This window comes from Enoplosus armatus, chromosome 6, assembly GCF_043641665.1.
Source record: "Enoplosus armatus isolate fEnoArm2 chromosome 6, fEnoArm2.hap1, whole genome shotgun sequence".
NCBI lineage: Eukaryota > Metazoa > Chordata > Actinopteri > Centrarchiformes > Enoplosidae > Enoplosus > Enoplosus armatus.
The window spans coordinates 11,953,921-12,082,214 of record NC_092185.1 but is presented as its reverse complement, the minus strand read 5'-3'; the positions used below and the strand labels follow the sequence as shown (position 1 = coordinate 12,082,214).

General features: G+C 40.8%; 15 protein-coding genes and 1 non-coding gene across 18 annotated transcripts; 10 read left to right on the top strand and 6 right to left on the bottom strand.

Moving 5' to 3' along the window:
* The first annotated feature begins 10,110 nt into the window (after positions 1–10,110).
* Positions 10,111–29,960, top strand: myrf (myelin regulatory factor). Its single transcript, XM_070907567.1, has 27 exons — positions 10,111–10,156; positions 19,116–19,206; positions 19,343–19,639; positions 20,168–20,229; positions 20,978–21,200; positions 21,338–21,438; positions 22,669–22,783; positions 23,623–23,818; positions 23,907–23,983; positions 24,390–24,500; positions 24,594–24,699; positions 25,745–25,945; positions 26,216–26,324; positions 26,527–26,636; positions 26,716–26,876; positions 26,966–27,038; positions 27,128–27,210; positions 27,335–27,403; positions 27,511–27,594; positions 27,801–27,868; positions 28,001–28,075; positions 28,153–28,386; positions 28,552–28,645; positions 28,774–28,836; positions 29,374–29,479; positions 29,663–29,737; positions 29,880–29,960. The coding sequence occupies exons 1-27, from the start codon at positions 10,111–10,113 to the stop codon at positions 29,958–29,960; spliced, it is 3,111 nt and encodes a 1,036-aa protein (XP_070763668.1).
* A 2,411-nt stretch (positions 29,961–32,371) lies between these two features.
* Positions 32,372–34,530, top strand: tmem258 (transmembrane protein 258). The gene is made up of 4 exons (XM_070907405.1): positions 32,372–32,472; positions 32,846–32,955; positions 34,151–34,279; positions 34,380–34,530. Exons 1-3 carry the CDS (start codon positions 32,470–32,472, stop codon positions 34,275–34,277), a joined length of 240 nt encoding a protein of 79 aa, XP_070763506.1. The 5' UTR covers positions 32,372–32,469; the 3' UTR covers positions 34,278–34,279; positions 34,380–34,530.
* A 329-nt stretch (positions 34,531–34,859) lies between these two features.
* Positions 34,860–36,874, bottom strand: tmem138 (transmembrane protein 138). Its single transcript, XM_070907404.1, has 4 exons — positions 36,746–36,874; positions 35,866–36,037; positions 35,639–35,714; positions 34,860–35,537 (listed from the first exon to the last, which is right to left on the bottom strand). The coding sequence occupies exons 1-4, from the start codon at positions 36,871–36,873 to the stop codon at positions 35,425–35,427; spliced, it is 489 nt and encodes a 162-aa protein (XP_070763505.1). The 5' UTR covers position 36,874; the 3' UTR covers positions 34,860–35,424.
* A 1,487-nt stretch (positions 36,875–38,361) lies between these two features.
* On the top strand, positions 38,362–44,735 carry LOC139286267 (EF-hand calcium-binding domain-containing protein 4A-like; the record flags this gene model as incomplete). Its single annotated transcript, XM_070907007.1, has 12 exons — positions 38,362–38,402; positions 40,482–40,738; positions 40,816–40,927; positions 41,054–41,201; positions 41,490–41,636; positions 41,764–41,854; positions 41,946–42,041; positions 42,132–42,319; positions 43,305–43,376; positions 43,558–43,612; positions 44,504–44,583; positions 44,690–44,735. Coding segments are annotated over exons 2-12 (1,290 nt in total), but the record flags the coding sequence as incomplete, so codon positions are not given.
* LOC139287010 (EF-hand calcium-binding domain-containing protein 4B-like) lies at positions 44,729–47,121 on the top strand. The gene is made up of 7 exons (XM_070907966.1): positions 44,729–44,810; positions 45,017–45,143; positions 45,243–45,324; positions 45,434–45,548; positions 45,837–45,947; positions 46,074–46,150; positions 46,844–47,121. Exons 1-7 carry the CDS (start codon positions 44,736–44,738, stop codon positions 46,926–46,928), a joined length of 672 nt encoding a protein of 223 aa, XP_070764067.1. The 5' UTR covers positions 44,729–44,735; the 3' UTR covers positions 46,929–47,121.
* A 255-nt stretch (positions 47,122–47,376) lies between these two features.
* On the top strand, positions 47,377–51,658 carry cd151 (CD151 molecule). Its single transcript, XM_070907574.1, has 8 exons — positions 47,377–47,477; positions 48,496–48,580; positions 49,128–49,319; positions 50,018–50,092; positions 50,856–50,960; positions 51,116–51,271; positions 51,357–51,443; positions 51,599–51,658. The coding sequence occupies exons 2-8, from the start codon at positions 48,497–48,499 to the stop codon at positions 51,656–51,658; spliced, it is 759 nt and encodes a 252-aa protein (XP_070763675.1). The 5' UTR covers positions 47,377–47,477; position 48,496.
* Positions 51,659–52,250: 592 nt separating this feature from the next.
* Positions 52,251–55,180, top strand: gatd1 (glutamine amidotransferase class 1 domain containing 1). Of its 2 annotated transcripts, XM_070907151.1 has the most exons (7): positions 52,251–52,378; positions 52,623–52,699; positions 53,303–53,408; positions 53,507–53,614; positions 53,698–53,789; positions 53,873–53,966; positions 54,070–55,180. In XM_070907151.1, the coding sequence occupies exons 1-7, from the start codon at positions 52,330–52,332 to the stop codon at positions 54,183–54,185; spliced, it is 642 nt and encodes a 213-aa protein (XP_070763252.1). In that variant the 5' UTR covers positions 52,251–52,329; the 3' UTR covers positions 54,186–55,180. The 2 variants fall into 2 exon arrangements, with proteins under 2 accessions (XP_070763252.1, XP_070763253.1); XM_070907152.1 differs by lacking the exon at positions 53,507–53,614.
* chid1 (chitinase domain containing 1) lies at positions 54,221–58,902 on the bottom strand. Its single transcript, XM_070907149.1, has 12 exons — positions 58,701–58,902; positions 58,350–58,493; positions 57,348–57,480; positions 57,192–57,236; positions 56,960–57,066; positions 56,810–56,871; positions 56,607–56,696; positions 56,408–56,509; positions 56,140–56,289; positions 55,318–55,398; positions 55,180–55,222; positions 54,221–55,043 (listed from the first exon to the last, which is right to left on the bottom strand). The coding sequence occupies exons 1-12, from the start codon at positions 58,803–58,805 to the stop codon at positions 54,945–54,947; spliced, it is 1,161 nt and encodes a 386-aa protein (XP_070763250.1). The 5' UTR covers positions 58,806–58,902; the 3' UTR covers positions 54,221–54,944.
* A 377-nt stretch (positions 58,903–59,279) lies between these two features.
* Positions 59,280–65,793, top strand: ighmbp2 (immunoglobulin mu DNA binding protein 2). The gene is made up of 16 exons (XM_070907040.1): positions 59,280–59,372; positions 60,241–60,323; positions 60,907–61,076; positions 61,159–61,354; positions 61,472–61,569; positions 61,776–61,939; positions 62,047–62,247; positions 62,330–62,474; positions 62,564–62,738; positions 63,206–63,388; positions 63,482–63,600; positions 63,680–63,774; positions 63,992–64,115; positions 64,226–65,065; positions 65,149–65,348; positions 65,541–65,793. Exons 2-16 carry the CDS (start codon positions 60,247–60,249, stop codon positions 65,736–65,738), a joined length of 2,985 nt encoding a protein of 994 aa, XP_070763141.1. The 5' UTR covers positions 59,280–59,372; positions 60,241–60,246; the 3' UTR covers positions 65,739–65,793.
* LOC139286299 (zinc-binding protein A33-like) lies at positions 65,409–68,151 on the bottom strand. Its single transcript, XM_070907041.1, has 6 exons — positions 67,757–68,151; positions 67,511–67,606; positions 67,105–67,335; positions 66,823–66,845; positions 66,623–66,741; positions 65,409–66,543 (listed from the first exon to the last, which is right to left on the bottom strand). The coding sequence occupies exons 1-6, from the start codon at positions 68,144–68,146 to the stop codon at positions 65,993–65,995; spliced, it is 1,410 nt and encodes a 469-aa protein (XP_070763142.1). The 5' UTR covers positions 68,147–68,151; the 3' UTR covers positions 65,409–65,992.
* A 2,388-nt stretch (positions 68,152–70,539) lies between these two features.
* Positions 70,540–74,969, bottom strand: rapsn (receptor-associated protein of the synapse, 43kD). 2 transcript variants are annotated; one of them, XM_070908076.1, is made up of 8 exons: positions 74,745–74,969; positions 73,691–74,029; positions 72,813–72,971; positions 71,880–71,978; positions 71,580–71,702; positions 71,439–71,492; positions 70,793–70,992; positions 70,540–70,612 (listed from the first exon to the last, which is right to left on the bottom strand). In XM_070908076.1, exons 1-8 carry the CDS (start codon positions 74,967–74,969, stop codon positions 70,540–70,542), a joined length of 1,272 nt encoding a protein of 423 aa, XP_070764177.1. The 2 variants fall into 2 exon arrangements, with proteins under 2 accessions (XP_070764177.1, XP_070764178.1); XM_070908077.1 differs by lacking the exons at positions 71,439–71,492; positions 71,580–71,702 and having other exon boundaries at positions 74,745–74,936.
* Positions 74,970–76,312: 1,343 nt separating this feature from the next.
* kbtbd4 (kelch repeat and BTB (POZ) domain containing 4) lies at positions 76,313–79,295 on the bottom strand. The gene is made up of 4 exons (XM_070907863.1): positions 78,834–79,295; positions 78,604–78,745; positions 77,770–77,876; positions 76,313–77,668 (listed from the first exon to the last, which is right to left on the bottom strand). The coding sequence occupies exons 1-4, from the start codon at positions 79,293–79,295 to the stop codon at positions 76,808–76,810; spliced, it is 1,572 nt and encodes a 523-aa protein (XP_070763964.1). The 3' UTR covers positions 76,313–76,807.
* A 1,679-nt stretch (positions 79,296–80,974) lies between these two features.
* On the top strand, positions 80,975–81,838 carry LOC139287117 (protein FAM180A). Its single transcript, XM_070908103.1, has 3 exons — positions 80,975–81,100; positions 81,277–81,332; positions 81,442–81,838. Exons 1-3 carry the CDS (start codon positions 81,028–81,030, stop codon positions 81,787–81,789), a joined length of 477 nt encoding a protein of 158 aa, XP_070764204.1. The 5' UTR covers positions 80,975–81,027; the 3' UTR covers positions 81,790–81,838.
* A 106-nt stretch (positions 81,839–81,944) lies between these two features.
* Positions 81,945–87,219, bottom strand: ddb2 (damage-specific DNA binding protein 2). Its single transcript, XM_070907623.1, has 11 exons — positions 87,149–87,219; positions 86,910–87,050; positions 86,705–86,817; positions 85,049–85,240; positions 84,383–84,549; positions 84,022–84,121; positions 83,724–83,901; positions 83,387–83,532; positions 82,590–82,745; positions 82,473–82,518; positions 81,945–82,357 (listed from the first exon to the last, which is right to left on the bottom strand). Exons 2-11 carry the CDS (start codon positions 87,040–87,042, stop codon positions 82,110–82,112), a joined length of 1,479 nt encoding a protein of 492 aa, XP_070763724.1. The 5' UTR covers positions 87,043–87,050; positions 87,149–87,219; the 3' UTR covers positions 81,945–82,109.
* Positions 87,220–88,151: 932 nt separating this feature from the next.
* Positions 88,152–99,979, top strand: kif23 (kinesin family member 23). Its single transcript, XM_070907342.1, has 24 exons — positions 88,152–88,188; positions 88,488–88,554; positions 88,746–88,874; positions 89,199–89,304; positions 89,544–89,680; positions 89,808–89,920; positions 90,596–90,766; positions 90,924–90,968; positions 91,871–91,983; positions 92,253–92,374; positions 92,493–92,595; positions 92,681–92,760; positions 92,839–92,958; positions 93,743–93,902; positions 94,060–94,221; positions 94,329–94,495; positions 94,588–94,761; positions 94,939–95,136; positions 96,131–96,451; positions 96,721–96,954; positions 98,398–98,486; positions 98,586–98,664; positions 99,300–99,370; positions 99,470–99,979. The coding sequence occupies exons 1-24, from the start codon at positions 88,175–88,177 to the stop codon at positions 99,483–99,485; spliced, it is 2,991 nt and encodes a 996-aa protein (XP_070763443.1). The 5' UTR covers positions 88,152–88,174; the 3' UTR covers positions 99,486–99,979.
* On the top strand, positions 92,050–92,145 carry LOC139287201 (Z30 small nucleolar RNA). The gene has a single exon (XR_011597406.1). It is a non-coding gene; the product is annotated as a Z30 small nucleolar RNA (small nucleolar RNA).
* Positions 99,980–128,294: the final 28,315 nt, after the last annotated feature.

The window sequence follows — 128,294 nt, the reverse complement described above, 5'->3', positions numbered from 1 at the left end:
TGTTTAGTTGTCCAAAGTCAATCTTGCAAATGACTGCATGTTTAGTTTAGAGTTTTTTCTTCCACTCTGACTTATGAATGTGTTTCGGCCATCAGCCACCTGAATAAACAGTATCCATCTTTTCAGAGTAAGGGATTGGATTATTGATCCTGGATCTATCTTGGGAGGACAAGTTGAGGATGTGACGACATTGTACAAGGTATACAGTATCACTTGAATGAATGCCACCCATATCAATAATTCAAACAAGTCCTAAAGGGAACCAAGGCTTATTTCATTCATGAACAAAAGCGTGAACAAAAGGAAAGCAAACAGAAGTATGAGATGCTAATTACGTCGACATATCTTGTCAATCAAAATAAATGGAGCCCAAAATGTAGGCCAGTCTCTTCGTGTGATAATGAAGTATGTTATCTATGTTTGATACCAGATATCGCAATTTACCGTCGTATCTATCATTAATGCTGACATATGACCATGTCAAAAAAAGCTTCCTAGCCCCCTAATGAGAATGTGACATGCAAATGTTTAACCCCCTGATAAATCACTCGCTTCTTTGGATAACAATTTATACATTAATATATGATATTTTATTTACAACAATACTTTTAATAGATGACTAGTAAGTAAGTTTTACACCACAAAATATTCAACCCCTTTCACTTTGGCAAACCTCAATCATTGTAGAGTCTACTGCAATGAATGTGGGCCAAACAGTAGCTGACTTGCAGGGGCATTTCTGGGAGTTGACAAGGTCTGGGGCTAAACCCAGACCTAACCACAGTACGTCTGCCACACCAGGAAGTAGACCGTCAGCAGGATGGTTGTCCCCGTCACAATGAGGTTAGCCAGAATATAGTAGAGTACAATTTTCAATTTTGATCTCTTGTGAGTCAGCTTATTTTTAGTCATTGTGATATTGCTGCATGGTGATGATTTTAAGAGAGTGGATTGTTTTGAAGTCTCTTCTCTCTCTATCTCCATGTGCCTTGGATTCATAAACTACGCTGTTAATAAAAGACAACCAATAATAAATCATTATGTTGTATTAAATTATTTGGATTTCATTAAAAGGTTGCGCTTCGATTAAGACTCAATCAGGACAAATTTGAAAGCTGCTGGGAAGTCTGAATTAAGCATGTCACTTAACTTAATAATTAAGTAAACTACAAAAACTACTAGAGTCCTTTAGCTACTATTAGCTACAGTTATCAACTCTTCTTATTGTATAAATTAGAGATAAGAAGAGGCATCAGATATATATTTATGAGTACATGTAAGCAACACCCTCTTTATTACTTTTTGTCTATCTGTGTTATTTCTTTTTTTTATTAGCATAAAAAAACTTAAATGGAAAGCTGGGAAATTAATATTTAAGTGCAAGTATTGACATACACTGTAAAAATGCCATCCATCAACCTAAGAAGCGATGATATGTTTTGGGAAATGGTTGGTAAGCAATAATGTATAATAATGCAATCAAGCATACACAAATTGTATGCTGAGACTCTCACCACAGAAGAAATTACGTTACATTTTTTTTTATTCTATTCAAATTTTTATTCCATCCATAATCAAGTCATTATCTACACCCGCTTATCTTTTGCAGGGTTGAAGGGGGATTGAGCCTATCTCAGGACACTGTACAGGTCGCCAGCCAATCACAAGGCTGACACAACCAGACAGTCATTCACACTCACATTCACACCTATGGGCAATTTGAAGTTGATAGGTAACCTAACCTTCATGTCTTTGGACTATGGGAGGAAACCGGAGCACCCGGAGTAAACCCACACACACACGGAGAGAACATATAAACTCTACACAAAAAAGCAGGTTTGCCCAAAACCTTCTTCCTGTGTGGTAACAGTGCTACACTGCACCACCGTGCTGCCTATGTTGAACATCTACTTTGCAGCAACTTAGAGACTTCATCCTGGAGAAGAATCGACCGATCCTCTTGAACCACTTCTTCCGGGTTTTGACTTCTACATAGCCCGTGGTTTGTCCATCGCTACTAGAGCTGACCCAATCTGACTTATTAACAGAGGCAAGGGAATCTGACTCATTTGTGCCAGGTGAATTCTTATCAGCGTCATCTAAGCCAGATCCATTAGTGTCAGCAGAAGTTTCTTCATCAGCTGAAAGTGAGTCATACGAGCTAGTTATGGATGATCCATCAAAACTAACCACTTCATCGGATGTTACATAGCGCTTGAAATGAACTGATGACTGCTCCAGCTGGCAGTTTTCAATGGTCAAATGGGCTGATTTCACATAATCGTTGTCGTTAGTGTCACTACCAAAGTGTTTCATTGTGATAAAACTGTGCCCCAAAGCTTCGCTAGGGGTGATTCTTTTATCAGGATTCATATGAAGCATGCATTTGAGGAGGCTTACAAAGGCCTGTGTGTCCTCATACTCAGTTGCATCCTTGACTTCTGGGTGGGTCTTCGCCAAGTCATTGAGACTGGTAAATATGCCACCTACTGGTCCTTCTTTCAGCCTCCATGGAGCACCAGGGGAGTCTTGGTCCTTTATGAAATAGCGCCTGGTATTAATCCCCGAATCCAAAATGTAATCATCAGGCTTACCCTGCATCTGCACAAGGACATTCATGGTCTCAGATTCACACTCTGATGGATAAAGTTGATGGCCCAGGTACAGGAAAGCCAACATGCAGCCAAGCGACCACATATCAATGGCCTCGCTCAATGGGAGGCCCAAAATGACCTCTGGGGCCCTGTAATCAAGACACTGACAGTTTAGGTAAAACGGCAATCTGGGAATAATATGGGCCAAACCGAAATCAATCAGTTTCAGCTTGAAAGGCTGCGACTGATGATTAACCAGCATTATATTGTCGAGCTTGATGTCTGTATGAATCAGACGTTTGCTCTTGAGGGCGTTCAGAGCCACCAGCATCTGTTGTGAGATTACTCTAATCTCAGACAAACACAGTGGTTTATAATGCCTCTTCCTCATGAGGTCATCAAGACTTATGTCCAGTTTTTCAAATACCAAACAAACATGTCCCTCATGCTTAAAATGGTCAATAAACCTGACCAAGTTATTCTTGTCTGTGTCAAGCTTGTTGACTTTTTTGAGCATTGCCACCTCCTTTTTACCAAACCAGGACATCTCTTTACGCACCATCTTCACAGCCACCTTCTCCTTAGTGCTCAATTTTATGCATTCAGCCACTCTTCCAAAAAATCCCTCCCCAAGGAATTTCTTTGTCTGGTATCTGTCTGATTGACTACACAGAATGTTCGTCTTATCATGTATTTGTCCCATTTCGAAAAGTATTTTTTTTCCAGTTATATTGAGTTCTGGTATTCACCTCTCCAACTCTCACTTGGTAGTGAGCAGTAGTAACTGATCTTATTAACAAGAAATTCGGGAATTGACGTCACTTAGAACGTAATTTAGAGCGTACAGCTTCACTGTTTGGCTTTGATCTTTAATAATCAAAACTAAAGAACAACTCATTTAAAAAATAACAATAAATTTAGAAAGCGGCACCACAAAACCTTAAAATCCTGGGGCCAGTTGCATAAAAATAGACCTAGTCTTTGATTTAAATATAACTAATCTGTTGCATAAAGCTTCCTTATGAGTGACTAACGTAAGACTGACTTGCGCAGTGAATTATGGGTGAAATAACACACCTCACAGAGGAGAAAAATGGCGGATGCAACAGCGACACTTAGCGGCAGAAGATAGACACATTTTACACCTGTTGAAACTACTGGAGGAGTGTGTTATTTGGCAGTTTTAATCAACTTAACGGAAATCTGAAGAGACACCAGGTATGGGAGAACATAAACATACAGATTGTTGCCATAGCACCAAAGCTCTCACCTCAGGCTTAGCCAGGGTGGCTCAAATGAAGTCAGTCTTAATATTTAATGCAACAGACAGGCTTCATTAGACTAGTCTAACCTGACAATTTAAGACCAGTGTAAGGCCCCTGAATGTTGCCTCACTGTTTTGATTTGATCCTAATAGACCAAAAGAAAAGGCCACAAAAAACAAAAATAAGTGTGAAACGCTGTGTATATATATATGTTAATATTTGGAGAAAATTGAATTTTCAAAACATAACCTGGAAATTCTAATTGAGGATTTAGGGTCATAAATCATGAAGGCGGAATAACGTGGAGTGGTTTGATAATCCGGTCGCCAAACACACCTGTCTTGCTCAGGTGCCACAGAGACCAGCGTTTCCCCATGACTCTTTTTCCAAAGCGTGTGTGTGAAGTGACATGATTGGGCGATCATGTAGAATAAAAGCTGAATAATAAAATCCAAATGAATCTTCATATTTTTTTCATCGCTCAACCGACATTCTCTTCTGCTGCTCAGATCTCACTTTCAGGTTGTATCCTCGGTTTTGAACATTGTTTACCTTAGCCTAGTCATTGTTGTTAAAAGTAACGTTTCTATGCATGACAGGTTGAAAAACAGGAAAACAGGGCGAAATGAGTAGGGGTGTATAGGCCTATATTTATTGCTGGCTTTAGAGTCCATGTATTATTTTGTTAAAAAAAAAAGAAAAAGAAAAAAAAGAATAACATCGTAACAATGAAAAACCTGTCCAAAGTCAGATCTGAAAATAGAACCGGCTTCCGACTTTAACGATAATTATGTAAGCAATGTCATTTTCTTTATTTTGGATCTTATCTGCAACTGTAACAGCATTTAAACTGTTTGTGTCACTAACACTGTATAATGTGGGTACAAATCATATACTTAAGTAGCCTAATGCCTAATGCCTAATGCATGACTCATGATGATTTCATGCACGGATTAGTGCTGGATGTATTTTGAATTCCTGTTGCTCACCATTAACGATGACTTTATGTGATTAGATCGTCAGTTAAGGAATTCATGATAGCTATCCTGCATTAGTCTAATTCATGCATTAGTTAAGCATTACTTAAGAGTTGGACTTGTACCCTTATTACTAAGTATTACTGCTTCAAGATACAGTAACAGACTGCATGATGGACACAATCAGGTCAGGTGAACAGATATCATCTTTACATAACTCCTCAAGAGGAAGTAAATGGTTCCAATAATGTGTGTTATACAGCTTAGTTTTTTATGCCCCAGATTTATGTCCTTATCTTTCTCTCTGCCAAAACTGATAATAAAACATCAAACCAATCAATAAGCTGCAACTGTATAATTACTATAACTTGCACTAAAATAAAACAATGTTATGCCAAACAGGCCATCACACCTTAGCAACCACTGTGTGCACCCCAGCAATCAGTTACTGAAGGAGTGTGAATCTGAACATTTCCCTTGACTTTAGGCAGTTCATTGACGTTTTTTGTATAATTTAAGATAGTTACTGCGGCTTCAACCAGTACTTCCACCACCACAGCTACACTCCTACATATACATATTATATAGCCTATAAAACACCTCTCACTACTTCCACTGCTATAAACCACAACTTTTACTACACTGCTACAGCCATTACTCACAGCACTAATAGTATCACAATGACTTGTATTGATTCTCTGATGCGATCTTTTCTGTTATGGGACGTTAGGAGCACTTGTCAAGGCCAGAGATGCTTCTACTGTGTTTTTTAGTTCTCTTTGTGCGTCCACATGGTGGCAGTACTGGATAGAGGGACGGATATTTACAGATATTTGCTATATAAGCATTTATTTAAACAGGACATCTCACTGAGATCAAGATTTATTTTGCTAGAGAGACCTGAGTAGGCAGGAGAAATACATATTATTTCATACATACACTTCAGCAGCATCGTGAAAGAAGATTGAACATAATCAGTCTATCTATGAAGTTGTCTGAGTCTTAGATTAAATACACCGTCCAGTTAACTAGGCACAATACAAACTGCTTCATGTTCTTACCACATGACACCAACAGTATACAATAAGCATCTGTACCACTGTCTGGTACACAATTCTTTTTTCCTAGGATGGTGAAGTCGACAAACATCCAATATAACAAATCTTCTTAACATCAAACCCTTTAACGACCACACAAGGTTAGGGTAAGAGTTACGATTGGATGAACTACATTTTACGCTCAGTAACTATTCATGACTTGACTTTGCCTTTCTAGGAAAAATATATAGCTTCCAGGAAGTTCTTGGTGGGCAATTTGTATGCGTATATACCATAGACTGTATATATTAAGGCATTAGGCAGATTAACCATAAAAGGGATGAAATGGAGCAATGACACAATTAAGAAGGCGTTAAAATATTTCTTTGCCACCAGTTCAACAGCTTACAAGACTGTCCCCTGACAGGAATAAGAACCCTGCAAAGAAGGATGCAATTAAATTTAAGTTAAATATGAGCCTGGTGTGTTGACAGAGGTCTTTCACCTAGATGCCACAAAAAACCCGACACACTGGTCCTTTAAAGGTACTATGTGGAGTTTTTTTTTTTTGTATTTTCTGTATTTACATGCATTAATCACATTTTATTGCCCATGTGTGAACGGATTGCAGTGTAACTTAAAAATGAGACCTTCCTCGACTTCCTTGGTTGCCTATAACAGCCTGTGGGCTGATTACTAAGTCACCAGCTATACTGATATGAGCTAACAGCGCAGCTGAGAGACAGTTGCATCAACAGAAGTTCAAAATGCTTGATCGTCACATGATTCACGTAGACCTCAGATAGGTAGGTTTTGAGTTATGATTGGGTGAACAACATTTTGCGCTCATTAACTATTTATGACTTGCGTATAAGGTCCCAGTAATCTGTCAACAGCATACCACATTACTTTTAGTGCATTGGGCGTTAGCTTTGTCTTTTTTCTGATTGGCTGGCAGGTGTCCATTTGAATCCGGTGTATTGTCGGTTGTCAGTTATTGTAACTATAATCACTGCGGAGGGTATTTAAAACTGCAGGTAACTATAATTTACATAACCTTAGTTAAATGTCACTGTTAAAACATGGGTTAAACTGACTACAAACAACATGTAAAGCTTAACTAATCAATGTATTTTTTATATTAACAATGGATCAAATGAGTAATTAATTAGTAATAACTTGTAGTGATGAACCCACAGAGGATTAACACCAGACTCAGCAGCCCGCCTCAGCTCTTCAAAGCCTTTGGCTCGTTGGTTTTCTGGCATTCAAAAACCGCTAATCAACCTCCAGCAGCTGGTTGCCAAAATGTTTTCTCAAGAGTTGGTTGAGACCAGAGAAAAAAGGAGAGTAAATATTTATTTCAACAGGTGAATATAAATGAATGCTAGTGTTGCTCCATGTCTGCTGGAAATAGGCTAAGACGTGTTTGTTATAACAACTTTATACAGCTTGTTCAGCTGCCCCCAAGTGGCCAAAAAATCAATCAATGCATCTTTAAATAATGGTTGACGATTGGAACACATAATACAGGTGTGATTTCTGTAACATTTTTTAACCCCTTTGACTTCTAAATAATTTGTTTTAGTGAAGAAAAAAGCAATGTTTTTAAGTGTCAGCTCTTGTCAGTTCTGGTTTTACCCAATGAATTGCTTGTAGGCCTATAAAAAGGCTTTAAACTATTAGGATGCACCACACATGGCAGCTATTATTATCACAATAATAATAGCTATACTATTTGCGAGTGATCTAATAGGACTTGTGGCTTTTAAATGAAGCTTTCCCAAACATAATGTACACTTCACTCTGTTTTCCCATTAAAGTTTCCTTTTGGCTGTTCATCTTAAAAACTAAAAATGCAAAAGGGCAGGAGGGTCAGTAATACAGTACGCTGTACGCTGTACACGCAAGTAATGAGGTGGAGGCTAATAACCCCCTCCACAAAGTCCAACAGTTTTGATATATCAGGACACAATTTGTCATGTCGCTTAAAATACATATTTGTCAGCATTACACACACAAACGTATTTTTGATGCTAAGGAGGACATTGCTTGACTTATACATTTATTCCCGGAGACTCACTCTATCATACACCTTAACCGACACCTAACCATATACTAAAATGTAAAATTAAATCTTGTGGGGAACTTCTTTTTGTCCCCATAATGTGGCTTTGTTAACACAACATGCAAGATTCAGTACAAGTGGGCTACACGCTCACACTCTCACACACACACATCCATGCCCGTGCAGTTACAGAGCTATATGAGATAAGAAATATAGAATACCAAAATGAACTGCTTTAGCATAGCCAGCTGTTTCATTGTCCCCTGCAGCCTCTATCTGTTTCTCTTTCTTGCTTGTCCTCTGAAACAATCTGCATAGTGTGGCTGAAAGAACGGAGGCGTTGTTTGGGTTGAATGGAGGAAAAGCAGAGGGGTGGAGGGGTGGAGAGGGAGATGCTCCAGCTGTAGGGGAACAAGACAACACAACAGCATCTCACATGTGGGTGGGGGGTGGGGGGGGTGGGTGTCAAGGCTGCGGGGGCTGCACACAGTGGCATTGTTATAAGGGGGGGTGGGATGCAGCTGATAAGGTTCAGAGAAATGGATCATTCCCTCAAATCCTCCCCTTGGGAAGCCTTGACAAAAAACACTCCTGTTATTGTATGGCTGTTTGAGCTGAAGGAATTCAAAAAGGCCCCACAGAAGTCTTTTAAATCACTAAAACACACTGTAGATCAAAGTTTCACAAATGTTTTTATGCTGCTAGATGAGGGAGAGAGAAAATATTCATTTTTAGGGCCGTGAATCAGGTTAAAACTGAACTTGACAGCACAAAGTGACATTAGATCAAGTGTGTTGGAATGCTTTTTTCTAACTGCATGCTGTTTTTTATTAAGTTAAAGTGTTTTCATAAAGTTAAAGTAAAGTCAAATTACCTCCAAATCACTCTCTACCCTTAGAGCCTCTTTTGGGATATAAGAAAATACTCAATATACAAAAACCTCAGAGAAAAAAAAGAGAGAAACAGGAGGAGCAACAAAGGATGGATCCCTCTTACAGGTCTGAAAAACCTGCAGTAGGTTCAAAAAAACAGCTTGTCTTAGAGTATAATATATTTGTCCTGTTAAAATGTTCAGGAAAAATATGTTTAGGCCTATTTCAATGTACAATCTGCAGTAGGAGTAGGGCTCCAACTAATAACCTTAATTATGGATTAGGCCTATATTATGGATTGCTGTTCTGGATTTTTTCGATTAATTGTTTTATGAAATGTCAAAAAGTGGTAAAAAAACAAAAAAACAAAAACGAAAAATACTTGCCAGAGCCCAAAGTGATGTTTTCAGATTGCTTGATTTGTCAGTCCGATAGTCAAAAAACACAAAGATATTTCATTTACTAACATATATAACAAAGAATAGATACATGAGAAGCTGGAACCAGCAAAGTCCTGACATTTTCCCTTGAAAAACGGCTGAATGATAAATCGATTCTTAAAATAGTTGCCGATTCATTTTCTTTTGATGACCAAATCAATGGACTAATCGTTATTCGGGCTATTGTTAAAAAAATGAAATGTAACATAAAGGTAACTGTAAACCAACTGTTGAGTTCTACAGACACATCGACTTTTTTTGTGTGTGCAGCAGCCCGGCGCACATCCCTCACCTGCCTCAGCTCCTCTCCTCCGACTCTGCTGCACACATCCTGTCTGAGAGGGAGAGGCAAAGGAGGAAGAGAAGCAACAGAACGGACTTGGGAGTCAAGTTTAGGCACCTTTTGCGCGCAGTGTTTTGAAGAACTTATATTTTCCTGTCGATTTTTTCAATTTTTCCACAAGCTGATGGTCTTTTTTGCCAATGTAAACCAAAGCTTATTATGAAGCTTCTTGGAGCTGAAGTGAAGGTGCGCCTGAAGGGACATTTTCTTAACGTTGGATTTTTGTTGGCACCTTAATTAAAAAAAGAAAAAGACTATAGTTATAAGTTATAGCCTGCACCATAGCGTCACTGGAGGCGTTTGGCCAAGGGACGTCAATCCAGTGCCAAGTTGCTGAACAGGAGAGAGAAGTTGTCCGCATGAAGCGTTGGACTTATGTGAACTAAAACAAGAAGAAGTCACTAAGAACACCATCTGGACTCCGTGATGTACATGTGAAAGTTTCCCCGATCCGAATTGATTTTGTTCGGACAAGGGGAGACTTTCATGGATTTTTTATGTGGGACCCGCTAGGATGGACGTGGTAGATGAAACAGAAGCGTTACAGAGATTTTTTGAAGGTAAGTAATCCTGATTATTATTCATAGGCTACATATATGTGTTAATACAGTTCAGTATTAAAATTCCTTGTACAGAAAACTGATAGCAGAACGGAAAAAGTGTGTTTTTTTGTTGACTTCTAATTGTTTGTTTTAGTGAAGAAGAAACAAATAAATGCGTCAAAGCGTCAGCTCTCATCACTTCTAGTTTTATCTGGTGTATTGCATGTCGGCCTAAAAAAAGCCTACTAGGTTTAAACTATTATGATGCACCACACATGGCAGGTGGTTAACATCACAAAAATAATAGCAAGAATATTGTGATCTAATAGAACTTGTGGCTTTTTTAGGTGAAGGTTTCCCAAACATAATGTACACTCCACTCTGTTTTCCACTTAAAGTTTCCTCTTGGCTGTTCATCTTAAAAACCCAAAAATGCAAAAAGACAGGAGGGTTAACGGTGCGGGGAGCAAAAGTGCTGGTGATGGGTAACAGATCAGGTTAAACGGGGAATCCTAAGAAAAAAACGAGGTGGAGGAGGGTGGGGTTGAGGGTTGGAAGGGTGTAGGAATTCAAGTGAAGATAAATGGTGTGTTTTGCAAAGGGTAATGTGGCACAATGTGTGTGTTAGAGACAGACATGAGCAATATGATTTCAACCAGTGATGTAGTTTTGGTCATCATAAGACAAACAGCCACACAGTTCAGATAAGAAGTACTTTATGTTTAGTCACATAATATCAGCCTGATAAAGATGCAATATTGTATACTATTACTACTTGCAGACTGGAGTGCGATTGAATCAATCACAATTTGAAAATATTCATGACTTTTTCAATTTTATTCCATAATATTCCTGCTGTAAATTTCATATATCACAAGCCAGACAATCACATTTTGTCACATTTGTTTGCGGCGTTTTTTTTCACTGTGCTCTGCCACAGAGCTCACGTCTTACTAATAGTTTTTTTTTTTTTCAACAGAAATTTGAATGTCAAATGTTCCAGGAGAAGTCAAGTGCACATAAAAACACATAGTGTGGTTTATGTATAATAAGTTATCTGTCGAGAGACTTAACACTTGATTATAGTATACACAGAGTGTTGACTTAAATATACACAGCCATCCATGACTGTCAGAGGTTCGTTGCCATTCTGACAGGAATTTAGTGTGTTTACATTCTTCTTCTTGGGAGTAAGAGAGATGTTCTTACTTTGGCTTTATTTCAGCCACTTTTGCTTGGACTAAAATGTCAACTTGTCCATGAGAAGCATAGGTGCCGCCTTAGATGCTTATTTTCCTATTTAACTTGTTCTTTCTCTAACTAACACTAACTCCTTACTCTCTCTCAGATCTTGGATTCTTGAATTTAGGAAATCAATCTTCAATTTAAATTGGGGACAACAAGTACTATCAATAAGCCTTTGATTTTATATATTGTATAATTAGTCGATTAGTCCATGTTCATCTTGCTGTTTACTTGAAATAGAGACACACACTCACACAGAAGCCCACGCACACAGCACTATAATGGATTTCGGCACTGATAAACTGTGTTTTAATCGGATTAGTGAAATATGTATACATTCACACTAATGCACAGTGTACATTCTTGGCATAGCCCTGGTGGCTGTTAAAACACAATGAGGTGAGACTGGTGTTTCTCCTCGAGTATTTGGCCTTCCCCAGGCTCTCACTCTCTCTGACTCCATTAGAGTGACAGTGAGCAGACAGGGTGAGGAGGTGAGATAGTGCAGACTCAGGGTGGAGAGGTACTGGCCTGTTGAGAGAAAACCCAGCTAAACCACCAATCCCCCCCAAAAAACTTGACCTTCTCCACTCTGACTCACTTAGACAACAAACAGTCACTCACAGACTCACAGAACCATGTTTGAACATACAAAGGATCATGACATTTATTGCTGTTGTGTTGTGTTACTCCAAGTAATGCCCCATCCTAAGTCAACCAAACTCGAGATTAAACGGTAACCTACACTGCCTGTGTTACATTTTCAGCATGCCGTCAAGACAAAGGCTTGCTGGAATTGAAACATTCGTGTACAATGTTTTGGATATTACATATGAGAAATGTTCATGCAGACAAATAGTTTTTGCCACTACAGTAAATGTGGATCCAGCCAGACATCAGGCTGCATACATGTAAACCACATAATACAAAGAAAACCAGCACATTCTCATTATTGAGAAGCTAGAACTGATGTATTTTTGACAGTTTTGCTCCAAAAAATTACTAACTCATAATAAAATAGATTAATTTCCTATCGATCAACCAATTGATTCATCGATTCATTGTTTCAGCCATTGTCAGAATGCTAATATGCTCGCAATGACGATGCTAAAATTCTGATGCTTAGCAGGTATAATGTTTGCCATGTTCACCATCTTAGTTTAGCATGTTAGCATGCTAAAATGTGCAAATTTAGCGCAAAAGAAAGTAAAGCTGAGGCTGAGGGAATGTCATGAATGTCATTGACGGCATTAGTTTTGTGGGTATTTGGTCGTAAGGATCGCCAAAGCTGTTACAGTTCATCCTGAGGGGGGCATGAACGTCTGTCCCAGATTTCATGACATTTACGTCACGATAGCATTAGATGGAAATGTCAGGTAATCACAAATGTAAGTCAGTAGGATTCATCATCTGGGGACCATGAATGTCTGTTTCGTGTCAATCCAGGACAGGATAGGATAGGTCAGGATAAAAAAAGGGGAGGTTGGAGAACACAGATTGATTTGTAATCTTTAATTGTGGAAACAGAAACATTATGACACTACTGTGTCTTCCTCTGAATCAAAATTGACAAAGACATGAGGCAAACACATAGTCAATCTGGAACAGATATACAATTGTGATTGGATAATTGGTTGAAGAGGATTTCAAATCTATTGGATATTGGATCTAAGGCTAGTTGTCAAGATATCTTCGTCTGGACCGACGATGTTGACATTGGATGGACGTTGCCATCCACAGAGCTTTGCTGCTAATGTGGCTAAAAACCCTTCAACTTGAAATGAACTTGTTCAGGTGGAAGATATTGTCATCAAACTGTATCTTCGAGCGTATTCACCTCCTAACCTTCTGAGTCTGAAGGTGAATTAATCACGTTCTTACTCATATTGCCTTTAAAAGATAAACAACTCATCACCAGTGTTACTATATCAAAATTCCTATTAAGCCCTGCTGCACTCCCCCAGTAGTTGTGAATCATGGATGCGAAGGTCGTCGTCCATCTTGGAAAACCTGCGTGAAACAAGTTTGGATGGTTCCTCTGATTTATAGGTTTAGCAGTGAATTGCAGTGAGAGGAATGTATTGTTTTTGAGCAGCAGGGCTTACAGTGCTCACAAGTAGGTTTTAGTTTTCATTGTTGTGCCTCACTCCCATCAGTGCTGACTGCCAACTGCGTAATCCTCCACCAGTGAATGTTGTTTGTGGTTGAACCGGACTTCATGAGATTAATTCACTTTTCTATTCTGTTCGTGTGTGTGTAATGAGTGTTATGGGATGTTTGTCATCCTATATTATATTAGTCATTGCCAAAGGTATATATAACCCACTTCTGACGAGTATGATCAGTCTAAAAAGCAGATTATTCCTCTTCTTCATTTTGCTCCATATGTTCTTATTTTTATTCTCTTCTATACCTTCCTCTTTTTTTTCCTCCTCTTCATCTTCTTTCATTGTCTCTCTCTCTCGCCATGCTTTGTAATTCTGTCTAGCCCTCAAACTCAACCTCACATTCGCAGTGTTTCTGGGTTTTTTTTTTTACAACCTCGCTCCATGTCCCGGTCCCAGCCCTGTCACTCCTGTAATCTCCTGAGCCAGGTCCGCCGGTGCGACCAGTGCTTGTGTGCGACAAGGGCTGTGTGTGGTAGCCTGGTACAGCCCTTTCTCATGACTGGGGAATAATCCTCATTATAACACTCTCCGAGCCTTTCTCACACACACACACACACTCACACAATGTGCATTTTTCACATAAGCATGCACGCGTGCACACACACACGCACACACACATTCACGCATTTGTTACCCTGATCTGCGTCTCTCAGGTCTGCAGAAGAAAGTCTTTCAGTCCGCGCAGGGAAACATGTGAAAAATAGAGAGGAATTGTTCTTCTCATCTTCTGTTTCAGGTGCTTTCATCTCAAGGACATCAACATGCTTTGGCTACGCGCAGGTACTCTGCCGCTCTGTCCGCTCTACTTCTCTGTAGCTGTGATTTATTAGTCCCTACCTGATGAGGGGCTCTCTGTTCGTGTTCACCTCTTAATTAATATCTGTGTCATAGTGATGCTCTTCACTCTTTTACCAATAACCCTGTCCTTTAAACAAATGGAGAAGGTTCATAACTCTCGGGCTATATGTCAGAGCTGTCTAACACTTTTATAGTGTAGATTTGACACGTTTCCTTTCATTTACTATTTCTGTCTGTATGTGTATGTGTGTTAAATTGTACACTGTTGGCACGTTCCCTGTATTCCTAGACTGTGCAGCATCTGGTACAGAACAGCTGAGGGATTGTTTGCGTCTGTGCAGTAATTATATTGACATTTCTAAGATCCATCAGGTTGTTTTTAGTTGATTTTTGTGTCAGGGTCTAGACCAAAGTCCTACTGGTCCTACTGGGAAGTCCTACTGGGAAAAACATAGGAATGGAAGAATGTTCTTCAGATCAGACTTATTTGAAAATGATCTCCAAACATGCATCAAGATATAGGACATAGACAAATGGTATGTGTTAATTTACTGTAGACAATCTGTTATATAATACCTTGAATGATTCTACATCAGTTTTAATGTTTGTTGCAAAGCTTTTTTTTTTAGACCATTTCAGTATGTTTTTGATGTTAAATCTCTTAGAAAGTGTATTCTCCGTCTGGACAATATGTGTATATATGTGGGTGTGCAGCCAAGTTCATTCTGGCCTAACTGTTTGATAATCAGATGGACTTTGTTCCTCCTCTGAAAGTGTTTAATTATTAACACAAACATGTTAGTGCATACAAATCTCATTTGGAGGCAAAAATCTGTGTGAAATTTAGCTTAAGAAGTTTGTTCAGTATTTATGTTCCTTTAAAGTTGTTTTCCAGCCTGTTGTTGGCCTTGATAAATGTTTATAGTCTAAAAGAAGCTAATTACATAATTATCATGTTAAAAAAAGAAAAGAAAAGGAAAAGCTGTGATTGACTGATAGAAGTCAAACCATGTTTAATGGGCACTCACACACTCTGTCCTCTGTTTGTGTTCATTTTAGATTATTACTCTGCTGACAACCCAGGCATTGAAATGGTGGCATAAGTCACACACACAAACAAACAAACACGCGCACACACATGCACGCGTATGCTTGCACACATACACACACTCCCCTCTCAGCCCCTAATCTCTCAAAAGGCCAGTCTGTATCGAAGTTGGACTGACAATCATTTCACTGTTCCTTGTTGAACACAGCTGGACAGAGAAAAAAAAATAGATGGCAGAGAAATGTACACATCCAGTTCACATCAATTTACACTTAACTGATTTAGTGTTTGGAGCTTTCACTTACTTAATTTATCTTTCTGTTATTCTTTACACGCACAAAAATAGCATTTAATGACAGCGATGCCTTCAACTTTACTTTGATCGCTGCAAATGTGACATTGGCACACGTAAAGATGATGATTGTTAAAAATATCTTCAAGTTCCAGAAAAGAGGCAACAAACATAATGTATCTGCTCTCTGCGAACATGTTCATCAGCTGCAAAGTTATGAGAGAACAAATGTAACACAAGCAGCGTGGCTGGACCGTGCTCTTGTTTTATCAGAGTTGTAGTACGTAGGTTGGAGTCTCTGGTCTGGCCTTGCAACAACTTTTACAACTACTACTTTTGGATTTAAATTTTAACCAGGTCAAATTCAATTTGTATATACTGTATGTAATTTACTCTATGTACCTTCTCTAGGTAACTTCCTGTTACCTCCTTTCAATGTTAACTTCCCTCCACACAGTGATCAACTTACCTTACTCTGCTTTTTTTTTTTTATTAGTTCAGTAGTTTTCAGTAATATAACTTAAAATAAATATTAGCAAGAGCAGACCTAAACATTGGGGTATATGCAGGTGGATAGATGTGCAGATCAAATGAGATTGCCATTCATTTTTGTGCTTCAATTAGAATATATTATTTTCTGTTTGCAGAAAGTGTTGGGTATATAATATTACTGTTTATGATATTACTGCAAATTCATTTTTCATAAATATATAAAAGTGTGACACGGGCAACTGAAACATTTGTTCCTCATGTCCCAATCTTTTAAAGGTGAAGTGCAATTAATCAAAGCGGCTATAATCAGTATTTTTATTTTATATAACAATGCATCAAAAGACAATGTGAAAACAATGTGAAAGGGGTCCCTCACAGTGATGAACCTACAGAATATCATCACCCAAAGCTGCAGCTCCCCTTGGCTTACTGAGCTTTATAATGAATTTCAGCTCATTGTTTAGCTGTTTGGCTGCAATTTCTCTCACTGCTGGTTCACTAGTGTTGTAAACTCATTGTACACTACCTTGCCAGCAGACAAACACAGGAGCATTTAGCAGCTGAAGAGCGAGATACTTCCCTCAGGAGTTACATTGGCCAGGTTGACAGAAACACGAATCCAAATGAGCGACAATGTTGCTCCATATCTCCTGGATGTGAAAATAAGTAACTGTTTGCTAACAAGTTTGTCATATCAAAACAAAGTTGTCATATGTCAATGTGTGTGTTCACAACTTGTTTCTGCTTCCCCCCAAGTGGCCAAAAAATCAGTTATTGCAGGTTTAAGTCATTTAAATTGTTTTAAATGTCTGTTTCCAGCAGTATACTCAAATCAAGTCAAGTCAATGTATTTTTATTGCCCATTTACCTTAAAGGGCTCAGCCTGATAGCGGGCACACCTCTGTTTGCAGCTGTTTAACAGAATGTGTTTTCAACTATAGCTATGTCTTACTTTACCAAATGTTGCATTTATGCCTACACCAACATCACATTTTTATCCCATGGATAGTGCTGAGTGAAAGGGTATGTAACAGCTGAAGCTAAACAAATAAAAGTACAAAAATATTGAATAGACACAACAGGGGTTTGGGAGAGGACTTGATTTTGGATCTAGGTCTTGAACCTCTGCCACTTGACTTGAACTCAGCTGTGCTCAGTCTTGGACTAAGATGTCTTCCTTACAGCCCTGTTTTATATTCTATCCTCAGTTTTCCTTGTAGGTTTTTCCATTTCCATTTCCATCCTTGGACATCAAACTTGTATTCTGTCTTTCTTGCCCCCACTCTCCTCACCCTCCATTTATCTACCCTCCCCTCTCCCTCCATCTCTCTATTTTTCGTTATCAGGCCTGCCAGCTTAAATTTACTGCCTCTTTGGGTGGGGTGCACATCTGGATCTTATTTAAGGGGAACCATCCTGCTTTTCTCGCACTGCACTGGCATGTATTAAGAGACATCAACCATCTGTTTCTATCCAGCCAAGAAAGATAGTCAGTGTAAACATGCTAGTTTTCTCAAACAATATGGTAACATGAGGATTTATCATGTTAAACAATAGAATTTGGGGGGTTCTTGATTCGATTGGTTGGAGTAGTTTGTTTTGTGGGTTTAATGATTTAAGATTGTAAGATGTTGGTGTTTATAATGCTGTATACCGTCAGCACTGCGGTATTCATGAGATAATATGGTCTCATTAAATCATTAGTGCTGAACGGTAGCAATGTGTGTAGAGGGTTAGGAGAGGAACCGTGACAATAATACTAATAAGTGACGTTTCTGTTGGGTTTCTGATGAAGAATGACGCGTTGGTGGAAGACAAGAAAAGAGGGAAAAGGAGATTTTTTCCAATGCTAACACAAAAATTCCTTGCATTCCCAACTGAGTAGCTGCTTAATCTATCAGAGAAAGAGAGTGTGTGTGTGTGTGTGTGTGTGTGTGTGTGTGAGAGAGAGAGAGAGAGAGAGAGAGAGAGAGAGAGAAGAAAAGGTGAAAGACTGGGGTTGCCTGCCCACCCACTGTATACCAGGTCTTTACCCTCTGCTTCACCCCCTCCCTCCTGCTCCCACCACCCTCTCCTCTCACTCACTCTGTTTGGGACAACTAGTGACAGCTTTAAAGAAAAGTCATCACTTTCTCTCATGTAACATTTGAGTTGGTTGCTCTGTGTGCTAAGAGGAAAGGTCGGTTTATATAAAGTGATTTCTAAATATATGCATAGGCAAGAGCATGTTGGTGTTTTAAAGATTAAGAGGGGTCATGTGTTTGGGATTTGTGAGGCTTTGGTTATCAAAGGGTGAAAATGACCCTGGGGTGAAGTAAAAGGACCATTAGAGAATTCTAAAATTACTATATATGTTCAAAATCATGCCACAGGTTTAGTTCATCTCTATGATAGACACAATGTAGTTTAGTGACTTGTAATTGTGATATTATTTTACACTAACTGTGATTCTTGTTTTAATGGGGAAAAGGCAACTGAGGTACAAAATAGTATCCGTCAACTGGTGTGATTCCAGTGTATATGTGTAACCAGTTAGAGGCTCTGAATCATCAGTATGTGATCTGTAATGTTGACTACTAACGCATATTTAGACTGTTAGTTGCTCCTGTAACCTTAATCTTTAAATTCTCAGAAAGCAAATCAGAGCTCTTCTTTTTACACGATCTTGATTATGTGTTCAACAAAAGATTGTGACATTTGCTGATATAAAAGCATTGATACAATGCAATCAGGTTCTTTGGAGTGTGCGGGAAAAGCTATGAATAACAAACAAACTGAGTTCATAATTAGATAAGTCTTAGAGGGAATTGTTACAACATAAGCTTGTGTTGAAACTAGAGCTGCTGTGTGTGGACTTGCTGAAAGATTCCCAGTTGCTAATTCCCAGATGCTCTCCATCTCCTCTCTGTGTTCCCGACCCTCCCTTCACCACAGGTCATGATATTACCACTTCTCTGGAGCCAGTCAACATCGACACCAGTATCCTGGAAGAGTACATCAGCAAGGAGGACGATAGCACTGACATGTCAGTAGGGACTCCAAGCCAACCCAGCAACGTCAAAACAACATGCGCCAACCAAATCAGATCATGTCGTTACAAAGGAATTTGTTTTTTCTGATAAGGCTAATCCCTTTTTTTCTCCTCTTCTTCTTTCTCCCAGCTGTTTCTCAGAGGTCCACAGCGGTCCAGGACCAAATTACTCATCTCCCCAGGCAGGAGCGTCCTCCGCTGGGGGGTTGGTGTGTGGTGTGAGCCCCCCTATTCCACTGCGCCAAGGAGCTCCTCTACCTGGGCCCCCTAACTGTCAGAACGCCTACCCCCCAGGTCCATCCCTGGGCCTCCGACACAACTACCCTTGCTTGGGACAGCAGCAGCAGCAGCAGCAGCAACACCAACACCAGCAGCAGCAACAGCAGGCTCACGTCAAGCCTGAGCACAGGGGCCACTACGCTCCAGGGTGAGCAAGATACCACAGAGGTAGACGGATAGAGGTACAAGACGGAGGAAATATAGCATGAGTTGATACTTAGGAATGTCCAAGAAATGTTTAAGACGCTCCCGCTACTCACATCTTAAACCTGAAATAAGGCAGAAGTTGCAGCAGATGATGCAGTATTTCTTTTTTTCAAAGCATGCAACGAAACCAGACACACACCCTACTACAGGTCCATTATGCAATCAACACTTGATTAAGCTTCATTTGTACAAATAAAGCACTAGCTGGTCGAGAGGGGGAGGGAGACTGATAACAGACAGAGAGAGAGTCAAATTACATCCTTCAAAAAAATCCTGACGCACACAATCTTGTGTAAAGAACGTCTACACTCTGATCCCTTAAACATAATGGCAGTTTAGAAAATAAGAATATACGAGGAAGGGCTTGCCAACTTCAACGATGGTATTTCTTTAAGGATTTGTATAATTTGAAAATCAAATATTAAATTTTTTGTGAATATAACATCTACAGCCTTCTGTTTTTTTCTAGGACACTACCTGAGTCCCCCCCAGACTCCAGCTCAGAGCCGTACTCTCCTCAGCAGGTGAATGGTAAGTAACACATCTTTTTCCTTTTCCCTGCAAAAAAATGTGTAAGAAAGAACATGAGAGAGAGAGAGAGCACACACACAAACGAGACCATATGACAAACAGAAATGGTGCTTTAATCTGTAGACTGCACTCAGACACTGAGTCAGAGGAAGCCACTGAAGTATTCAAGGTGTATGTGGGTCACAGCCACCCCTCTGCTTCAGTCAATATCTGTTACTCATCACTATTTTATTTGAACAGAGCGTAAAGACAATCTACTCCATGTGCAAACCAATCAATATATTGGATGCAGTGTGCATCTGTCATTTATTAATCCACAGTTTACACAATTTGTCTGGAAAATTAACCTAAATTAAATTATCTGAACTCAGCTTTATAAGCTTTCATTTCAAGTTTTTTCCACAAAGACTGAACCAGAGTATGTTTGGCTTATTTCAACATGCAAGTTGAACAACAGTACTCAAAGTCATTATGTACCGCTCACACACCTGTGTTGGTCTTGCACATTAGTAAAAAGGTGTGGAATAGTGTTATCTGATGGGCATCTCTCCAGGTCTCTAGTTTGAAACAATGGAAAGTACCTTTAGCCAAGGTTGGAGGGAAGCAGAATAAACTGCAGGCTGAAATGTGGACAGATCAATTTTGAGGAGAAAAGGCTGCATTCTGTGTGAGATCAAATGTATTTGCAAGGAAGAAGTGTTTGTATAATCATGTAAACATTATGCTCCATCCTCACTGTGTCTTTTAGATCCTCACATGATTAGGACCATGACACCAGAGAACATGTGTCACATGACTCCAACGCCACCCCTCCCGCCACACGGGCACTATCCCAGCATGCATCGGGACATGTACCTGAAGCCTGAGCCCATGATATCACAGTATCCTATTGGTCCAGCCACAAGCGGGAGTGGAGACATGCAGCAGACACAGATGCTCCATCAGCTACTGCAGCATCCCCAGGGGCAGGAGTGAGTCAGGAAGATATACAGGGGGGAGGGGGGGGGGGGGGGGGGTTGTGCTTCACAGCTTGTATGGAACAGAAGGGATGATGGGAATGAAAAGTAATGTGTTCAACTTTTGACTTTGTTTCCATTTCCTCACACAGCAGCATCCCTGTTCACCAGGCTAAGAAGAGGAAGCACTCTGACTCTCCCAACAGCACCCTCAATACCCAAATCCTCACAGGTATCATCAAACAAGAACCAGGTAGGCAGGCATCTTTCTTCTCTTTCTCGCCTCCTCTACCTCACGCTCACCTGGGCCCCGTTCTTTGTACATGGATAACAGAGTTATCCAGATTACAATGTTGACGATTTGAGATGAATCTGGATTTTTTGGTTCTTCGAAGCCGGTTTAAAATGTTTAAAAGTTTAAAAGTCCTTGAGTCCAAACCTGCAAAAGTGCAGGCTTATTGACAGTCAGCTGGATCATGACCAAGACCTTTCAGGCTGAATACGAAATGGCTCGCTTTCTTAGATTTACAATGAAAGATTGTTGGTATAATTATGATTTTAGAAGAGGACATGCAGGTTATTGTAAACTCAATATGATCTGTTGGTGTAATTATCACAATTTAATTTTCATAACGAAGAGTTACCTAGAAATATACAACAAAACAAAAGTTTGTATGTTAAAAAACTGTGAACTAAAATAAATAAACCCAACTAAAACTTCTGAGACTGTTAAAAGACCAATGGAGCCAGATATGGCCTTTAATTTGACATCAAAATAGGAATTTGTCATTTGAACAATAAAACTTCATTAATGGCTGAACTCACTTTGCTGAAAATTGTTCATGCAATTAAAGCTGCCTTCTAAGATTTTAGAAAGGTTTTGTTTTCATAACAGGCGTACGATTTTCACATAAAAGTCCCCACCAATCACTCGTAGTCTAACCACATTCACTGGTAACATCTAATGTTTAATGGTGATGAAAGTGTGAAAACAGTGGCTGAATGTTGCAGAGCACAATGTAGAATAAATTATACCGGTAACAATGCAGGAACGCAGAAAATGAGACATAAGTCCATGAAACTATTGCCCTGGTGCATGTTGGGATGGTTCCCAACACACCTACATCATGTAACTGCAATCACATGATGAGCACTCAGCCAATCATGTTACCTCTCCACTCATTTTGCCTTTATTCCAAAATAAGAGTGCATTGTTATTCAAGATAACTTCATCCAGGTTCAACAAATCAATCCTCAAACTGTTTTCAAAGAACCAAATTAGCTGGATGAGAATAAACAGGATTATTTTAGCCTGATAACAGCATGTTAGCCTGAATTAACTAAGCCACATTTGAAGAACAGGGCCCTGCTCTTACCTACCCTTTAACTCTCACACAGATAAAAGACTTTTACAGAACAGTTACGGACATTCTTAATGTTCTCCTGTCTTGCTTTAATTGCTATTTCTATCTGTTTGTCACAGGTTTAATGCAGGATGCAGACAACTCCTACCTGGACCCAAACTATCAGTGCATTAAATGGCAACCTCACCAGCAGAACAAGTGGACACCACTATATGACGCAAACTGCAAAGAGCTGTGGGTGGAATTTATTTTGGCTCATCTGAACATCTTGAGGTTTTTATTTTGAGGGGGTGGGGAGAGCTGAAAGCACTCAGCAGAGAGTCAAAAATGAAAGAAGTTATAATTGGTTAAATAAATAATTCAAGTATACAGCAGGAGTGGCAAAGGAATAGCAGGGTTGCAGAGGTCTACGAATTCCTCAGAGGTGAGCTGTGCGGGGGAGTGAACGAGTGCAGGGTTTCGGTTTAGAAAGACAACGTGAGGAGGGGTAAAGGGAAAAATTAGTGTACACCTACTTGCGCTTTTGCAATGCCAAAATAGAAAGAAGTATAGATAGGGAGGAAGGTTAAAATGAACTCACAAGACCTTTCAGATATGTTATCAAAACCACCTGGTTGCCCATCACAACTTTCAACACACTACACCTACGTTAAAGGAGAGAGGGTTTTCATTTGTTTTAAATTAGATTTATTAAGTCTTTCAGAAGATCTCAGTCCTCAGTGTCGTAAAAAAATGGCACCAAAACTGAAGCACAGGGGCCTCCAGGGGCCGATGCAGGGGTCTCTACCAATGAGGAGACGTTTATTTGTTTAAAAATGTCTCTGATTTTATGTTAGCATCTCAAGAGAATAATAGAGATGTCAGGTTTACCCTTGCCAAATTACATACATTACATATGCTCCATCAACATGTGTATCCCTCTGAGCCCCCTGTAACAGAGTCAAGAGTCTCCCCCTGGTGATACAAATGGCGAAACTCTTTTCCACTTTTCAGTTTTTTCCACTTTTGTCACAACCAACGTGAGCTTCCTATTCACATTATTCATGTGTCACAATCTCTTTCCCTATCTTTAGTCCGATGCCGACCTACCGTGTTGATGCTGACAAGGGCTTCAACTTCTCCTTGGCTGATGACGCTTTTGTTTGCCAGAAGAAGAACCATTTCCAGGTCACAGTATACGTAGGCATGCTGGGAGACCCCAAGTACATCAAGACAAGTGAAGGCCTGCAGCCCATCGACTGCTTCTATCTCAAACTCAACGGAGTAAAGGTAAGTGAGGGTGAAAGAGTGAACATGACATCAACTTCACAGATAATCGTGTATTTACTGTATATTTTACTTCTCTCCTCGTTGCTAGGTGGAGGCCATAAATCAGTCAATCAGTGTGGAGCAGTCACAGTCGGACCGCAGCAAGAGACCCTTTAAGCCAGTGCTGTGAGTCTGAACACTTCAAAGGATATATTCACAATTTTTCAAGTTTGTCTTAAATCGATAGTCAGGCACTCATATGTACATTAAAGCAGGTTTTGCTTGCTGTAATGATTCCTCCTGTTTATATTGGCCGTGTAAAGATGTATTCCTAATGCACTTCCTAGACAAATAAAGTGAGTATCTTCTAAAGTTACAGTCCCTGTGGTATAAAATTCCCCCGGTTCATGTTTCCCTGGACGTTGCTTCCATGTTGTGTACTATGGATTTGGTCCTGCATCACTAAAAATTGGTTAAATGTTCATATGGGCAACTGACTAGAAAAAGACTAGAAATCCTTATCCTTTCATTGAATCCAAAACAGTACACAGCTTTTTTTTACGTAATGTATTTGTGATTTTTTTTCTCTCAGTGTCACACTGCCCTCAGAGCAGGTCACGAAGGTCACAGTGGGGCGGCTCCACTTCAGCGAGACCACTGCAAATAACATGAGGAAGAAGGGCAAACCAAACCCTGACCAGAGGTGAAAGACATGGCATTCACTTTCATATGATTCACTATGATCCAATCAAAGCTCCAGTAGTCACATCTGCTCTTGGTGTTTTTGTCCTCACAGGTATTTCATGCTGGTGGTGGCACTGCATGCTCAGTCCCACAGTCAGACCTACACTGTGGCTGCTCAAGCGTCTGAGAGGATCATCGTCAGGGTAACGTCTGGCCATGTCTGTCTGCCTCCTACAACAATCATATCCCTTGTGAATGTCACACCTTTCTCTTGGTCTTCTGTACATACCTGAATCAAAGTCACTGTGTAGATCTCAACATCTTCTCCACTGCCTGTCTTTCCATTCCCTTTATCTGCGTGGCTGTGATTCCCAGCACGCTTTGTCCACTCCAAAACAGTTTTCAAATTATGAAAGCAAGCATATTGTCGCTGTCCTGTGGAAACCTTTTGTGAGCGAAGAAAAACAACCTTGTTTTCAGCTTTGCTGCAGTGCATTTTTTCAGATAATTCAAGGGGTTTTAAATTATTTATTCAACCTAAGAATTACGAGAATTTTCTTAACCCATAAAGGAATTTACTTACAGTTAATCTAAAACATTAGAAATCCCCCAGTTTGGATATTGATGGTTTTCACTGGACAGCAATGGTATTGTACTTACTCCAGATGTGTAAAGTATGTAATTACAATGTATAGTTAACTGCAGGAGCTATTTGAAAGCTACACAATCATTTACTTTTTTTTAGCCAGTGTGCTTACAGGAGACCACAGTTTATCAAATAATTTTGTTTATTCAGTGAATTTAAACAATGGCTACTCTATAAGGTCAAATGTGAAGTCAATCCTTTACATCTTAGGCTTGTGTGAAAGGAATAGTTGCACATTTTGGGAAATATACCCATTTGCTTTCTTACCTCATATCTGTACGGTAAATGTGTGGCTGGAACCAGCAGCTGGTTAGCTTAGCTTAGCATGAAGACTGGAAGCAGCCAGCCTGTCTCACTACAACAAAACAAAATCAGCTAACTCTACTTACCAGCTCGGCTAAAGCACAAATTGTGGTTGTTTCACGTGCCAGACCTTTTCTTAACTGGGAGCAGTCGAGTCTAATTCTCGGCAAGAACGTAATTAAGCATATTTTTTCCATGATGTAGAACTATTCCTTTAAAAAATATAACAGGTATTTTGAGCTTTCTTAGCAAATCTTTTAGAAATATCTGAACAACTGTTTGTCTGTGCACTGTCTCCCGTCTCTCTGTTACAGGCATCCAACCCAGGCCAGTTTGAAAGTGACAACGAGGTGCTGTGGCAGCGTGGCCAACTGTCAGACTCAGTCTACCACCACGGGAGAGTCGGCATCAACACAGACCGGCCAGACGAGGCCCTTGTTGTCCACGGCAACCTGAAGGTCATGGGCTCCCTGGTACACCCGTCAGACATCAGGGCCAAAGAAAATGTCCAGGAGGTCAGGATGACACTCAGTGTGTATCTATATGGATGTGTGTTTGTGCATGTGTGTGTGTTTCCAAAGTGTCAGTGTGTGTCATCGTGTGCCTCGTGCTTGTCATCATGAATCATGTTGTCCAAATACCCACACTCAGGACAGTTGACTCTGCAGTTTAACTCTGACTTCTGTCTTTTCATTATACTTGATCCAAGCATTTTCATCTGCGACATGAACATCGTGTTTTCATACCATCTGCATGGACATCATTGTCATTCTGTCTGTGTGTAGGTCGACACCACAGACAATTTGAAACGGATTTCTCAGATGAGGCTGGTCCATTATCAATACAAGCCTGAGTTTGCTGCCACTGTGGGCATAGAGAACACTGCAGAGACTGGTAACGACTTCATACATAACAAATTCAAATGTTTGCCTCCATCATCCCATTTCTTTGTACACTGTATATCATGTTGTCATCTTAATGTTGTAATATGTGATCTGTCTTTTGCTGTGTGTGCATTGTTGTGGAAGTGTGGCTTGTATCTTTGCACGCCGTCATGCTTTTGCTGCTCTATTTCACTTGTTGTATCCTCCTGCAGGAGTGATCGCTCAAGAGGTTCAGCAGATCTTGCCTGAAGCAGTGAAGGAGGGGGGCGATGTGGTGTGCGCCAATGGAGAAACAATTCCCAACCTGTTAGTCGTCAACAAGGTAATGAACACACATAAACATACAGTGCATGCAGACATTACTTCAATGCACACTGACTGCTCCCCTTCTAATGATAAAGGACCGCATCTTCATGGAGAACGTGGGAGCGGTGAAGGAGCTGTGTAAGCTGACGGACAACCTGGAGACTCGTATAGACGAACTGGAGCGCTGGAGCCGAAAACTGGCCAAGCTGCGTCGTCTTGACAGTATGAAGAGCACCGTGAGTGGAGGCACTGTCAGGTGAGAGCAATGAGGAGAAATCATCAGGGGAGAGAATCATGTATGAGTAGAAAATAATGAATAAATTACTTTTCTTTGTGTCCATGTAGCCAATCAGGGAGTTATTTTAGCAGAACAGGAAGCGGCCCACTCAAGAAGAAGCCAGTCAAACCCGGGAGCAAGGTCTGTGGTATCAATATTTAAAATTGTTTTAAAATACATCAAGTGAACAGCAGGACTTACAACTTTAATGCAATCTGTGTTTATTGCAGAATTCACTCCCAGATCAAGGCTGCATCAGCCAGAGGTTCATGCAGGGGACCATCCTGGCACTTGTCATTGTCATGGCCTTCAGGTTAGACTGAGCAAAATGTGTTTGGGGAGGGAGTAGTGGGGACAAAACAAAAAAAACAGCTTCATCTGTGTACAGTAGTGACCTGTTAATGATCTATTGGATCTTTTTGTTTTTTCCCCGACAGTGTCATTTCCATGTCCGTCCTTTATGTGCTGACTCTTCACCATAGAGGAGGCGTCACAGAGAAAGATGGGTATGTGCCTTTGAGGGAGACAGACACTTAAGTTTTATAAAGAAATAAATCAATTTTCCACTTCTCCATTAATGTCTTTCTATACAATCTGTTCCTGCTTTGTGTAGCTATGTTCCTTCCTGTGCTCTCTACGTCTCTTGGATGCCCATCTTCACTGCCACTGTAACTTTCTGTCCACCTGTCTGCCCATGGTACGCTTTCAACACCTGCCTTTCTTGCTGCTTCATTTTCTGATCTACTTTTTCAGTCTTATCTTTGATTGCTTAGTTGGGTGTTTCTTTTGTCCTGTCTGAAAGGAGATCATGAGTCACGTATCTAAGCACTCTCAAATGTATTGGGTTTTAAATGAATATAATAAACTAGCTTGGCCTCCTGTGCTGCCATCTGATTGGTGCAGGTCCAGAGCTGCACTGGGATCCTCACGCAAGGGTCCATTTACTCCACCATCCACCACCCCTGCACCAGGTGAGATCCTAACTAAGTGACTTACCACCTAACTAAGTTTGTTGGTTTTGAAAAGCTCACTCAGGACATAATGAATATAAGTATATTTTACTGATCTGATCCTTGTCTCTCATTCTCTCATAAATCTTACAGCTTGCTGTTCAACTACAGCCATAAATAACCAATCAGCTACAGTTTTGACATTGAGTAACAACCAATCCACACCAGGTGAGTGAGCAAATATGAGATGTTTTCCTGTAATATACATTTGTATTCGATGGAGGTTAATTATCTTCCTTCTCTAGATTTAGGCAGCCTGGTTCCAACAATAAGCACTATTAATAAGAAGGCCAAGTCCAGAGCAATGGACAAGGAGGGCCGCACCAGAAACCGTCTGAGTCACACCTCAGCACCTTTGTACTTTGCCAAGTCCAAACGGCCAGCTCCGAGCACAGACCTGGATGGAGCAGGAACTACCAACCGTCTGCCCGGGGGTCAGCAGCCAGTGTCACGCAGACAACGCAGCCTACACACAAAGGGTAAATCCACAAACACTGCCCAGACACAGCACTTTCTTTGCACACATAGTATGCAGTATGCAAACACAGTTAAGCCATGTGTTTGGCAACAGCAAACAAAGCTTATCTACTGTACAACGGAATGCGTATATAGAGCTAATGGTGCAGCTTTTCGTACTTTTGCAGGAGGAAGGTCAGCTCCCTCTCTGACTAGTCTACACATTGTGGAGACAAACCAGGAGATCACAGCACAAAGTTGCGCAACACCTGAGAGCTGCAGGTATATACTTAAAAGATGCACTAGTCTTTAGGCGACATTGTACTGTATATTTGCCTCTTAGGCAATTACAGTTTGAATTCAGGTCTTGATGCTTGTGCTGATGCTGTTTCTCTCCATGTCAACTCTAGCTACACAGTATCACTCCATGGAAAGAGAAATTCCTCCATCTCACAAATCACTTTGCACATGACGTGAGTATAGAAACATCGCAAATGGTGGCGCGTTATTGATAGAATAATTCCTTGGAGGTTTCCTGTTGAACCATGTAATTTGACACTAATTATATGTAAAATAGAGACAGGTTTGAATTGGTACACTTCCAATTCCAAGTGTTGTAGTCAGCAGGTCAGCTGAAGAATGTTGTTTTTTCACAGACAAGCATACAATTCAGCAGTTATTGGTAAAGAAAAAAGTTGTCATTAATAAATTATTGATGAATCAATTTTAACTTGGGTTTAAATGGAGCAGTTGCTTCAAGGGAATTCTACTTGAAATCAACAACTGCTTTTAAATGCTGCTATTATTAACAACTCTATCTCTGTTTCCCAATAAGTTCCAAGCGACATAGTTATTTCCAGTTAACTTTCAAGAAATTATTAGGAAATTCAACAGATCCATAAAACAAAGCGTTACCCAATAACCTAAAAACAGGGGGTTAAATTTCAACTGTATCTACACATGAGACTTAATAGGCCACAGAGACATAAAGAATATTTAATTAATTGCAGGTCCACGAACAGCGTGTGGGTACGACAGTGTGGAGCCACCAAGGGACGTTTATGCCCCAACCACACAGAGACCGAGCTCTATGGTGGACCGAGCACATCAACAAAGGTACATACTGATATACTTCATCATGATACATCATATAATCAAAACACATTTCCTTCTTTTGTCATTTTGTACCACTGCAAGTATCTGAAACATCATTATTTATCAAAACTTATTTCCACAAGGGTGATTTACTACAAATTCCTTGTTCACCGACTCAATATATTCTTTATATTTTTCTCTAAGGGGACTCATCACCTATGGTCAGTGCCCGTGCTGTCTTTCCAGGACATCACCTATCACTTCCGGGTCTCCCTGTCTGTGAGTAAAGTTGGCCTCCAAAATATGAGAGGATGCTGCGTGATTCCTGTGTGTTGTTTTATCCATTTATTGTGTACTTAGTTTGAGTAAAGTCAATGACTGATTAAATTGATATTTATCTCCCCATGCTTTTCATTGACAGAGTGAAGTGAGTTGTGCCACTGAAGGCGAAACCTCGTCACACTCTGACTACCATTTTCTCATTCAAAGCAGCTGTGTGTGAGGAGGAAGACGATGTGTCCCAGTGCCTTCACAATAAACCACATTTTTCCTTTGTGGTTCCATTTGTACGCTGTTGTGATGGGATAGGGGTTTCATCTCATTATTGTACATTATTTTTAAAGATATTCATACAGAACAAACTACATGCCACTGTCCCCACTGTAATCCCCTCCATATGCATTAAGACATCTCTTTTTGCTGCGATCACTGGAGTTTGAAACACTGTTTTTTTTTTGTCTGTCACTGAAAATGTTTTAGATCACTGTAATTGAAAACTGTGTTGCATTACTGTTAACTGCTATTGTGTAAGTAACGTCCAAGAGTTTATAGCTCACTTAATTACTGATCACTATGTCTTCCATACTTAATATAAGCCATAATTACATTAGTCTCTTAATCCAGTCCAGGCTAAGATACTGTAGATGACACTACGCACATTTTTGTTCTTTTTTTTAATACGATGAATCTGTATGTACACTGAAACCAGTGTCAGCTGAAAACAAAAACACTTTTCAGTAGTTTTATACACTGGAGAGAAGATCATTGGCTTCTGCTGAAGGCCTCAGTGAATGGTTGCAACTCGCACTGAAAATATACCTCAGTAGTGCACACTGGCAAATCCTGGGTCTCTACAGTGGAGCATTGTGTTTGAGGCTGCTGCAGTCGACTAGACTGTCTGCTGTCTCCACAAGCAGTATCTGACTAAACACTGTACAGAGCAGGAAATACTGCGCATCTCAATTGTGGCATTGAATGAAACATAAAATTGTTACATTAAATGCTTATGCATATTCCTTATTATCATTCATTAAATGAAGACATACATTTGAAGACCACTGAGAGATACTCACTTCAGCAGATTCACTGGGTGACATGCGATAAGACTGGATAAGTAAGCACATCACTGGAAATGAACATGTAGAAACACTGACAGCTCTTAGCATCTGATAGTGGAAAGTCCAGCACTGACAATATTTCAACACTGGAATAGCTCACACTGTATTTTGCAAACTGGACAGAATGCTGGTAAGGCAGTGGATGGCATATATCATGTCAGGTGCATGCCCAATCATTTCTCTAAAATGATACATCTCAGCTCAGAGGCAACTCAAATGCTGCGTCAGCATTAGAAACTCCCTTTTAAAGTCTCGATCATGAAGCTGAGAAGGAGTTGCATTTATTTACGCACACTCTATAGATAGAAATGGATATCATACACTGGACTCTTTCATGTATTTCTCTGGATGTTTGAAATATTTTTCCTGTGCCTATACAATTAAAAATATGCAGTGATAACACTTTTAATACAACTGAATTGTATAATGTTTTCTTTTCTATTAGCCTTTCTTGTTTTAAAGGCATTCTCCACTTACTCTCACCACCATGCTTTTCTTGCTTGTGTCAAAATTTGTTTTTAAATTCATATTCCATATGTGTCTGTGTTCAGAGAGAAAAAAACACAACAGTGTATCTCAAATGTAAAATCAATATAAAATAGGAAAAACAGCCATCAGACAAAAGTGTGTGGAATTTATCATAATATGAAGACACTGTACAATGCTTTCAGTATAATTATTATGACTTCAGTGGGTATAGTGTACTATTTTAGCTTATTTATAATGCACCAGCTAGCATAATGAAACCACTGTAGCACTTTTTGCACTGTATATATGAACTGCTTATGCCCTATCCAGTGCACCAAACTGTTTTCATATTCTCTGGTAGAACTGCATTACATGTAACTGTATAGCTTCCTTTTGTTACTACAGATGCTCCTTTTTATCTGTTAAAAGTGTTTTTATCATATTGTTTTTATAGGTTTTGTTTTGGGTTGTTGTATTATCAATAATATATTAACGTTTAGCTAACGGAGCCCAGAAATTATTGATAAGCATGTAAACACATTTCTAATGTTAGCACTATTTGATAAGACAAAATGCCATTAAACTCGTTGAGTACTTTAATAGGCCTATCACAACTATCTTTTTAGCCCATTTTATCATTACATTTTCAAAGCGTTTTGTCAAAAATATGCTGTAATACTATGAATGCATGTAGTAAATAAATTTGTGATTGAATTTTCTGTTGTTTGATTGTCCAAGTGCTTTATGAGCTGAAAACAATTTCTGTCCATTAGATGGCAGCAGAACATTTATTAACAGCCTCAAATAACCCTTAAAAGAACGCCCTGAATTCGGTGTCTCAGGTAGCGGATTGCTCACCACCGCGAAACGACAAGCTTTACTAGACACATGACTATGACAAGACAATGGGAGAGGTGAGAATATTAATATAGTTACAGTCTATGGGTAAAAAAATAGCCAGTCCAAGAGGAAGAGACGAGGCCTGTACGAGCCAGAGAGGAAGTGAAGCCTGAGAGGCTAAACTGAGGGAACAAAGTGACTAGCTTAAAACGTCAACTGTACGTCACGAAAAAACCAGGAAGAGATACTCAGTACGTGGCCTTTTCATCTTGGACCGTGGAAACAGGAGCCCCGCTTCATTACAAAATGGTATCATTACGCTTTATTTTGTTTATATATGTTCAGATCTTATACACGATGTTAAGCGGTTTATCTGTACACGTTGCACAATTTCACCAGAAAAATAATGCGCTTTCTGTGTGAAATAAAGCTTTGTGTAGGTACAGATATGCAGACTAGCACAGGAACGCTAGCTTCTCATGTCAAATTCACTGACCATTAGCCGCTTTATTAAAACTAAATCAGACAATGGTTCTTGCTGTTTTGCTAAACTAATCAGATGCGATACGTTAGACTTGGTACGTTATGGTAGGACGTTAAACAAGAGGTTTTCGGTCGTGGAGGTGATGTAAAGCCTGTCTAACCTGCTCGTATCTACGCTCTCTCTTGGCTGTGGCTGCAGGAACTCGAGGCAATGACCAGATACACCAGCCCGGTGAACCCGGCTGTGTTCCCCCACCTCACTGTCGTCCTGCTGGCCATCGGCATGTTCTTCACTGCCTGGTTCTTCGTGTATCCTTTCACTGCTACATACACAACACCGTGTATGTGATTAACATGAAAGAACTGGTCATACTAGAGACCATTAGGAAGAATAGCAACCTGCAGCAAGACCGTACAAGATCAAGTTAAGAATCATATCAGTGCCTTTACATGTTTATAGTCCACCTGCTTCAAGTAAAGTTAGCTTAGCATTACTGCTGGCAGAAGTTTGGCCATGGCATAGGTTTGCCACTTCTGCCAATGGCACAAGTTCTGTTTGAGCTCATTAAGCAATGTTTAGGTATTTGTTCCATAAAACCTTCCAGGCATCCACTGGTTTCCACTCTGTGAGTAACATGTGAAATCTAAGTGATAAATTCAGTTTATTACAACTTGGGACTTACTTTTGTAGTTCAGGCCATGATTTCAATTGATAACAATAAAACCACTCACTGAGTTAATTTCAGAACATGGCGACAAGAAACACAAGCAGTCAGATGCTCACACAGAATTGAATCAAACTCCCAAGTCCCAAAAAATTAAGGCGAATGATACAGTTGGTACCCAAACTGTCAGAGAGATGGGTGTCTACAGTTTTTCTGTGCAATAAGAGATTATTGTAGATATTTCAGGTTTGTTCACTCTTGGTTGTATCTCCAAATAAAGTGGTCGCTAATTTTGGCTAAACTGTTGCACAATAACCACATTCAGTTCATGCAGAAATTGTCTTAATTAACAATAAACAGCATTTACAAAGGTCAGTTTCTCAGAGAATGATTTCTATACATGAGATTGAGACTTTTACATCATAGTGAAGTACATGGATGCTGATCGACATAAATTAAACAATTTAAAGGCACAATTATTGATGAGAATGTAAACCAAAGAACATTTTAAATTCATGATTGGAACTAAGACAAAGATGAAATGTATGTCTGTAATATTTTCAGATGCTGTAAAAGGCTTGTTAACATTGGTTATGTCAGTAAAACTATTGTAAAGCAGGCCCATTTCTTAATTATACTTAGTTAATGAACACACAAAAATTATTCATCTAACTCAATTTTCAATGTCATTAAAGAATTCAGGATGATGGTACACAGGGTAATATGATACACTAAAAAATTGGACAATTGCATAATAAGCTGCCCAGCAGAAAACATCAGACACAGAACTTGGCTGTTGGTTGTACTTTTTCATGAGCTAGCCCTTAACTTTTCATCAGCTATGAGGTGACGTCAACAAAATACACCAGGGATGTCTACAAAGAGCTGCTGATCTCCCTCGTGGCTTCACTTTTCATGGGCTTCGGTGTGCTGTTCTTACTACTCTGGGTCGGCATCTATGTATGAAGGTACGTTTAAAATCTTATTTAACTATGATAGTTATAATATTTTTAATCACTGAAACAGTTTTGTAGTAATTAAATTTGTTCCCTCCTTCCTTTCTTGCAGTTTGGGTGGCTGATTTAAAAGAATATGACATTCCAGTGGAACCAAGGACATCACACACAACAAAACCTGGATTTAATTGGACTGCACTGAAAATATGTTGGGATCATATGGACTCTGGTTTTCTTCTCAGAAGTAAAGGGGATTTGTACAACTTTTAGTGTCTTTCTTTGTTGTGGCTGATATCTGCAAAGACTGCAATAATCCATTGATCTCATAGATTTTATATAGCTATATACAATATTATTGAGATGAGACCAGACATTGACTGCAATTTATCCTGTTGAGATTAGGTTATTTTGACACACCGAAGACTATTTATGGTGCGTTTCACTAGTGGCACCTAAAACCTCAATCCCTGATTAATCTTTGTGTTAAAAATAGAACAGTCTGTTTCACCTTGTCTCCAGGATAATACTGACTACTCTAGTGATGAAGGATTACACCGGGATTAGAGAAGGATTATTTAATAAAAACTGCGGGAACACGATTCAAAGATCCCCACCCAAAGACAGCTGGGTTCACGTGAGAATTGGCTTATTAAAATTACATTAACCATATAAACAGCACATACTAACCTTACATAAGGCAAAATAAACCAACAGGTTTCCTCCTTTGAGGGGGGATAACACCTTTCCAACAAAACTATCACTACATATTGTTCTACATGATACAGTAGCACAGATCAAAACATACCTGTATCTGCAACTGTTCCTCCCTAAACCTTTAACATTCTTTCATTCGGCCTGCAACTCAAATTGATTTACAAAGGCCACATAGATTAACAGACCCAATCCTGATTAATACAATACTGCACATGCCATGGTTGGCTTACATGCCGCTGTAAACCATTTGACTGGCTGCCTGCTTGGCTACGAAGAGCCAGTAAACACAAACTGTGGCTGAGACTTCGCTTCATCCTCTTTACCTGTTAGTGAGTTCCATCAGTGTTCAACATAAGCCAATTGCTTTGTTCTATAATATGTTTAATAGTGTAATGCTTTCCAAGTGTCATTTTAAAGCTGATGATAATGCTGCTGTCCCTTCTTCACTGACGAGCTCTGGCGAAGGCATCACGCAGCCACAGAGAGTCCTCATACAGCCTTGGGTCTCCCATATACTCTGCTGTGCGTTTGTATAAGTAGTAATACAACACTGCCGCTGTAAACAGGAAGAAGTACAGTTACTCAATGACCACAGACACCACAGAAAATAGATCAGTTGTGATGGAAAATGTACTTCTGAATTAATCCACCAATTACCTGTTCTCTGGAAAACAAAAAGAGCTTGAAGACCGTCTGTCCAGACAAAACGGTTTGACTCGAGCCATCTAAGGTTCTAGGAAAAAGGAAATACTTATCAAGTATAGTTTGTTCAGATCAACATTGTTTTTTTTATACATGGATGACATTGATTTCACTAAGATACACGTTAAAATCTGACAGTTTTTATTTAGTGTTGGTGTCTGTGATGGTGTGACGAAGCATACCAACACCCAGCAGTGGAAGCAGATGCTGAGGGTCAGGTACAGAGCAGAGAATATCAGCAGAGCCCTGAATCTCTCCAGCAGCAGTGACACCAGGCCAACCTGGAACACGTAGGTGTTGAACATCATCAGCAGAATGATGATCACGTTGAACAAGATAGCGATGTCCTGGATGCTGAAGACACAGATTTGACTGCTTTATTTGTAATATTGGTTTCTGACAGAGTGAACAATGTGTGCCTTAAATGACTTATCCATGCAGCAGTTAAGTGTAAACAAAGGATACTGAGCAAAACAGGTACTTATCAGTTCTTTCAACAAAGGTGATAGAGTAAAAAATTAATATAGAGCCTGTGAAGGTTCTAATGACTCACAAAAAACAATTTGCCTTGGATATGACAAGGCTTCATTCACTTCATGTCATTCACTGACCAGGAGGCGTTGCCTCAGTTTTTTTAATAGAAATGGTTGGTTAATAGTTAAAATATTTCTGATTAGAGCAGACATTAGAGCAGCCGAAGCACTGCAAACCCTTAAGGATGAAAAACTGCAAAAATAGACATGGTTGTTGTAGCAACCTCTAAAAAGTGTAGTTTCTTTAAGTTAAGTTAAATTGTTAGCTCTAAATGCCTAGTTGGCTGTTATTTTATTCAATAAACACATTTAGTTTTAGTTGGTTAATCTTGGATTTTTAAACAATCAGTTGGTCATTTCATTTATAGAATATTAATAATATTAAGAAAAAGATTCCAAGTCTGCACATGTTTGAAGATGCAACCAGACAGTGCTTGGCAATTTTACTGGACTTAAACAAATTAATGAATCTAGTGACTTACTGATAAATCAACAAATCTGCATTTCAGCATGCAGTTCAGTGACTTACATGAAAAGCACTAGTTGGATGACAGGCGCTCCTCTCAGGAGTTCACTGAAGGAGTTGACGAAGAGGTCATAGGCCAACAGTGTCAGCTGGATCAGCAGCACCAGTGAGTAGTTACCAGTCTGGAGCATCTTCGGGGGCTGATGCTGCAAACCACCAAGCTTCACAGTCTATTCACCTCTTTGCTTCTAGCCGTTTTTCTTTACTCTTGCAAAACGTGGGTACTTGATGGTGACACCAGTCTATTTGGTCTAGATTCACCTCACCCCCGACATACTTCAGTACAAAACACTGCAAAGGTCACACAACTTGTCTATTCACATAGTCAGAAACTGTTGGCTTCCCCCCTAAAATGTTCTACTGCTTTAGGTTTTTTTCACTCCAGTTTGTCCCCCTGTCCAGAAACATGCTGTTTGTTGTCCTCAGGGGAAAAGTATTTTGGTGATGACTGAAGGCAGATATCAGATTAGATGTTCGGAATCTTTTCATATCCTGCATGTTGACATCTTTGTTGTGGGAAGCCTCCTCGTCTGCTGCATTTCCTGCGAGGACGAAAAGAAAAGCTGTGAAACAAGAGAGACGTTGCTGTTTGGTTTGAAAGAAAAAGCATTTAGATTTTTTTCACATCTGAAGCGTATTCATGGCCGTAACTCATGTCTTTGCCCTGTAGCCATGTCCAGTTCAGATGAGGGTGGATGTAACTTGTCGTCTGAGGCAGACAACTAAATTAGCAGTAAACCTAAACATGTAAGGTCAACATGCTCAGGCTGTTACACAGGCGAGCATGGAAAGGTCAAGTCTGGGATTACAGATTAATTTCACTTACGCGGACACCACCACCTCTTGTTTTGTTGTTCTGGTGACACACTCCCTTTCTTTCTTTTTATCTAATCCACCTATGACGGTAGCCTAACGTTATGTAGTGATGGCTGAAGATAATCTGGGAGACGGATAATAGAGTTACTACAGACTGTTTCACAATCTTATTTCCACAACAAATCACTCGGTTGGCACTAGCACAACTCAGATTTTAACTTCGAGGAACTCCCTCTAGACACGTTTGCTACGCTAACGTTAACCATAACAACATTGTTTGGCTCTGTTGTATGAGTAGGCTCCACACATATATTTTAACCAACACCTACTTACCACGGAAAAACATGTGAAGAATGAAAAGAACTCAACTGGAGCCTAAAAGAACCGCTAAATTTCTCATATTCCTATTTTTATCGCCAAACAACGCTACGAGCTCGTAGCGTCCACTGCTACTTTTCAGCGGTAACGTATGTATTTCCTTAAATTCCATGGTAACGCTGCCTCTTACCGTAATAACGGGCTTATAGGTTCTCGGGATATTTCTGAAAAATAATGATGGTCAACGTATAGAGAATACGGTGTATTATGTTGCTGTATTGGTTTCAGTAACTGTTATTTCCCAAATGTTACTGAAAATAGCTGCTGTGTGGAGATGAAATAAGTATCAAAGTTTTTGGGGGGTAAGTGCGTGCGTTCAATTTGCGGGCTACATTAAACATTACGGTAAACCGTAAAGACAGCACGCGGACCTTACCGCCACCTACCGACTAAAGTCAGTATCTGACTGAAGTACTGTGAGGTGATCACAAGTAGTTAGTGGACACCTGCGTTCAGTACGCCGTGGGTGAGTAGTCATAGTTGAATTGATATAAAATACAGTACTATAAGTCGTTTAAACATTTTAAGACAGCGTTCATGTTCATCTTCTCGCCGCTACGGTAACGTAAAATTATCAACCGACTAACGCTAACTGTTGTGTGGGGTTCTTTTCTTCTTTAATAATAAATGTACATTACTTCATTCTCTTGGTTTTGGTTACCTCAGCTAGCTACATTGCTCCAAAAATTGGTCGCATGTAAGCCACATCATTATTTACAGGTTGTCGAGCTCGGTTTCAGTCCAAACTGTTTTTTGGTACAGTCGCAAATGCTAATCTGTATTTCACAACCATACTGTCTGTTTAACTTGCTGTTTTATCATCAGGGCTGTCTCAGTGTTTTCAAGCAACATATGTTCTAAATTAACCCACATACGTAGACTGAGTATCGTCTGTTATGTTGGCATTTATCACAGAAAGCGTAGGACCGTTTTTAAGTTTGACTGACACTTTGTAGCCCTCAGCATGTTGTAAACTCTGTAATTACGTGAAGTTACTTTCCCTGAATTTGAGAGCAACTCCACCTTGCACCGCGCACCGACCTTGCTAAACAGTGTGATAGGTGTGTAAGTTTATTTGACCTTTGGTGTGGCTGTTGGCTTATTGGGAGTCTGGTTTGACATACAAAATCCTTAACATATAATGTGTACATAAGTCTCTTATCTGGGATCCCAGCATATCTCTTATTGTTGTGTTATAAGGAACTTTTGAAGGCTTCATAGATCATCAGCAAGATGAGTTACTAGCCATTATCAGTACATGCTTTTTAGGTATTGGTTTTATGCCCTCTGAGACAGTATGCCTGGAGAGATAGGAAGGAGAGGCAATACTTCATTTCAGTGTGCACTTTTGCCTGTTGGCCCCCAGAAATATATTTATTCTGTATTTTGAAACATTTATAAATCAATTTATATGCCACCATTTATGATTTATGATGATATGATCTTTCTGTGTTATCGAAATGCCATCTAACCTGAAGATTGATTATGTGTGATGCTTGTTGCATAAATTACTGTTAAATGAATGTTTGTGGAGATACTTAGCCATATTTTTCCTGTAGTTCTTAAGAGTCAAATTTGTGTGCAATTGTGGTATTTCTGACAATGCAAACAACTGCAAATGTTGTATTTGCATCTCCTGTCCCCTGATGATCCACCCTCCCCTTTGAGTACACAGTAACTCTTCTCACATGACACAATCCTTTTTACCCTCCGCACATCCTGGTGCACAATCACGGACATTATTAGTTGTGGCAGCATTGCATTTATTTAAGTTTTCCTCTTATGAATAAACAGCAAGAGCAGCTGGCGTTTTAACATTTTGGATAGAAAGATAGATAAGAATAACATGCCATCATATTGGATACAGTTATACATTCTAATTGAGTATAGACATGTCTGACAGCTGATTACAGCAGCTGTAGATAATGTGTGCAGTCACAGCTTAGTTTGTTCTTCCCCTTGTGTTTGACAAGGGAGGACCTGCAGAGCCAACTTCTCACAATATATTGCAGCACTAAGAGAGAACATCCAAAGTGTCTTTTAATTCATTCTGGTTCATCAAGAAAGTAAAAGTGAATGTCTCAGATTATGCCTCAAACTGGTAGTATCCACTAATATATAACTTAGACGCTCTTGAAATACTGAGAGAATTCTCTCTTAGGGCTGTAACAAATTATTTTTTATCAATCAATCTGAATATTATTTTTTCAATTAGTTTAAAAAAAAAAAAAGAAAATTACACCCTCCTAGAGTCCACGGTGACGTCTTTAAATATCTTGTTTTGTTGACCAAAAGTCCAAAATGCAAAGATGTTCGGTTTAAAAGGATATCTGACAAAAAAAAGCAGGAAATCCTCTCATTGGAGAAGCTGGAACCATTTTTGCACAATTTCTGTTTGAAAAATGACTGAAACGATTAATTGATTATCAAAATAGTTGCAGATTGTTTTGCTGTTGATCGACTAATCAATTAATCACTTCGGTTCTGCGTCTCATGACTCCACACAAAACACATAAAAACTCCCTACCCGTCTGCCTCTGTGCAGTAATGTCTAAGTGGCTGAATGATGGCGAAGTGCTGGTGGGTCAAGGCAATGGTGAGGCAGTACCAGTGAGCCCCAGACCACGGGGCCTACCAGCTGGTAGCCCCATGCCGGGCCGGGGACGTAGTCCACTGGTTTCACCCAGTGCCAGAGAGGCGGTGCCGGGAAGCCCGCAGGCAGAGACCATGGGCAAGGCCAAGGAGCTGTTTGTGCTGTGTGACAAAGAGGGGAAAGGGTTCATCACAAAGCGGGATATGCAGGTTAGCAGCTGATGTGGTAGAATAACAAAATTCAGCCTGATTGTAGAGTCTTGAACTTTCCATCTTCTCATGATCAGAGGCTACAAGGGGAGTTGCCGCTGTCCCCCGAACAGCTGGAGACGGTGTTTGAGAGTCTGGACCGACGGAGCAATGGATTCCTCACTCCTGTTGAGTTCAACACTGGACTTGGTGAGTGTAGTGATTTGAGTCCACTATTCACAATGACGTCTATTGGGAACACTACTGCTACATTCACAAACGTCTGTCATCCACTTTAAACCAAACCCTCTGTGCTGCTGTCTGCCTGTGTCGCAGGTGAGTTGGTGGGGCTGGAGGACACGACGGAGCTGAGTCTAGACGAAGCAGAAGACGATACAGACCTGGTGGACTCACCCCAAGACCCCGCTGCAGTTAGCTTTGTAAACATACTGATGGAGCTGGGCGCTGACAAACTCTTCAATGAGTAAGACCACTGTCACAAATGCATTTCCATTGAGTTCCATCAAGACTGTACACTGAGATTCCCCCTTGACTTTTTCAGTAGCATATATAGTATCTACACTCAGTATATCTATATTCTCCTCTCTTAAACAAAAGAGCTCAAGTTTAAATGAAATTTGAGCAAACAATGCAAATCTTTGAGCTGGATAACTGTTAAAGGAATCTTACTTAGTGTAGGTATATCTTTTGTAATGTCGATGTCCTCAGTCACTTTAACAATTGCTGTGTTGTGCTGTGTGTTGTGTGTCAGTCAGCAGGAGTTCTGCTCTTTGTGGTGTGAACTCCAGAGAGACAGACCTGAGCTGCTGAGTGTCCTTGAAGGCATCCTGATCCACGCAGTGTCCCATTTACAGGACTCCATCAGAGAGAGAGATAGTCTGGAACAAGCTCTACGCAGGTCTTCACACTGTCCTCTGCATACAATATACATACAACATACACAGTTATGCCCTATTCAACTGTCAGTATTCAGATTGTGCTGTGATTTTCCTAAAATCATTCAACTCAGATTGTTTCTGTTTTAGACGGGAGAGCGAACACGACCAGGTCGTTCGGTCCATATATGAAGAAATGGAAAACCAAATCCGAGAGGAGAGAGAGAAACGCCTGGCTCAGGTACAGACGTGTGCTATTTAGTCCAGCCTTTGTGCCATTTAACAAAATTGACCATCATAACAGCATTTAATGAATTTATTGTGAAATGAAGGACAGTATTAGACAGAAGCAGAGAGGGCAACAACTTGAGGAGGAGCTGAAGATGCGGGAGCAAGAGTTGGAGAATACACTGACCAAACAGAAAGAGGTAGGCGTCCAAACAGAACTAATGTTTTCTGAAGAGTGTGAAGAGTCTTAGTTTAATGAGAGAATCAACAGGACCTGTCTTTGTCCTAAGCTGGAGACCAGAATCCGGCAGCTGAGCTGTGAACAGGTAAACTTTAAGGAGCAGAACCAGCAGCTGCGGAGCCTCAACGTCCAGCTACAGGAGCAGGTGGAGAGCAGCAGAGAGCAGCTGCAAGACGCTCTGGATCAGCTCAGCCTGCTGCAGGTCAACGCTGCCCAGGAACAAGTGGCCAGACAGACGTGAGTGGCTCCCAGCACAGATGGTACATACTGTAAATGTCCCAACAGGAATTGGAACTTGAAAACACTGTCTCTCCTTGAAGTATGACTGAAACATTTTTTTCTAGTAATGGTAAGAGTCAATCTGATTGCAAAGTGTTTTGAGAGCTTTGGTATAGAAACAGAATAATAGACACATGGGAGTCATATGATTTCAGTTCCAGTCAAACTAGCTGCAGGCTGGAAAGAGTGTTCGTGATCAAGACCAGAAAAACCCGATGTAAAAACATGCGTAACTCTTCCATGTCAAACAAGTTTGAAAACAAGAAACGAGAAAATAAGATTTCCATAAACAATCATTTGGACTTGTTTTCTCAGTTGAGAGTAAAAATGACTCCTATGTCTCTGACAGCTTATCTGATAATATTTCCAAGAATACCAGGAGTTTATGAAAGGATAAGGCTGGCTTGATTCTGTATTTTTAAACAAAACCCATGAAAAGACCAAACCAACAATGTATTTGTCTCTCAATGCTTTCTGACTTCCCTACCCTGTCTGTAGCACTCAGACCGAAGCACATTTGGCCCTACTGAAGACATAAATCAAAAAAACTCACAAATATAAAGTTATTAAGTTGTTAAGTAATAACCTAAAACAGCTGGGCATATTTTTTAGCAAACGTCACTCAGACAGAAGTAAATAGCGCTTTTGTTGGGGACTTTTTTCTGTTGTGGATTTATGACAGCAAGACGTTGTTTGTGGGATTGACTTAAAATGAATTACAGTGCACATGTTCATCGTAATGAAGGAACATGTCACCTAGAGCAACAGTGTGGCTCATTGATGTGTTTTAATAGTCTATTGCATGAACAAACAAGTTATATCAGGCTTTAGCTATATAAGCAACACTTAGAAGGATCATTTAGTTGTTGGTTTTGGTATTTTCTTTTGGATTTGTTGACAGTAAAATAATGATATAGAATATCTTTTGTTTGCTGCACAATAGAAACGTGATGAAGGTGTCAAGGAACATGCAGAAAGAGAAGGATAGTCTCTTGAGACAACTGGAGCTATTGAGGTATGTCTAAACAGCTGTTTCAATCAAAGGTTCCTTTGTTGTGAAATTTCCCTCCAAAATTTGTATGTGAAAACTGTACCTGTACAGAAATGAATGTAATTCCAGTGTGTGATTCAAGCACTCTAACCAGGCATCAGCCGATGTGATGTTGGTTCTAAGTTATTTTCTCTCCTTGCGTCAGGGACATGAACAAAAGGCTGCGAGACGAGAAAGATGCCCAGCAGTCTCAGAAGAGGGTTAGTCACAGACGCAATGTCCTTCCACCTCTGCCATTAACTTATTACCTCAGTGAAGACCTTTGTACCCCGTGGACACAGCAGATTTATCCGACCTAAGCTAAGTCTTGGAATGGCGTCATGCTTTATTCCATCCTCTGGACAATGATTATTTATATGGGCAGCTGTTTGTTATTGTTTGGTTATTGATTGAACTTAATGTCACTGACACGGTTTGGGATTTCTGCGATGTCAGCGTTGCCTTTTTTCTCTTGAAGATGTGGTCAGTGAAGTGAATAGATATGTATTCTGTCTTGTGTGTTTTATATGTTTATTAATGATACTGTACATAGCACTATTTATGCACAAAAGTGGGTCAGTATTTACTAAACTAATAAAGCCCTTTACCGTTCTAAAAGGAGTGCTTATCTCGTAACAGGTTCCCCTTTATCCCATCAACTCTCTAAGAAAATCAATATATGGCATTTTTACCCAAGCTGCTAACTGTAGCTATTTCTTTTTTATTTGAACTTCTAAGAATCACTCTTGATCAAGGTTTCTGAACACAAAATTGACAAAAAATACAAAATATTAATTTAAGAAACCATATTGACCATAAGACAACGAGCACCTGTTGGTTATTTCTTGTATTTTGGGGAATTTATAATCAAATATGTGTATTGCTGATAAATGATTATGATGTTAAACTTCTTTGCAGCAGAATAAATGTCACTATTGGACTGAATTCTTGCTTTTTAAACGATCATACCAAATAATCTGCCTGTGTGAAGCATTTAGTGTTCCTACAGAGAAGACAGCGTACAGCACACACATATTTATATACTATAAAAACGTATACAAATCTTAATGCTACTCATTTCTTCTGCCTCACTTTCCACAAACACCTTTTAGACTCCACATGTCACAAAGACTTTGCAGAAGAAAGGGTCAGTCATAGGTAACTACTTACTGCAGGACAAGCCGTTGAAAAGGTTTGTATGACTAACTGCACCTGATATCACATTTATCACCTTTGCAGTAATGCGAGGCAGTTTGCCAGAGGAAGCAACTAATTTTGTGTATTCATTGATCCTGAAGACAGCTGTGCTCATCCGATGAGTTGGAGCAGGACAAAGACAAAGAGATGACTAATTCATCCAAGAGACACCAACCTTCATGTAGAGTCAGGTGTGAAAATGTTGAACAGATGCAAACTCAGGTAGGGAACATATTAAATCTACAAATACATGAATCCTAAATCCATCATTTCTATAAAACAGTTGCTAGAGACCTATGATGATGAAGATGATACTCTTATCAGGCTTTTGATGATGGAGCACAGACTTGTCTTTGGCAAAAATGAGCACTGAAGACATGACACTGATATCAAAATGTTAAGTTGTGGTGCCTTTACCTGAATTTTAGAGCAAAATTGTCAGTCCTCAGCGAGTGTTCAAGGTGGTATTCCTGGGTAACTCAGGGGTGGGTAAGACCTCCTTTATCCAGCGCTACTGCACAGGACACTTCTACAGTAAAATGAGCGCTACTGTCGGTAAGCTTTTCTTTTATTGTCACTCTTTCACTACGATTAACGCGCTCCTCAGTAGATATATAAGTAAAATATGACACCATGGGTCTTTGTTGCTTCTAGGTATAGATTTCCAGATGAAGACTTTAACTCTGGGCTCCACCACCATCATCCTGCAGCTCTGGGACACTGCAGGACAGGAGAGGTCAAATATAACAGCTTATTCCCATGTTTATCAGCCATGTGCTTATTTCTTACCACCTGCTTTTTGTGGGTGTTATTTGTTTCTCACTCCTTCACCAACGTCTGTTCAGGTTCCGCAGCATCACTGAGCAGTACTACCGTAAAGCTGACGGTATCCTCGCCATGTACGACGTAACTTGCTCCCCCTCCTTCACCGCCGTGAGAGGATGGATGGACTCTGTGAAGGTGAGCAGGTGGAGACGTCATGGATGGTTTCATGAAAAAACATGCAAAACAGTTTGTCCTAATTTGAATCCACATGCAGGCAATTGACAAAACAGTGCAATAGGAATCTCTTGACTCGATGCCATGTGAGAGATAAATCTCAGCTTTGGTTCTTTTTCTTTCTCTGATTATTTTTGTCTGATGTTTATGTAGATAATATAATACCTTTCCTCACCATTGATGTATTTTTGCCTCTGTTTTCAACACTAATAAGAGTGTATATTCAAACCTTTTGTATGTCTGTCTCAGGAGAAGATGTGTGATGGTGCCGTACTGATGCTGCTGGCCAACAAGCTGGACCTGGCAGCAGAAAGTCACAGCAGGAAAGTGACAACAGTGGAGGGGCAGAGACTAGCAGAGGTGAGGCACATTTGATTATTCAAACGGCTTTCTGCAGTGATTTACTCACAATGCCACTGCTGAGGAAGGAACATTAACTTTGAAATAAATTAAATATTAGTTTTTTTGACTTCCTGGTTTATACAGCGGCACCAAGCTTTGTTTTACGAGTGCAGCGCCAAAACTGGATATAACATGGAGGAGCTGATGACTGATCTGGCTGGGTACGGCGTCTTATTTCTTTGCTGTATGTTATTCAAATCATCTGGATCCTGCAAAATATTTGTATCTGCTGTTGGTACACTTAATTAGTCATTGTGTTTTTCACTGTAGCCAAAATACACTCTGTTACCAGTTTTTTAGGTGTGCAGTCTAATACAGCAGCCATGTAAAAAATCCTACCTTCATTAACATTATAGTGATTGAAGAGGTGTTGATTCATTGAATTGTACATTGAGAGGTGTTTGTAACACAGGCTGCAACTAACAATTGTTTTCATTATTGAGTAATCTGCCCATTTTTTGATCAATCGATCGTTTAGTCTATAAAATGCCAGAACATCTGCAAAATTCCCATCACAATTTCCCAGAGCCTAAGGTGATGTCTTCAGATAGCTTGTTTTGACAAGCAGTCCAAAGATATTCAGTTCATAGTGGTATGAAACAGAGAAAAGTAGCAAAACATCCCATTTGAGAAGCTGGAATTGTTCAACATTTTCAAAATTGATTCTTTTGTATCAGTTACTAATCAATTTATCAATTAATTGTTTTAGCACTAGTCTGCTGTCATTGATATAACAGGGATGTACCTGGCAACTGAATGTTGTTCATCTCACAGATTTCTTGTCATAAACTCATTTTTATTCTCAAATGTTGTGGTTTCTGCTGCACAATGATTAATAATTTTCTTCATCTTAGGATGTTAGTTTCCCAGCACGATCGGCAATGTGAGGACGCACTTTTACTGACCGCGGACACTGCGAAAAGAGGCTGCTGTACATAATAGGAGGAGGAAAGGAAACTCCCAGGTGGTTGATTGGAGCTACATTTGTCTCTGTTGGGACAGTAGGATGGAGTTACAGGGAATGTTGACAGAAGAGTGTTAGTCCTGAGATCACTTATATAATTTCAAACACTGTGAACAAGTTTACTGAACAGTATCTGTAATGTTATCTATGTTTTTATGTATCTTTATAGTCCACCCAATAAAATATATTTTTGATGACTCCTTTGTTCTCATAGTCTTTTTTTTAATTCTTTGAACAAAATCTTACAAGCTACAATTGTTTTAGTGCCAGTAGAGTTCACATGCGTGAGAAACCAGCTGGGGGCAGCCGTGTACTCTGTACAGCTGAGGAGGGGCGAGCTGCCTGTAGTGCCAAAAGAGGACAGACGCTCAGACGCTCTGGTGGGAGGCTCGGGTCTGAGTGTCAACTGAGAACAACACTGCAGTTAACCTTCAAAGACAGCAGCATTGACACTGGGGTTGGTGGGATCTGGGAAGACGTTACCCCGATAATCTACATCCTTCAGGGCCACTGTCTAAAATCAGGTAGGAGTATTTCAGTCTCAGCAGAGAGGGAGAGCAGTTTTTCCATGACACAATGAGTTAAAAATAACTCTGATTCTGACCATCGGGATATTTTGTTTTGCTGGACAGTCACATTTACAGACAGAGTATGTTGTCTTAAGGCTGGAAAACAGCATTACATTTTTCATTTGTTAAATATTTTAGTATTTTTTATATTCTATATTTATTGTCCCTTACTCTTTCTTATAAAGACAGATGTTCGCTGATACCTAAAATTTAAGTCACATTTGAGTCACAACCTTTCTTAAAATGGAAGCAGAGGAAAGTTGAGTTCAGGTTAGGATAAAAACAGACTTTAACTCATTCATGAAGTGTTAAAAGTCAAGAGTATATCACTGCAGTGTGAGAAGATCAGGTTAAGTTACTGGGATGGGGGACATATATATCTGTCTGCTGGATGACATGTGACACAAGTTGTTGAGTATGTTTTCCCCACAACATATTTGATTTCATCCTTGAGCTCTTCCCATTGCTCTGTTATACCAACTTTTTGCAAGTTGGAAATGCATCACATTTTATTTTTAGTCTACTGTCTAATGTTGCTCAAAGATAAAAACTTTATCACTAAAAGATAACATGTTGCCAGAAAAGCATAATGTATACTGTAGTTGTGTTCGAGCTCCTCCCAGTAAATCACTTATTTTTTCACACCAAACGTGGAACTAAAGTCGACTGACAGAGGAAACTTTACCACATGTATACCGCAACTGACTAGTCTCAATCAGATATAGCACTAATAGGCTTTAGCTCGCCATCATGTGAGTACAAAGATAATAAACTGTGTGATAATAATCTTCACTATAGTATGAAAACAGTGTTGGAGGAGGGTATGACCTGCGCTCTGAGCATCTTGTGTTCATTCTCTAGGGGAAGATTCAGCTGTGCTATCTCATCTTTTCAGTGTTTTATTTGGTAATGCTCTCCCTGTGTGTGCATCCCACAACTTACAGTGTACTAACATGTACATTTTTCATTTCAGAATGGAAGCTCAAGGTGAAAAAACACACACCTGTGGGACAATTTGTCTGAAGTATCTACTTTTTCTCTTTAACATACTTTTTTGGGTGAGTTAACAGGGAAGTGTTAAGATTTTCTCTGTATTTAAGATTTCTGTTTCTGTTTCTCACAGCTGAAAAAAACAACTTATTCTTTACCTATATTCTATAAAAACATGTAATATCATTCTACAAATCGTTTCTACAAACTACATGTATGGTATCATTTAGTGTCTGCAATGTACCAATAGTTATGCAAGAGCAAAAAAGGAGAAAAAACAAGACAATCCCACAAAATATCTACATAATAACTTTTAATTTCTTTCAGTTTTTACTTTCTTAACTTTAGGTTTTAAGGGTAGGTTGAATCAGGTCTAACCAGGTATAACCAACTTTGTGCATTTCAAGTATGCACCGTGATTTATATGCATCAGATAATAAAAACAAATTTGTCTGAATGTCTCTTGAGGCTGACAGTGAGAGAATAAGGCGTTGTCTTGTTTGCATCACTGACACATTTTAGCAGCTGTGTTATAACTGCTAGAAAAATGATGTGGTGCATTGTTGATGTGAGCATCTGGTTTGAGTTGAGCTGGTAATGGTACGTTTCTTTCAGCTGGCAGGAGGGGCTGTACTGGCAGTGGGAGTGTGGACTCTGGTGGAAAAAAGTGACTACATCAGTTTACTGAACTCCAGCTTCTACTCAGCCTCAGCTTATATCCTGATAGCTGCTGGGGTCATTGTGATAGTGACCGGGATAATTGGATGCTGTGCCACTCTGAAGGAGATGAAGAGTCTTTTGATTGTGGTAAAATGGCTCACTCACACACAAGGTTGTTTCGTTTCACTCAACTAAAGTAGTCATTTAATTATGTGGAATTGGAAATCAAGGAAAGACACTTTTAAGTTCCTGTTTATACACACACGCACACACACACACACACACACACACACAACCTGGTCTGAGTCTGCGTGTACTGAAAGTTAATCCTTGGTGACCTTCTGTCTTGTCTGCCTGCATTCAGAGCAGCTCATTATGTCAGACAGGCATGACTGTCAGATATAACAGACAAAGTCATGCAGAGTGTGTCTTTAAGAGTTTACATTTAGAGTGCAGCTCATGCCAGAGGAATGAAGGGCATCACAAGCAGTGAAGAGTGTGTGAGAGGGACAGAATACAGACAGATGCAGTGAGAGGATGTCATACAGAAGCGAAACTGCACAAGCTCTGTGACGTTATGTCTATTTCCATATTCGCCACAGCCTTTGTAAAGAATAACTTCCTGTACTACCTTTAATCAGTCTGGAGTATAACTTTTATTTTGGTTTTTTAGTCATGCACAGATACTTTCAATACTAATGTCATATTTACAAATCACATGTAATGTCATATTTTAGCGCAGAAATGTAGTAAAATACAGTCTTAAAAATGCTGGAATTTATGTTTTTTTATTTTCAGTTCATGCACAGCTGTGTTCTTGTTTATTTCATGTCTCTCCTCCACAGTATTTGAGCTTGTTGCTCTGTATTTTCCTGCTGGAAATCATTGCTGGTCTGCTGGCCTACATTACCTACCAAGAGGTGAATTGCTTTACCTTCTGTTTATGTTTGTATACATTGGACCAAACCTAGTGATAGATATTAGCCAAATATAATGTCATTTTCGATATATATATTTTCCTGTTATAAAGTTGCATGGTGTGACCAGCTGATTGTACTTGGATACCATGTAGTTTAATTACAGATCTGACTTTTTCTTTCTACTTGTATGTTATGTGTATTTTCGTCACTCCACTATCCCTTGACTCCATTCCTTGTCCTCCATCATTTCTATTTAAATTTAAAAACCACTCATGAAATTCCTCAGTTGCTGCACTCTGTTGTGAAATCCTCTCTGCGTGTCTCTCTGTGCATGTTCTTCTTTTGTGCTGTTTTTCCATCCTTCTCACACCTCTCTTTCTCCCCCCCTTTTTCTTGCTCCAGTGTTTCCCTTTCTGCTATCAGGTAATCTGCTGCCACCTGTTTCCATTTTATATCAACCTGTTTATCTGACAGGTTGATATAAGATGGTTTGTTTCACTTTTTGCAATTTGTCAGTCAAGCAACAAAACTATTTTTATTTTCAAATTTATTTGAGGAATGCTCATGTGGAACAGGGAGTGGGGTCAGAGAAGCTATGCTCATATGTTTTGAGTTATGTGTCAGCATTGCACAGGTACAGAGGAATGTTACAGGGGAGTTAAGAAACTTAACCAGGGGGCTATTTTTATTGATGGGAGGAGATTTGCAGGTGACACATTTCTTTTTCCTGAGCAATCGCTGAAGCGCTTCTCCTGTCTCACAGCTGGATGAGGGGCTCAGACAGAACCTGAAGGTAACCATGCAGCAGAAATACCAGCAGCCGGGGGAGGAGAGCATCACACAGGCTGTCGACAAACTTCAGCAGGAGGTGTGGAAGTGATACTCAATAGTGTTTAAATCACAGATGAAACTGGCAGACTGACAAAAAGTAATTCCACTTCAATTACTGAGAAAAACTCAATGTCAAGTGTCAGTTTGATCAGATAGATGTTTTTTGTTCCTCCCTCACTCGCTCCCTCTCAGTTTAAGTGTTGTGGCAGTCACAACTCCTCAGACTGGAGAGACTGTGTGTGGATCCAGGCAGCAGAGAATGAGCGTCTCGTTCCTGATAGCTGCTGTAAAACTCCCAGTGACCTCTGCGGCCGCAGGGACCATCCCTCCAACATCTACAAGGTGGAGGTAGGTAGAGCTTTCCATTTGGCTGTGGATAAATGATATAGATTATAGTAACATTATAATTTCCCCCCCTATCTCCTGCTCTCAGGGAGGCTGCATTATGAAATTAGAGGACTTCATCCTGAGTCAGTTGTATATCCTCGGTGCAGTGGGCATTGGAATTGCATTTCTACAGGTAAAGCACTAACCACTGAACAAAATGCAGGTTACTATGAACATCTTGTTTAATGTAGTTCAAAATGCCAGCAGCTGAAATGTGAATAATTTGTAATTAGTTGTTTCTGTGTGCAACATGGAACTAACAAGTTCCTTGTGTCTTTTTTCTTTCAGCTTGTGGGGATGATGTTTACTTGCTGCCTTTATCGAAATTTGAAAGAAGATCCGTACTGATTTTTGACTTTCTTTAATATCACAAAATATGTCACATCATGAATTGTAAAATGTTGGTTAGACATTTTAATGCCCCAATTATTTACACAGTTCTGGATGCTGTGAAGATGCCAACATGACATGATTATTTTCAAAGTACAGACACTACAGATACTGCAATGCTGCTGAGCAGCACTGTTTTTTCCGCAAAATGCCATTGCATTCTTTAAGTACTTCCCATTTATGTTAAGATGATGATGTGTGGATGGGTTGTAACCAAAAAACACATTTTAAAGAGCATTAGTCATAAGAATGAGGAGCATGCTGTGGCTGCATTTGTAATCAGTGTTGGTCTAGTTGTTTATCTATTTTTTAATGTATCACACAGTGTTTACCAAAGTTATAATTTAAAAATGAATATTAAAAGAAATTTGTTTGTAAAATGCCAATAAAAAATGCTTGTGATTTATTATTCCCAGTGAATTTCATATTATATCACGTTGTATTTTCCACTGCCTTTGACACTGAACTCTTATTCTGAAATCTCACAGCGGATGTTGTTGTCAGCTGACGGTAACTGTTACTTCCTCCTCGCATATTTCTCTTGTATGATTTCAGCCACAGTTGTATTCTTATTCATTTCAAAACACGCTGAAATATTTTAATGTGGAGGGAACACAGAGGTAAATGAAATGTCTGCGAAACCGACTTGTTTGATAGTGGCGAGTGCTTCTCCTCAAGGTGGGTCCATTAGCTTGTACCAGTTGATCCTCATCGTTTAATGAGGGGGCGAAATACACCGGTGGCAAAGTATAGTATTGACTATACTCTTACAGTGGAGCTTAACGCTAGTTCGTAATATAATTAACCTTTTAGCTGTGGTCAAACATCTCTTGCTAGCTAGCTATCTTAACAATCAAGCTAGGTTGTCTGTCGCAGACATACACTCCGTGATGCGTCTGAACTGATGTGTTTTGTTTTTCAGGGGTGTCAGCAAAGTCTTTCCATCAGTCCTTCAGCCTTTGTGCCTCAGCGTTTAATCTCCAGACAGCCACACCGGGGGTGAGACTATTTCTAACTGAAAGACGCGGGACAAAGTAATAGCTAAATATTAACAAAGCTACTTTAGTGTTTCAACCGTTAACTCCCATCTGTGACCTCAGCACGTACAACGGCAAACGTTACAATAAATTATCAAAATGTTACTTTATTGAGCTTCAAAGTTCATTCTTGACCTTGGAAACTGCATTTGTTAAAAACTCTCATCATGTCCATTAGTTAGTAGCAGTGGTGTAATGTAAATAAGTACAAGAACATTTTATACTACTTTCTACTCCACTACAATTCAGTGGGAAATGTACTTTTTTATACTACATTTACTTGATAGCTTCAACAAGCCTCACCTGAACATATGAAGTGCTTAGAAAATATGATTCTTATGGATGAAACTACCAAACACTAAAAACAAGAACAAAGCCATGTTTGTAGTGATATTATTAGAAGTAATATTGGACATAATGGTGATACCTGAGAGATCATGGAATCACCTTTAAAGATGCAAACCACTGCTGGAATATAAATAAAACTAACATTTAGATCTTTCTTTAACCTAAGGTTGGCATAGGCAACAGTGAGATGGGCCTAAGTGTTTTTTCTTTATTGCAGGGGAAGCCAATAGACTTTGTTGGAGTTGATGAAAGCACTGCTAGATGGGTGCAGGACTTCAATGTGAAACCCTACGCAACACCTGCCAAACTTGAATCTATAGATGGTGAAAATATTAATTTCATGACCATTTGGCTGTTTTTTGTGTGTTGTTGTTGCTGTTGTTTGGACTCTGCTCAATCATGTCATGATGACCCTTTCCAGGTGCCCGATACCAGGCGTTGCTCATCCCGGACTGCCATGGAGCGCTGAATGACCTGGCACACAGCGGCTCTTTGCACCGCATTCTCACACACTTCATCTCCCACCAAAGTGAGTGTGCAAATTTTTACAAGCAGTGAGTGTGTAATCTATATGTCTGGTGTAGAGACCTGTTCGTTTCTCTGTATGTGCAGAGCCTGTTTGTGCAGTGGGACAAGGAGTGTCGGCGCTCTGTTGTGCCACTGAGGGACAGAGCTGGATCTTCAGTGGCTATAGCTTAACAGGGGTTAGTCTTCCTCAAGTAAACATGAAGGCAATATACCTAAATATCTTCGTGTGTTTAATAACATTTACTGTTTTTGCTGAAAGCCGTCAGTGTTTGAACTGGTGCGGAGGCCTGACTTTGCCAACCTGCCCTTGGTTGTGGAAGACTTTGTGAAAGACAGCGGTGGATCATACACAGGTGAGTTGACCTGCAGCGCACAGATACTCATGTGGTAAATGCTTAATCAGCATTTCCAAAAACCAAACTAAAACCCTCTCATGTTTATCTCTTTGTTTTCCAGCAAGTCAAGAAGATGCTGTGCACGTAGTCATAGACAGACACCTAATAACTGGTCAGAATATGCAGTCGACCTCACTTGCTGTAAATAATCTAATCCTGCTCTGTAGTGCCAAGTAAAAATAGAAAATGTTAACATCAGGAGATAAGTTGTTCCACGTTTATATTCATGTAATTAAAGCAACATTCATCTCAGACAAATATTGGAAGATGCTAGGTCAGAACAGATGTTTGGCACCACTGTAAATACAACTTCATTACTTGTCAATGCTTGTCATTGTAAACCTAATGAACGAGAAGACTTGTCATGAGCAGATGCAGATTAGAGGATGTTCAAAGCCAGAAAAGGATGCATCTTCACAGCAAGCAAAGCTGCATCCAAGAGCAGAAATGTTTGTTTGGAGAGCAAAACAGAAGATTTCTGGATTTGGACTGAAGAGAGGCTGCAGATGTTTGTGGCACGTGAACTCTGGAGGCCTCAGAAGGAGAATACAAGCCGTCATTTAAAATTTATACATATTGATGATCATGCACCCTCTGTTGTTGAATGGAGATGTGTTACTGCACTCTGTCTGGACTGTACAAGTTGAATTGAATCAATTAACAGGAATACAACACAGATTTGAATCAACAGATTGCAGACCTGTTCGTGTAGACAAGATTTCTCAACACTTTCATGACCCTCAAACCCTCAAGTTGAGTATTAACTAAATCAATGGTTCGTTTCAGAGTTCATGTCGCTCACTCAGAAACAAAAAACAGAAATAACACCAGCATACAGCTCTTGAATTTCTGGTGCACCATGTTCAGGGAAAAAGGGGAAAAAAATCCATGTGCTGATGATCCAAAGTCCACAGTCTTCACTATCAAGTCCAAATCTCATAGGAGATCGTAGAAATAGTCCAGTCCCTGTCCCAATTCCCATAAGGAGATTCCTGTTCCCAGTTCAGTAGCTAAAGAGATCCTCAGGTAGATTGACTGTAAAATAATTTAGATAATGTTTATCTTCCCATGTAGCAGTAAGCCCAATGAAAACATCACTTCAGTTAATACAGTGAAAGGCAATTGTTCTTAAAAATCATCTATGTAGCTCTAAGATTTGAAAAAGACTCACCTTCAATGATGGATAGTACACCACATGCTTTACAGCATTGTTCCTGAAATGAATTTAACAGATGTTGAAAGATGCTGTTGGAAGTTTAAGATTTCAGTCAGATCAGTCATAATTTGTTAAGTGTTATTAAATGAGTACCTCTTGTAACTGAAATAATGCTCTCCAGAATATTCATCCCAGAGATGTTTTGGCCTGTGTTCTCGCAAAATCTCGATGTACCTGCAGGAAATCAGAGACAAGTTTAAGATGGTGTTTAAGGCCTTTCTCAGTCAGCCTTTTACTAGAACGTCTCTTAGCTTCTTGCTGTTGTATAATACAAAACGTGCAATTTTTGCCCCCCAAACTTAAACTTTTATTGTTGCTTCTTTGGTCATGAATATTTTATGTCAGAGAGAAATAGTTTCAGGCGCTTCAAAGCAGAACTCCACCAATTTTAAACATCAAAGTCTAGTTTACAGATCATGTGTTTTACTGCATATGTGAAAAAAGTTGCATGAAGCCCTTTGCAAAATCTGATTAATTTCCTCAAGGAATGTAGCTCAAATTATGTCACTTGAGGCAGCGTCGGTTTGGACTAAAGACTACAAGTTTGAAAATGAAAAGAATCTGGGGTAAGCCAGATGTGAGCTTACCAGCCCTCTGTGGCCCACGTCTCATCTGTTTGAGGCTAGCGGCTCAAGGCTACATAAGCAGCCACTAGCATAACACAACTGAATCTGACCAAGCTGTCGGCGGTCGACTTGCATTGTGGGTAATGTATGCACTGAGTTTTTACGAAAGAAGAGAGACTAGATCTCTGGTTCTACAGCATAGATTTTGATAATTTTTTGAAAACGTCCATCGTGAGTCCGACAATGTTTAGCGCAATGCTAAATCGGTGAAGAACAATTTTAAAGTTTGAAACTTAAAATGCCAACACATAAATAAAGTATTCCAGCAGTAGTCACAGTGTTATCTTACCTTCCTCCCAGGAGGGGCTCTGTTCCCTGGCTTGCAAAATCAAGGCCGTACAAATTGAGTCCAAGCAGGATCTTTTGCCTCCACTGAGTGTTGGGTGCCAGCTGGAGAACACAGTCTCTCACCCAGGGCAGGGGAGAGCTGGGGCCTGGCCTATTTAAAGAAAAAAAAAAAAAAAAAAAACATAACTTAAAACATTATCATCCCTACTGAAAACATTTCCATTTCTACCACAGTGGATGTCAGGACATCATTTGTCTGCGACACTCACCTGGCACCGCTGGAGTAGTCGTATGTCATGAGGCTGAATCCATCGACTACAGGGGCCAACTGCTCAAACTCCTCCCTGCCAAACATACCCGGCTGCCCCGCGCTGATAATGATGGAGAAGAAAAAAAAGGAAAGGAAAGTCAGCACAGATTTCAGTGGGTTTTTTTTCATTTATATTAGCTAAAAGTAACTTAATTCACCTTGTCACGGCAGGTGGAATGACAAGAATGCAGTCTAATCTTTTAGCCTTCAAAGTCTCACATATGTGTTTCACCAAATGGACCAGCTCCCTGTACAGAGGAGATTCCACATGTTTGATTATTTGTATTGCTCTCTTGAATCATCTCAGGCAAAGAAATGATGGTCAGAGTCATAATACAGACGTGTCAACAGAATAACTCACTTTCTTTTGTTACCTCCCAGCTGGCTCCACAGCTCCAAGGTGAAACCATCGAAACCTTCAGTCTGCGAGGCCACAGCTTCATTAGACAGACACAGGACAAACACAACGCTGTTGCAAGGGATTCAAAGCTGAACACAACAACTCACTTACCTTTGCAACGTCCACCAGCTCACTTCCCAGCTCTTCAATTTCATCTTCACTCCCCAGCACGCTCATGTAGTCCTGGTAAGACCAGCCATCGAATAACAGCCGAGGCACTGAGGGAAAAGAAAATGAAGCAACTCAAATAAATGACCGAACAATAAAGTCTTATCTGAAACCACTTGCACTGACCCACATCAACAGAGTTGACTTGAGGACAGTGGGGAAGACATCTACTCACCCATCCTGACTTTTTTATTAGACTTGCGTACAGCTTTGACCCAGCCTGTAAAGACAAAAAGACCACTTTATCTATACAGGTAATTTGTGGTGACACTTAACTGACAAAGACTAGGAAACCCCTTCCACTTGACTGTCAGCGGTGTGGGTCCTCTACCTGGGTCATGATCATGGAGTCCCGTGATGTCAAAGGTTTCAGGTCCCCGTCGGCGGAGCTGAAGCCACACTGGAGACACTGAAGTCAGTTTGGAGCCAAATATCTTGGCAATGTCATAGCCGTGGGAATTCCACTGGAGGATGGGAAAAATGAGACATGGAATTTAGAGATGCAACACATGGGACACTAAAGGATAGGTTCACATTAAAGGATAGGTTCATGTTTTTGTCTATCTTAATAGAAAAGTTGAAACAGCTGTAAAATGATATCCTACTCGCAGAACTCCAGTGTAAGAGACTCCGGGTAACTTCTAAAATTAACGGCCAGAAGTAGCAATTCTTTTCATTGTTATTGAATCTGCCGGTTATTTTCTTAATTAATCGAATAGCTCTTTGGTCTATTAAACCTCAGAAAATAGTCAAAAATGCCCACAATTTCCCAGAGCCAAAAGTGACGCATTCAGGTTGCTTGTTTTGTCCAACAACCAGTCCGTAACCCGCTGATCTTAAATTTACCAAGATGAAGAAAAGCATCAAACCTTTACTATAGAGAATCAACAAATGTTTGGCATTTCTGCTTGAAAAAGTAATTTAATGATTATCTGATTACCAAAACAGTTGCCGATTCATTTTCTGTCAATCCATTAATCAACTAATAGCTTCAGCTCTACCAAACTCATAGTCTTTTATGTATGAAATTATCTGTGTGTGCAAAGAAAAAGTCCAATGAAACACAAAACGAATTTTGCCATAAAAAGACTAACTTTGGAAGATACCCACTTTATTTGGCCTTTTTTGTTTTTACAAATATATTCCCTAATGTATCGCCACATCTCCCTCTCTCTCTGTCAATAATCGTCACACAAACGACAAACTCCTCCATGTGAGTCTTGCATGAAGACAGACTTGAACAAATCTGAACCCATCCTTTAATAGCTGTGGCAAAAGTGTTGTCAAATGTTGAACAGCAGCAAGAATATGTTGGTGACCTGATTTAACTTACAGGTGTGATATATCCAAGCACTTGTCCTTGAAATGTTCTCTTGATGTGGGCATAGTGTCTCTTTTCCTCCTTCACTATGTCTTTCCAGTGCGGGTCTGACACAACGAGGCCTCTCTCCAACACAGACAACTCAGCTGGAGATGTCTAAACAAGTGAGAGCAAAGAGTAAAGAGTCCATTTCAGAGACAGATAAAAATCATCATGGCTGGACACAGGACAGGTGAGGATGAGGGCCTCTCCCTGATTCTGCAAAATGTAGGTAAGTCCAGTGACATGCCAGGCAAACAGAGGAGGACCTGTACTACCTGACAGCTCACACCCATTTCAAGGTACCGACCTGAAGTTACTCACCTCAGCCTCAGCTTTATGCGACTTCCTTGCATCAGTTTTTGAAAGAGTGGCACCGACCAACCAGCAGCATGAGACGGCGTGCAGCAGGAATAATGTCGTTTTCATTTCCAAGAAAAACAAAACGCAGTGAAAAGGAGTCGGAGTCGTGAAGCAGTTGAATAAAAATGGGTTAGCTCAGGTCTGCAGGTTTGTGCAGTGCAAGTGCTTCCTTCCTGACTGAGATCTGGCGAGATTAAACAGTAGCATATCCTCCCGCGGTTTGAAATCACACAGAACAATGAGCCAAAACAGCCCCGTTCATACTGCTAAAACATACAGCCTGAATTTATGACATTAAGCCTCGATTTGACTGCCGAGCGGTTGGTGCCAGTTTGACTGACAACTTAGCTCAACGTGTTTCTGGAGCGTCAACCAACTTCCGCGTTGTGGGATTTTCAAAATAAAATAAAATGTGCACGTGAGAGATACGGGAAGTCATCTGAGCAGATAGGTGGCAGTGTAGCTAGTATGCTAACCAGCTAACATAATAAAAGAAGAGCCAAACAAACCTACTGGTGTATCTAATGCTACAGAATATATTACCAATAGACGTTCAAGTTGTCGCTCATGATTAACATTTCCTTGTCTGTCTTCTGCTCTTTCAGTGTCTTTTTATGAAGTTGACATTAACGGGTGAGTGTCGTTGTCGCTTGCTAGCTGTAGCTAAAGTAAATTGTCTTGAGTGCAGTGTGATTAGCAAGCTAACATGTCAGCATTTCTGGGATTGAGGACACTGTCTTCCTGAAGCTTTAACAGATATTTAAACTACTACGTTAAGCTGTCCCCTGCTCGTATTTCCTTTATTACTTTTAACGTTAATTACAACCAACTATATTATATCGATAATGCATGACAAGCAAACCCTGAGGCTGTGTACAACAATATGTACAATATTTGACTATTTATGGGCTGTGAGATTCAGTGGTGGAAGAAGTATTCAGGCTTTTTACTTGATTAAAAGTATCAATACCACAATGTAAACATACTCCACTACAATTAAAAGTCCTGCATTCAATATTTTACTTAAGTAGAAGTACAAAACTATATCAGCAAGATTTTATGAAAAGTAATAGAACTTATTATGCAGCAGAATGATCCCAGTGCCATTTTGTATTATTGGATTGTTATTTCTGTATATGCAGGATTTTATGTTGCTGCATGGTCGAAGAAAAGCAAATTTGTATAACTTGAAATAACTCCATTCATTAGAGCTACATATAAATAAGGTGGCATAAAAAGGGCAATATATGCTTCTGAAATGTTGTGGGTGTGAAAGTATGAAGTAACATAAAATGGAAATACAAAATTAAAGTACAAGTACCTCAGAACTGTACCATAAATTACAACACCAAGTTTTATCAGTCAAATGTGACCTGATGTGTGTAACATTAAAACTTTACAGTAGTTAGTAAGTAGGACGTCTTCTGGTGTAAGTTGAATAGTACTGACATGATGTTTGGGATCTGTGCTGTAATAAAGATTGTCTTTTGGGTCTTTTTAGTGAGCAATGGCGGTTGAACAGTTTGTGTCAAAGACACTTGAGCTTCTACAGGAGGAGAGGGAGGCTGAAATAGAGGAGACCAGGTATGTAAAATAACATCCAGACTGTGGTGCTATACTGTATAAAGGGATAATCCTGCAGTTTTGTTCTGCACTTGGAAGAGACAGATTAAAAAAGAGCTGTCAGAAATGTAGCAGCAGAGTTATTGTGAATTTTAGCCCCTGGTATGGGTCAAGCTCCAAAAACATGGGATCCACTCCCCCTAATGCCACTCAATAACGTGATAACTGTTTTTTTATTTTCTATTTCTTATTTTTATATTTTGTACATACTTTTAGTTCTATATTTTTGCTACTTTCTACTCTTGAATGGGAGCACCAGTACTGTAAAATTTCCCCCTGGGGATCAATAAAGTATTTCTGATTCTGATTCTGATTCTGTAACCTATCTGGGCAGGATATAGTCCAAAACAGAGTTTTTATGGGAGTCGTAGTCCTCAAGACAGGTAAATCAATAGAATCAAATGAATTTCCCCCTTTTTCTATAGAGAGATTATGGTATGGTTTACAAGTAAGACAAATCTTTGGCCGCACAAAATATAAAAAAAACAACTTATTATTGCTAACTCTCAGTATAAAATGACAGTGTCTTGTTTTGTGCCCTCAGGATATGGCAGGAGAACATCTCTCTCAAGGATCTTCAAAGTAAAGGAGTTTGCCTGCTGAAATTGCAGATAGGAAGTCAGTCCACAGGCCTGTATGGTCGCACAGTTGTTGTCCTCGAGCCAAGAAAGCATCTTGGTTTCTCGTCTCTACCAAGCAACAGCTTTGGACCTGGTGAGATGGAAGAATAAAACACCAGTGGGGTTTTTTGTGACTTTAGTTTCATATTTTGTTTTGTTTATGTCTTTTGTTTCAGGGGACATAGTTGGCTTGTATGACACTGGCGGATGCACCGCAGCCTCTCAGGTCGGCACAGGAATAGTGACGAGGGTCAGCCAAGCTTCTGTGAGTGTGACCTTTGACGATTCAAAGGATGGCCTCAGCTTTGATACAGATGCTCTTTACAACCTCTTAAAGTTGGCAAATGACGTCACCTATAAACGAATGAAAAAGTGAGTGACTTCTGTAATGCACTCGCGCTAATGTCCGTACAGAGCATGTAGGACAGATACAAGTCCGTTATAAACCCTTGAAACAACTTGTTTTCACTGTGTGTTTTGTGCTTACAGGGCCTTGAATGAATTAAATGGATACAGCAATGGACCAGCTGCCAATCTGATAAATGTTCTTTTTGGAGACACAAAACCTTCTTCTCAATCACAGCCAAGTAAGTCACGCTTTACAAATCAAATATTATCAAAAAATAATCTGTCTAATTGCTCTATGACATTTTGCTTTGTGGTCGCTTTTACACAAGTATGCAGCATGCCGTTTACACCGATTTCAAAACCTAAAACCTAACCCTAACCCTAACCCCAGCATGAATCATACAATACATACACTTATTCTGGATATTCTCTTACGTTTCATCAGATAAAGTTGAATTCTTTAACTCGAACCTGGACGATTCCCAGAGAGAAGCTGTGTCCTTTGCTCTGTCTCAGAGGGAATTGGCAGTGATTCATGGACCACCAGGCACTGGGAAAACCACCACAGTGGTGGAGATCATTCTGCAAGCATTAAAACAAGGCCAAAAGGTGCAGGAAGTTGATTTTTTATTTGTGTATATGTGAATATTTTCTCCTACTGATTAATTACGGTCTAGTCAGGATCATTTTCATATTTGGATTCTGTGACTGTGCAGGTCTTGTGCTGTGCCTCCTCTAACGTGGCTGTGGATAATTTGGTGGAGAGGTTAGCCAGGTGCAAGGCAAAGGTCCTGAGGCTGGGTCACCCTGCCAGACTGCTGGAGTCCATACAGAAACATTCACTAGATGCCATCCTCGCTCAGAGTGACAATGCAAACATCATCGCTGACATCCGCAAAGACATCGATAAAGCTTTTGTGAGTGTTTTAGTGTGTGTGCTCCTACTAGCATTTGTGCTGTCTTGAATGATTTGTAATATTTGATATATTTCTTTTCAAGATGGGAATGAAGAAGCATGAAAAAGGAGAGCGGGTGAACTTCAAAAGGGAAATAGGCGAGCTAAGAAAAGAGCTGAAAACCAGAGAAGCAACAGCCATCTCCCAGATCCTAAAAAGTGCTGATGTTGTGTTATCAACCAACACAGGTCAGTAATGGCCTCGAGAGAAGAAAACGTAGTTCAGTCGATGCAGTGATGATAAAAGGCAATCAGAAAGCACTTGTCTGCATCTGCAGGTGCTTGTGACGGCGGCCCTCTGAAGTTCCTGCCAGCAGAGCATTTTGATTGGGTGGTGATAGACGAGTGCGCTCAGGCCCTGGAGAGCAGCTGCTGGATCGCCCTCCTCAGAGCGCGCAAGTGCATTCTGGCTGGAGACTACAAGCAGCTGCCACCTACTATCAAATCACAAACGTAAAAAACAGGTTTTCCTGCTTTTTAGCATTAATCTATGAATAACATTCAAGATGCAATATTTTTTCGATGAAACATCTCTGAAAACATGTTTTCAAATCTGAAGTATTTCTCTGAAACATTAAATATTTATGACTAAATAAGAAACGATCACAGTTTTAATTTGGAGAAGAAGATCTTAAGTTGTTATTTAAGAGGTTAACACTAACCTGCTTCATCAGGACTGTTTGGGTGTGACTGTGTGATCAAATTTTATTGGCACTGCTGACAACATGTGACAACAAAATGTGTCAAAGCTGTCATCACATTTTGATTCAAATGAAATATGTGACCTTTTCCCATTGAGCCTTACCCACGTCAAACCAGTGAGAAGGACAAAAACACAAATACGGAAATCATTCATGAAGTTGATGTTTTCAGGGCCTTTTATAGGATCTCATTACCAATAATCTTTTTGTGCTCCTCAGGGCTGCATCAAAAGGCTTGTCTCTCAGTCTCATGGAGAGACTTATCCAGATGTATGGGGACTCAGTTGTCCGTATGCTAACAGTTCAGTACCGCATGAACAGCGCCATCATGGAGTGGGCCTCCAAAGAGATGTACCAGGGAAGACTGACAGCTCACAGCTCTGTAGAGAGACATGTGTTAAAGTGAGTGTGAGCTTGCTGATGGAAAGTATCTCACTCACTGTTTTGGTGAATGATAACTCATTAAAGTTAAACTGTTTGTCTTTAATGCAAAAGAGACCTACCAGGAGTCACCTGTGTTGAAGAGACCAGCACGCCGCTTCTTCTCATCGACACTGCAGGCTGTGGTCTGAGTGAGATGGAGGTCACAGATGAGCAGTCCAAAGGCAATCAAGGTCAGTCACTTTTATTGTAAAATATCTTATTACAGTTAGTGTGTTGTGGGATCTAACGGTATGTTTATTTTATCCTCAGGTGAGGTAGACATTGTTGAACTGCACATAAAGGCCTTGACTGAAGCTGGGGTTAAAGCTAAAGACATAGCTGTTATTGCTCCATATAATCTACAGGTAAGTCACTGATTGGAGGAACTGTCCTCTAAAACACAACTCAGCTGCTGTGTCACAATGAAAAACTTTGTTTTCTGTATTTCTTAAATAAAAGATCTACACTTAAAATAATAGTCCCAACAAATAAAAAATGTAATATTAAACTAACAGTCTAGCTAACAGTTGTGTCTCAAAATAACTAAGTGATGTGTTTTTTAATGTTTTCATCTCTGTCAAGGTCGATCTTCTACGTCAGAAACTGTCTGCAAGGCATCCGGAGCTGGAGATAAAGTCAGTGGATGGATTTCAGGGCAGAGAGAAAGAGGCTGTGGTGTTGTCGTTAGTTCGGTCCAACAGAAAAGGTGATTTTTATTTTTTTGCTGTGAAGTCACGTCTGTTTCTGCCACACCATGAACATTAGTGGCTTTAATTTATGCATGTACATACATATTTCTTCATTGTTATATTTTAGGGGAAGTTGGATTTCTGGCAGAGGACAGAAGGATTAATGTGGCTGTTACACGTGCGAGACGTCACATCGCTGTAGTGTGCGACACCCAAACTGTCCAGAGTCACGCTTTCCTGAAGTCCCTGATCAATCATATGACTGAGTCTGGGGAAGTCAGAACAGCATTCGAGTACATCCAGGACATCGTGCCTCAGAACTACACCCGCGACCACAAAGACACAAAGGCTAATACGTCTTCCAGCAGCTCCGTGTCCGCCAAACAGAAGGTGAAAGATCAGCCTCCCAGCAAGGCCAAGCAAGGTCAAAAGAAGTCCACTGGTAGCAGCAGTAATGAAAATACAGCTAATGCTAAGCACGCAAAGTCCTGCATGACAGCACTGACAGAGGAAGAGCAGAAGAAGAACAGATGCACTGAGATCAGAGAGCAGGTGGAGAGCTTTCTAAAGGATTTAAATCGGAGTGAACTACAGTTTCCATCATCGTTTAACTCTCATGACCGCCTGCTGGTCCACCAGGTCGCTGAGGAGCTGGGCCTCGTGCACGAGAGTAAAGGCGAGGGGAAAGACAGGTGTATCACTGTCTCCAGGACCCTGGTGTCAACACCAGTTGAACAGCCAACACAAGAAGAAGAAGAACAAGAAGAAAAAGAAGAAGCCCAGGAAGAGACAACGGTCCCAAATCCCCAAAGAGAGCCGCTGTGTCAACCTCCGTTAGACCTGAAAAGTTTACATTTGGAGCGAATGAAGAGGGAGCAGCAGAAAAGGGAAGAAAATGCTCAACAAAAACAGCAACAGAACAACATCCCACCAGCTCAGGCGCAGTCGTCAAAGAAGCAGACTAAAGGTTTGTAGCAGAAACATCGTTTTTTTTTAACCCGTCTGCTTCACTGTGATTGCAATAATTCAACTCTGCCTTTTCTCAATCAGGAAAGAACAGAACGAAGGCAGGCGCCTGTGACATTGCTGCTGCCGCTGCTCCAGATGACGACTTTGATGCACTTATCAACGCTGTCAGGAAAGCTGAGAGCGTGTGCAGTTTTGTCAAGTGTAAAGCTTCTGTGCTAACACTTGGACAGCTTTGCCTGTTCTGCAACAGGCAGTATTGTCTCAGTCATCACATACCAGAGGTACGACAGGAACACACTCCAACCATATTTGTTTTGGTTAATGTTTTTATTTGGCTATATAGCTGTGATTTGCCTGATTTGTTAATTTGAAAATGCATGGACGATGCCAGAAAAGCCTTTTATAAGCCTGTGTACTGACATTTCTTAGTTTAAATGTAAGTTTTGTGTTTTTCTGATCTGACCCTTTTTTAGGTTCACGGCTGTGGAGATAAAGCCAAGTCTCATGCTCGGATGAGAATAAGCAAAGAAGGCGTTCTTTATGCCGGGAGTGGGAAGAAAGACAAATCCATGGACCCCAATAAGAAAGCCTATCTGCAGAGGAAGTTGGACTCTAAGCTGAAAGATATGGCATCGCAGAGGAAACCAAAAAACAAAGAGGACAGTCAATGACACCAAATTAACTCTATACATCTTTGTTCTGAACAAGATTAAACAATACAAATGTTTGAAATGTTACGTCTCGTTTGATCAAATATAATGTATGATATGTTGCCATAGTTACATTCATTGGCTACAGTGTGGTATCAGTACAATTTGCTGCTGAATTTCATGAGTGCGAATCAATATTTCAACTCTACAACTATTTTTTTCCCGTTGTAACAGCTTGAACACACTCACAAAGAGAGCCATGTGTCTATCTGAGTCTACTCTACATCCACCGTTATTGTCAGAGGACAGATGGTCAGTGGGATGGAGCTTTTCCCTTCTTCATACAATCCAGGGGAGAAGTAGGGGAAGATCCTCTCTGTGAACCTGTCTTTGAATGTGTGTATTGTTGTCGAGTCAGCAGCGTTGATGAAGACTACCTTTCCTTTGTCGTAGTCCAGCTCCACTCTAATCCTCTCAGGCTTTTGCTTCAACGTGAGCTTGGTGCGAGGCGTGGTCTGAGCCCAGAACGAGTCTCCCTTGCACAGGCCGATCACCCAGAAACCCTCGCTTGGGTTGAGGAAGACGACACTCTTCCTCTTGATGGACTCTTGGGCCACTCCGATGTACCAGTCCTTACCTTGGCCCACCTCTATGGTCCAGCTGTGCTTTCCGGATGTGAAGCCGGTCGCTCCCAGCACACAAACACGGCTGGTGCAGCGTTCAGGGTTGTCAGGTAGGAGCTGCTTGTTGCTGTATTGCACACAGGTGAACTCCTCAGAGAACTTTAAGTTGGACTGGGCCGTGTTTGGATCCAGAGTGATGGGAACTGCAAGCGTAAACAAAGTTCAGTACATTGAAAACACTTCATAGCAAACTTGAACTGGGGCCAATGTCTGTTCACCCACCACATGTGACGATGTTGGCCATCTTCTTCCAAATCCCAAACTTCAGCACTCCCAGATGCTTTGCAGAGTTAATCAGGATATCTCTGATACACTCTGGCTCTTGAATGTTGCATTTGACCCTGAAACATGTTGAAATAATCACGACTTTGTCTTATGGAGACAGTTTGTGCTAATTTCAGCAGAAAATGAATTATACATACCTTTTCTTTGTCTGCTTGTAGTCCTTAAGTCACAAAGAAAGTGAAGACATGCATCTCATTAACAAAATGTTAGGTGTGTAGTTATATGGACATCACACGTAGAAGCAAGGCTAATGGAAATCAGTATTGATAATGAGCAACACCTGCACACTGACTCCAGACAGAAGAACCAACTGGGATTGAAATGACCATTTAAATAAATATGTGGTTTGGAGTCGGTGTGCAGGTGTCATCGTCGATGCTTAGAGAAATGTGTTGTGTAAATAGTGGATGTAAGTGTACCTGTAGAAATGGTAAATCACTCGCTCTGAGGGCTCTCTCAACATCGCTGATTGTGGACGAGAGCGTTTTGATCTTGTCCTTGATGTTTTCCAGCTTCTCGCACATCACCTGGGTCTTAATTTCCCCTTCCTGTTTGAGCACCTTCAGCCTCGTGTTTTCCTCCTCCCAAAGGAACTTGTGTAGTTTCTCAAACTCCTCCTTCATGGCCTTCTCACTTTGATATGCTTGAGTCTGTAATGTTGAGGGAGCTGGTTATTCTTAGCAGTAAACAAAAGGAATGCTGAGGGATTTTCTTGAATTTAACAAGTCACGCTAAAGATTCAGCATTAAAAATGTCCAACAGTAGATGTACAACCAAACTCATGTCATGTCATGTAATGATTGACACAATGAATGCAGCTTTTACCTGAATATAGTCTTTAGTTTCCTGCCAGTGCTCCTTTGTCTTGTTCAGTATTCTGAGCTTTTTCTTCAAGGACTCCAGCATGGCTAAAACTTCTGTCTGAAATGTTCACAGAAAAATCAGAGTCTGAAGTACAACCACAGTAGCAACAAGTCTTTGCTCTCACATGACTACTTGAATTCTGTGTTTCGTGTGTTGGCGTGTATGCACAGTAAATCCCCCTGTTATTTTTCAGTTTCTAGTTTTTACCTTTTTCTGCTGGGCCGCCTCCTCTACTGGGTAGCACTCATGAACTTTGTGCTGTTTTGATGTGTGGCAGACGAGACAGATGGGCTCTTCGTCATTCTGACAAAAAAGCTTCAGCTTCTCGTTGTGAAGACAGCAAAGCTCCTGATTCCTGCTGGTCCTTTGCGTTTGATAGTTGTCTGCAGCTAACTTTAGGGGCAAATTGATAGGAGGCCTCCCATAGACGGACACAGTGCGACACACGGGACATTCTCGACATCCTTTCCATTCCCAGAATTTCTGTAAACAAACTCTGCAAATGTTGTGTCCACATTTTAGGAGAACAGGAAAGCAATAAATCTCACAGCATTGAGGACAAAGTAAGTCCCCTTCATAGAGTGGACTTGCTGCCATCCTGGTTGAAGTGTTGTTGTAAAGTGAAAACTTCCTTCCTGCTCTTCAGGTGTAGTGAATGTAGGCGGTACAACCCCGAACGCCTGTTTGAATTTTTTGTAAATGCTGGCAAACTAGTACGACTGGTTAAATAGTATTCCACATACGTTTATCACTTCATTTGTTATTATTAAGTCATGGTAAAAGAGTGACATTCACTTTCAGCTTGAAAATGAGAAGAAAAACATTTTTTAAACGTACAATGTAAAAAAAACATACTGTATGTTTTTATATATGTAAAAAAAAAAAACACAATACAAATAGTCAATATCAGCCCTAAGATCACAGAAGAGTAACACTTACATTCACTTTCAGTGCACTTTATTTCCCATAATGAAACGTTTCCATATTTGACAGTAACATGGTTTGACTCGATGCATAAATATATTAACAATGCATTTTAGTCAGACTCTAAATCATTTAAATCATGGTTATTTCAATACGATGTCTAGAAAAACATAACAATTCTACATGTACTTAAATGTTATTACTGCATTAATCCTCTGAGGAGGGCAAAGGCAAAAACAGAGGTAGTTTAAACCGTTGATGAGATGAGTGGCTGTACTGTGAATAAAAAGTGGAGATAATATCTGTGCTTAACAGTTGTTCATTGACTGTAACTACAGGTAAACAGACAGTGTTTTCGGATGCAGGGACCTCAAACAAGAAGAGGTGAGGTCAAGTTGTGACGTGTTCTCAAAGATGAGAAACGGAAGTGCTCGTGCAGTAAAAGTAAATGTGTTCAGAGAGAGAAAACAAAATACTTTATATTTTAAAGCTACAGAACTGTGTGTATTCCTCAAGTTTGAGGAAATACGTTTGTCACCGTTTTAACTATGAATGTTTCAAAAAATGATATTTGTTACCAAGCATTTGTCCTGTTTTCACCATACAGTTGAACTTGTGTTCAAGTGTCTCACATCAATGTTTTAAAAGTTTGTAAATTACATTCTTACTAAAAACAAAATGTAGTAAGTAAGAGCTCCTACTCGGTTTTTGAGGAAAACCGACGTTTAAGCCACAATGATTTTGATTGATAGCTGGCTTTTTTTTGCCAAATCACAATATGTCTAAAATAAATGTACCAAATCTATAAGGAATATTAATAGTAAAAGCCACTTAATATTAAGAAATACCATAATAAAGGATTATGAAATAAGTTGATACACAGTTACATGGATGCATCATTTGATGTAATCCAACTTTGCTGCTTGGCATTGTAAATAAAACATGCAACAATTGCTCAGTTTTTCGGCTCTCCCCTTAAAATCACCTTAAAATCACCTTGCCTTTGCAAATCAGTAATCTCACTCTGGCTATTGAGATTTTACCACTTCACTAATATTTACATATGACTACAAATATGAAAACACTACCTTTAAATCATACTGTATATCTCCTCTAAATAATTATTTGAGTGTGATTGGTCAAAGAAGATCCTTTCCCAATAGGTTTCCTTCTCAACAATATTTGACCTTAAATATCAACATTATCGTGTCGACGGCAGACTTAAGAGTAAAACATTCCCAGAAGTGGACAGAAAAGGAATTTCTATGAACACAATGTGTGTTGATCCTGCTCCTTAGTCTCTGTGAATAAGGAAGAAAAAAGAAAAGCTGCGTGTTCCTGTTTTGTAAAGACATACTAGTTTTTGAATGGTTAAGAGATTTTTAGTTCATTTTAGGTTTTTACGAAACACCTCAAATAAATCAAACTTTCAAAACAAATTAACATGAGAATAGTATGTACATGAATACAATAATAAATATACCATGTATGAAATCAGTTAAATTCAGAAATGGCTGTGTTCTGGTAAAAAAAAAAAAATCAAAAAACTGTTGAGTAAAGAACAAGTGGATGTTGTGTAAAAGGTAAAATCAGAATATGAACAACAAACCCTGTGACTCAGATCACTGAAGATCATTTCATCTTGATTTCACTAAACAATTCTAATGCATAAAATAGCAAATACACGTTATAAATGCTCTGTGGACGGTCCATATTCCTCTAGATTTCAATTCTGCAACAAATGGCCAGTCGTCAGAGACAAAGTCGGCTCTTTCTTCTTCAGCTTATAATGAAATGTAACACTGTCGGTTATACCTCCTCAGTTAGCTGCAACTCACAGACTGATGTCTGCCAGTAAGATGGATGTCTTGATTGTGTCCTCAGAGCCGCCACACACTCTGCGACACTCAGGGTTCAGTTCAGCATCCTCTGCGCAGAGCAATGAATTATTACTCCTCAGACATCTTCAGCACATCCTGAGGCTGCCTGCTTCTCTCAGATCAGTCAGGAGCCTGCGAGGCTTCACGCTGTGTCTGCAGATCCGACGCACAAACACAGTCGCACAATCACACGAATCCAGGCTTCATGGAGGACTTGAAACATTTAGGACAGCCCTTTGTCCCGTTTGTCTGCAGACACCTGAAAGGATAAAACAGCCGCGTGTCAACAGCTTCATCTGTTGGCCTGCTGACGGTTAAAATAAAGAAATACACACATTAAAGTACCTCTTTAATAAAGTATATCACCTCGGATACTTCTTTTGGAGGCAACGCCATGTATCAACATCAAAATCACACTCTGGTACGCTGTGCTACTCACTTGAGATGGAAAATGTGGGAACAGGGTAAGGCCTGCAGTTTTTGGTCCCTGTCCCCGATGGACTCTCCACACATGCCGCAGTAGAGCTCCAGCTCCTCGACACACTGCAGGAACTTCACCACCTGCTCTCTGAGCTCCTCCTGCTGCCCCCGGCTTCGATAAATCCCCTCACTCAGGCAGTGTACCTTCAGTGTACACAACTGAAGATACATATCAGAAGAAGGCCGTCAATGTGACACGTAGACTCTTTGTGTGTGTGTGTGTGTGTGTGTGTGTGTGTGTGTGTGTACTATCATACCAGCATACCAGGATTTATACAACTCGGGCTGCAACGAATGATTACTTTTGATTCATTTGCCAATTATTTCCTCAAGTCATCGTTTTGTCTATAAAATGTCAGAAAATAGTCAAAGCTGATGTCTTCAAATGTCTTGTTTTGACCGACCAGCAGTCAAAAGCTCAAAGATATTCTCTTTACAATCGTGTGACAAAGAAATCTTTGAGTAAATGTTTGGGCGTTTTTGCTTAAAAAATGACAAAAACGATTATTAGATGATTCATTTCCTCTCAGTCAGCTTGTCGATTAATCGACTAATCGTTGCAGCTCAACCTGTGTGATTAGTCCTGCGTAAGGAACATCAGTTACCTTGTTTCCCATCCCATCTGCCAACTCCTGTGCTCGCTGCAAAGAATCAAGAGCCTGGAAAGTAAAGTGAGAGAGGGTGTGTCATTTTACAGTTGTGTCAGTCATATTTTGCGTTTGTGAGATTTATATATAATTACTTACCTTGTCGAATTCTTTCTGCAGAAGCCAACACTTTGAAACTCCCAGGTAGACCTGTGTTTGTCCAAGACGGTTTCCGATCTCAGTCATGATACCCAGTGCAGACTCGTAGCGAGGGAATGCTTTCTGGATGGATGAAGAGAAAAACCGAAATAAAGCTCAGCATATAGATGTTGGAGGAATAAACAGTTAGAGAGAAAAACGTTTAATAATTTCAGTGAGAAAGCACCAAAAAAATATATAAACCAAAGATAAAATCTCATCATTAAACCCAACAGGTCTGCACAAATGGTGGCACCTTACATCAGCGTCATGCCTGCAGCGGTGTATGTCTGCAAAGTTTAGTAAGCACAGTGCCTGCAGAGGACGGTCGCCATGCTGCAGAGCAATCTTCATGGATTCCTGTTGAAGTGCAAACAGAGGTTTTAAGATGATAAAGGAGTTTGTCTGACCGCCTCACCTGTGATACCAAAGCTCTGCTGAAATCTAATGATGGGGAATTATGGAAAATCATTCTGGATCATTTGTAAATTTTTAGGAAAATTGGACTTTCAAGTAAGTCAGGTTTATTATCAGCAGAATGAAAAGCAAATTCTTTGGAAGACAGCATTCAGCAGTGAATTGTTTATAATGAAAAGACGTGTGAATCCTGCAACTGACGGCCATATTTAATTGAACTACTTTTACAAATGGCGTGCGGTTGTTTTATTTAGCAGTTTCAGTATATTTTCAAATAAACCAGCCTTGAGAAGTGATGCAGAACATGAGACGTTGTTGTTTCACCTTTAGGACTCCTCTTGTACTCTGGTATTCTAAATATGACGAGATGGGTAAATTGTTTGTCCAAGTGCGTTTAGGCAAATGTAATAAATCTGAAATGCTTCCTGCTGTCTTGTTACTATACTTTTGCACTCCAAGGCAATGACATCAAGTTATTTTTCACCCTCAGTACACAATTAGAACAGAGGGAGGACTAAAGCCACCCTCTTCATTAACACTTTAAACCAGCGCCTCTGTGAGCATATTTTTGTCGAGGTCCTGGTACAACAGACCAACTGGCGCTTGCACCTGTCGGCAGCACAACATCTACTGTTTCTGCAGCTCCGACATCAGAACATCAGAACAGCCAAAGGCACCGGGGGGTTAGCAACTTTGTGAGGAAACAAAAACTGTGACATTCTCCACAAAGTTATGCAGGTTTGTCTCTGTGGGATGAATCCAGTCATGAAACAATACCTCACAGCACTCCATGGCGTCTGGGAGGCGCTCCAGTTTCCTGTAGGCGACAGCCATGTGGTACTGGCTCATGGCTCGATACTTGAGGCTCCAGCCCTTGCCGTAGTCGTTGACGAGCTCGGCTGCTTTGCAGGGGAAGAACAGGGCTTTCTCATAGTCCTGTTGACAGAGGTTATTGATGAGTAAGGCCTCTGGTGTCCAATTATTGCCCACAAATGGCAGTGTCTTGGTCAAATATCCAATTTAGATACTACTGACATGGCCTTTTTGGTTTGTAATCCCCTTCAACATTTGACAGTGTTCAAACAAAGAATCTTTTAGAAACTGAGTATTATTAACAGGCATATTAGAGGTTTTCTTTCATAAAATAACATGACATATGAGTGCATTCTTCAAATGCCATCATCACAATCCCATTGAAACCAATCCTCCCTGGGAAGCCGAGGGATTACTCTTACAAATCTCTGATGTCAAGGGTACTACATAAGCCCTCCGCCAGCCAGCCTACACCCTCCGCCCTTGTTTTGCAATGCCCAGTACTACATGAGCTAACCATTGATGATGTTAACTTGGATGCTCTGCAGTGTTATCATACTCTGCAAATGTGTTGGCAACATCAATATTGATTGCACCATCAAGTCACACGTGCAATCTGATAAATGTTTTACCCAAATAAAATACCTGAGAAGTATTTTAGATTTTGTTTACAGCTCAGAAAGGTTCTTTTTCAGACTCATTACCTATAATATCTCATACAAGAACACAATTAGTCAAAAGGTAATGCTGAGCAAAGACTAGGATGTAGTATTTGCAGTGTAGCACACATTAAAAAGCTTTCAGCTAGACTCAGAACAGTCTTTCGTTTTATATAAAAGTACCTTCAGCTGGACATAGATGTTCCCCAGACTGCAGCAGACTCTGCACTCCAGCATCTTGTCGTCGTTGTTGTGTGCGTAGCGCAGGGCCTTCTCGTAGCTCTCCAAGGCTTTCTGGAAGACGCTGAGGCCCAGGAAGGCGTTGCCCATGCTAAGACATACCTGGCCGTTGAGCTGCAGGCTGACAGTGGTACCCTGCATGTTTAAGCAGGTCTTACAGTAGGACACCGTTTTCTGGAAGTCGCACAGCTTCTCGTTGCTGCGCGCCAAGTTCAGGTAGCCCTCTGTCAGGTAGTCTGGGTCCTCCATTTCTCTGGCCGTGTCGATTTGATCTAGAGCGTACTGCACAGACAGTGTAAGGTGATGGAAAACTTGAAAATTGTGAATAATAAGAGTCTTTATATGATGCATTTATTCAGAGCTATAAGGCCTGAACTTTATAATGACCTCATTAAAGCCGGCTGAAAGAGAGTGGGTGCTGCTTGAGTAAAGATGATCATGTCAACAAGACACCCCACACTGATACTCGGGTTGCAGGGCACTTATTTACTCTGCATCGTGTGGAAGCCACAAATTAACCCATGCTTCTCAAGATCACTGTAAATGGAACCAAGAGGGAGACTTTTGACCTCTTCTCATTCAACAACCACTCGGACATTGGTGCAAATGTTAAAATGCCACGACAGCATGAACTGTACCAGTCCTGAGCATGATGACATATAAAACTGCTGAGATATGCGGTGATATTCACACACACACACTCACACTACTGCTGGTTGCATAACACAAAATATGATCACACTATTAAAAATGTGAGAAATTCACAATATAACACAAATGATCTAAACCAAAAGACAACACAGCTGCTGAGAGTAGGAATATTAATAAAGGAAAACTTTTCATACAAGGGGAAAAAAAGTCACATTGCTTAGATACATGTTCCCAAAATTAAACCTTTAAAGAGAGTACTCATCAATATATACTGATTATATGTCATTCGGTTAACAATGTTGTATTAAGTTATTGTAAGTAGCATTCTGTTCTTTGGGAGGCTTACTTTGAGCATATCTTTATATTTTCCCATCTCTGAGTGAGCTGTGATCAGGCACCCCAACACCCGAAACTTCCCTCCAGGATCCGAGGTCTTCTCCAGCACTTTCGTCCAGACATGCAGGGCTTTGTCCGTCTGATTGGACTGATACAACTTCAGGCCCTTCTCTATCTGCTGCTTGGTTTGGTCCTGGCCCATCTCTGGTGCAAGGCGCCTCATAAAAATATTCATTCGTTTAGGCCATGCAATTTCAGTGAGGCACCAAAAAAGTAGATCCTTGCCATGCACAGCACAACTCCAAAGAAGATCCCTTGAAGACGATCCCCCTGAGAGGTCGGTGCCAGAAGGCCTACCAGGTCCCGCTCTCTCAGCTCCGGCTGTGCTGAGATGGAGAGGAAACTGGATCCACCAAAGTAAAACGGCAACACACCAAGACCATTATCGCCAGTCGCTTTGTGGAGAGCTGGAGGGACGGAGAAATACCTTCCCCATTTAACCGTGCAGTGATCCCCTCTCACCATCAAGTGTTCAAAAATTCTGCCTCCGATTTCCGCTTAAAAAATGCCAAAGAAACACGTTTCCCGGTGGAGTGCGAGCAGCGATATCCCAGAATATCTACTCCCTCCACACCCCAGCGAAAGGAATTCTCAGCACCCCCGTGTCCAACCCCCTCCACCTTCCTCCTACTGCTGGCGCTACAGCAGATGGCCTTGTCACTCTAGACCATGTGTCCCTTCAGGAATTCTGTCCTGCCCTCAGCAAGCAGCCCCAAGGTCACTTCAGCTCCTAGCGATCTACCTCCACACTAACCCTCACTCACTGACCAAACGCCGGACTACACATTTTTACACCGCAAACCTCTGGAGCATTAAAACCACACATCCACAAATGGATCTGACCAGACTCTCACATGTGGGACTGTGAACTGTGATATGGGGGCTATAAACAGCTTTATTGCCCAACATTACAGGACTGCATGTCAGATGGGGCTCGTAGTGGCCGTCAGTTCCTATTGGGAGTTCTTATGGAGGCGCATATGTGCCCCCAGAAACCCCCACCCCTCATCTTGGCGTCAGCAACTGATGCTTAGAATAGTTCACAAAGTCTGACATGTTACTGGGCTTGGGTTTCAGCTGCACAGCCTCCTGCAACACATCAATGGGATCAAGGTTTTGGCCTCTCTGTAGTAGCTTTCTCTCCTTCACCCCCCCCCCACCCAAGGACAAAACAGGCACCTTTACCACCTCGCCATTCACAAAACGCATTACCAATCCAAAGATAAATGCTGTTAGGAGTTGTGTCTTTGAGGCAAAGCCTTCAATAGCTTCACAGCAACAAAGTGCACCACTTCTAAATGCATTGCTGTATAATTGCACAAATGAAAGATCCTAAATCCCTCGTAATAAACATAGTATTAATAGTAATAGACAGTTCATGCATAATGGCTACAGGGCCATAAATATCAAAACAAACAGCGACAGCTCGTAGCTACAGCGATATATTTGACAAATCCGTTAACAATACTTGAACATGTACATCAAAAAATACAATCTTAAGACAAGAAACTGTGAAAAATTGAAAAGTTAGAAAACATCATGTTTATGCACATCTGACCTAAAATTTGACATCTGAGGATATTTAGCCTACAACATCATGATACACGTATTCACATACAATATACTGGAGGATGTTTTATGGTCAGCAAAGTTTTTCTACACTGAAGTTGTTCATGCGTGTCAATAAACAAGCAGCGCACAGGAAACAATGTTAGTTCATCACTGGTTACAGCATCACAATGAATTGTTTGACTTCTCAGCTAAGGGATCCACAACGAGACACACTGTAATACAACAAGTGACACACACACACCGCTGTGCTGTTTTTACTGGTCTGGAGGTGAAGTCAGAACGGAATGAGTGACACAGAAACCAGCTGAGTAAATAGATTTAGAGCAGGTCTCCTCACAGGATGTCTGAACAGTGAAGTCATGGTAAGTTATCCAACAAGTCTTCCCTGATTCTCTGTGGCGAGTGTGTGGACGACCACGGTGTGAACATCCAGAGGACAGTTTAGGCCAAAACAAACTGCCAGTTTGTGAGGAGGATTTTTATGCCTCTGATAACGGAGACGACAGATGTGGCCGGGTTAAACTTTAACGTGTTCGCGTCACCTTTCTTACATTTGTCCCTGAAGACGTATATGCAGCCATTGCAGCTGGCCACCTTCCACAGTGAAGGGACGCAGCTCCACACCTCAGGGAAGCGCAGGCGGGTGAAGCTCTCCAGCAGAGGGTTGTAGCACACCAGGGAATCTCCTTCTCCTACGATGAAGATCACGTCCATGTGGACCGCAGCATGCATGCAGCCTGCGAACGGCAGCATGTAAGGTTTGATCTGGCACTTCTGGGAGGCAGTGTCAAAGCACTGAATAAGTCGAGATGGCTTAGTAAAAAAGTCCATGTCGTTCTCCTCCCCTCCGAGCAGGTAGATGGTACCTCCCAGATTAACGCCAGCAGCCCCGGACACTGCAGTGTCCAGCTGGCTGGTCTCTGTCCACATGTTGTCCTTCACTGTGTAGTAGATGACAGCGTTAGAGAGTGTGTCCTGCAGCGTCTTTCCTCCTAGTGAGTAGATAGCGTCCTCAGTACAGACAGAGACCATGGTATGGTGAAGGCGGTCTCTGGGCAGTGGGGCGCAACGCTCCCAGTCCATAGTGTGCATGTTGCACTTCCACATGCGGCGAGGGATAGACCCCCCCACCACATACAGGTCACCTCCGTGTTTACAGGCCGCCGTGATCTGATGGCATAAACTGTTCTGGCCGCTCACGCTGATCGCGTCGTCCTCATCACAGTGAAGTGACACAGCCAGGGAGTGAGTCCGCGACTCCTCTTTACCAATCAGGTAAATGTGGACGTTCTCACCGATTTCCTGTAAACGTACAAGATAAAGACATAAATAAATAATCACAACACACATAAAAAGAGACCCTCTTCAACAATATTTTTCAGCTCTAGATGAAAGGATGTTACCTTGAGATTTTCTTGGAGGATACAAGAAAACTCCTCCCTCTCCACTTTGTTGTGGTTTATCCATGACTCGATGGCCACTGTTGGATTCTGGGAGCTTGGAACTCCATCTGAACACAAACAAACACAAAACCATAAAGCCTAGTGAGTCACATTCATAAAATATTTTTGGGCATTTTTGTCTTTAAGGGAAAGTTAATGGTGTTGAGGCAGACAGGAAACGAGGGGAGAGTGTGAGACTCAAGCCAGGGACATTGTGGTTATAAAGTAATTGCACTTAACCATCAAGCTACCAGGACGCCCCAAAAAATGTATATTCAAGTTTATAGGACTATAACTGTTTTTGCATGTTTTCATACTTACAAATGATGTGTTTTTACATAATTACATAATTTCCAAATATACTATTGCTTTTTGAAGATTTTGTTTTTCGTTCCATGTTTTTCAACCACCAGCTATTTCAGTGCCCTTTGAAAATCAACCTTGTAGAAACTGTAAACACAGTTTAAGATGTTTAACGCACCACAGTTAACACAATTTGCGTTTTAGTTTAGGTCAAATGTATATGACCATTGCATGCTGAAGCAAGTTTGACAAGCAAAAGTAAACACTGAGTTCATGAGGATGAATTAACTATCTGAAGCAAGTTTCAAGACTGTGTTAGCTCATAATCATATCATACGTAAATATATATAAAAGTTTCCAAAAGAAGGGTACTATTTGGAAAAAGGTATGATTTGGCTTGCAGCAATGCAAGTGATACAGTTCAGGCAGTAAATGGAAAAACACAATTTCAGATGTCATAGCACAGAGAGATAGGACAGCAATGGGTAATACCTTTGATGATGTCCAAGAGCAGACAGAGAGGCAGGTTAAGAAATTCTTCAGTCTGATGCAGCTGGGTCAGGTGGATTTTAGCACAATGCTTGGCTGCAGTATACAACTCCTGGTCACTGTGTCTGTCTGCAAGCCACATCACCTGGGCAAACAAAGGTAGTCAAAAAACTGATAATACACAATTATGATGAATTTGCAGAAACTGCTGTTTGTGAAAAACAGTGAATCACCTGCAGGCAGTTCTTGACCTCTACTGTCCGTGAGAGGAAGCGGGAGCATTCCTCAAACAGCGCAGTCAGCTGGTACATATCTGCCATCTCATAGGTGTCCTGCAGCTCCTCCACCGTCAGTTTAATTGTGCCGTGGTAGATGTAGTCAACCAGCAGCTGAAAGACAGTGGCACTGACGTCCTTCAGTTCAATAGAGCGGTTGTGGGACTCTTTGAGGTTGGAGGTGAACATGGAGCGGAAGAAACTGCTCTGTGCCGAGAGCACCAGCCGGTGCAGGTGAAACTCTTTGCTGTCCACGGTGATGGTGACGTCAGCGAACAGGCCGTCCTCCAGACACAAGTCCATGATGCTCTTCACCACCCGGCTGGAGTGGGAGCGGTCGGTGAAGGTGTATCCCAGGAAGTAGTTCTCCTCTCCCACAGAGCCCCCTACACTGAGGCCCCCCTCCTCGCTGGACTCCATCGTTGCAGCTCACCTGACAAAGTCACAACAGCATAGCATCCATTTACACTCAGTCGCCAGTTTATAAGATACGTCTTACTAAAACTAATACAGTCTAATATGAAAAAGCCTTGCAAGACATGTTACAGTTGAAAAATAAACTTATAAGTAGTCTCTAGTGGAGAAACTAATGGCCACATTATTTCTCAATTAGGTCTAACATATTTTGGCATTCCTGTCAGAAAAATTTTAACAAAAACTCAACATCATAATCTACATGAAGGCAGGATTATTGCAGGATTGTTGTATTGGACTGCATTTTACCTAGACGTATCATGTTAAATAGCAACTGAGAGCATAACGTTATAATGTGCCAAAACACAGAAGCAGCTGCTCAAAAGCTTAGTTATATTACCATTAAGCTAAATAATAAGGCATTTTTCATCGAGATCCCGTTTTGTGATGTCCCATTTAAATATATATAATACATATAAATAGATATATTCACATTTAATATATTTGTTCACATGTATTGACTATGCTACGCTAACGCTAGCTATGTTGTGTTTACGGTTAAAATCAGCTAGCTTTAGCACACACAGCAGCTAACTTAGCAGGCTAACGTTCCCTCGAGGGAAAATCCAACAGTGATATCGTGGAGGTGCAGTTATAATTAGCACTGTAAATGAGACAAGCAAGTAGCAACGCTTTAAACTAGACTAGTAAACAAGCGTGGTTACCTTTATCTCCACTACTTTATCATTCAGGAGCAGCTGAACTCTTCACCGGAAGTAAATAAACTTTTTCATCGGTCAGCTATGAAGTGACTCGCTGGTGTCAACTGGTGCTACTGCCTCCGTGTGGTGGAGCTGTGTTACTACAGCTGTCATCTTGGAAATACTCTACTTTTCTTCTAGATGTAAATAAAGCTGCGCTACACTCAGTTCACGAGATTGTTAATTATACTAAATAAGTAATTTAAACGGAGGGGATTCAGTAATGTAGGTTGGACAGTTACAGTTGGTGACTCCAGGGTATGTTGTGATAAAAACAATGCCTTTGTTACTGCATGTACTGTATATAATCTTCATCAACCGCATGAGGTTATGTAGGTTATATTATATGGTCGTCCTATCCAATTCCTAAGTGAGCCAAGCATATGAGCTTTAAAATCTGAGATGACATTTATCCATCCAAAGAATTCTTGCACAAAAGTTATAATTAGGATTATAACACCTGGAAGAGAGGAAGAACAATTTCGATTTTGTGGATCTTATTGGTTAAAAAATGTATCCATAGTCGCAAATACTAAAAGGTTAACAACCTGAATGGACAAATGGAAGAATGAACTAAATCTACTAGCAAAATCTCAGTTTATGAAGGTCAAAATGACTTCATGGATGTTTTGTTTTGTATTGTTCAACATGAATATACTGGGTGAGTGTATCATTCAAGTTATGGCTCAATGTTTGTACTTGAATTTTGCAGAATAAAGGGTGAAAAAGGTTAGTTGCCTCTGTGAACTTCAAGTCCTGCTAGATCAAAGTTCTGCATGCTGTGGATCTGAGGAAACAGGATTTTAAAAAGTATTGCTCTCGGCTCTGCTTCACAGCCATCTGGCTTTTGGTCCCTTTTTTCCAAGGAGGAAAAATGCACGGTATTCAGGCTGCGTTGTGTCTGCCTGGAGTCACACAAGTGGACGAGGGAGAGCTGAGGTGAGATGTGTATCTGTCGGTAAAAGATCAAGAGAAGAATGAATATGAAAATACAACTCAAAATCTGCCTTCAGGTCATTTTGTGGCTTTGTTCTGAACGAGTGCTGCAAGGTAAGTAGAAACAGAAGGTCTTCTAACAGTTTCAGGTTGTTATATAATGATACTGCATGCACCGTTCAATATGCAGAAAACAGCATTACAGGTGTTGTTGTATGCAGGCAGCGACAGTTTATCTGTGGGGACTCATTGCAATTATGTCACTTCAATTTCCGTATTTTGTACTTTAGATGTGGCTGCAGGCACAGGTCCAACTTCAGTCTCTGATGCAAACCTGATGTTTGAGGTACTGTCTTCATTTTAGAGTTCACAAAATTCTACGAGCAGATACATTAAATATCTTCACATACTTGCAGAATAAGTAATGGATATTTCTTTTCCTCTCCTGCATGCAGTTCTTGCTGGGCGGGGTAGAGCTGGACCAGGACAACAACATCGTCCTGCTCGACAAAGAGATGGCATCGATGAAGGCGGGGCGGGCTTTCCTGTCTGAGATCAACGACAACATCCCCAGAAGTCAGCAGTCCATGGTGCAGATGGTGATCGCACTGGAAGGTCACAGGAGGAGGCCACTGACTCAGGATCAGTTTCAGAGTCTTGTCCTGAGCATGGTGTACTCTGCCAACCAGGCCTGGCACCAGGAGAGACAGGAGGAACAGGAGGCCTGGGGTGGAGTGCTCCTCCAGCTGGCAAACGTCACGGTCCATGAACTGCGTGAAAGTTATCTCTTCAACTATGCATGATACACATATTGCCATTCTGTACGAGATAGAGGTGTAAGCAATAAATCACTTGCCGAAAACCTTCCTGTAATGTGTATTCATAATAATGCATATGGTCAAAGATTTGTCAAATGACTCAATAATGTATGAAACATTTTATTATCGTACAATAGAAAAACATTTGTGAGAACATACAATAGCTCTAGTTTTAAACTGGTTTATAAAAGAACATCTTTTTTTAAACATTCGAAACAATCCCTGAAGTAAGAGACAACAACAACGACGAACAGTAAACAAAGGAATATACACATGGATTTTCAAGATCCTCACTATTATATAATTTACTTCTTCCTCATCTGTGCTTGTTTTTGTTTAGTACACGCAGTCTTGGTCTTGGTTTTGGTCTCCAGAGAAGCCAGTTTCTTCTTGAGCTTTGCATCCGCAGCAGGACCTCTCCTGTCCCTGCTGGAGCGCTGCTGACTCCTCCTCTGGCCTCTCAAACTGTCCACCGAGGTCGACGTTTCCTCCTGTTCTTTGTGCCGATCACTGATCAATGACTCGTTCCTGTCCCAGACCAGCACCGTTACACCTGTGAGAGAACATTGAGCAGCTTTAGAGACACGATTTGAACTCCTCCCACAGAACTGGTTTGAATCAAGTCATCAGAAAACACGTATCGATAAAGTACTTTTAAAAGAGCTCACCCATTCCAGATCCAATCACGTCACCCATTGGACTGAATTTGTTGATCTGTAAATAAATATATGTTAATAACTGCAGTTTTCAGGTCTTTTTTAATTTTTTTTTTAAAACATACTCACAGATTTGATCCCTGAAGCTGTGGGATCCTGCAGCTGACACACGAGCTCTGCTGTGTTGGAATCAAAGATGTCGATGGTCCTCTGATCTCCGGGGCAGACCCGGTCATCAGGGTAGCGGCCCGCCACAATTAGGTCATAGACAGGGTGCCATGTGGCCTGCAGAGAAATAACAACAGTAATCGGTATCCTGCCACACTGACAAGATATTGCTTCCCACCGACATGTCTCTTCAAATACCACCTGCTCCGTTATTATCCACAAATTACTAGAGAATATTTATATTATTTCTTATCATTATTTATATTACAGATTCTTATACTAATTTTGATACTGATGGCACAGCCTCATATGCATTTGGCTGTTGCCCTCAACATCTCTGCACACTCTTTAACTTGTACTGAAAGGCAATAAGATGAAACGTGTTTTAGTCACAAGAACCTGTAATTTCACTGTACATCTTCCTGCCAGTCTCAACACCTAATGCTACTGAAATTGCATGTTTTTCCTCAGAGATATCCTGAACTCAAATGCTGCTCATTTCATTGAAAAATAAAAGCGACACAGTCTAATTGTGCCTTGGAGTGCGCAACAACATTGTCAATATAAAAATGATCCGTAGTGCAAAAAAAGGTTGGCAACCTATGATCTTAACTCTGGTCATGTGTAATGATGTCCGAATCTTGCTTTCATGCCGGTTGTGCGACTGAACTATGTTTGTTAGTTGTGTTTTTGAAGTCGTGATCCGTCAGGAGACATTTCTACAGAAGGATAAATACACATCTGGAGAAGTAACAAACCTTGATGGGTGTGAGATGCTGAAACTGTCTGTGTGGATGTTGGATGATATGCTGAGGCTTCGACCAATCAGAGGACGAGTAGACCCGGATCTGGTCATATTGATCTGTGGTGAGCAACTTGGAGCAGTCCAATGGGTTGAAAAAGGCTGCAAGGAGACGACAGTACCAGCTTTACCACAATAATCTAGACTTTCTTTAAGAGCTCTGACACTTTTAACTACTACACAATTTTATTTATTATCTATATTAACGTGAAACGTGGGTGGTAGACTATCAGAGTTCTCAAAGTCACAATGTTTGTAAAACTGCAGAATGAGTAAGAGAGTGAGAGTGTCACCAGAGTTGACGGCTCGCTCGTGAGGCATCTCATGGAGGAAGCTCTTCTTGTCTTTGATGTTTCTCAGGTCCCAAAGCTTCACCGTGTGGTCAACTGAGGCCGTAGCCAACAACCAATCACAGCGCGGGTTGAACTCCGCATGGGTCACTTTGGCTTTGTGCAACTTGTCACTGAAAATCTACAACATCAAAACAAAAGAACAATGAAATTCAGTCAAATGATTTGCTTGTCTGAGAAATTCTCTAAAATAAAGTAGAATTTAACTAATGGTCTCCTTCACTGGGGGACGGATGCCAACCTTTTGGCCGTCTAAACCGAGGAGTAAGAGCTGTCCCACGTTGTCTCCTGTCACAAGCATCTGTCGGCTTACTGACACATCTACGCAGCAGTACCAGTAACTGTAAGAAACAAAGTGAATTCGCTGGATATAACAGATGAAAAATGAAACAGGGATGAAGCTAAAACTCCATATTGGGACAAATCTAAAGATGAACATCTAAAACATACTCTATAGGATGTGAGTTAATTAAATGTAATCTTTAATAAGTATCACAATTCTGAAACAGAAGAGTTTGTTTTTTTTAAGACACCCAACATTATACTTCAGCATAACACTGATAAGATCACAGCATCTCTTTGCCGAGCATCAGTCTTCTCACCAAACATTGTGGTGATCGTGGCCACAGTCTTGAGTTCGGGACAGAACGGTGGGTGTTCGGCCCTCAAAGCTCTGGATGGTCAATGAGCCCGCACCAGATGCCACATAGACTTTGGAAAGGTCCATTGGGCAAAACTTCATCCCTCCGATAAAATCTCCCGCTCCGCTCTGTGCACACAAACACAAATGCAGGCCTATGACAGGGCCGTTCAGCACTACACCGCCACACTTATGTGTAGCATTAAACCAATAAGGGCCACCTGGTAAGAAGACTGATGCTAGACTGACTGAAATCTACAAGCCTTTTTGATTGCAGCTAAGAGAAAACGAGCAGACTTTGTCTTACTTCAGCGTGTCTGTGCTGGCAAACACTGTTAGAGTTGTCCCACTGAAATCTCGAAGTGCTGTCGTACCCCCAATAGACGAGGTGAACAGCTGAGTGGGATTTAACTGGTTAAACTTCATGTCTGTAACTGAGTCTCCAGCCCCCATCTAAGCAGAGAATAACAGCGTGTTGTCAAGTAAATCTAATTTTCACGGTTTTGAAATGAAGTACAACCTCAAATGGTTGCATCATTGAAAAGAATTGATCATTTACACCTTGTACTGACGTCCATTCAAATATCTGGTAAAACAGCTAAAAACAGACCATCACGCAGGAACTCACCCCTTGAATGAAAGTTTCCTTCGTGGGCACCTTGTAGTCCCACAAATACAAGTCACCACCTTTGGACCCCACAGCCAGAGTGGTGGGATGAGTGGGATGCCACTCCAGACAGGTGATCCTGCGGTCGAAGGGGCTGATGGCACTGTGGAAATGATAGGACGACAGCGAGCGGACAAAAGGTTCCTGCAGACACTGGAAGAGGCGACAGAGTTAAATGTACAACTGATATACAAAGGAAATATCGTATGTATGGAGATCCAATATACATTAAACACATCGGATGACTGATAACAGGTAACAAGAGGCAATCTGCTCTGTAGTGTGGGAACTATGTGGGAGCTTGAAGTCTATTTTCATTTCTAAATGAATCTTTTTTGTCTATAAAATGCCAGATATTGTGAAAAATGACTATAACACTTTCTCAGAGCTGCAAGTGACCTCTTTAAATGTCTTGATTTTCAAGTTACAGTTGTAGAAAACTGAAGAGACAAATCCTCACATTGAAAAAGCTGGAAACAGCATATTTCTTTTTTTTTTTTATAGAAATGTTGCTTGATAAATGACTTTAACAATGAATTAACATGATTGCCTGACATTCGTTTTCTGATTGACAACTGAGGAATTGTTTTGGTTGTAACAGACAGCTTCTTAAGTTGTAATGAGTCGCAGGATTGAAAGAATGAGATGACAACTGAGAAAAACAAAGTAACGATGAGGATACAAGGATTTATAAAAATAGATAAACTAACAGGTTTCAACACTTCATGGCAAAGTTAAGAGGGTCCATTATGAAAAAGTCTTTATGGCTTCAGTACATTCAGTAGATGGTAGGTGTTATGTGATCACTCGAGCTTTTAATTGAATCACCTTTAAAGAGCCTGTTATAATAACATAATCCACAACTACAGTGTAAAAGGGTATTTTACGTCCATGAAATGTACTTTCTGAAACTTTCAAGAACAGTTGCCAGTGTAGCTACTATGATAATGACTCAAATGAAGAAATAAAATACGTAAAATATGTTAATAGCTTTTCTTACTATTTCAAAACACGTTCAAATACGAACGAACACTCCCTCTTTGGAGCTTAGTTTGTTGTCAGGCATTTTGCATATCTACTTGTTTTTAGCCTAATATGATCCATCTTTGTACCAGTGATTGTGTCTTCTTCCATGGGGTGTACATTTCTATAGCTTTAATATACACAATGTTGAGTTACCAACCGAGCCCTGGGGCCACAGAAATCTTTGTGCTCGCTGTTCATAAACTGGATAGTGCTAATGTAGTTTTGGGGATTAAAACACAGCAGACATGCTGATCTTGAGGCTCTGAGTCAAAATCTACTTTTTTGAGCTTTGTGCTTACATGTTGCCAATTCATAAATCACAAATGTCATCAAAGAAAAAAAGCACCACAGCCGATCTAAAAACAGTAACATGTCTGTGTTTTTTTTGCACCCTTCCAAGTCCATGAATATATTCCTCGTACAGAACAGAAAACGATGCACATGTAACATGCACACTGGCACAGAGTGATGCAGTCATTACATAGTAATGCATGTGGAGAACATACAGCCATGGCATTAGACTTTGATGTACACTGTGAGTGTCTGTACTGGGTCCCTCTGTACAGTCTGAGTGAAGACCAGCAGTCTCACCTGTCTCATCTGTGAGTGCAGACTTTGTCCCAGAGTGCTCTTGTAGATGTAGTGCAGGATGCTTCCATACCCGCTTCTCTTCTGGACTCGTGCAGACTTGAGAGGAGGCCCCGCTGCAAGACACACAAACCAAATCAACTGTCACGACGAGAGCAGCTCACGTTCAACGCCACCGTGCTGACGCCGTCCTGTCAGGGCTGCACACCTTGTTTGGATGTTTCTCCATCTTTTTTGTCTCGTAGTTTTTTGGAGAGAGTTGGAGCAGAGCTCTCCGCGGTTCTTTTCCTCACTTTAGCCTTTGATTCAGATGCATCTGACTTCGTCGGTCTGCTTTTCATTTCTCCCCCTAAAAAAGACGACTCTTATTAAACAACACAACGCGGAGGATTTGACTCGACACTTAATCATTCAGCTGCATCAGTGAAGTTAATACACACTGCTCACCTGTGGTGTGTTCAGTGTTCAGTTCTCCAGTTTGAGAGCAGGAACTCCAGTGTTTGCATAACGCAGCTGTACACGTGAGCGCCTTAATGGCTGCTAATGTCTGTTTCGTAACTTGTGTGTGTGTCACAGCTGGTGGACGGTAGATGTCAGTGTTTCTCCACCAACTGTCCTCAAAGGACGCCATGTTTGGTGTTTAGGTGGGACTACAAACTGACGTCAGAAACACTGAGTTTATGGACGTCAGAAAGACAAATATAACTGATTACATTAATAAATAAAAAAAGCTTATATATAAATACTACTAATGATATAATAACAGTAATAATAATGATAATGATCATAATAACAATGACTTGGTCATTAGTCATGTACAGCATATTGCCAAGCATTATTATTATTATTATTATACATATTTAGTTATATGGTCCTAGTTTTTAGTTTTAGATTTAGTTGAGTCTATTTATCTATCTATCTATCTATCTATCTATGACAACCAGCACCTGTAGCTTTTGTATATTTATTTATTCTTTATTTAGATTGCCATTAGCTTCCACGAACATTGTTACTGTTCAAAACAAGAATAATACTATAATCTCTGGTAGCCTAGTAAGAAAATTATAACATTACAATAAATATAAATATACAAATATACATTTAGATACAACATTCTGAAATAACCCCCCTCATACATTAAAATAAAAATAAAATGATAATTTATGCTGTCTCTCATTATCTAAAACACAAAGAAAGAAAATTCTTATTGCTGTTTATTTTTGTTTGCATGGTTTCTTAGCAATTCGTGCTGGTGTTAGCTCGTATCGGTGTGTCGAGGGACTGCGACCTGTTTTACGTGTCGGTTGGTTGTTTCCATAAAAAGCCCGGAAGTGAAGGCGGAAACACGTGTTCGGTTGTTGTGAAGTCTTATTGGCTGCTGCTCGGCTCGTTTTGAAAAAAGTCCTCTGATTTGAGGCGGAGGGAAAGTTTAAAATTGTAGCAACAGGAACGGTAAAGCAACAGGAAGCAGCGATGATCAGACAAGCGTAAGTAGAGTTATAACGTTATATATATATATATTTTTTTTTACACTGCGTTTACAGTGAGCTACATTGCCTACATATGTTATGCCAAGGCTAAATGTCGTGGTACAGTTTGACTAGCATAACGTTGCTTGTCCACGGAATCCAAATAAGGAATGGCTAGTTTAGCCGTAACGTTAGCCGGGGGCTAATAATCTAAGCCGTCTAGCCAGTGGCTTTGTTAACGCACCATCGCTTACTGTAATGAAAAGCTAACGCTAACAATGTACTGTGCTAATGAAATGTGGCTTGTATTTTTTCAGGAAGGGTAAAACCCCCCGCAGGCCTCCTCCAAAAAAGCCTCCCAGCAACCAGAAAGACCCGGTTGGGGTGAGTGTCACTGAGTTGTTCAAGAACTAGCAAACAAACTGTAGCATTCATTACTTGTGGCATGTGATATGCTAATGTTTAGCAAGTTGTAGTTTGTAAAAGTCTAATCTTGTTACTAATTTAATCGCTAACTACTAAAATTAATAAACACGTCCTCCTGGAGCTCACTTGACTGGTGTGTTTTTCCTCAGGTATACTGCCGTGTACGACCTCTGGGTGTGGAGGGCGAGGAGTGCTGCATTGAGATCAGCAGTAGCACCACCATCCAGCTGCACGCCCCTGAAGGCTTTAAAACAAACCGCAATGGAGAGTACAAAGAGGTAACAAATTCAGTGAACCTGGAGTAGTGTGTTCTTGTACTTGTACTTGTACTGGCTGTGTAGCCAAAGCCTGATATAGATTAGCCATAGTGTTTCATTGTTCAAAAACTATTAAACACATCAATGAGCCACAACATGGCATGTTCTGTAATTATGATGACTTTTACTTTTTTTACTTCATTTGCAAAATAAAAAGGAAAATTCTGTTTTCGCTTCACTGTCATTAGCTGCAACGTAACAATGTAAAAAATGAAGGGGTCTGAATACTTTCTGAATGCACTGTATTTCCCAGAAATATTCCAAAGAATCTCTTTTGCTTCTCAGACTCAGTATTCCTTCCAAAAAGTATTTGGAGATTCACTATCTCAGATGGAGCTGTTTGAGCATGTGGCCAAACCTCTTGTTGACGACCTCATCCATGGAAAAAATGGTAAGAACGCTGGCCAGCTCCAGAAAGAAGTCACATTTATTTTTTAAATAATAAGTTAAATGTATATCCAGCTGCCTGATTTGCCTACTGAATATCAGCAATTCTGCTGTATTTTCTCCCACTGAAGTTTCCTGCATTTTTAACATGCTCAGGAACCTGAAGAGTTGTTTAGCTTTGAGGTTGTTATTATTATTATTATTATTATTTGCAGTTGATTCTCTCCTTCCTGGTTGTTGCAGGTCTGCTCTTTACGTACGGGGTCACAGGAAGCGGAAAGACGTTCACCATGACCGGCTCTCCAGGCCAGGGTGGACTTCTACCTCGCTCACTTGACATGATCTTCAACAGTATAGGACCCTACCAGGCCAAGAGATATGTAAGAGAGTAAACATTTAAGAATAGTGTTGATCATCTCTTGTACCCACATAATTTAATATACTTAGTTAAATCTGTAGATTTATATATCTAATTTCATTCCACCCTTATTTTTTTTCTTTTTTCAGGTTTTCAAGACCGATGACAAAAATGGTATGGAGGTCCAGAGTGAAGTTGATGCTTTGTTGGAGCGCCAAAGGCGGGAAAACAACTTGTCTGTTCCTAAAACATCCGCCTCCAGGTAAGTCTGAGTCCTGCGAAATACCAGTGTGCTGCCACAGTCAGAGATGCTCCTCAACTCTCAATGAAATTCACTGTTTTGACATCAAAATAGGTCACCTACGAGATTTGTGTAGATCTGAGGAGAAATGTTTCACTTGGCCTTGAAATCTGGCAACTCTGATGTAAATTTGATTGTTTAATACAATAAACCTATCAAAAAAAACATTGTTTAAACTAAGACAAATGTTTCACATTTGCATTTGTTACTTGTCATATGTAATTATGCATATAGACTAGATGTAAGCTTTCTATGAATTTTATCAATGACTGATAGCGGAAGAGTGTTAATAAAGAAGCTGTTATAAGCTGATTTCCCAACATACGTTTTTATCTTGTTGTCATCTTGTTGATGTATTCAGCTACTGCATCTATTGATTCATTTTTCTGTGTTTTATGCAGCGTTGTTTAGCCCCATAATGGCTGGTAGAAATAGTTTTCAGGCAGCGGCAAATATACTTCAAAGTAACTACAAATGATCATGTAAAGCGAATATCTTTCAAAATATTTCTCCCTGGGAGCATGCCCCCGGACCCCCTCTATCCACACAGTGTTCTCATCTTTTTAAGCCTTACCTGTTTGCATCCCTGTACAGCGTAACCGATATAAAACACCTAAGTTGCTCCTCTGATTTCAGACAAAAGCTTGATCCTGAAATTGCTGACATGATTAAGCCGGAGGAGGCTTATAAAACAAGTGCTGTGGATGAAGACAGCAGCTACAGCATCTTCGTCTCCTACATAGAAATCTACAACAACTATATCTATGATCTCCTGGAGGAAACTCAGGAAGACTCAATCAAACCAAAGTGAGTACAGGAAATAAAGACATTTAAAGACATGTTTGAACTGATTAGCATAGTCAGACATTCAAGTATTGTATTTAAGGTGTAGTGGTTTTAGAGGTGATTATTTTATGTCTAAGTTGCTGGAAGACAAAAAGTTATTGTCTTTTCTTTTTACTAGGTGGAATGGTGGAGGCACACCTGTGCGCCAGAACACTGAGTTCATGTATGTGACCAGTGAATACTTCAGACTAGTAGCCTGATCAAGACGAACTTTCCTTCTTACCCACAAATGTGCAGTCCAGATAGTGAATGGAACCTCGTCAACACTGGAGACATTTACAAATGTTGTGGAAACTTCTTGTATTCAATCTGAAACCAGTGTTATCACAACTAAGAAGTTATCCAGAAGTAGAGCTGGAAATCATTTGAAATACTATTTTTATACTAGTGCTGATACCAAAACATTACTTTTATCTATTTGATTAAAACATTTTTAATGATCTACAAAGCACCAGTCCAAGGGATAGCATGTTAAAGTGACGAGACTTATTTCTAACGGGGTCCCAGTCGATACCTTACTGTGACAAACATGTTTTCTGCAAAAAAACTAGTTTTTTTTTTTTTTTACAAAAATGCCATATATTCTCTAGTTCCAGCATGACCATTAGTAAACAGAATACATTGAGATTTTGGATTGTTGGTCAGACAAATCAAGCTATTTGAAGTTACCACCCAGGGCTTTAAGGATTGGTAAATGGGCATTTTTTTTGTATATTCTGATACAAATGATGAATCAAGTTACCCAGCCCCAGTTAACTGACAGAGGCGCTCATTGCCGGCTACACCAGGTAATGTCTCCATTGTTGATGAGGGTTCCTTTAGTCCTAAAGATCATTACACTACCCTGCTGCTGCTTGTAGACGCTGTTAAGGCAAAGCTCCCGAATGTCCTTAAACCTGCTGTCTGTCGCTTTGTATGGCACTTCATGATCGTACCTGTTTGATTATTCTCCGTGGCTGGAATCAAGCAACATTAACATCCCCCCCTCCAAATGTTTGATCCTGCACATCTGTTGCCTGAAAAAATGTTGTCATTGACTAACACTTTTTTATTTTCTCAATGTAGACCACCTCAATCTAAAACCCTCAGAGAGGATCAGAATCACAACATGTATGTTGCTGGTTGTATGGAGGTCGAAGTCAAGTCTGCTGAGGAGGCATTTCAAGTGTTCTGGAGAGGTATGTTGTTGTAAGATCCACATCTAGAAATCAAAGAGTCAAATTTAAGGGAGTCAAGGAAAAACACTGCACTGATGATTGTAGATGTGACTGACCTGGTATTGCTGGCCTCCGGGTCGGCTCTGACCAGGAAATGACCCCGTTAATCTTCTCTCTGAGCAGGTCTTGTAAGAGTTAAATGGATCAGTTGGAGTTAGAGTAGTTGAAATTGCATGTGAAGATGTTATCTGTGAATAAACATGGTTGAAGAGTTGCCTATGTTGTTCCAGGTCAGAAGAAGAGGAAGGTCGCGAACACCCGCCTGAACAGAGAGTCCAGTCGCTCCCACAGTGTGCTCATTATTAAACTGGCTCAGGCTCCCCTTGATGCAGATGGCGACAACATTCTCCAGGTCCGTTGAAACTGAAACCAAATGTCTGGTCCCACAGTTGCAGCCCTGTAATTCATATTTTAAAGGAATTATAAGCACCAGTTTTGATATAGAAGTGTTTTCTGGTCTTGTGTGTTAGGATAAAAACCAGGTGACTGTCAGTCAGCTGTGCCTGGTGGACTTGGCAGGAAGTGAGCGCACCGGCAGGACCGGGGCAGAAGGCACCCGTATACGTGAAGCAGGTTTGTTACCCAAACATCAAAATGTGGTTTTATCTATAGCTGAAGTTCATGTGAGATTAAACCATTAACTATTCTTACCTTGCAGGTAACATTAATCAGTCTTTGCTGAATCTGCGGACGTGCATCGAGATACTCAGAGAGAACCAGATGTGTGGCACAAACAGGGTATGAATTACCAGCCTAAAGCTGAACACTATATTTACTTATGAACAACGTAGGTAATGCAAGTTTTCTCTCTTTCAGATGGTTCCCTATAGAGACTCTAAAGTAACCCATCTGTTCAAGAACTACTTTGACGGAGAGGGCAAAGTCAGAATGGTTGTTTGTGTCAATCCAAAGGCTGACGACTACGAGGAAACCCTGGTAAGTTCATCCTGCATTTTACAGGGATTCTCCTGGATTCATCCAGAATTCTGGATTTTCTGGCCTGAAAATGTGGTTACGTTTCCAACTGACACAACTGGTAGGTTGTGTGGAGTCAACCTCCGCCTGATAAGTGTTTATAAAAGTTGTAATTTGTGATTTGAACGTGACCTAATTGTTGTATCTTGTTCTATATAATACCCAATTTATTCTGTGTAAATCCCGTCGAGGTCTGAGATCATTTTGTTTTGGAGAAAAGGGCTAATGAGTTCGCCACCTAGCTAGCTTAACAAACTCGGTCTTTCCTTGTTAATTGTATTAATTCTGTTCATTTACACCAGTTTAGTTAAATAAGTTATTATTAGCTGGTGCAGTTGCTATGGTAACACGACACCGTTGCCTTTTAATGTAATTTTAGTGCATCTAAACTTGAAATGTTAATGTGATTAGATACTGTGATTTTGTGACTATTTTTATATTGAAGTAATGAAATGTGGGTTTTCTGGTTACCTTATTGAACCTCATTGTCTACTTGTTTAATTTATTTTTCTGCTTTGCTTGACTATTCATGGTCATACTTGGTATTTTCATATTGTATAGCCTATGCAATTGAACTTGTGTCAAATTAGCTATTAGGGGGGCTGCCGTGCCGTGCTCTGTGATCTTCCGGCTTTTTTGTCCTTTGCCAGTCACATGTCTGACTTTAACTGTCTCCATGACTTTATTTAAATGAAGGCGTAAGTTGCTTTTAGTCTGACACACAATACGCGCTCTGTTTGTGCAGCTGGTGATGAGGTTTGCAGAGATGACACAGGAGGTGGAAGTGGCTCGGCCAGTGGACAGGCCCATCTGTGGCTACACCCCGGGCCGTCGCCATAAAAACCAGGCCTTTAAAGAGGAACTGTCTCGCAAGCTGGAGGAGCATGGCGGTCCAGTAGACAGAGGTAACTTATGAACTGTATATCTGCCAAATCTGCTAAATAAGACAAGCCTGATTATAGGAGTAATACACTTTTTATGAATAAAAACAATATTTTGTACACTTTTGTAAACACAGAAAGCTTTCACAGTAGCAGTTGGGTTAATTCTCTGTTTCCTTAGACATGCCCTCTGTTATAAGCCACCTGCTGCACAGCCTCCCACCTCTACCCTCCTCTGAGCTGACCGACGCTCACGATGACATCACCCTGCCCAGGCTGATCGAAGCTCTGCAGAACAGACACAGGATCAGGCAGATGATGATCAACGAATACAACAACGCAGGTGGCTGCTCACACTCCAGCTCAACCCTCGCCTCTTGGCTTTGACAGTTTACGTTACTCAAAGTTTGATTTCTTATCTTGGCTCACATGTTCTCTCCCTCATTTTAGCCAACGTGATGAAGTCCATGCTTCAGGAACTGAACAGCAACCTCATTTCCAATGACAATTTTATTCATGAACAAAAAGGCAAACTAGTAGAGAAGGACAAGATCATCCAGAACAACAAGGCGGATATCGAACGCTTGGAGAAGAGAACCAAGATGCAAGAACACAAGGTGAGAGACAAAAACATTCAAAGCTCCCGGAGATCGTTGATTTGGACATGTGTTGCTCAGTTTCTTAAGTGTCCCTCATGGTTCTGTTCTAGATCGACATCCTGCAGAAAACTACTAAAATCTATGAGGGTGACAAGCGTTCACTGCAGCAGGAACTGGAAACCAGAGAGCAGAGGCTGCAGAGGGAGCTGTCTGACAAGAGACACATGGAGCAGCGTTTGCACGGTGCGGTCTCAGACACCCAGCAGAAGTGGGAGAAAGAATGTGTGAGTTGCTCCTCTTATAACACAGGTGTTGTTAATGAAGTATCCTTCTGTGTACTATAGCTTGTTAAAAGTAGCTCAGTTTGATTATTTAGTTTATCATACCTCAACTTTCCCAATGATCACTTATACTGTCAGTTATACACTATGCACTTATACATGATGCGTCTTGCTGTGCAGGACAGACGCGTTAACGCGATGCAGCTGGAGATGCAAAACAAGCTCTGGGTGAAAGATGAGAAGCTGAAGCAGCTCAAGGCCATCGTGACGGAGAGCAAGACTCGTCCTGATCCTCCACCGCGTCAGACGCAGCCTAAGCGGCCTTCCAGAGAGGAACGCCTCCCTGCAAAGAGATCGGCCTCGCCCTCGCCTCTCCCCGTACGTTGTGTTGATGGTGGTAGCTTACTAGAATTCTGTTGACAGCTACTGTCCTGGCCGGACTAACATCACTAATCTCAATGTGATGGTGTTAACTACCATTATGAAACTTAAAACTTAACATTTTTGATGAGAATGTTTCACAGAAGTGTTGATTCAATTATCTGGAATTTGTTTCAGTGATGAGTTGCATTGGAATAAAACTGCAACTCACAATTATTTATTATTGATTAATGTATGGATACTTTTTTAGATTACTCAAATGTTTCCACTGTGTCATCTTCAGATATTCAATTTACAACGATATAAAAAGAAAAGCAGCAAATCAATCAATAAAAGAAGCTGAAACCAGCAAATTATTAAAATTTTTGCCTGATTAAATAATCTAAATTGTTGCCAATTAATTCTAATAAATTATTCAACTGATCCTTTCAGTGCCACATTGGAATATATGTAAAGGTGTTCTTATTTTGTAACCACATATACATACAGTAGGCAGCAAAATAACTTGGGCTGCAAGTATTAACTCATAATAGTTTAATCTGCTGATTATTTCTTCAATTAATCAGTAGGTCTACACAACAAACCCATCACAATTTCCTTCAGCCCAAACAACAGTCAAGCAACTAAGTCTGCCATTTTAGAGGCTGGAACCATTAACTGTTTTTGCTTGAACAATAACCTAAAACGATTAATCGATTTATCAAAAAAACTGCTGATTTATTTTCTGTCCATCGACGAAATGATTAATCGACCAATTGTTGCAGCTCTAGAAATAACAATACTCTTTCACACAGTCTCAATGAAAATGTAACATAATCCTCACAAAGGTAGAATGTATTGCAAGGCTGATGTGTTAGTTTACATTAGACTGCAGGTGTCTGCTGCTGATCCTGTTCCTCCAGCTCCTGTAACATTTATGTGATTTCTTTGTACTCGCTGTATCTAACCGTGCATGTATGTGATTGTGCAGTCCTCCCACTTTGCTCCCCAGTGCCCCGTTGATTCTCCCCATGTCAGGCCAGTGCCAGGGCCAGTCAGTGCCGCTAGAAATGAGGAGGTTGAAATGAATCCAAGGCCCGCCTGCCCCGTCCCCAGCACCAGTAGCTCTTTGTCAATGGCTAACTGCATCTCTGTAGGGGCGTCCCAGGACAGCAGGCAGGGCTACCATTCCCCTAGTACGCCCACGACAACCCAGTCCCCAGCAGGCCCCTCAGCCAGCCAAGCCAGGAGGAGACCTCTGTGTTGTGCTAGCGAGGAAGACGAGGCCAACTCTCCTACATTTGATCTAGACCTAATTGAGAGAAGCTACAGGGTCAGTGAGTTCGCTGCAGGCAGCAGCAGCATGAGGTTGTATAATGGAAACTAGTTTTCTGATTAGAATTCTAAGTGTTATGCAGATTCTTTCCCTCCACTAATTGGGGGGGAATATTTGACTGTTTTCCCCAAATTTTGGTTCCTACAAGTGAAGATAACCTTTTGTCTTTTACCAGTTTAATGACACATCTTTGAGGATTTGATGTGATCATTTATTTTATGCATGTTTTTTTTGGCTTCTTTTTCAATTGCTTCCCCGCTCTGTAGACGACGACGCCGGTGCGTCCGCTGCACCGCCGCTCCCGCTCTGCTGGAGGGGAGAAGTGGGTGGACCACAAGCCGTCCTCAAGCATGGACCTGGGTACGGTTTTGCAGCCCGTCATCCCCAATTCCATCCAGGTGTCCGCGCCCAGTGAGAAGGCACTGTCGAAGTGCGACAGATATGTGTTGACGCATCAGGAGGTTGCCTCTGATGGCGAGATACAGACCAAACTCATTAAGGTAATGAACGCTGCAACAGGATATTTAACAGATATTTGAAAATGTCTTCACCGTGGAGGCTGCTACAGCTGGTGCTAGCTGCAGTTAATGTTTTCACATTGATCAAAGGAATATGTCAATTTTAAGAGTTCATTTCTGTAACTTGACTCAGTACAATCTGTGTAGCTGCGTCAATCTCATCCATGCTTCTCGCCATTTTTCTGGTTCTGGGACGCCTGCACATTTTTTAGAATATGCAGCAGTACGCTGTCTTACTTTTTTTGCAGAGGGTAAATATTGAAAAAGAGACTTGTCCTTGTAGTCACCATCATCTCAGGGGGAGGTTTTATGTCCATAAAAGACTCAGCAAGTCGGTGGGTGCATATCTATGGTCCTTTTTTCAATTTTCAATTATTGAGAACATGTCACATCTCTTTCCAAAAAATCTTTATATTAATTTTCATCCAAGAGGCATTATACAGTGTAAATGTTCACCCGCCCCAACTGGTCATTACATAAACCGAAGTCTTTGCTCACAGTAACTAACTGAATGAATGAAAAGGTGGTTACAGATGTGATTACAAAAGCAAATATGGCAATTACAATAAATAAGATAATAATGAGTGAATATAATGTTTGAGTCTTGCAAAGGACTGTAAGAGCCTCATACTCTTCTCAAGCTTCAGACAAGACATGCTCTCAAATTATTGAGAAGTTATACTGCTCGTCTAGTTAGAAGAGTGGGAAAAGCCAGAGCATGTGCATCTTCATCAGCAGCTCCAAACAGGGCTGCTAGGTGGGTTAGGTTCAAGTACACAGTGTAGAGTCTGAGAGTGTTTTCATCTCCAGTATTTTTCTAAGCTGGGACACAGCCAGTACATGTGGATCGAGGAAGCATTGGCACCTTTTACATTTATCACAGCTGGGGTTGATTTCAGAATACATTTTAGATAATGTCTCTTTAGAAATGTGAGCTGAATTGATTAATGGGTGACGAGAACACATGAGGTTCCCATGCGTCCTCAGAGAAGGAGCGACCTGTCTTACTCCCAAGCTGCTTTGATTTTGGTTAAAAGGGCACATTTCAGGCCTGATATTAAGTGATAGAGAACTGATACTGATCCTTTGGTTAATGGATTGAAGGCAAGCACCAGATCAATAAAATTGGTGTCAGATGCTTTGGGAAAGCAGGATATTTGAGACTACACAAAGTGTCTGATCTGTAAATATCTCAAGAAGTGGGCCTTCGGTAGATTAAACCTCAGTTTAGGACAGGTCTTTGAAGCATGTTATGCCTTTTCTGTCCTGGTATGTTACATCTTGCATGGACGGGATATAAAGGTGTTTAGAGGCAATGGGGCTTAGAGGGGCAGAAAGTTGGAACACCAGACGTTTACAGAATTTTCACTTTGGATGAACTAGCAGTTAAAGTTGTCTATTACCTCATACTTGTTCATTTTTCAGGGTGAAGTGATTAAAACCAGAGGAGGAGGACAGGCTGTCCAGTTCACTGACATCGAGACATTGAAACAGGAGCTCACTGCAGTCCCAAGGTAGCAGCTTACAGCCAGTTATTAGCTGCACATTAGCCAGATGTTTATAATGATGTTTTCAACATTTTCCTTTTTGTCACTATACATTGGTGTCTGAAGCCGCAAAAGAAAATCTTCAGAAGGCACACCCGCCAATGGAAATCGAACAGATGGAGCTTGGACTGATGTGGAGACGAGGGTAGGATGAGGATGATGAGGATGATGAGGATGATGATCATGATGATGATGATATTGATTAGTCTCCAATAAACTACCATTGCATGTGTTTGACTGTTTAGAAAGCAGATGGATCATGTAATGAACTGCATGTGGCCATTAAACACATCTGATTAGAAGTCTCTTCTTCCTGTAGTTAGAAAATCTTTTTATTTGGTAAAATGCAAACCTAATTTAATATGAGGTTTACAAACAACAATTATTTTCATTATGGATTTATCTGCTGATTTTCTCTATTAACCAACGAACAGTTTGGTCTGTAATATTTGAAGTCTGACCAACAATCCAAAAGATGTTCAAATTACAATGTTAATAAATCACAGTTGACAAACAAAAGCTGTGAAAATGACTAACGATTTAAATTTGAGTTAAATCGGTACATCTGACAGTTTCAACAAGAACTGAACATATCTTAGCCTCTGTGTGTGGTGTTATTCCTATGATTTTGTGTTAAAAATGCTGTATGAAGTGACCTGGTGTGGATTGTGTCCAGGAAAACTAACAGTGTTTGTCTTCAGTGTTGCTAATGCACCATCATTCAGACGGTGCCAACTGAAATGTAAATTTATTGGGTCCCAATTTGTCTTTTGTCCACAGTGCTCTGTGGCTGTGGAGATGAGGGCTGGATCAAACATGGGTCCCGGCTATGAGCATCATGGGATCACCAAGTAAGCCGTCATCTTTATAGATCACATCTGAGAATAGCATTTCCTCTGCAGGACACAGTGTTTAACTATCTTTTTTCTTTCTTTCTTTTTTTTTTACAGGCGCAAAAAACCCTAAAAGCAGCCGCCAGCTGCTCCAGTGATCACTTCCCTCACCTGGCTGTTGTGCAATAGTCAAAACTTTTTTATATTTAGCTTCTAGTGATGATATTTAAACATTTTCCATGCTTTTTATATATGCAAAAGTGTGTATACATGGGTCACCAAAGCTACCGTGTAAAATATTTTATATGTTGTATTTGAACCAATAGAAAACGAGTGTTACTTGATTCAGTTAAGGATGATGGCAAATAGTTAGTGTGGCCCCGCTGCTGAAAAGAGTCTGTTTGCACATTTGTGTGTAACATAACAGTTGTTACTTGGCACATGAGAAGTCATTGTGAAGCTGCCACAATATTGATTTTTCTACTGCATAATGTTGAGTGGTCATTTCTTTTGAGCTTGAATAATCCAGTTCTTTTTGACTTTCTTTCTTTATATGTAACAATTCACTTCTGCCACTGATAAAACTGAGCTCTCCTGCCTTCACTGTACACCCAGGAATAAAATTCCTTTGACGCACCAGTTTGTTGTGTGTTTATACACAGAAGAAGAATACCATGCAAGCATAATGCTCCAAGTAAATAGTGCCAGGACAACTTCTGAACACTAGATGGCAGCACAAGACAGCAGTACATTGTACATTATACATCTTGAACACAGGTTCAGTTGAGAGGCACGGGATGCCTGACAGCTGTGATGAGGAAGCCCTCATACTGCACTGTTCAAGTTAGCCTTTCTTGACACATTGTTAACATGCTAACAGATGAATATCAATGAAGAGAAGCACAGATTTGAAGTGATAAATTCTAGCAAGGACCAATTTTGTGCTGCTTCAAGACAACAGATTAACAATCCTTGGCAGTCAGCAGAACTGTTGATGGGCTAATAAAGAGAGACTACTCGTTTATTTCAAAATGATGCTTGAAAAGAGATTTAATGTCGAGTTAGAGCTCTGGGCGATCCTGTGCCAAGAGTGTAGCGATATTCTCTCATAAACAAAGTCTGCTTTCAATTACTTTGCAGAAATTGCTTTCCTGCGCTCATGCTTGATTAGATATTCATTATGTTAAACAAGACACCTTGTATATAAATCCATATTAAATTAGTCTGGTTGGCTGCCTTCAGGTGGAGTCAGCTGAGTCCCAGGCATTAAAAAGCCTGAGTGTGTCCGGGCCTTCACTGTTGTGTGGTTGGTTCTTGACTTTGTTTGGTGGCTTGGTCATAACCTACAAGATTTTTTTTCTTTTTCTACCACACCATTAAAAATACTCCTATAAAAGTACTCAATTAACAAACTGTCCTCCATGTTATATTAGATTATTGGGTTATTTTTAATGATGCATTATTTTGATGTGAGCTAACTTTACTAACTTTTTATACTGTTATTCTATAACCGTACATCACATTTTATATGCAGATCATACTGTATGTTTTGTATGTAAAATAGTGATCTTTAAAGTAACTACATCTGTCAAATAAATGTACTGTAAAACTGTAAAATGTACAATATTGCCCTCTTAAATGTAGTGGGGTAGAAATATAAAGTAGCCTAAAATGGAAGTGCTCAAGTAAAGTACAAGTACCTCAAAGTTGTTCTAAATTACAGTACTGGAGTAAATTTGCTTAGTTACTTTCCACCACTGTATTAGTGGTTTTGCTGCTTTTGGCTTTGATAAAAAGCCAAAGTATACTGTAAATTATTGACTGAATAAAAATCTACGATGCATTTCAAACCACTGTCAGCAGACAGAAGTTTTAGAAAACCCGAGCTTGAAAACTGCAGCAAAACTCCAACTTACTAAAATGTCAGTGTCCAGTTTCACCATCTCTTATCAACTGAGCATCACCAGACTAATGACCAGCTGAAGCTAGTGGTACAGTCATCCAGGCTTTGAGTAGACAGTGAAAATCTCATCTACTAGCAGTCTGGCTGGGTTTCAATTGGAAAGCACTGGAGAGTGACTAACATGGAGCCTCTTGGAGAGGGTCAAGAGCCAGGAGCAACCAGTGGCCATTAAATTCACTCCTATGAGATATTGAGTGCTTTGCTTTTTGACCAGGCTCTGTTTGATGTGCTGCACCACACTATTATCCCCAGCTCCTCACTACAAGCCCTCCACAACCAAGTGGCGTGAGCATTATAAAGATGTTATCATGAAACTCCTGTTGCGTCCCTGATCAAAGTTATCAGTTTCAAAGAGACACTTGCGGAAAACAAATGAAAACTGCACACAAAGGCCTGCAATGAGCATAAACCCAAGTACTCAAGACAACACCATTCATCCATCTGTGCGGTAAGAATACATCATTCTGCGTTTCAGAGCGTCCAGCTTATGATTATTATTATGCTTATCAATGTTATTAAACTTGCTGGAGGGAATTCTGATGTTCTACTTGAATACACACAGTCAATTAGACCATCTCAGATTTTAAAAGAGCAGGCCTAATTGCAGTGTTTTATTGACTCTTTGCTTCAATGACTCTGATAAAGAGGTCTTAAGCTGCCTTTTGGCACATTGGCACAGGCAGGATGAAATAATTTTCACACCAATCTATGATGCTGATGAGGGCCATTCATAATTCAGTGGTTATACATCACACAGTCCACTATTTTACCTGTCATACAGTCATTTCCTCACAACTTATCTGATTAAAACTATATTTTCTGCTTTCATAACACGTTATTTTACTCACCATAGCTCAAAAGCTAGCCTTTTTTTATATCATTGTGGTGACACAGTATCAGCTTATAAGTTGATCTGGCAAACTTGTTATCAAACAGCTGCCTATTTACACATCCAGCAGACACCGAACACATCAGCATTCACTTGGAGCCATGTTTGTGTCTACCTCTTGAATACTCCTGAGGGAAATGTCTTTAGGTGTTAAATGTTCCACTATGTTCATAAGTTATGTTTTTTGAGATTTTTCACTGAAACTAACTGAAAAAAGCTGCCCTGCCCCGCTGCAGCTAAAAACAGCTATGAGAGCGATGAGAGTGAACCGAAACAGTAAAGTTACAGGCCTGAAAATCAAAACAATGAGCTGAAAGACGCTTTAAAGCGCCATAGAGCTGTAGGTTTGTCACTTCGAGTGACACTTTTCACATTACAGTCATTTGATCCATTGGTAATTGGTAGAAAATATTGACTATAGCATCTTTAAAGTAGCTATTTTGTTTTGGCAAATTTGACTTGAGCAGCAGGTTCATGAACTCTTTCTGCTTATATGATTAACACGCTGTACTGACTCAGGCTGTGAAAAGTGGGCATGAGTTTAAATAGGTGTGATGAAAGTGTAACCCTATCCAGTAGCACTCTATACTTGGCTGTGCAGGGCATCTGAGATATGATGGGGGTTTCAGTTGCTTCCAAAGCTGTACCATAACAACTGACTGGTTGCTGATGTGAAGGGCATGTCGAAACAAGTACCTCAATCACAGCCACAGCTGTCCTTTAAACCAGAACCCATTACAAGGTTTTCTGCCTTCTTTTAGTGGCAGGGATAACAATCCCTGACAATGAAAGTCAATTAGTGGGAAACACAAGTAAATACTGCATGAGAGCAGAGCTTTGCAAATCAAAGCTCTGAGCAGGATCTGTACACTACGTCTTCATATGTCAAGGCCGTGGCTGCCTGCCAGCTAAATGTGTCGGGCCAGAAAGATATGCGAATGCAGATGAGTGTTGACAGCCAGTCAATTGTCATTCAGCCCATCTCCCAGCCTCTCGGGACTCATCTGGCTTTTTTTTTTTGTTGCAGGGCTTCTCTTCACTGCTTGCTCACCTCACGCTCCTCTGCCTTAATGCATACTAAAAGGCACAGTGGAGGCATGAGGCACCGTGTTCAGTGTTAATAAGAGGTAAAAGCTCCCACGCTCTCTTTTCTGCTGGTGCGGCTGCAACGAGCAGATGGGTCAAAGAGTCACAAACTCGACTTGAGACTCCCGAAGGTAAAGTTTGGTTTTTCAGCTGTTTAGAGGCACATTGGATGAGAATTGCTCTGACCCTTAAGCGCATGTGGTTAGTGGTTCAGAACATCTCATCCCATCTGCTGCCTCCTCCTGCTCTGCTTTTCAGTCCGATATGTCACTTAACTGCTCTTACTTTATAGCCAATGACTTTTTCTAAAGATGACTCGAACAGATGTTAAGTCTGTCACTGTCCATTTTATTTCCTGACGTTATCATTTCGAGCTCAAGTTGTGATGAGGAATCCATTTGTCCTCATGCTTGTTGTTGTGGTTACACGTCAACACTGAGAAGGGTGACCTCTGACAAACGCAATTCAAGACATGACTGATTTCTTACTCAAAATATTGGAAGCCATTGTTGTGTAGGCTCATTATAGCCAAATTGGGCTGAATAGTGTTTTTTCCTCCCTGTCTTTGTTCTTGGCAGCCGACTAAGTGCTTGCAGCTGTCAGTTGAGTGTATTCTCCTTGCCCAGTATATGTGGCTTGGCTGCACTTAAAGCTGGCTGTGTCCTTACTGTGGTGACAGTGTGCCATGACTGATTTCCGTTGACTCACTTTCATGGTAACCACAATATGTCCCTCACAGAAAAATCCCGACTGCTTTTTAAAAAATTTTTTTATTACAAGTGGTTGATCTCATCTAGTTAACGCAACGGCGTAACCGGGATTTGCGTGCAGTTGGCTGATTATTTAAGCAGCGCTCCAAGCAGTTTGCTGATGAAATGAAAGAAGAGGAGATGCCAGAAATTATTGCACTGACAATGGCACAATGCAGGATGATGTATGATGACTAAATGGTATTTGGATGTGGTGGAGACTGACTCAACTTTCTCACATCACATGAATCTTTTAGCTTCAGCTCTGCAAGTACAAAGAATAAATTAGCGTTAAAAACACCTCCTATTAACCCGCTAAACTGATATCTGTGAGTCCCTGTTTGCTACAGAAAGAGAGTGATATGTATTTCAAACCTTTGTCCTGCCATTGCTTTCATGCAAATTACTCACGCTGGAACCAGCTTATCTGTGAACAATCATAGGTGGCATTTGGAAGAGGGTGAAATAGCACCACATGATTTTCATATCTGCATAAAGCTCAGTCAAACTCCCACGCAAAGGCAAACACAAAAGCCTCTTTGAACGCGCACATCAGCTGTTTATCTTAAAATAGTCTGCTGCTCTTATCCAGTACCTTGCACGTTGCACTTTGTAAATGGTAGGCAATTACACACGGCGCATTAAGGAGTTGTTATTTAATTCATTAGATATGGCCAAGTTGCAAAGTTCATTCATTCTAATAAAGCAGCAACTTTTATCACACAGTGATACAGAGTATAAAGGCTGAGATTACAGCATCCATGTGCACAAATAAGATTAGAGCGCTGGCTGCGAGTGCTGTTGACAAGGTGAACGGGACAGTTGTTCCACAAGCGAAAAAACACTGGATGACTGTGGGTTCACATAATTCACGGAGCATGCTATTTTCATGGTGTGTTTATCCGCATGATTAATGGCCGTTCAGATTTGCATTTGAACATTACCTGAGGAACACATCTGCATCTGCCTTACTGGATACTAATGATCCAGCGCATGCCTAATAAACTGAAGTGAGAATTCAAATGAGGCTCAACCTGCCTGCGAGGCTAGCTTAAGCAAACACCAGGACAGCTGGCAGAGAAATCATTGTGACTAATGGTCTCAGTGTGAGACAGGAGCAGGGCTGTGGGTGGTTGTTTTACCATGCTAAGAAGAACAGACTTTGTTTGTCTTTCTATAGCATGCAGCGTGACTGTGTGATTCTGGAAGTGTTGGCTTTGTTTTGCTTTGCTTGCCACTGTAGTGCGACACCAGGAACTATCAAAAAATGTGTTTTTGTTGTTTTCCTCCTGAGAATGAGGTGACCTTATATAATGAGAATGTATTATTGCTTTTACAAGTGGGTGGACTGTTTATACTGTCACCTGGAGGTGTGGCGCTCTTCTCCATCAGCTCATGTTTTGACTTTATTTGGATTCTGCTCGGGCTCCTCTGCTGTGGTAAACATAATGCACTGTGACCTGTCCTCAGGGCAAATGATCTGATTTGCTCTCCCCTTGTCTTTTACTCCTAATCGCATCTACCTCAGAGCCAGAAAATGGTTGTGCAGCTGTCATAACTGAAGCACCGTGCGGCGTGATGGGAGTGCATGTTTTTGCTATTATCTATTCTATCCAGAGCCAGAACACAATACTAAACCTCCACTGCATCCCTCTTTCTCACAGGCCGCTGCATGATCAATACCCACATCAAAGGCTCTGCGGAGATAGCAGGATTCTTTGAAGCATGTTTGTGGAGCTGGATTTGCTGAGCTAACACGGTCCATACAGAACCCCCTTGAATAAGCTTGTTTGGCTAGCATCCTCTCTGTTTGTAGAAGAACTGAGTGGACTCTAATGGAGAACAGACAAGGCCTCTCCCTTGTCTTTTTCCTCCCTTTGAGCAGCTAAACGTGTCTATAGTGCCAGTGCTTTTTGCTCATCTGACATACGCTTCATTGCATGCCAGCTCAAATATTTATCTAATACTAAATTGGCTGTAACACTTTGGAGGCAGCGAAATGCCAGGAAATATTTCTCATCGAGGACGCAAAATAACTTGCATCATGTTTCACAGTGCCAAGTGCAAATATGCCAGGTAATTACTGATTGAAATGAGATGGAGTGCAGACAGCAGCGGTGTTGTTATGTGGTTACCTTGGGTTGTGACTTGAACAGGCAGAAAAGAATTTCCAACAGTGATTATTCTGCACTCAAAACACGACCCATGTCCCTAGAAAGCTATTAACTATTTACAAAAGTGCTTTCCGTCTCCTAAATGGGAAAACAGTGCATTTGGGACTTTATGTGCTAAGTGGGTATAGAAGAAGTGGGGGTGGAGGTTCAACCACAATAAACACAAAAGCGCATAACTCCTGCCAGCCCGTCAGAGAGTCAGCAACTCTGTAAATGATGGAGCAGGGACTGTTGAATCATCTCTCCACATGCAAATCCAAGACAAGAATGAGAAGCCCTTTCATATAAATTACAGAATAAACCACATTTGTGATGCTTTTGACTTTTTAAATACATATATTGTTGAATCTTTTGGTAAGTAAATGCACTATTTGGTATATTCAGTGCGGAGGTTTGACTCTCCAGTCAGCTGTGGCTCATTTAAAAGTGAAATGTGGGAAAATGCTGACATCTCTTTCTCTTCCCTCCCAACACCAGGGGCACCACTGCATTTGCATCCCTGTCTCTCTCTCAATCTCTCTTTCTTTCTCATTTACATTGTGGATGGTTCATTTAGCTTACATGACTGAGTGGATACATAACCCGAGGCAATTCAAAATACCATGAAGGCCTGTAGGGATAAAATGAAACCACATAAGCAGAAAAGACTGCTGCACACTGCCATCTGCAGCAGCTTTTTATCCAGCTCTTCCCCTTTCATGTGGTTGACAAACATGGCCTGCCCCTGACCCACATGGCTGGGCTCAATGAGGTCTATCAGTTAAAAAAAAGTTAGTGATGATTTACATAAACATCATGGAAATGTATTGCAGCATTGACCGTTCACTAAACAACTACACTGTACATGTCCACCAGCCCTGGGTAGATTTGGACTTATCCATATGTTGAAGAGGTGTGCACTGAGCTGTAGAAAGAAAGATAGTTGGTATTTCAAGAGTTTGGAACATCTAAACCAAAAACACTGGAGCAAAAATATAAGGAATGGATTAAAGACTGTTTATCTGCTCAAACATAAGCTGCAACGTTAGCATGTCTGGCTAACTAGCTTACCTACAGCAGTAATTGTACTTCAAAGGCAAAGGAGCACATTATTAACTAACTGCATTAGTTTGTGGGTTTACAAGTTAAATAAAAACAAAAAAACAAAAAAAAAACAACCTGTTCACAACTACCACATCCACTGCGTAGTATTTACCCACTGTGTAGAAGTCAGTCCTGGATGTTTAGGCTAACGTTAGCTGCTCTGCCTCACTCTTTAATGGATTTCGGTTTATCTTAAACCCCAGAGATAGTGTTAGGTTTGCCAACCCCATCGGTTAGTCCTCGTCCTACAAGCCTTTTATCTTTTAATGTTAAAAGTGGTAACATACTGTCTGAAAATACAAACAAGTATGTAATATAAGAGCATAAATTCTGCTGACTTTTTACAAGATTCTCATTTTAAAATGAGTCAGCTGGAAATATAACAAAGTCGGCCAGAGACAGCGTTGTTAACCAGCTCATGGAGCTAACGTTAGCTTAATTAGCTAGCTACACCCACAACTGATAAAATCTGCCATGACAGCTGTCATATCAGACGGTCACCAGCTAGAAATGAGAAGCTGCTTTTGTCTCCCTCAGTGTGAAATCAACGGCACATTGTTTCAAAATGTATCATTAAAACAAATCTTCAGTGGTAAATATGCCACCATTACTTTTGTAAACTACATATGTGCCATGCAAGAACGCAAGGAGGGGCTTAGCTAACAGTCATTTTAGCAGCAGACTAAATGAGCAATGATGTGTCCATAATATACTCCCCATGTTATGGGCACTCAGTAGTTTACTCTTTGGTTGGTAGTAAATCCGGATTTCGGACTCTTATCAATCGCCATTTTGCGCCGTCACTAACAGGTGTTGAGTCAACACGTTGCATTGGTCAACGCAGAAAGTAGTGTACAAGACATGGCTATTTTTATTTGGGCACCATATAGTACATGAATTCAGACACTCAAATAAAATGGCGGAGGGTAACTGTAGTGCACTATATAGTAAATAGGGAGTGATTTCGGACACAGCCTGTGAGATGTGTATGTGAGAGACAGAGAGATAAAGTGGGTGAGTAGGCCTGCAAGTGAGTAGTCGAGTAGGTTTGCTTATCTGTGTGTTCTTTGTGTGTGGGTGTGTGTGTGTGTGTGTTTTATGGTTGGATAGAGCTGTTAACATTATAGCTGCAATGTGTAACCGCAGATAAAAATTTAATACCTACATTCAGATTAAAAAGACGTGCTTTGGCACACAACGCAAGCTTTTATTCCTGCTGCCAACAAGTTTGACGGCACTTTTTGTTTTCGTCGCGGAGGCACAAACGACACAATGGCCCCAGTGACAAGCCAGTTTTACAACCTCGAGGACTAAATGAGCTTAATGACAGAAAAACCACCCGCAGATAAACACAGCTTTGCCCTCACACGGAAACGAGGACGCCGTGTGCGATTTCACAAGAGGACATTTCACAAGTGGCTGTTATTGTGCATCGGTGATAAAAGTCGCAGAGTGAGAAAACATTTGTGTAGGGACCAGATTGCAAGCTCCACCTCTGCACCTTCAGCTCACTCGCTGACAATCATCAGCTGCGGTTCTCCTGCTCTGCTTTACATTAGCACCACAGCTCCAGCCCGGACAGGTCCACGGCTGTTATCTCAATGATGTTCTAATTCTAGGCAAACAGTTCTGTGTTTGACTCAATAGAGGCAGTGTTAGTCAGGAGAGTCAATATTAGCAGAGCACACAGAGCAGGACTGGTGTTAGGAGAAAGACAGAGAGTTATGTGTGTGTTGGTGTGTGGGTGTGTGGGTGTGTGTGTGTGTGACAGGATACATGGTTAAGTGTGCTCTGTTAGTGAACCTTGACCGCCCGTTGCAGTAATAATAATAAAGATAATAAGAAAAAGGAAGAAAGCAAACTCCTGCTTACTTTTGCCTCAGTGGCTTCCGTGACCAGAGCGACATTTCTTTTATCGACTGTCTTTCATGTGGATGTTATTGTTAGACGTCAGAGTTCCTGCGTTCGGCCTGTCTCATTCCTCACTCCTCTGGCCGAGGGCGCTCTGTGTGCAGTCGAGCTCGGACCTGCTGACAGTCCTACATGAACAGCTCAACACTTCAGATGGTTTCACTCTTGAAGGCGAGGTTTTTTTTCCCCAGTTTAATCAAGGTCAAACAGCTGCCAATATCAACAGCCAGATTATGATATTGTCACTCTCAGATTGCACAACTACCGCATTAAATCTTCCATTAAACAAATGTGGTGTCAAAGTCAGTGTTAAAGGCCATTAACTATGATTTCTCCACATAAAACATGCAGTGGCATAAAGTATATTTGTGGCTGAATAAAGCTTTAATTACAGGGGGCAGCTGAATAATGTTTGGGCTTTGTCTCATTTGCAATTATAGTAAGAGGAAATTATAAAACCATCAGCTAACAGCACCTTCTGTTTGTTCAGGATTCATCCACCAGCACAGTTTAATCTCCAGGAGATTCTGGAAAACAAACAATATAAAAAAGTATTGAGCTCCTGCATCTGCCAATCTAGTACAGTAAAATGAAAAGAATGAAGAAGTGGACAAACAATATTCTGTTATTCTGGTGTGTTGATCATTACTGTCTTTCATACTTTAGTGAGGATGTTCTTCGGGCACTGATAACCAATTTTCTCAATCAGCTTCTTACTCAAAGTTAGTGGTTTCCAAACTGTGGGTCTGCACGCCCAAGGGGTTGCAAAATAAATTTGAGGGGTCAAGATATGATCCACAAGATAGGAAAAAGGGGGAAAAATGACTGCTACACCGGATTTTGTTTATTTTTTCAGTGTTTTCCTCGAATATTTTTTTTTTCTTTTTTTCTTTTTAAGTTTTACCTCTTTAAGCGTCTATAAAAGAGAAACTTCAATGCTCTCGATTCCAACTTGACATGTAAATAAGCCACTGTTTGCCAACATTTGTCATATCAACTTTATACAAGTAATGCAAGATATCCATAATGGCAAAAACTACGAAAACAAAATCTTGACTGAAAAAGAAGGGAGGAAAGTCTTTTTTTGACTTTGAAAATTTTGTGAAACATAGTGTATACTGATCACAAGCCTGATAATCACTTCATTATAAACAATTTGAACGTGAGACGTGAGCAGCCATTGGGAGATTCAGGCTAATAGATCACACAGAAAGCTACATTTCCTCTGTCCCCTGTCAAGCAAGTGTAGCGACATAAAAACAGTGCGATGGCTGTCACACATCCAGCTAAGCTTCTGCAGCAGCTGTGATGGTAGCAAACAGTCAGTCATGTTTGACTGAGCCTGTGGCCTTGTTAGCAGTAATAACTAGTGTAAACAAACAGCAGCAGTGTATTTTAAGGTCATCACCAACATCAACCAAAACCTCCCAGTCAGCACAAAGCAGTGGATCTGATGTGGCAGCACACCCCTCCTATTTAAATCTGCTGACATGAGAAAAAGCAACATTAGCTAATGCACTACTTAAAGACCATAATCGCTCTTTCCCCTACTGTTAATGAATGCTAATTAGAAGTCTGGAGCAGTTTCTGGCGTGTGCTGGCTGCTCCTCTAATGTGCCGTATTGTTCCTCTCCTCGCTCCAGCTCAGCACTAATGCTGCTGTGCCAGCTATTAAAGTCAGATAAGCGATCCATCTTTAGCATTGCCAGCCAAAAAGCCACTAATAGCTTAGCCACAAAATTGTTAATTTCCATGGTTTCCTTTCCTTGTTTGAGTGTTCTCTCGCAGTGTATGAAATGGGCAGATATTCCTCCTCGGCTCCACGGTGTCACTCTGTCAGCCTCGTGTGTTTCACATGATGCATTTTCTTTCTCGCATTTTATAGCCCCGTCACCCCAAAACACTCTGTCAGGGAAACAGGCTGCTATATTTGTGGGAGCCTCTTTACAAAACCTGTTTCAGCATGACACTCCATCACGGACACTGTCATGGAAGCCTACAGGCAGTACAGTGCTTCCTCCGAGATAAATGTGCCTGTGACTCTTAAAACTAATACAGGAGTGCTTTTCAGGAACCCATCTTAAAATGTGGGCTGTAATAATGTGATCTAATCCATGAAACGACTTGGCTATAATAAGGTTAATCACAACCACACTTTTAACGAGGATTAGGAGACATATTAGCTGCCATAATATCCTCATTCCAGATTACTGCTAATTTTACAACTGATTTTAAAGATCTGGCAGATATCCATTAGCCAATTTAGGCTACATAGGCCACGGAGGATTTGAAGTGAAAGTTGAGTATGTGTCGACACTGGTATGTATGACAGAAATAATGCTCATTTCTGTGCCTATAGGCTTTTGTGGCACTCATTTTCAATGTTTGTAGTTTATAAATTCATTAGAATAACTTAAGTAAATGCTTATTTTAAAACTGGGATAGGCAGTTAAGGGCTAAGGCATGGTGTAAATTGTATGTTCACTGGATCATTTTATAGCACAATGAGTTTTATCCTCAAATGTCTTTATCTTAACCCCTTTTGAGCCTAAACTGCCATACCCAGCCTTAAAATTAAAGGTAACAGAACGAAGAAGAAACAGTCTGATAACTCCTGCCGGCATCACTTCCCTGCTGTTTTTGCTTTACTGAGTATTTGTTTCAGCTCTTTAGCTGTTTTAGCTCTAGTTTTTGTTTTTTTAAGTTTTGTGCGTAATTTGTGTGTAATTTTATTACCTTTTATATCATTGTAAATTTGACAAGACAATCTCATATGAAGATTTATTATGCTATTTAGCAGCTTATGTAGCTGTTCTGGAGCTTTTGACCATGTCACATGATCTTCATCAGCAGACAGAGTTTGCCAAGTTAACATGAAATTGTAGATGTTTATATTTCCATTTTTTATGAGCCCTTTAAGGGGCTTCTCATCCATGATAGCTTATAAGTTGAGCTTTAAAGCGATCAAAGCTTCAACATGATGTGATTGAAAGCTCCAGAAGAGCTACTACATGGTCCTCAAAGTGAGATTTTGTCAACTATTGTTTTCAAAAGTCATTAATCTGTTTACATGATACATTAACATGGCTATCATTTAGTGTAGGTTTTCTGATAAACTTGATGTGACCCTCATGATGCTCCCCTATTCACATCATGTAGAGTGTGTAAACAATCCAGTGTGTCATTGAATAAATCGATGGCCTACATTTTTCTCTTGTGAATGAATGACAAGGGAGTCTGTCCACGTCTGTGAGACACACTGCAGTGTTTCTAAGAACAGGTCTATAAAATCAGGAACATCCACTTCAACAAATAATGTCCTCAGTGGAAATAAATCCTATGAGACCTGGGTGCAATTTGTGAGGTCCAAAGAGATTTAAAAGAAACATAGTTGTTACTCAGACCAGTCTTTTTGAGAAAGCGCACTTTAACTGCTGCTTTTCCTCTGGAGACCTGAGCTAAAACAACTTCCCAGCCACACAGATGTTCAATTTTGACACCTATAGACACCCCTGTCTAGATCTCACCCAGACAGAGGCATCTTATTTCATAGATCTGAAACTAGATACGTAAAAGAACAGTGACTCTGTGAACCTAACAGCTCCCTCATGAAATAGTTTTTGCATTTTTTTTTACGTTCACAGAGTATTCAAGAATAAGCTGATACATGAGTGAGTGTAAATTTCACAAGCCCAGATTTTTCATCTGCACAGAGATGAAACAGTCCCACCTCAGAGTGAGGAAACCCAGGAAGTGATTAGTTTATAGAGCGTGCATGAGTTATGGTCTTGTGGTTCTGCAAACGTGCCCTGCTCTGTGGCAGCGCGACGTGGGAAAAGGGAACTTTTAATGCAGTGCGACTTTACGGCTGTTCATCATGTTTTGTTTGACGTGTACAAAAGTGAGGTTTACCATTTCCCCCGACAGTCTGGTGTTACACTCACAAAGGCTGATGGATTTAGCAGATCCCAGAGTCGATCTACTCTGGAGAGGATTCTGTGAGTCAGTTAACGAAAGAAATACATCTCCTTTCTACATTACGCATGTAAGATATTTATTGTATATTTTATGGAGAAATACAGAAGCTAATTTCAGCCATAATTAGAAAAAATAATCATTTTACTCAATCCTGACGTAATTCAGCATTCATGTTACAAGTAGAGACTAATTATTATTAACATGGCTGCAGCTAATTATTTTCATTATTGATTAATCTGCCGATTATTTTTTCAAATAATCAATGAATTATTTGGTCTATAAAATGTCAGAAAATAGTGAAAAATCTTTTCACTATCACAATATCATAAAGCCCAAAATAATGTCCTCAAATTGCTTGTTTTGTCTAAAATCCAAAGATATTTAGTTCACTGTCACACAAGACAAAGAAAAGCAGCCAATCCTCACACTGAAGAAACTGGAATTAGGAAATATTTGGCATTTGTGACTGAAATTTGACTAAAATGACGAATTGATTATTAAATTATTATGTTTTATTATTATTGTTGCCAATTAGTTTAGTGTTAATCAACTAATTGAGTAATCAACTCCGTTTCAGCTGTAATTAAGAGTCATCCACTAATAATTTATAGGGAGAAAACAAAAATGGATTTCGAGGGCAACAACATTAAGAAAATTGTTGGGTTTTAATTTATTACATTTTCATACTGAATGTACTGCAATATCCTATCCACTGTTAAATTATCCATCTAAGGTTAGAAAATCATATGTATTGATCGGAAAAGTTGGGATTGATAAATATTAAATGCTATTGCTGACTACTCTCCTGCTGCTTTGACACGTTTCTGTCTTTCCTCTCTCACATACAAACACTACATACTGAGTCATTTGAGTCTTTGAGACAATGCCTTGCGGTCAGCTTCACATATGTTTAGGTGGAATCAGCTCAGTCCATTTTTACATATATATTGACTGACTGAAATTAATCAAATTGTATTCGCTCTCATCAAATCTAATCAAAGAGAGAGGAGACTGTGAGACACTGAATATCTCCTGAGAGAGACAAACTGAAAATAGTCTCTGGATTAAATGATTACAGTCAAGAGACGTTTGTTTTTCAACCTGGCACCGAATAAATGAATTTTTTCTTTGTTTTGTTTTTTGGCTCTAGGAATGGTAATGTCAGTTTGTCAGTTCACCACTTTGGTCCTATTAACTAACATAACACATAACTATTGGATGAATTGCCATTTGATACAGATATATTCATGGCCCCCAGAGGATGAATCCTAATGACTTTGGTGATCCCCCGACGTTCCCTCTAGCACCACTTCAAGGTTGACATTTTTGGTTTTGAGTGAAATATCTCGACAATTACATAACTTTGGTGGAGACATTCATTTCCCCACAGGAAGAGTTGGTGATGGTGGGAGCGAAGCCTGAAGTTTTCATCTAGCACCATCACCAGGTCAAATTTTGTGTATATCAAATCTTGTAATACCTCCAAACTACTGATGTTCCCATTAGACTAAACAACAGATGTTAGCATGCTAACACACATTTAACTAAGATGGTGAATATGGTGAACATTATATGTGCATAGTCGAGTAGCTGTCGACTTTGATCTTTATATATCAAATATCTCATCAGCATGCCGATATTCATTCAACTATCAATGAGAAATTATTAGATATTTGCAAGGAAATAAGGAAGCGATTATACCATCAACCTATCTGGTTCTGGAAAACACATTGCAACGACTGCACAGGTAAGAGGACATACAAAGAGAAAAGGAACTGGTAGTGTTTCCACCAAGCAGTCCAGTTCAATTCACTTCACTTCATTAGAGCAGTTATTTTCACGTTTCACATGCGACTCTAAACATTCCACACAAATTATTTTTATTTAGTTCAGAAAATGTTGGAACTCCACTCCATGGACGTTCAACAAGGTGCAGACGTTGATAATGATTGGTTGATATTACCATCCGGTAACAACCCCGTCTACATTCAAGAGTACAGTCTGCGGTGGAAATGCAAACAGATCCAGGGTTTAGGTCCATGTAGGTATGGGTTAGGTGTGAGTTATAACTATACTGACAGTGTTTGGTGGAATCACAACTTAAGTGTGAAGCGTCACACATCCCCCCCGCCCAGTGCTGCCTTCAGGCTCTGTGACCTTCTGTCACACCACTCTCTCCTTTCATCTCCTCAGACGTGTGATCATGTTACAGGTCTGACTGTGATTACACCACAAACAGGATGGAAGATGCAACCAGCAAACTCCACACACTCACTTATCATTGTTTCATATACATATTATCAATCAATCAAACTGACAATGGATTAACTAAACATAATGCTTTCCTCTAACATGCAGATGAGTGTGCCTTCAGGCCCCTGTATTCTTTTGTTTGACTGTTCGGCCTTGACTGTCTTGAGCAAACATTAAAGGGTGTTAGTAACCTAAAGCTGTGCAATATTTTCTTGAAGGAAGTAAATCAAATCTGGATCTTCTGCCAGCCACTTTCCAGCATCCGCCTGACGCAAGAGCACTTAAATAACAAACCTGACACTGCGAGCCAACTACCACAGAATACTTGAAGATCTGTTCGCTCCTCCTCCTAGAGAAATAGTATCTACAGCATCCTGTAATTGTCAGCGGTTTCCCAGTGATGTGCCTTCAGGGCGGGGTGGTAACAGTATGTGGATTGACAGGTGGTTGAGCGGTTAGCTGTGTGTCATATATCTCTTTCCACAATCCCAGATCAGTGGAGCTGTTGACTCACACACATATCCCTTTCTCCACCCTTCGCTGCACCGACACAGCCACTAACAAACAACTTAACACACTGTGGAATGTGGCTCAACATTAAAGCAGAGGGAGAACAGGTCTTAATGAACCGCAAACAACCGCAGGACTCTGGGGCGCCAGCACCTCATATAATAGTGACGATTATTATCATCATCATTCCTTCTTTTGCGCTATCATTTCTCAGATAGTCTGACAACAGCTTGTTATCTGAGGAGTGATCAGCAAGTGCTAGCAGAAGGTTTGCCCCGCTGAATTCTCACAGCAGGCTTCGCATTTGGGTGAAGTGCTACAGGTGTGAGCATTCCTTTGCGGACTGCGGAGGGATGGAAAGATTGTCTGTGAATGAGGGTAGGAAACACCCGTACCTTTGAGGCTCAAGATTCCTGAGATAAGGATTACCTGTGAACCAAAGGTCAGACACAAAAAAAATCCCCAACAATCTCTACTCCATCTACTTTATCCTTCTATAGCAACTCACAAAATAGCAGACACGCTGTTCTTTGATATGACCTCTGACAAGGATAATCCAGGACCTTGTTACACCTCTTTAAGACTTAATTGCTACCTGTCACAGGACAGGAATCTTCCCTCTTTTACAAGGGCCATAATAGCCAAGAGCATCAATCTCCTTTGTGGTGTAACTCATCAACCTAAAAGGGTGGATAAGTAATCTGGCAGATGAAAGACAAGAGGGGAACCATGTGAGTCAATGCAACCACGTAAAGAAGTAGCTTGTGGTAAAATTCTTTGTGTATTTCTGGGCGGTGCTGCACAGTTTTGCCTTGAGCACAGAAGGAAGCAGGGCTGCAGCAAGCTGAAGCAGCGAGGAACCTGACGAGAGGTGTCCGTTGGCGTTCTCTGCTGCCTTGCCTGCCAGGCAGATGGGAGGTGGTGTCACGTCACCGGTGTCAGCCGCTCCCCCGCCCTGAATCGCTCCTCTGTTCACCCGTAGAGTGACGGTGAGGGCGGCGAGCTCATCGCAGCATTTCAAAGGTGAGTGATTTATATGGCAGCTGTTCCCCAATGTGCCGTTCTGAATGCCCGTGCCCCATGTTTAACAGCTGACAAACACATGCTCTTTCTGTCACGCTCGCATTTATGGCCTCACACACAATTCTATTAGTGCAACCTCCACCATACAAGGATATAAAGAAGTTTTTATGATGCAGTTATCTCACTCAATGGGGTGACTACTTCAGCAATGCACACACTGACATGGCGACGTGGGCATCAGCATGATAGCAATGGCTTTAAGAGCAACCTGTTACAGCTGCCAAACCATTCAAGGACAAAACTTTTATTTGTTGTTTTATTACTGTTTACATTCAATCATCACAAAACTTTTTCTTTATATGATCCCTGAGCTCCTGAAAACGAGAGAAGGCCCAGAAGTAGTTTCTACAGTCGTTTGATATTTGAGACCTCTCCATTAACCCACAGCAGCACACTGGGAGAGTGTAACCTTATTTCACGCTGGCTCTCAAATAGTGCTGAGAATTTGTGAGGCAGTTAGTGGCCGTCATTAATAACAGCCTAGGCTGGGTTGACAGCTGCTGATTGGAATGAAGAGCTGCGCTACGGCAGACAGCTACAAATTTCCCTGACAGCCAGGTCTCCATTACTGGGCGTCAGCTGCCAAAACAGCAGTAATCAGAGAAGGAGAGAGGAGAGAAAACACGCTTTCCCGCAACAGACACCTTCATTTTCCCTCTACTGTTAGAAAACATAAACACACAAACACGTGCGTTCACATATAACTTACTCTATTATTTCAGCGGATATACAGCTCAAATAACTACTGAACATCTGACGGGTTCATCTGTTTCTGGAGGTCATTATTAAAGGACCAGACTGGTGTAATTTCAACTTCTGGCCTTTCCTGTCACGAATGCCATTAAGTAAAGTTTCTGAATTTTTTAACTACATTCCTATTCATGAAACAGCAACCATGTCTTCTAGATTCATGTGTATATACTTCAAATTGGCAAGTGCAAATATGTTTTGAGAGAAGCATAATTCTGTCCAGATTACATTTTTTAAAATGAGGAACGATTTTTACTAAATGTATCGGCAAAGTCACAACATGCTGACACTGAATGTATCTGCAAAACATTTACAACCCATTTAATTTGTCTCCTACAATTTCTGCTCCTTGCAACTCTACCATTAACGTTTCTAGACATGTAACTTGGGATGGCAATGTCGGTCTGTCCTCCACTGAGTCAGATGGAAATATCTCCACAAGTACTGGATGGACTGACGTGAAATCTTGTAAAAACATGCAGGTTCCCCAGAGGATGAATACTACTGACTTTGGTGATCCTCTGTCTCGACAATTATTTCAACATTCATGTCTCCCTCAGGGTGAACTGCAATAACTTTGGCGATCTCTTAACTTTTCATCAAGATCCACCATCAGGTAAATTTTCACTGTCCAATATATTTGTTTATGACTAAATGCCTGCAGAGCTGGTAAACGTTACCTGCTAAACATCAGCATGTTAACATCGTCATCGTGAGCATGTTAGCATTTAGCTCAAAGTGCGGCTGTACAGCCTCACAGAGCAGCTAGCATGGCTGTAGACCCTCAGTATTGTTTATGGTTATGTTTAGGCACTCAAAGCACTTGGTTAAGGTTAGGTAAAACTTGTGGTCTGTGGTGAAATATAGAAAGAGTTAACACTGACATGCGCAACTTGATATGTTGAATTACAAATAGTTAACCAAAACCACAATCTTTCAATATCTTAAGTGTTTTAAGGGCCTAAACCTAACCATACGCAGGACTTACGACTATGGAGCATTTCCTTTACTGGAAAAAATGTTGTCAGTTTGCGTAAACCAGCCAGCAATGATGTTTCCTTCAAAACATATTTGGCAAAACAAATCGTTAGTATATACACATAATTTATATGAGACAGGGTTGGAAACTGATACCAAGCCTTTGCTGTTTTGGAAGACATTTGGAGGACTTATATTGTTTCCCTCCATTTTTATTTTTCCTGCATATATCCCAATGAACGCAGGCCAAAGAGGTTTCGGCCAAAGGCGATGCAGCCAAGGAAAAATATTCATTTCTTGGGAGCATAAAAGAAATTTAATATCTATGTGTAAAACTTCAACGGGTTGTCTGCATCATTTTCACAAGGGTAAAATTATTAATTATAACTTTCAAGCCTCACAGGGTGTTTTCCACATGAATGGCAGTCAGGCTGAGATCTACTAAAGACTACATCGTGCACACACAAGTTGCTAAAGACAAGGACCATCTACTGTAATGCAGAGAAGCCAAAATTACACCAATATGGTCCTTGACCGGCCTGATCCTGTGATGGTACTTGTATAAGTGAGGAGGGCAGGCGCAGCATTTTTTCAGTGGGAGGAGTAAAAGTGAAAGTCTGTGGCCTTGAACAGTTTGATCCCTGTAATGACAGAGGGCTTTGGTATGGGTCAACCTGTCAGCGCTGCGCTTCCACTGATCCCTGCTGCTCCCCTCTGCAAAGCATGTGAACATGGTCATCCACACACACACACACACACACACAGCGCTTGGAAAAATGTCCCTGGGTGTGTCCCACTGTCCACCAGGCAAGCCGTATCTACTGATCCTGATGTTTTGGACTAATTGAGATATGAAGTGAAAAGCAAACACACTTCACTGATGTACAGCACTGCTCAAATGTTGTTTTATGGATGGGGACATTGGCTCATTGTGGGTTCTGGAAAAATATTTGGGACACTTCATTTTAGCCAAAACTCTGTCAGCCCAAAAACAGATGTGGCAGCACATTAAAATTAAATCATTTCTCAAACTTCCTCCTGGTGCTGTTCTACACATAAACTCTTCCCTCTGTGGTTGGAGTACAGGACAGATTAGGTATCAGAGCCACATAGATTACAGTGACACATGAGTAATCACTGATGCCTTATTTATTCTAGAAACTCAGCTTCTCCTCTTATACTAACTGAACAAACAATTCCCTGCATCCACATACAGTGCACATGAACACGCATGCATAGGGACTGCAGAGCTTTCACAGGAGGTGGCAGACGACCAAGAATGGGAGGCTTCATTTTATAGCTGCCTCTTCCTTGTCAGCTTTACTCCTGGCAGCAATAAAACACTCCATAATAAAAGGCACTATCCCAGAGAAGCAGCAGGACTGCAGCTACAGATAATCCACTCAGCTCACACGGCTCACACAGTGTTTGCATTTCTTGCCCCAGAATTCATTTTGTAGGTTTACTTCAGGGTTCTCTGCTTTTAAGCGTAATGGAAAGCAGAGAGCAATGGCTTAGCTGCTGATCAACCTGAACAAAGCAATATCGTGACCTTAGCTACGAGTGGGAGAGCAAGCTGATTAATTAGCACCTACATTATCTAAACAAGACCTTTAGAGAGAAGACATAATTAAACCCCAGATAAAAACTAATAAGGGAGAAAAGCTGTCAGATAGTAAAGTAATATGTGTATTCTTGTTATGTGTAGACACTTATTATTATTACAGTTAACATAATGAGAACAAATTTAAATCTACTTCTATACATGTCTGTAGGAAAACGAAAAAAAAAATGGATTAAAAATAATGTGTCATTCACAGGGCATAACTCTAAACATAGTTCACGCGTTTCACTGAATACTCTCGCTGCCTCTAAATCATTCACCACACTTTATGTCCGTACTTGAAAATCGGCGGTCAAGGTTACTTGGAAGCACAGCAGAAGTAGGTATGTGCCATTATATCCAGTACAATTCACACAATATTTATGACACAGGATGTCCCATCTGGAGCTGCTTTCTGTCTGCTGCCCCCCCCCCCCCCCCCCAAACCCAACCCAGAGGACGGACTGCCTGGAGCTCTAGTAGCACTTCTCTGGGACATCTGCTCGTCTCCTCTGGGTGTAATACAATACAGTCGCCCCCAGCCAAGGAGCTCCAGCTCAGACAAAACAGTTTGTCTCCAGATACATTGATGTGGCGTTTAGGGCTACAACTATCGATTATTTTCATAGCTGATCACTTCATCTAGCTGGAACGATTAGTCAATTAATTGATTAGTTGATACACAGAAAATTTATTAGCTAACTATTTTGATAATTGATTAATCATTTAAGTTAACATTCCAAAGTTTAAGCTTCTCAATTGAGAGGATTTGTTGCTTTTCTTTGTTGTTGAGAGTAAATTTTGTTTTATTGAAAACAAGCAATTTGATGACGTGGGCTTTAGGAAATTTTGAGCATTTTTCACTATTTTTTGGTATTTTTAAGACTAAACTTAATGGAGAAAGTAATCTGCGGATTAATCGATAATGAAAATAACCATTAGTTGCAGCTTTGACTGAATTCATAAATTGTCAGAAAATTGTGAAAAAGGCAGATTGCCCAGTGGAGTTTTCTTGTAAACAAAACTCTTTGTGTGTACCCTCGAGGTCTAACAAACGTCATGCATTTCCTTCCCAATTCCTTTCTAACATTTGCAAAGATGGTTTTCTTAAAAGTTTGAAACCTGCATTGTTTATATCCATGTTTATGTGCTTGCAGTCTTCTTCTTCCCAGCCTTTGCTGGCGCATTCCTGCGTTTCTTGGTGCATTACCAACACCTGTAGGTCAGTGGAATAGTGTGAAGCCATTGGTAGGAATGTGTATCATGTCACCCGCGTGTGTGCGTTAAATATTCACGTTTGTTTTTGCTATAATAAAGACTGTACTATAATAAAGATGTTCGACAAATCAATTAATGGACTAACCCTTAGAGTAATGTTTAGTATACTGTGTATTTAACCAGTGCACATGGTTCACAGCAGCAGAATTGGCAGGCGTCATGCTGGATCACTGCAGTGAAACATCAAGGGGCGGGGGATTATTTGTGCTATTGTGAGGGTGTGTGCAGATAACACCGTCAGTAAAAATATCTGTACATTTGTCACCTTATGATAACCATCTTTTTATATCCGTATTCGTGGGATTTGAAGCCCCCATTATCAGATGGTAAAGGTAGGTGTGGCCTGAGGGAACAGACTCTAACAAGGCAGCAGCACTGATTTAACACAGCGTGAAACTGCTGTTAGTCATAGATCGCCATGACAGCAGCTCTCATTATCACTACCTGGATATGCATGGCATGGTTGTCAGAGCGACGCAGGCACAGGGGACGGCCACACATGATCGCCACAAATCAGCCGAGAAATGGGATGTCTGATCACTCTCACCAAATCTGATAGAAGTACGGAAATTCTCTGGCTCTGGCTGTTGGACTTCATGAATATTACAAATGGAAATGCAGACGCCTTGTTAAGTTGCAAATTGAGAGGCAGAAACGTTCAATTGGGTTTTCCTGTTTTTCTTTTTAACACGTAGAATAAAATGTCTGCCCCAATTTCAACATGACAGCACTAAAAACAGGGAGCATGTGATGGCCAATGTCCTTAGTTTTGGCATCTTCCAGCCACTCAAATCAGACCAGCCTCTCATCCCTGTGTCCTTCTGTCAAGTGTTGCTGGGTTGCCAGTTCCTCTCTCCCCCTCGGCTCTGTGTGCTCAGGGCTCCAGGACTGCAGGTGCACAGCCTGTCTGCCCACTACAGGTGGGCCCAAGAGAGAGAGCTCACATCTCACCCTCCTTTTGGCTCATTAAAACCTTCAGCTGTTCCTTTCCCTCCTCCCTCCTTCCCTCATACGGCTGCTCACACCACGCTGATCACACCAATCAAGCTTTGATTTACAGTATTTACACCATCCTCCTGTCCCCATTGTGGCTACAGGGAATCTGAGGAATGCCCCTCCCCTCCCTGCCCTCAGTGCAGCCAGCATCCTGCTAAATGTGAGCCAATCAGTGGTGGTGGGTGGAGTGCCAAGCCACAGAGCACTTCTTCCCGTTGGCAGCCTTCCCTGTGGTGGCTCTGATCACAGCGCAGTGTTAACAACACGTGACCTGGCCCCGCAGCCCACAGTAATTGAGGTTACATCCCAGGCAATACCTTGATGAATAATTAAAAGGCCAGAAACAGAACTCAGAGTGACTTAGCCAGCGCCCTGGGGTCTAATAACGTGCTTGGACTGTATTAGGTAATCTATCCACTGGTGCCAGTTAGTGTCGCACACACACACTCGCGCACACACACACACACACATACACACACACACACACTCATGCATAAGCGCACAATTGGGCCCAGATAAAGGCAACACAACAGTATCAGTCATTGTCAGGGCAGAGTGCTGGTTATGGCTCTGCAGGAACGACATGAGGAATTATTTCAGGTTGAGTAGTGGACACTTTTCTTGCCAGCAATGTGGAGCAAAATTGAAAATGCAGCAAAACTGCTGTCTGGTTTCATGTCATGTACAAGGACGTGAAGTGTGTAATTATGAGATGCTTTAAATCAGATTATAGACTCATTAGATTATAGACAAAATAGTCCAAATTCCTAGACAATATTGTTTTCCCTCAGAAAACCCCCCACAAAAATAAAGACATTTGAAATGTGCATGGTTATACTGTACACTTTATGTGTGTGTCAGTGTGTGTGTGTGTGTGTGTGTGTGTGTGTGTGTGTGAGTTTTTGCATGTGTAACAGGAACTAGTTTGTGACCTTGACCACACTGAAACCTGAGTGCGGAAACACTAGCCCCATTTATAAGTTGCCATTAAGCCTGCAAAGGTGATAAAGATGTACCTCCATACCAGTACCAGCCGCTAACGCCACTAGCGTCATTCACAGGGTAACAGAGGTCATTCACACTATGCTAAAATATGACTTGTTTTATGGACTGCAACCCTGAGTATAAGATTAGAAACTGCACGTCTAACTGAATAATTTCTGTGGTGACATTTCTGGAGACAAAACCCAGCCAAAGAAAGAGCTTGTAAAAGTAAATAAAATAGGTGTATACAAATAAATAGAGAGGGAACACAGAATATGAAATTGCAATATCAGAGAACAATTGAAGGCACAGAGCCACTGAAGTAATTGTCAAAAGATGACAAATTCTGTGTCAGCACGCAGTCTCAGGAGTAAGTACAAAATAATCGCAGGATAAATGGCATCAGGCTGCAAAAAAAGTGTGCTGAAGTACACAAGGATTTGTATAGGGACTATTGTGTTTATACGCTGAACCAAACTGCTGTTTACGTGTTCTGTGGGCGCAGTATGTTAGAGGGAACAGTGTGGCCCTTTCCTCTGACAAGCCCCTGTGTGTCACAGCTTCAGCAGTGAGCAGAGGGGAGCTGCCAGTGCAGAATAATTAAGACCTCTGTGGAAGTGACAGGGTCACTAGGAGGTATGCAGCATAGCAAAGCTCCTCTTCTCAGCTGCTTCCTCTGTGAGCTGTCACGGCCGCTGCGTATTTATAGCAGCATGGCGCAGCACTCTCCTCTCCTCTCCCCTCTACCTCCCAGACAGATGTCACCTTCAAGCCACCATCTCTGGGGCTAAACACAATGCTTTCAGCAGCCTAACAAGCTGCGCACACAGGCAATCAACAGAACAACAGGAGTCTGAGGACAACATCAACGTCGCCTCATTCACACTGACTATACCAGGCGGGCAGGCAGCAGTCCGCCTCTCCCATTGGACCGGGCCTCTTTACATAACAGCATAAGCCAGAACTAGTCAGTTACAGTTAGTCTGCAGCATTAGGGCCCAGGGCTGGTGACACAATAACACACTCTGTCATGAAGGGAAGTTACAATGTCTGCCACTGTAGAACAATACTTCAGCCAACGCACAACCCCCAAAACTTATTCTTAATAATTGAATTCCATGCTGATGCTTTTGGGTACAAGTATGAGACTTTTAATTTGATGCCATCAATAAATAATATCTTTCAGTGCTTTCTAATCTTTGTGCATTGTAAACAAGGCAAACAATTCCTCACGGCAGACAATAGAAAGATTTCCAAACTCATTTAAATTTCAACACAAAAATATATTTTGAGAATATACACGGAGAAACAGCAAAATATCTTATGTTTGTGTGTGTGTGTGTGTGTGTGTGTGTGTGTGTGTGTGTGCACTGTGGCTGGCTTTATGTCTGTGCCTCAGATAAGAGACGAATGGGGGCCTCAGTAATGTAAGCCTGGCTGACTGAATGTGTTGACATAGCTTTAATTCAGCTTGATACCAGACACCAGTAGTCTGTCTGAGCCTCTGAGCACAGGGGGTGTTAACCTCTCAGAGATTCTCAAAATACACAAACACCAAGCACGACTGGTCAGGAGGGATTAAAATAACTTTTTCTGAGTGCCTTGCTCATATACTGTCGTTTCCACACTTGCCTTGGGTCAGCAATATAACTTATTCAAACATAGCAAAGCACCAGTTTAATGATGAATAAACCTTTTGGCTTAATGATCTATTAGACATGTTTTTGTAGATATGATTAAAATCACATTTAGCTCGGTACAATCGCTGTCTCTATCTCTGTATGAAAGAAGCAATAAAGTTCAATTACAGCGTACAAACACATAAACATCTTGTACCGGTAACAGATGCAATTTATGACCGTGGCTATGATTTGATCCTTTAACCTTAAACAGATTGCTAATGTGTCAGACTATCTGCCCAGTAGTGTGTTCTCAAGGCTAGGGTAACACAGCCTGAGCCTCTGGATGAAGTGCTGGTTACTCAATACGAGCATGTCTTGCAGGTCATAAGCCTGTCACTGCCAAAGTGGGTTTCTTTTACAGCCACAGTGGCGATAATCAGCTGATGCTGGCTGTCAGTCGACGTGGCTATGGAACAGACAGGGGACAGACTCAGAGGACACATGATCGCCCTGCTGACAAGTATCCCTAACCCCAGCTGCTCCGGTGGCTCCTCTGTCATGTGGGAGGAGCAGCGGGGGACATAGGCTGAGGGTGAGGTGGCAACAGGGCCCCGCAGAGCAGGGGAGAGGGAGAGGGTCTTATGAGAGCACAAATTTCAGCACCCCTGCGTTGCTGTGCACTCCACCGCTCTCAGCAGGCAATTCCCCTTTCCCTTGCCTGCCACAGTGCTTCACCAAAGCCCCAGGAGAGCAGGGCACCGGCTGGACGACGGGCCTCAGTAACCACAGGCCCCGGGATAAGCCAACAATCAGGTGCTACATTGTTTAAGAGTGTCAGCCCAGATTAGACTGCTATTGTGAAATGTCACAGTGTCCTTCTATATGTGTGCCCTCCTTTTCATAAATAAATAAATAAATGTATGTATTTATTTATTTATGATATATATAATAATAATAATAGTAACACTGTCTGCACATTTAAAAGTATATTCTGCTGACATTACTGTACTTTTACTTAAGTAAAAAGTTGTATATTTATTTATAAAGGGAAGAAACAAGCGTCCCTCACGTCTCCCAATATGAACACTCAGGTGGCAGTTTTCATTTGGATTCAGCAAAATGAAAATGTGTTGGATAATGTTCCCAGCTGTAAATAACCCTGCTGCATCTACGATTTAAATATAGAATTTGGCCCCGCTGCTTGGAAAGCTATGCATTGCCTTGAAAAGTTCAGCCCCATTAATTAGTGTAAACTTAACTGTGGCCCCTTATAGACGTGGTGTACTCGCTGTGCGCTGGCCTCCACGCTGACATGCTCAAATGATCCTACATCAACACACATGCAGCAGGGTTCATCTGGAGACCCACAGTGCATGACGAGCTGAGGCTGTGAGAGCATGCTATCCCCTGGGGGTGTGTGGGTGTGTGTGTGTGACCCCTTTGGTTTTGATTGGCAGGTAAATGGCTCAACCAGAATCCTCTTTCCAAGGAATGTGCTTGTGTCTGTAAGAGCAAAGAGCAGCTGGCAGGAGTAAAGACAGAAGATCAAGTCAGCTTTAAGTGTTAGAATAAGATCCTCACAGCTCTGCCTGCCATTTAACAGCACACCAGACTGTCTCACTTTAGACGCTCATTAGCAAACCAAGGGCTTGTTATTGCAGTGCAGAGGGAATGCCTGCTCATGAACAAGACATACTTTATTCCCTACAACCTGTGATTACACTGATAGACCTGCTGCTTAAAAGGAGCCTCTCATTGACACACAATGAGGCATGAAACACGTTTTCATAAACACAAGTAATTGCAATCTCGATTTTTCAACTCTCAACATCAGCTATCATTCACACGGTGAGGGACTGAAATGTTATTCTGATGGCTCCTTGTGCAGATTCAATGCCAATGTTCTGCTGAGCTGCAGAAAGAACACACACACACACACACACACACACACACACACACACACACACACACACACACTCACACATTCCCCCAGTCCCCGCCAATTGCAAGTGTTGAGGTGTTGAGTGTTGATGTATGCATATCCTCTCACATACAGCAGTTAAATTACCAGTGAAGAGGCCTGAAGAGCACAGCTCTCAGGCTCTCGCTGCCTCACTTCTCCATCAGAATGAATTAACACTCACGTCACCTCAGATTTTCAAAAAATCATTTAAGGAAGGTTTAGCGTAGTTTCTTCATCATGAATTCGAGAAGGGCACTCCCCATATTATCACCTCTGCATTACCACCTGCAGTATCATTCCCATCTTACCAAGAAGGTAACTTAAGTGCTTGATGTGGCCTGTGACCTTGATCTGTCTGTTTATGGACAGACAGCACTGACACAGCTCACTAAGTCAATATATCACATTACTAATGACGACTGAAGAGAATTTGTCTCTGTGATGAATACGTAAATTCATTGCACGAAAAGGTCCTGAAACCCGGATTGCAGCCACTTGGTCAGATGATTGTTGGCTGCAGTGCCAGACTACCCCCTGAATAAACCCTCTTATCTTCAAATCCCCAAACTTTCCTTTAACCCTAATCTATCACCTCAGTTATCCTGCATGATTAATCGGGGGCCTTAAATAACCAAGGCAGGCTTGATTAATCGAAAGGGGTGAGGTGTTGAGATCTGGCCCTACAGTGAATGTGCAGAGCCAGCACACGCCTCGTACTTCTGTGGCCACTGCCATCTGTCTCCCAGTGGGACTTGCTCCTCCACAGCGCCCCTCGCGACTATGCAACTACATTGCTAACACATTTCTGACACATATAACACAGATGTCCTTCTGCTACACGAAGTCCTGCATCCTAGAGACTTAGCAGACTGGAGCAGCAATTTGAAAGCTAAAATAACAACATTATGCTTCCCAGGCATTGCAAAGTATAAATACATTTCTTACTTCATAATGAGTTGTAACCAAAAAGGAAAAAGTGCATGATATGTAACACTACTTGAGCCAGCACATGTGAACTGTCCTGCCCAGTGAGAGCTGACACAGAGAGGTCTACTAATGGTTCCTCTTGGGTAGCAGCCCTGATGGCAG

Bases quoted from the DNA above. Each gene is read 5' to 3' on its own strand.
- LOC139287010 (XM_070907966.1), top strand. From the start codon at position 44,736: ATGACTAATTCATCCAAGAGACACCAACCTTCATGTAGAGTCAGGTGT. The intron at 45,144-45,242 runs GTAAGCTTTTCT...TGTTGCTTCTAG, and splicing joins TAAAATGAGCGCTACTGTCG to GTATAGATTTCCAGATGAAG. The intron at 46,151-46,843 runs GTACGGCGTCTT...TCTTCATCTTAG, and splicing joins CTGATGACTGATCTGGCTGG to GATGTTAGTTTCCCAGCACG.
- myrf (XM_070907567.1), top strand. From the start codon at position 10,111: ATGGACGTGGTAGATGAAACAGAAGCGTTACAGAGATTTTTTGAAG. The intron at 20,230-20,977 runs GTAAGTAACACA...TGTGTCTTTTAG, and splicing joins CTCTCCTCAGCAGGTGAATG to ATCCTCACATGATTAGGACC. The intron at 29,480-29,662 runs GTACATACTGAT...TTTTTCTCTAAG, and splicing joins GACCGAGCACATCAACAAAG to GGGACTCATCACCTATGGTC.
- tmem138 (XM_070907404.1), bottom strand. From the start codon at position 36,873: ATGCTCCAGACTGGTAACTACTCACTGGTGCTGCTGATCCAGCTGACA. The intron at 36,038-36,745 runs GTAAGTCACTGA...CTGTGTCTTCAG, and splicing joins ATCCAACTAGTGCTTTTCAT to CATCCAGGACATCGCTATCT. The intron at 35,715-35,865 runs GTATGCTTCGTC...CCTTTTTCCTAG, and splicing joins GCTTCCACTGCTGGGTGTTG to AACCTTAGATGGCTCGAGTC.
- chid1 (XM_070907149.1), bottom strand. From the start codon at position 58,805: ATGAAAACGACATTATTCCTGCTGCACGCCGTCTCATGCTGCTGGTTG. The intron at 56,697-56,809 runs GTGAGTTATTCT...TCCTCTGTACAG, and splicing joins CTGGGAGGTAACAAAAGAAA to GGAGCTGGTCCATTTGGTGA. The intron at 55,044-55,179 runs GTGAGTCTTTTT...ATTATTTTACAG, and splicing joins TGTACTATCCATCATTGAAG to TCAATCTACCTGAGGATCTC.
- cd151 (XM_070907574.1), top strand. From the start codon at position 48,497: ATGGAAGCTCAAGGTGAAAAAACACACACCTGTGGGACAATTTGTCTG. The intron at 48,581-49,127 runs GTGAGTTAACAG...CGTTTCTTTCAG, and splicing joins TCTTTAACATACTTTTTTGG to CTGGCAGGAGGGGCTGTACT. The intron at 50,093-50,855 runs GTGAATTGCTTT...CCTGTCTCACAG, and splicing joins CCTACATTACCTACCAAGAG to CTGGATGAGGGGCTCAGACA.
- tmem258 (XM_070907405.1), top strand. The intron at 32,956-34,150 runs GTATCCTTTCAC...ACTTTTCATCAG, and splicing joins TTCACTGCCTGGTTCTTCGT to CTATGAGGTGACGTCAACAA.
- ddb2 (XM_070907623.1), bottom strand. From the start codon at position 87,042: ATGAAAAGCAGACCGACGAAGTCAGATGCATCTGAATCAAAGGCTAAA. The intron at 83,902-84,021 runs GTTGGCATCCGT...TTGATGTTGTAG, and splicing joins TCGGTTTAGACGGCCAAAAG to ATTTTCAGTGACAAGTTGCA. The intron at 82,519-82,589 runs GTGAGTATGTTT...ATTTATTTACAG, and splicing joins CAGCTTCAGGGATCAAATCT to ATCAACAAATTCAGTCCAAT.
- kbtbd4 (XM_070907863.1), bottom strand. From the start codon at position 79,295: ATGGAGTCCAGCGAGGAGGGGGGCCTCAGTGTAGGGGGCTCTGTGGGA. The intron at 77,877-78,603 runs GTATTACCCATT...GTTTGTGTTCAG, and splicing joins GCTCTTGGACATCATCAAAG to ATGGAGTTCCAAGCTCCCAG. The intron at 77,669-77,769 runs GTAACATCCTTT...GTACGTTTACAG, and splicing joins TCCTCCAAGAAAATCTCAAG to GAAATCGGTGAGAACGTCCA.
- kif23 (XM_070907342.1), top strand. The intron at 89,681-89,807 runs GTAAGAGAGTAA...TTCTTTTTTCAG, and splicing joins CCTACCAGGCCAAGAGATAT to GTTTTCAAGACCGATGACAA. The intron at 94,222-94,328 runs GTGGCTGCTCAC...CCCTCATTTTAG, and splicing joins CAACGAATACAACAACGCAG to CCAACGTGATGAAGTCCATG.
- gatd1 (XM_070907151.1), top strand. From the start codon at position 52,330: ATGTCTGCGAAACCGACTTGTTTGATAGTGGCGAGTGCTTCTCCTCAA. The intron at 52,700-53,302 runs GTGAGACTATTT...TCTTTATTGCAG, and splicing joins TCCAGACAGCCACACCGGGG to GGGAAGCCAATAGACTTTGT. The intron at 53,790-53,872 runs GTTAGTCTTCCT...TTTTGCTGAAAG, and splicing joins GTGGCTATAGCTTAACAGGG to CCGTCAGTGTTTGAACTGGT.
- LOC139286299 (XM_070907041.1), bottom strand. From the start codon at position 68,146: ATGGCAGCAAGTCCACTCTATGAAGGGGACTTACTTTGTCCTCAATGC. The intron at 67,336-67,510 runs GTAAAAGCTGCA...TCAACATTACAG, and splicing joins AAACTAAAGACTATATTCAG to ACTCAAGCATATCAAAGTGA. The intron at 66,544-66,622 runs GTGGGTGAACAG...TTACGCTTGCAG, and splicing joins GGCCAACATCGTCACATGTG to TTCCCATCACTCTGGATCCA.
- ighmbp2 (XM_070907040.1), top strand. From the start codon at position 60,247: ATGGCGGTTGAACAGTTTGTGTCAAAGACACTTGAGCTTCTACAGGAG. The intron at 61,570-61,775 runs GTAAGTCACGCT...ACGTTTCATCAG, and splicing joins TTCTTCTCAATCACAGCCAA to ATAAAGTTGAATTCTTTAAC. The intron at 62,475-62,563 runs GTCAGTAATGGC...CTGCATCTGCAG, and splicing joins TGTGTTATCAACCAACACAG to GTGCTTGTGACGGCGGCCCT.
- LOC139287117 (XM_070908103.1), top strand. From the start codon at position 81,028: ATGAATATGAAAATACAACTCAAAATCTGCCTTCAGGTCATTTTGTGG. The intron at 81,101-81,276 runs GTAAGTAGAAAC...TTTGTACTTTAG, and splicing joins TTCTGAACGAGTGCTGCAAG to ATGTGGCTGCAGGCACAGGT. The intron at 81,333-81,441 runs GTACTGTCTTCA...TCCTGCATGCAG, and splicing joins ATGCAAACCTGATGTTTGAG to TTCTTGCTGGGCGGGGTAGA.
- rapsn (XM_070908076.1), bottom strand. From the start codon at position 74,969: ATGAATATTTTTATGAGGCGCCTTGCACCAGAGATGGGCCAGGACCAA. The intron at 72,972-73,690 runs GTACTTTTATAT...CTCTGTCAACAG, and splicing joins ACATCTATGTCCAGCTGAAG to GACTATGAGAAAGCCCTGTT. The intron at 71,979-72,812 runs GTATTGTTTCAT...GCACTTCAACAG, and splicing joins ACGCCATGGAGTGCTGTGAG to GAATCCATGAAGATTGCTCT.